Genomic DNA, 129,648 nt, shown 5'->3' with positions numbered 1-129,648 from the left:
GTATGAGTGTGTAGGTGTGAGTATTAGTGTGTAGGTGTGTAGGTGTGGTGTGAGTATGAGTGTGTAGGTGTGAGTATGAGTGTGTAGGTGTGAGTATGAGTGTGTGGGTGTGAGTATGAGTGTGTGGGTGTGAGTATGAGTGTGTGGGTGTGAGTATGAGTGTGTATGGGTGGGTGTGAGTATGAGTGTGTGGGTGTGAGTATGAGTGTGTGGGTGTGAGTATTAGTGTGTGGGTGTGAGTATGAGTGTGTGGGTGTGAGTATGAGTGTGTGGGTGTGAGTATGAGTGTGTGGGTGTGAGTATTAGTGTGTGGGTGTGAGTATGAGTGTGTGGGTGTGAGTATTAGTGTGTGGGTGTGAGTATGAGTGTGTGGGTGTGAGTATTAGTGTGTGGGTGCAGTATTAGTGTGTGGGTGTGAGTATTAGTGTGTGGGTGTGAGTATTAGTGTGTGGGTGTGAGTATTAGTGTGTGGGTGTGAGTATTAGTGTGTGGGTGTGAGTATTAGTGTGTGGGTGTGAGTATGAGTGTGTGGGTGTGAGTATGAGTGTGTGGGTGTGAGTATCAGTGTGTGGGTGTGAGTATGAGTGTGTGGGTGTGAGTTTGAGTGTGTGGGTGTGAGTATGAGTGTGTGGGTGTGAGTATGAGTGTGTGGGTGTGAGTATTAGTGTGTGGGTGTGAGTATTAGTGTGTGGGTGTGAGTATTAGTGTGTGGGTGTGAGTATTAGTGTGTGGGTGTGAGTATTAGTGTGTGGGTGTGAGTATGACTGTGTGGGTGTGAGTATGAGTGTGTGGGTGTGAGTATGAGTGTGTGGGTGTGAGTATTAGTGTGTGGGTGTGTGTATGAGTGTGTAGGTGTGAGTATGAGTGTGTAGGTGTGAGTATGAGTGTGTAGGTGTGTGTATGAGTGTGTAGGTGTGAGTATGAGTGTGTAGGTGTGAGTATGAGTGTGTAGGTGTGTGTATGAGTGTGTAGGTGTGAGTATGAGTGTGTAGGTGTGAGTATGAGTGTGTAGGTGTGAGTATGAGTGTGTAGGTGTGAGTATTAGTGTGTAGGTGTGAGTATGAGTGTGTAGGTGTGAGTATGAGTGTGTAGGTGTGAGTATGAGTGTGTGGGTGTGAGTATGAGTGTGTGGGTGTGAGTGAGTGTGTGGGTGTGAGTATGAGTGTGTGGGTGTGAGTATGAGTGTGTGGGTGTGAGTATGAGTGTGTGGGTGTGAGTATGAGTGTGTGGGTGTGAGTATGAGTGTGTGGGTGTGAGTATGAGTGTGTAGGTGTGAGTATGAGTGTGTAGGTGTGAGTATGACTGTGTAGGTGTGAGTATGAGTGTGTGGGTGTAGGTGTGAGTATGAGTGTGTGGGTGTGAGTATGAGTGTGTAGGTGTGAGTATGAGTGTGTCGGTGTGATTATGAGTGTGTAGGTTTGAGTATGAGTGTGTAGGTGTGAGTATGAGTGTGTAGGTGTGTGTATGAGTGTGTAGGTGTAGGTGTGAGTATGAGTGTGTGGGTGTGAGTATGAGTGTGTAGGTGTGAGTATTAGTGTGTAGGTGTGAGTATGAGTGTGTAGGTGTGAGTATGAGTGTGTAGGTGTGAGTATGAGTGTGTGGGTGTGAGTATGAGTGTGTGGGTGTGAGTATGAGTGTGTGGGTGTGAGTATGAGTGTGTGGGTGTGAGTATTAGTGTGTGGGTGTGAGTATGAGTGTGTGGGTGTGAGTATGAGTGTGTGGGTGTGAGTATGAGTGTGTGGGTGTGAGTATTAGTGTGTGGGTGTGAGTATGAGTGTGTGGGTGTGAGTATTAGTGTGTGTGTGAGTATGAGTGTGTGGGTGTGAGTATTAGTGTGTGGGTGTGAGTATGAGTGTGTAGGTGTGTGTATGAGTGTGTAGGTGTGAGTATGAGTGTGTAGGTGTGAGTATGAGTGTGTGGGTGTGAGTATTAGTGTGTGGGTGTGAGTATTAGTGTGTGGGTGTGAGTATTAGTGTGTGGGTGTGAGTATTAGTGTGTGGGTGTGAGTATGAGTGTGTGGGTGTGAGTATTAGTGTGTGGGTGTGAGTATTAGTGTGTGGGTGTGAGTATTAGTGTGTGGGTGTGAGTATTAGTGTGTGGGTGTGAGTATGAGTGTGTGGGTGTGAGTATTAGTGTGTGGGTGTGAGTATTAGTGTGTGGGTGTGAGTATTAGTGTGTGAGTGTGAGTATGAGTGTGTGGGTGTGAGTATTAGTGTGTGGGTGTGAGTATTAGTGTGTCGGTGTGAGTATGAGTGTGTAGGTGTGAGTATGAGTGTGTAGGTGTGAGTATGAGTGTGTAGGTGTGTGTATGAGTGTGTAGGTGTAGGTGTGAGTATGAGTGTGTGGGTGTGAGTATGAGTGTGTAGGTGTGAGTATTAGTGTGTAGGTGTGAGTATGAGTGTGTAGGTGTGAGTATGAGTGTGTAGGTGTGTGTATGAGTGTGTAGGTGTAGGTGTGAGTATGAGTGTGTGGGTGTGAGTATGAGTGTGTAGGTGTGTGTATGAGTGTGTAGGTGTGTGTATGAGTGTGTAGGTGTAGGTGTGTGTATTAGTGTGTAGGTGTATGAGAGTGTGGGTGTGTGGGTGTGAGTATTAGTGTGTGGGTGTAGGTGTGAGTGTGTAGGTGTGTGTATGAGTGTGTAGGTGTAGGTGTGAGTATGAGTGTGTGGGTGTGAGTATGAGTGTGTAGGTGTGAGTATGAGTGTGTAGGTGTGAGTATGAGTGTGTAGGTGTGAGTATGAGTGTGTGGGTGTAGGTGTGAGTATGAGTGTGTAGGTGTGAGTATGAGTGTGTAGGTGTGAGTATGAGTGTGTAGGTGTGAGTATGAGTGTGTAGGTGTGTGTATGAGTGTGTAGGTGTGAGTATGAGTGTGTAGGTGTGAGTATGAGTGTGTAGGTGTGTGTATGAGTGTGTAGGTGTGAGTATGAGTGTGTAGGTGTGAGTATGAGTGTGTAGGTGTGAGTATGAGTGTGTAGGTGTGAGTATTAGTGTGTAGGTGTGAGTATGAGTGTGTAGGTGTGAGTATGAGTGTGTAGGTGTGAGTATGAGTGTGTGGGTGTGAGTATGAGTGTGTGGGTGTGAGTATGAGTGTGTGGGTGTGAGTATGAGTGTGTGGGTGTGAGTATGAGTGTGTGGGTGTGAGTATGAGTGTGTGGGTGTGAGTATGAGTGTGTAGATGTGAGTATGTGTGTAGGTGTGAGTATGAGTGTGTAGGTGTGAGTATGAGTGTGTGGGTGTAGGTGTGAGTATGAGTGTGTGGGTGTGAGTATGAGTGTGTAGGTGTGAGTATGAGTGTGTAGGTGTGAGTATGAGTGTGTAGGTGTGAGTATGAGTGTATAGGTGTGAGTATGAGTGTGTAGGTGTGTGTATGAGTGTGTAGGTGTAGGTGTGAGTATGAGTGTGTGGGTGTGAGTATGAGTGTGTAGGTGTGAGTATGAGTGTGTAGGTGTGAGTATGAGTGTGTAGGTGTGAGTATGAGTGTGTAGGTGTGAGTATGAGTGTGTAGGTGTGAGTATGAGTGTGTGGGTGTAGGTGTGAGTATGAGTGTGTAGGTGTGAGTATGAGTGTGTAGGTGTGAGTATGAGTGTGTAGGTGTGAGTATGAGTGTGTAGGTGTGTGTATGAGTGTGTAGGTGTGAGTATGAGTGTGTAGGTGTGAGTATGAGTGTGTAGGTGTGTGTATGAGTGTGTAGGTGTGAGTATGAGTGTGTAGAGTGTGAGTATGAGTGTGTAGGTGTGAGTATGAGTGTGTAGGTGTGAGTATGAGTGTGTAGGTGTGAGTATGAGTGTGTAGGTGTGAGTATGAGTGTGTAGGTGTGAGTATGAGTGTGTGGGTGTGAGTATGAGTGTGTGGGTGTGAGTATGAGTGTGTGGGTGTGAGTATGAGTGTGTGGGTGTGAGTATGAGTGTGTGGGTGTGAGTATGAGTGTGTGGGTGTGAGTATGAGTGTGTAGATGTGAGTATGTGTGTAGGTGTGAGTATGAGTGTGTAGGTGTGTGTATGAGTGTGTAGGTGTGAGTATGAGTGTGTAGGTGTGAGTATGAGTGTGTGGGTGTGAGTATTAGTGTGTGGGTGTGAGTATTAGTGTGTGGGTGTGAGTATTAGTGTGTGGGTGTGAGTATTAGTGTGTGGGTGTGAGTATGAGTGTGTGGGCGTGAGTATGAGTGTGTGGGTGTGAGTATTAGTGTGTGGGTGTGAGTATTAGTGTGTGGGTGTGAGTATTAGTGTGTGGGTGTGAGTATTAGTGTGTGGGTGTGAGTATGAGTGTGTGGGTGTGAGTATTAGTGTGTGGTGTGAGTATTAGTGTGTGGGTGTGAGTATTAGTGTGTGAGTGTGAGTATGAGTGTGTGGGTGTGAGTATTAGTGTGTGGTGTGAGTATTAGTGTGTCGGTGTGAGTATGAGTGTGTAGGTGTGAGTATGAGTGTGTAGGTGTGAGTATGAGTGTGTAGGTGTGTGTATGAGTGTGTAGGTGTAGGTGTGAGTATGAGTGTGTGGGTGTGAGTATGAGTGTGTAGGTGTGAGTATTAGTGTGTAGGTGTGAGTATGAGTGTGTAGGTGTGAGTATGAGTGTGTAGGTGTGTGTGAGTATGAGTGTGTAGGTGTAGGTGTGAGTATGAGTGTGTGGGTGTGAGTATGAGTGTGTAGGTGTGTGTATGAGTGTGTAGGTGTGTGTATGAGTGTGTAGGTGTAGGTGTGTGTATGAGTGTGTAGGTGTATGAGAGTGTGGGTGTGTGGGTGTGAGTATTAGTGTGTGGGTGTAGGTGTGAGTGTGTAGGTGTGTGTATGAGTGTGTAGGTGTAGGTGTGAGTATGAGTGTGTGGGTGTGAGTATGAGTGTGTAGGTGTGAGTATGAGTGTGTAGGTGTGAGTATGAGTGTGTAGGTGTGAGTATGAGTGTGTGGGTGTAGGTGTGAGTATGAGTGTGTAGGTGTGAGTATAGTGTGAGTGTGTATGGTGTGTGAGTATGAGTGTGTAGGTGTGAGTATGAGTGTGTAGGTGTGTGTATGAGTGTGTAGGTGTGAGTATGAGTGTGTAGGTGTGAGTATGAGTGTGTAGGTGTGAGTATGAGTGTGTAGGTGTGAGTATGAGTGTGTAGGTGTGAGTATGAGTGTGTAGGTGTGAGTATGAGTGTGTAGGTGTGAGTATTAGTGTGTAGGTGTGAGTATGAGTGTGTAGGTGTGAGTATGAGTGTGTAGGTGTGAGTATGAGTGTGTGGGTGTGAGTATGAGTGTGTGGGTGTGAGTGTGTAGGTGTGAGTATGAGTGTGTGGGTGTGAGTATGAGTGTGTGGGTGTGAGTATGAGTGTGTGGGTGTGAGTATGAGTGTGTGGGTGTGAGTATGTGTGTAGGTGTGAGTATGAGTGTGTAGGTGTGAGTATGAGTGTGTGGGTGTAGGTGTGAGTATGAGTGTGTGGGTGTGAGTATGAGTGTGTAGGTGTGAGTATGAGTGTGTAGGTGTGAGTATGAGTGTGTAGGTGTGAGTATGAGTGTGTAGGTGTGAGTATGAGTGTGTAGGTGTGTGTATGAGTGTGTAGGTGTAGGTGTGAGTATGAGTGTGTGGGTGTGAGTAGTGTGAGGTGTGAGTATGAGTGTGTAGGTGTGAGTATGAGTGTGTAGGTGTGAGTATGAGTGTGTAGGTGTGAGTATGAGTGTGTAGGTGTGAGTATGAGTGTGTGGGTGTGTGAGTATGAGTGTGTGGGTGGTGAGTATGAGTGTGTAGGTGTGAGTATGAGTGTGTAGGTGTGAGTATGAGTGTGTAGGTGTGAGTATGAGTGTGTGGGTGTGAGTATGAGTGTGTAGGTGTGAGTATGAGTGTGTAGGTGTGAGTATGAGTGTGTAGGTGTGAGTATGAGTGTGTAGGTGTGAGTATGAGTGTGTGAGGTGTGTGTAGGTGTGTAGGTGTAGGTGTGAGTATGAGTGTGTGGGTGTGAGTATGAGTGTGTAGGTGTGAGTATGAGTGTGTAGGTGTGAGTATGAGTGTGTAGGTGTGAGTATGAGTGTGTAGGTGTGAGTATGAGTGTGTGGGTGTGAGTATGAGTGTGTGGGTGTGAGTATGAGTGTGTGGGTGTAGGTGTGAGTATGAGTGTGTGGGTGTGTGTATGAGTGTGTGGGTGTGAGTATGAGTGTGTGGGTGTAGGTGTGAGTATGAGTGTGTGGGTGTGAGTATGAGTGTGTAGGTGTGAGTATGAGTGTGTAGGTGTGAGTATGAGTGTGTGGGTGTGAGTATTAGTGTGTGGGTGTGAGTATGAGGTGTGAGTATTAGTGTGTGGGTGTGAGTATTAGTGTGTGGGTGTGAGTATTAGTGTGTGGGTGTGAGTATTAGTGTGTGGGTGTGAGTATTAGTGTGTGGGTGTGAGTATTAGTGTGTGGGTGTGAGTATTAGTGTGTGGGTGTGAGTATGAGTGTGTGGGTGTGAGTATGAGTGTGTGGGTGTGAGTATCAGTGTGTGGGTGTGAGTATGAGTGTGTGGGTGTGAGTTTGAGTGTGTGGGTGTGAGTATTAGTGTGTGGGTGTGAGTATTAGTGTGTGGGTGTGAGTATTAGTGTGTGGGTGTGAGTATTAGTGTGTGGGTGTGAGTATTAGTGTGTGGGTGTGAGTATGACTGTGTGGGTGTGAGTATGAGTGTGTGGGTGTGAGTATGAGTGTGTGGGTGTGAGTATTAGTGTGTGGGTGTGTGTATGAGTGTGTAGGTGTGAGTATGAGTGTGTAGGTGTGAGTATGAGTGTGTAGGTGTGTGTATGAGTGTGTAGGTGTGAGTATGAGTGTGTAGGTGTGAGTATGAGTGTGTAGGTGTGTGTATGAGTGTGTAGGTGTGAGTATGAGTGTGTAGGTGTGAGTATGAGTGTGTAGGTGTGAGTATTAGTGTGTAGGTGTGAGTATGAGTGTGTAGGTGTGAGTATGAGTGTGTAGGTGTGAGTATGAGTGTGTGGGTGTGAGTATGAGTGTGTGGGTGTGAGTATGAGTGTGTGGGTGTGAGTATGAGTGTGTGGGTGTGAGTATGAGTGTGTGGGTGTGAGTATGAGTGTGTGGGTGTGAGTATGAGTGTGTAGGTGTGAGTATGAGTGTGTAGGTGTGAGTATGAGTGTGTAGGTGTGAGTATGAGTGTGTGGGTGTAGGTGTGAGTATGAGTGTGTGGGTGTGAGTATGAGTGTGTAGGTGTGAGTATGAGTGTGTCGGTGTGAGTATGAGTGTGTAGGTGTGAGTATGAGTGTGTAGGTGTGAGTATGAGTGTGTAGGTGTGTGTATGAGTGTGTAGGTGTAGGTGTGAGTATGAGTGTGTGGGTGTGAGTATGAGTGTGTAGGTGTGAGTATTAGTGTGTAGGTGTGAGTATGAGTGTGTAGGTGTGAGTATGAGTGTGTAGGTGTGAGTATGAGTGTGTGGGTGTGAGTATGAGTGTGTGGGTGTGAGTATGAGTGTGTGGGTGTGAGTATGAGTGTGTGGGTGTGAGTATTAGTGTGTGGGTGTGAGTATGAGTGTGTGGGTGTGAGTATGAGTGTGTGGGTGTGAGTATGAGTGTGTGGGTGTGAGTATTAGTGTGTGGGTGTGAGTATGAGTGTGTGGGTGTGAGTATTAGTGTGTGTGTGAGTATGAGTGTGTGGGTGTGAGTATTAGTGTGTGGGTGTGAGTATGAGTGTGTAGGTGTGTGTATGAGTGTGTAGGTGTGAGTATGAGTGTGTAGGTGTGAGTATGAGTGTGTGGGTGTGAGTATTAGTGTGTGGGTGTGAGTATTAGTGTGTGGGTGTGAGTATTAGTGTGTGGGTGTGAGTATTAGTGTGTGGGTGTGAGTATTAGTGTGTGGGTGTGAGTATGAGTGTGTAGGTGTGAGTATGAGTGTGTAGGTGTGAGTATGAGTGTGTAGGTGTGTGTATGAGTGTGTAGGTGTAGGTGTGAGTATGAGTGTGTGGGTGTGAGTATGAGTGTGTAGGTGTGAGTATTAGTGTGTAGGTGTGAGTATGAGTGTGTAGGTGTGAGTATGAGTGTGTAGGTGTGAGTATGAGTGTGTGGGTGTGAGTATGAGTGTGTGGGTGTGAGTATGAGTGTGTGGGTGTGAGTATGAGTGTGTGGGTGTGAGTATTAGTGTGTGGGTGTGAGTATGAGTGTGTGGGTGTGAGTATGAGTGTGTGGGTGTGAGTATGAGTGTGTGGGTGTGAGTATTAGTGTGTGGGTGTGAGTATGAGTGTGTGGGTGTGAGTATTAGTGTGTGTGTGAGTATGAGTGTGTGGGTGTGAGTATTAGTGTGTGGGTGTGAGTATGAGTGTGTAGGTGTGTGTATGAGTGTGTAGGTGTGAGTATGAGTGTGTAGGTGTGAGTATGAGTGTGTGGGTGTGAGTATTAGTGTGTGGGTGTGAGTATTAGTGTGTGGGTGTGAGTATTAGTGTGTGGGTGTGAGTATTAGTGTGTGGGTGTGAGTATTAGTGTGTGGGTGTGAGTATGAGTGTGTGGGTGTGAGTATGAGTGTGTGGGTGTGAGTATGAGTGTGTGGGTGTGAGTATGAGTGTGTGGGCGTGAGTATGAGTGTGTGGGTGTGAGTATTAGTGTGTGGGTGTGAGTATTAGTGTGTGGGTGTGAGTATTAGTGTGTGGGTGTGAGTATTAGTGTGTGGGTGTGAGTATGAGTGTGTGGGTGTGAGTATTAGTGTGTGGGTGTGAGTATTAGTGTGTGGGTGTGAGTATTAGTGTGTGAGTGTGAGTATGAGTGTGTGGGTGTGTGAGTATTAGTGTGTGGGTGTGAGTATTAGTGTGTCGGTGTGAGTATGAGTGTGTAGGTGTGAGTATGAGTGTGTAGGTGTGAGTATGAGTGTGTAGGTGTGTGTATGAGTGTGTAGGTGTAGGTGTGAGTATGAGTGTGTGGGTGTGAGTATGAGTGTGTAGGTGTGAGTATTAGTGTGTAGGTGTGAGTATGAGTGTGTAGGTGTGAGTATGAGTGTGTAGGTGTGAGTATGAGTGTGTGGGTGTGAGTATGAGTGTGTGGGTGTGAGTATGAGTGTGTGGGTGTGAGTATGAGTGTGTGGGTGTGAGTATTAGTGTGTGGGTGTGAGTATGAGTGTGTGGGTGTGAGTATGAGTGTGTGGGTGTGAGTATGAGTGTGTGGGTGTGAGTATTAGTGTGTGGGTGTGAGTATGAGTGTGTGGGTGTGAGTATTAGTGTGTGTGTGAGTATGAGTGTGTGGGTGTGATTATTAGTGTGTGGGTGTGAGTATGAGTGTGTAGGTGTGTGTATGAGTGTGTAGGTGTGAGTATGAGTGTGTAGGTGTGAGTATGAGTGTGTGGGTGTGAGTATTAGTGTGTGGGTGTGAGTATTAGTGTGTGGGTGTGAGTATTAGTGTGTGGGTGTGAGTATTAGTGTGTGGGTGTGAGTATTAGTGTGTGGGTGTGAGTATGAGTGTGTGGGTGTGAGTATGAGTGTGTGGGTGTGAGTATTAGTGTGTGGGTGTGAGTATGAGTGTGTGGGTGTGAGTATGAGTGTGTGGGTGTGAGTATTAGTGTGTGGGTGTGAGTGTGTGTGTGAGTATTAGTGTGTGGGTGTGAGTATTAGTGTGTGGGTGTGAGTATGAGTGTGTGGGTGTGAGTATTAGTGTGTGGGTGTGAGTATTAGTGTGTGGGTGTGAGTATTAGTGTGTGAGTGTGAGTATGAGTGTGTGGGTGTGAGTATTAGTGTGTGGGTGTGAGTATTAGTGTGGGGGTGTGAGTATTAGTGTGTGGGTGTGAGTATGAGTGTGTGGGTGTGAGTATGAGTGTGTGGGTGTGAGTATGAGTGTGTGGGTGTGAGTATGAGTGTGTGGGTGTGAGTATTAGTGTGTGGGTGTGAGTATTAGTGTGTGGATGTGAGTATTAGTGTGTGGGTGTGAGTATGAGTGTGTGGGTGTGAGTATGAGTGTGTGGGTGTGAGTATTAGTGTGTGGGTGTGAGTATGAGTGTGTGGGTGTGAGTATGAGTGTGTGGGTGTGAGTATGAGTGTGTGGGTGTGAGTATTAGTGTGTGGGTGTGAGTATTAGTGTGTGGGTCTGAGTATTAGTGTGTGGGTGTGAGTATGTGTCATGTTTTGTCTTAGATTGTCTTGTCATTTTGCTTTTCCTTCTGTTCGTTTTCCCCCTGCTGGTCTTTTTAGGTTCGTTCCCCTTTTTCTCTCTCCCTTCCTCTCTCTCTTCTCTCTATCGTTCCGTTCCTGCTCCCAGCTGTTCCTATTCCCCTAATCAATCATTTAGTCTTCCCACACCTGTTCCCTATCTTTTTCCATGATTAGAGTCCCTATTTCTCCCCTTGTTTTCCGTTCCTGCCCTGTCGGATCCTTGTCTATTGTTCACCGTGCTGTGTCTGTGTATCGCCCTGTCGTGTCGTGTTTCCCTCAGATGCTGCGTGGTGAGTAGGTGTCTGAGTCTGCTACGTTCAAGTGCCTTCCCGAGGCAACCTGCAGTTCATGATCGAGTCTCCAGTCTGTTCTCGTCATTACGAGTGGAATTATGCTTTATGATTGTAGATTTACTTTACTGGATTAAAGACTCTGTTTTCGCCAAGTTGCTTTTGGGTCCTCATTCACCTGCATAACAGAAGGATCCGACCAAGAATGGACCCAGCGACTATGGATTCTCTCTACTCTACTCTCGAGTTCCAGGGAGCGATGCTCGGCAGACACGAGCAGGAATTGTCTGCTGCTCGGCATGCCGTTGAGACCCTGGCCGCTCAGGTCTCCGACCTCTCAGTCAGGACAGTATCAGAGTCTTCGTCTCGTGCCACCAGCTACTTCCGGGTCTTCCGAGCCTCCGGAACCTAGGGTTAATAACCCACCATGTTATTCTGGGCAGCCCACTGAGTGCCGCTCCTTTCTCACCCAGTGTGATATAGTGTTCTCTCTCCAACCCAACACATACTCAAGAGAGAGAGCTCGGATTGCCTACGTCATATCACTCCTTACTGGTCGGGCTCGGCAGTGGGGCACAGCTATCTGGGAGGCAAGCGCTGAGTGTACTAACAATTATCTGAACTTTAAAGAGGAGATGATAAGGGTTTTGATCGTTCAGTTTTTGGGAAAGAAGCTTCCTGGTCCCTGTCTTCCCTATGTCAAGGTAATCGATCCATAACGGATTACTCTATAGAGTTTCGCACTCTTGCTGCCTCCAGTAACTGGAACGAGCAGGCGTTGCTCGCTCGTTTTCTGGAGGGACTCCACGCTAAGGTTAAGGATGAGATTCTCTCTCGGGAGGTTCCATCCAGCGTGGATTCTTTGATTGAACTCGCTATTCGCATTGAACGACGGGTAGATCTTCGTCACCGAGCTCATAGAAGAGAGCTCGCGTTAACTGTGTCCCCCCTCTCCCCTACACTACCATCTTTCCCCACTGACTCAGGTGTTGAGCCCATGCAGCTGGGGGTATTCGCATCTCGACTAAGGAGAGGGAACGGAGAATCACCAACCGCCTCTGTCTCTATTGCGGTTCCGCTGGTCATTTTGTCATTTCATGTCCAGTTAAAGGCCAGAGCTCATCAGTAAGCGGAGGGCGACTGATAAGCGCTACTAGACGGTCCTCTCCGTCAAGTACCTGTACTACCTTACCGGTCCATCTACGCTGGACCGGATCGGCAGCTTCCTGCAGTGCATTAATAGACTCTGGGGCGGAGGGCTGTTTTATGGACGAAGCCTGGGCTCGGGAACATGACATTCCTCTCAGACAGTTAGGGAGCCCACGGTCATGTTTGCCTTGGATGGTAGTAGGTAGTCCTCTCCCCAGTATATTATATGAAACACTACCTTTAACCCTCACTGTATCTGGTAACCATAGTGAGACCATTTCTTTTTTGATTTTTGTTCACCTTTTACACCTGTTGTTTTGGGTCATCCCTGGCTAGTGTGTCATAATCCTTCTTTTGATTGGTCTAGTAATTCTATCCTTTCCTGGAACGTTTCTTGTCATGTGAAGTGTTTAATGTCTGCTATTTCTCCTGTTTGTTCTGTCCCCTCTTCTCAGGAGGAACCTGGTGATTTGACAGGAGTGCCGGAGAAGTATCATGGTCTGCGCACGGTCTTCAGTCGGTCCAGAACCAACTCCCTTCCTCCTCACCGGTCGTATGATTGTTGTCCTGATCTCTTCAAGAAGCGTTTTGCATCCGCTCCTATCCTTGTTGCACCTGACGTCACTAAACCGTTTATTGTTGAGGTTGACGCGTCGGGGTGGGGCGTGGGAGCCATTCTGTCCCAGCGCTCCGATACTGACGATGGGGTCCACCCTTGTGCGTATTTTTCTCATCGCCTGTCACCGTCGGAACGTAACTATGATGTGGCTAACCGCGAACTGCTCGCCATCCGTTTAGCCCTAGGCAAATGGCGACAGTGGTTGGAGGGGGCGACCGTTCCTTTTGTCGTTTGGACTGACCAAGAGAACCTTGAGTACATCCGTTCTGCCAAACGACTGAATGCGCGTCATGCTCGTTGGGCGTTGTTTTTCGCTCGTTTCGAATTCGTTATTTCTTATTGCCCGGGTACTAAGAACACCAAGCCTCATGCTTTATCCCGTCTCTTTAGTTCTTCTGTGGCTTCTACCGATCCCGAGGGGATCCTTCCTGTTGGGCGTGTTGTCGGGTTGACTGTCTGGGGAATTGAGAGACAGGTTAAGCAAGCACTCACGCACACTGCGTCGCCGCGCGCTTGCCCTAGTAACCTTCTTTTCGTTCCTGTTTCTACTCGTCTGGCTGTTCTTCAGTGGGCTCACTCTGCCAAGTTAGCTGGCCATCCCGGCGTTCGGGTACGCTTGCTTCTATTCGCCAGCGGTTTTGGTGGCCTACTCAGGAGCGTGACACGCGCCGTTTCGTGGCTGCGTGTTCGGACTGCGCGCAGAAGAAGTCTGGTAATTTTTTTTCTGCTTCTGCTCCTGGTCTTGCTGGGTCTCAGTCTGTTCCCTGCCATCGCATCTCTCCTGTTCTTGTTCCTGCCCTTGCTGTGTCTCAGTCTGTCCCTAGTTGTTACTCTCCTGGCCTGTTTGGTCCTGTTTGCTCTTAAGCTTTCAGTTCTCTACCCGTGTCTCATTTTTTTTTTTAGAGTAGTACCCTAGTTTCCCTTTTTTTTCGTTTTTCCGTTACGGCCCTGAGGAGAGGAGTTGGGTTCTTTCTCGGGACGTGCTGGACCGTTTGTGATTTATGATTTCCTCCGTTGCCGCCAGTGTTCCTCCTCGAGAGCGCCAGGAGGCGCTCGGTGAGTGGGGGGGTACTGTCATGTTTTGTCTTAGATTGTCTTGTCATTTTGCTTTTCCTTCTGTTCGTTTTCCCCCTGCTGGTCTTTTTAGGTTCGTTCCCCTTTTTCTCTCTCCCTTCCTCTCTCTCTTCTCTCTATCGTTCCGTTCCTGCTCCCAGCTGTTCCTATTCCCCTAATCAATCATTTAGTCTTCCCACACCTGTTCCCTATCTTTTTCCCTGATTAGAGTCCCTATTTCTCCCCTTGTTTTCCGTTCCTGCCCTGTCGGATCCTTGTCTATTGTTCACCGTGCTGTGTCTGTGTATCGCCCTGTCGTGTCGTGTTTCCCTCAGATGCTGCGTGGTGAGCAGGTGTCTGAGTCTGCTACGTTCAAGTGCCTTCCCGAGGCAACCTGCAGTTCATGATCGAGTCTCCAGTCTGTTCTCGTCATTACGAGTGGAATTATGCTTTATGATTGTAGATTTACTTTACTGGATTAAAGACTCTGTTTTCGCCAAGTTGCTTTTGGGTCCTCATTCACCTGCATAACAGTATGAGTGTGTGGGTGTGAGTATTAGTGTGTGGGTGTGAGTATTAGTGTGTGGGTGTGAGTATTAGTGTGTGGGTGTGAGTATTAGTGTGTATAAGAGATTGTTTCGTTATACCGTCGTCTCCTTTGGCCTTTAGGGTCTGAGCTTCCACCTGGGTGCAGTGCTACTGTCTCTCGCCTTCATCACATATGTTGAGCATGGTAAGTCTGTAGAAGATGTGGCTAGCTATTTAAAAAAAATATAATTAAAATAGACGTTCAAATTTTATTTCAGTTCCACGTTACCTTTCAGGGATAACATTGTTTACACCTGGAGAATAACTTTAGGTGACATGCAGAGTTTGTTTATTACTAATCAAACAATCAACTTGGCTGTGGCACAATGCACAGCTAATGGTGAGTCGGCGTGATAGGATAAATCATTGTGACCTCTTATTGATTGCGTACCATCTGTTCCAGTTTTGCGGAAGAGGCTGGCAGACATTTTAAACGCGTGTATTCTGTCAAAGAAATGTCAGCCAAACTGCACTCACAAGAACAAAGAGGTATGGTTCAATAAGAAATAAAAAAGTGATATTTATGCATAATGATATTTTCTTGTGTAAAGATTTTTCAGTGTTGGTCACATGCAAATGGACCATACCACATTGTGCAATAACTCTTATATTGATGCCAAAAAATCCTCAATAAGAATGCTTGCATTACAGCATGACCTTTCTTCTCCTTCTCCCAACAACACAGGCCCCGTGGGTGTACATTATTAATATAGCCTTCAGTGCCCTGGCAGTCTTCCACCTGGCATACCTGGGCTCTCTGTTCAACTCCAGTGTGGACTACATGGATGATGATGAGGAGGTAACTGTTTACTGAATGCTTTTCAGCTATAAGATGGCCAAACTCTCATACATTACTCTGATTATGCAATGTCACGTAGCATCGTCAGATCTTTCAGAACAAAGCGTTGTGGTAGATTTGTGTATTTCAAACCCATGTCTGTTTTCTCCCTCTACAGAGTGGCGTGGCCAACCACACCATTCAGAAGTGGTCGGAGCTGAGCTGGGCCAGCCACTGGGTGACGTTTGGCTGCTGGGTGCTCTACCGCATCATCCTCTAGATGTGTGAGGGAGTGGGAGCGAGAGAGAGCTGGGGACAGAGAGACATATAGAGAAGGGAAGCAATAACAAGAGGGAATTAACGTGAGCCTGTTAAGGAAAGACCGGCTCTCTACTCCTGCACTGTGAAGTTGTATTGGACTGAAGAGTACATACACACAACCACCCTATGGACAGTATATTAACTATTTTCTCAATACCAACATACAGTGCTCAGGACACCGCCTAAGAGACGAGGTAATCTACTTACTGTAACCTGCTGGCGACAAACTATTTTTGATACTCTTGAAATAATGCCCCAATCTTCCTTAATCACATTGTTTCGTTTGAGCTGCTGCATTTGTCTACCCCTTGTGGCGAGATGGATCAACAGCAGATGTGGATCAGACATCTCCATGCGATTCTCAATCAATACTCTTCCTGTTAGCATGACAGTGGTCAATCATTCACTCTCTTTGATGAACAACTAAGAACCCGTTGTCTAGTTTTCAGAAGTGATTCCGTAATACGCCATTAAAGTAATATTTTCCTTTTCCTCCGTATTCGAAAGCTACATTTTTTTATTTCACCCTACTTAGTTGTTACATTTGTAGAGCATGTAAAACCCCTGTTTTTGTGATCACACAAATCAGCATTATAAGAGCATATTTCCTTTGTGGATTTTAATAGAAAATGTATGTATTTTTAATTTATAAAAATAAGTGTACATTGGTGTTTGTGCATTTTATACTATGTTTTGCATCCTAGTGTAATTTAAGAAATTTTTTCCATTTTCCTGTTAATAACTATGTAACTGATATACCTACCACATTATTGTAGTTCAGTCAAAAATACAAAAGTATTTAATTGCTCAGTAAGGGTTTTTCATGTTGCTTTAAAACTGATTATGAAAATGCACAACTCAAAATGAAGTTGCATCTGTAACCAAAGCCGTTGGTCATTTTCGACATGCTGCTCTTTTTAAAATGCTTTTAAGGAAATGAATCATTCATGATGGAATACTTACTGCTCCTGAACACACTGGACATTGAAACCTACTGCTCATTTGGTTCATGTGATGAGGGCCAGTCCAGAAACGACCCTTAAGGACTTTTGATTCCAGTTTTGTTTCTGTTACACATCGGTGACTGGGAAACGTACACAAACATATACAGTCATTTGCTAGGCTTTCCCTTAGAATACATGGTTCATGCGATGCACATGTGCACAGTCTTAGCAAACCACCTTTCACCACTGTCCCTTTGTCAAACTTTGACCTATCTGTGTGATGCTACTGAGAGAGGTCTGTGATATTTTTTAACACATTTTCTATCAATCGGTAATCACTGTCTATCGTCAAATCCAATCAAATGTTATTAGTCACATGCGCCGAATACAACAGGTACCTTAAGGTGAAATGCTTACTTTTTTAAATGTATAAAATAAGAATAAGAAATAAAAGTAACAAGTAATTAAAGAGCAGCAGTAGAATAGCGAGACTATTCACAGTGAATAGTTTGTTTCATGTTCATGTGAAGAACTATTCGCTGTTAAAGGAAGCTAACTGGAACAATAATAAAGTGGGCACATTTACATTTAAGTCATTTAGCAGACACTCTTATCCCCACCTCTGTTTTGGACCTGGAGAAATGTAACCACTCTCAAATTAATAGAAAGAGCTATGGATGCAAGAACTGACTATCCATGATATAAAAAATGTTAACCATGTTTTGAGGCTATAAAGTGTTTGTTGTTTACAAACATTGGAGTTAAACAAGCTTATATGTTGGGTTCTCGTGGAGTGTGACAGTTACACTAAGCTCATGAGGCATTTATAAGTTATAATCTTCAAGAATCAATGGGTACAGTATATAACATTAATTTATAAGTCCAAAAATGGATTTAGCAACTAAGGATTCTAGCTTAAAGTAAACCATTTCTGCCAAGCAGACCTGTTCTTACATGGCATTCGAAAATATTGTGTGAACATGTAACAACAAGAAACTGCTGAACTGTTTTAGGAAAAAATGATTTATTTGCTTATTTACAAGAATGGTTTGGACATTTGATCGAAATAAGGAATTTTGGTTGGGAAGAGGGAAAGATTGGGAGTGGTCAAGGTTTCAGTTTCTGGGGACGCTCTGGAAACATTGGCTGGGTTTGACCTTGTGTCTGTCCATTTCTAAGAGTTCTACAATCCAGAGCAAACAATGAGCGAGGGGAAACAGGGTGGGAAGAAAGGTCACACACAGTGGGTCACTGATGGATGGAAAGCTGTGTCACTTTCTGCCCTTGTGAGAGCAAGTGGGCACAGTTGTGTATCAAGACGGGACCTGTATGCAGTTCCAAGGGAGATGGGGAGAGGATGGGAGGCTGCTTTTTAGCCTTGCCTGCCCCAAGGACCCCCATGTTTGCGACGGCAGGATCCCAGCAGAGTCTCCAGAGCCATCTTCACAAATGCCTGGAAATTATTGCTTCTCTCCCTTCGGCTGTCCTGCGAGGGGACGGAACACAGAAATAGACAGGGGTCATGCTTCTCACATAACAATGGGTAGAGATAGCCAACTGTAATTCATTTGGTCCAGCTCTCTCCAATCATTTTGAGAGCAAGGACTGGATTGAGTTCATTTAAACTTAGAAAATGAAACCTTGTACATGAGGCTGTTAAAAAGACCATGATCCTCCTACCCTCGGTCCTAGATCTAATGCTTACCTCCTTGCTTTTTGTTATCATCTCCTTTCTGATCAGCTTTCTTCGGTTGCTCCTTAGGACTCTGAGGTTGCTGTGGAGATTAAATGGGGGGGAAATTAAATTTAGAGAAACTCAAACTTGAATGTTTAACTTACAATGAATGAGGGCTGTGTACTGGTTTCTTGTTCTTACCTTGGTAGCTGATTTCTTGTCAGATTTGTTACCTGCAAATGATGAAAGAATGTTGATATATTAGTCTTTAGAGTAACTGTCCCCTTCATGATGATCCAGGTAAGAAGAGGGTACATTTTATTTTCAATTTTGTAATAACGTTCATATAATCAAGTCAATTGATGACTGTAGGGGAAACTTAGGGAATTTACCACTTTTTATCTTATTTTATCTAGTTCAATTTATCTAGATGGATAGTCCCAAATTCATCATTTAGCTTGAATAGAAAAAAACACAAATATAGCAATGGCCTACATTTACTACATTACACACTGCCTTGAGAAAAGCCTTTATATATAATAATTTATTTTCTATAAAATAATAATAATATGCTATAGCCTAATACAAATATATAGGCTACATGAAAGTATAAAAACTACTTTAGAAATACCTTTTGTTCCGGGCATTTTGGCTGTGGTCCAAAGTCTGTGTGTTATTTAGAAAACTCAGTGCTTATGTGGCGTCCAAATCGCTCATTTATGGCTCCAGCACCTGAATGCTCCCTTCACCGGGGCCCCTTCGGGAAAGAGCGCAGGGAAAATGCAAAGAGCCCCGTCAGCCGCTCGAGAGGCACACTCTCCTGCGGGCCTTTGCTGAGCTCAGGCGAAACGTCTGAGCGCGCGACCCAAACTCATTATCCCACCATTGTATGGACGATGAGCTGTGCCATTGTCCTCAAATTCAACAACAAATTGTTTTGTCCTAGGCTATTATTTTAGGCATACTGGCCTACATAGAGGTAATAGTATGTACATGTATTATTTATGTTTCTGCTTTTGAAGCACTTTTAGATTGTTATGAAAAGCGCTGAAGTCGAATAAAAAGCAACCAGATAAATGACTTTGTGTAGAGGTGCTGACTAACGGTGAATAAACTGTAAGCTATCAAAATAAATAAAGAGAGTCCACATTCTATATATAAACTCCCAGTAATTTATTGGGTAAAACACCAATGTTTCGGCATCACTGCCTTCTTCAGTGTAATGTCATGAATGTTTGAACCAGATTATATAGACAAGCAGTGCAATTAGTGCCACCGATGTCAATAGTGAGGGTTGTGCCATAATTATTAAGTTGATGAGAATGAATTGAGGGAAACTTAAAAGACAATAGTTTACAGCATGTTGAGTACACTAGGCTATTATTATCATATGGCAAGATAATTAGATATTTGACATCATATTAGCATCAACATACATACATTTCATTGTTTCCAATTTCATTAAAATGTTTGGTTCCATGTAATATTTTGGTTCAACCATAATGCATAATAAACATCATCAAAAGGGGGAACATTGGGTGTAAACTAATAAACTGTAGAAAGAATATATTCATTTATCAGACTTATTGATTAAAAAAAAGGAGAATTGTTCATAAGAAGGGCCTGAGATCAAAGTCTATATTCAGACCACTAGAGTTCAATGTTTTTTTTTTATCCAGTAGGCCTCCCTCTGTAGTAGTAGGATCTCGATGTTACCTCCTCTCCTTGGTAGAGTAACATACTCAATACCTGTGTATTTGAGGGAGGAGTTGGCTAGCTTCAACAAAGTGAGCTGCTACGGAATAGTTTGTGTTCTTACATCTGATTGAGCTGCGGTGTTCAGCTATGTGTTGTTTAATTGTCTTTTTGTTTGTCCCACATAGGCTTTTCCACATGAACAGGTTATGAGATAGATTACTCACTTTGTCTTGCATGAGATGATACTCCTAACAGGGAGTTGTTGTTTTTTTTTTTACCTGTATGTGGGTGTCTGAAGAAGGATGTTTTTATAGTGCTATTGCACATGAGCCCATTTGGAATGGGTGTCAAGCACAGGAGGTTGGTGGCACCTTCATTTGTGAGGACGGGCTCGTGGTAATGGGTGGAGCAGAATTGGTGGAATGGTATCAAATACATTAAACACATGGTTTCCATGGTTTCCACATGTTTGATGTCATTCAATTTGCTCCATTCCAGATGTTATTATGAGCCGTCCTCCCCTCAGCAGCCTCCACTGGTGTAGAGTGTCTGAGTGGGCAGGTCAGATCTCACTAAGCTATCCCCAATATTGTTTTTCTTCTGAATATTCACAAAGGAAATGGACGAGTTCATTTAGGGCATGGGGAAGACAATTAAGGAGAAAACTCTTCAGATAGTGGTGCTAATGAGAGACCATACAGGCTGGTACTCAGGGTGTGGTGTGTTGCGGTCAAGGTCTCCACCTAGTGATGAAATACAGAAGTGGAACCAGGAAAACTGGGCAAGCTTTTTTCAACTACAGTAGGTGTAATTGATATACAACCATTACTATATAATACATGTTGAATATGTTGGGTATTGGAAAATAAACAACAGCGCTAAGCAAAACTTGGAATAACAACAAAAAAACACAAAACGCTTAGGCATTTCTTCGTGAAATGCCCTAATTGCCATGGTTTCCTGGTTTATTAAAGACTGTACGAACTCTGCGTACAAACATTTTGGCGTACAGACGTATTATTTGATTTGTAAATCATATTGATTGCGTTTAAACAATGCTGCGTCAGCCACATGTTTTACAAGTCAGCGCAGCTGCGCACGTGGGCAGGATCAATGGTGCCACAATTTGACACTGACAGCGAAACGCTAAGGAAGGAAGGTGAGCCATCTGTGATGTTTTCTTTATATGTTGACCGTCATTTTTTATGGAAAAGGATGTAGTTTAAATTGCTTTTGAAGAAATAAACAAAATCAGTCTGCTAAGTGGCATTTGAGGACAGGGGCGTCCAGTTATTGATCAGACATGGCTAGCAAGCAACTGTAGCTAGCCCAATATTTGACTAAAGGAGCCGAACATTAACGTACGTGTTCTTTTTAAAGGGCAAATTGGCTTTGGAAGCAAAAACAACCAAATGCATTATCTTTACGTGAATTTATTCTCAATTGCGGTACGGTTCTAGAAACATAACCCTCTACTTTCATATCACATCAAAATAATTTCACAAATGCAAAAGACACACTTCCTGTACAGTGTTTTAACGCAGTGACGGCATTTTTCAGTGACAACACATTTGTGGTGTCTGTCTTCCCTTTACACGCAGGTGTTCTGAGACCTAGATAACTAATTAGCACAGGTAGTCCACTCTGTCTTTCATCTTTACAAGCACTCAAACATGGAAATATGGCCATGTGGGAACCCTAACCCTATAAAGGTGTGTATCAATTTAACCTTTTGTTTTTTGAAAATGATTTATTGCTGATATGAAAGATAAGGTCCTTATGCTTCAAAAACTTAAGGCAAGCAATGCATGTTAATGTTCAGACCAATCGTTGTGGCTCTAGTCTTAAAAAACTTCCCCCTACAGAAGACTCCTTCTTCAATGACTTACACTACATGGCCAAAAGTGTGGACACCTGCTCATCGATTATCTAATTCCAAAATCATGGGCATTAATATGGAGTTGGTCACCCCTTTTCTGCTATAACAGCCTCCACTCTTCTGGGAAGGCATTCCACTATATGTTTGAATATTGCTGCGGGGACTTGCTTCCATTCAGCCACAAGAGCATTAGTGAGGCACTGATGTTTGGCGATATACCTGGCTCACAGTCAGCGTTCCAATTCATCCCAAAGGTGTTTGAGGTCAGGGCTCTGTGCAGGCCAGTCAAGTTCTTCCACACCAATCTCTACAAACCATTTCTGTATGGACCTCACTTTGTGAATTGGGGCATTATCATGCTGAAACACGAAAGGGCCTTCCCTAAACTGTTGCCACAAAGTTGGAAGCACAGAATCGTCTAGATCTAGAATGTAATTGTATGCTGTACTGTTAAGATGTCCCTTCTCTGCAACTAAGGGGCCTAGCCCAAACCCTGACGTTACAGTTGGCACTAAGCATTGGGGTGTTCTCCTAGCATCCATCGAGTCCAGACTTGTCTTATGGACTGTCAGATAGTAAAGAGTGATTCATCACTCCAGCGACTGCGTTTCCAATGCTCCAGAGTCCAATGGCAGCGAGCTTTACACCACTCCAGCCACCGCTTGGCATTGCACATGGTGATCTTAGGCTTTTGTGCAGCTGCTCGGCCATGGAAACCCATTTCATGAAGCTCCCGATGAACAGTTCTTGTGCTGACGTTGCTTCCAGAGGCAGTTTGGAACTCCGTAGGGTGTTGCAACAGAGGGCAGACATTTTTACATGCTTCAGAACTCGGTGTTCCCGTTCTGTTAGTTTGTGTGGCCTACCACTTCGCGGCTGATCCGTTGTTGCTCCGAGACGTTTCCACTTCACAATAACAGCACTTACAACTGACCAGGGCATCTCTAGCAGGGAAGACATTTGATGAACTGACTTGTTGGAAAGGTGGCACCCTATGGCGGTGCCACTTTGAAAGTCACTGACATCTTCAGTAAGGCCATTCTACTTCCAATGTTTGTCTATGGAGATGGCAAGGCTGTGTGCTCGATTTTATACACCTGTCAGCAATGGGTGTGTCTGAAATAGCCGAATCCACTAATTTGAAGGGGTGTTCACATACTTTTGTATATGTAATGGATCTGAGTCATGATCAAGGGCTAGCATAGCTGTTTTCACATAGTATAAGCACTTTGAAGCCGACGTTCGTGAGCAGTCATAGACTAACTGGGTTGGTTAGCAAGTTAGTTTTGTGGCATCTGCATAAAACATTTCGGCCCCGTTTCTGTATTTTGTCATTGATATTCTGTGACTAGCAATGTTGCTGTCGTTATAATAGGGCAACCCTCAAGAAGTCAATCGCTGGATCGTGTCTGTTTCTACCTGTCCTGTTATGACAGAGTAGCTAGCATCTGGAACACAAATGACATTACACTGTGCCCAATGCTGGCTTTCTTTGCCTCTGTAGCTAGATCCCGTGATCAATGCCGCTGTAGCTAGATCCCGTGATTAATGCCCCTGCAGCTAGATCCCGTGATCAATGCCGCTGTAGCTAGATCCCGTGATTAATGCCCCTGCAGCTAGATCCCGGTATCAATGCCGCTGCAGCGAGATCCCGGGATCAATGCCGCTGCAGCTAGATCCCGGGATCAATGCCGCTGCAGCGAGATCCCGGGATCAATGCCGCTGCAGCGAGATCCCGGGATCAATGCCGCTGCAGCGAGATCCCGGGATCAATGCCGCTGCAGCGAGATCCCGGGATCAATGCCGCTGCAGCGAGATCCCGGGATCAATGCCGCTGCAGCTAGATCCCGTGATCAATGCCGCTGCAGCTAGATCCCGTGATCAATGCCGCTGCAGCTAGATCCCGTGATCAATGCCGCTGTAGCGAGATCCCGTGATCAATGCCGCTGCAGCGAGATCCCGTGATCAATGCCGCTGCAGCTAGATCCCGTGATCAATGCCGCTGCAGCTAGATCCCGTGATCAATGCCCTGCAGCTGATCCCGTGATCAATGCCGCTGCAGCTAGATCCCGTGATCAATGCCGCTGTAGCGAGATCCCGTGATCAATGCCGCTGCAGCTAGATCCCGTGATCAATGCCGCTGCAGCTAGATCCCGTGATCAATGCCGCTGCAGCTAGATCCCGTGATCAATGCCGCTGCAGCTAGATCCCGTGATCAATGCCGCTGCAGCTAGATCCCGTGATCAATGCCGCTGTAGCTGGCAGTGTTCTGTACCACACACTCTGGAGGCTAAATTGAATTAGCCTTCATGTAGCTTACTCCCCTACCATTCTCTAATTTGCTGTGCTGTTTGTGTTGATAGGGATCTGATATCTGCCCTGGCGTCCTCTCTACCTTGAATGTTTGTGGAATGGCTGCAGTTTGGCAGCAGGTGTTGGCAGTGGACGCAAGGTAGGTCTCTAATATAAAGAACTGGTGGCACGACATGACCTCAGAGTACTGATACAAACAAGTCTACTGATAGAAATCTTGCATGGATTGCTGTCTAGGGATAGCCTGGTTAAACTAGACTGACTGCTGTTGAAACAATGGTGAGTGCAGTCGTTAGTCTGGTTAAACCAGGCTAGCCAAGGGCCTTGATTGTAGTAAAACTGCTGTCAGCATGTTTGTATTAGTGAATAGTAAACCTAATAATTATACATCAGTCCTCAGTTCAAGCAAAATGATCAAAAGGTACAAAGTGAGAAATTACCATTCCAAGATCATACTGTTTCTAATAACTGTTGTCTGTCTCTCTCACTACCCCTTCCCGTGGTCCCTTCACAGATACAATGCTTACCGCACACCTACGTTCCCACAGTTCCGCACGCAATACATCCGCCGGCGCAGCCAGCTGCTCAGGGAGAACGCCAAGTGTGGCTTTGAGCCGGGGCTGCGCAGGCGTTACGTGAGGCTGCGCAGCCAGCTGCTGGGCCTGCGCTACGGACCCCTGTCTGAGCAGAGCAGCTTCAGGGCCAGCAGTGTGCGCAGCTCCCGCACCACACTGGACCGCATGGAGGTTAGACTGAGACATGGGCAGAGTGAGCGCGAGACAGACAGAAAGAGAATACTGTCAATAAGCAGCTTGAACAGTCAAGATTAGACTGAGATGAGATGCCGACAAGGTAAATTGAGATGGAGGGAGAAAGACAAACGTAGGCAGTTTGGTGATGTAGGCAGGTTGAGAAGATGATTGTTTTTATATGGCCTGTAAGTTTCTCACTGCATGCACTTGCACTCACTCCATTAGGTCTGCTTGCTCTTTCTCCCACCCTCTTTCTTGACAGGACTTTGAGGAGGACCCCCGTGCTCAGGGGGCTCGTGGTCACCGTCGATCGGTGAGCAGAGGCTCCTACCAGTTACAGGCCCAGATGAACAGGGCAGTCTACGATGAGCGGTAACCCCAGCCACTCCTTACTGACCCCATTCATCCTTTAGTCTCTTTTCTTTTGAAACACTGTTTCATGTTTATAAGCACAGCATTTCATTGAGTGATGGTCAAATGTGTAATAAATGATTCTTCCTGATTGGAAATGTTGGTTTGTTTGTGCCTACAGACCCTCGGGTGCCTTGGTGCCAACCTCTGTGGCAGAGGCTAGCCGTGCCATGGCCGGGGACACCACTCTGAGCGAGAACTATGCTTTTGCTGGCATGCACCACATATTTGACCAACACGTGGATGCTGCAGGTGAGTGGAAATACATTTACATTTAAGTCATTTAGCAGACGCTCTTATCCAGAGCGACTTACAAATTGGTGCATTCACCTTATGACATCCAGTGGAACAGCCACTTTACAATAGTGCATCTAAATATTTTAAGGGGGAGGGGGTGAGAAGGATTACTTTATCCTATCCTAAGTATTCCTTAAAGAGGTGGGGTTTCAGGTGTCTCCGGAAGGTGGTGATTGACTCCGCTGTCCTGGCGTCGTGAGGGAGTTTGTTCCACCATTGGGGAGCCAGAGCAGCGAACAGTTTTGACTGGGCTGAGCGGGAACTGTACTTCCTCAGTGGTAGGGAGGCGAGCAGGCCAGAGGTGGATGAACGCAGTGCCCTTATTTGGGTGTAGGGCCTGATCAGAGCCTGGAGGTACTGAGGTGCCGTTCCCCTCACAGCTCCGTAGGCAAGCACCATGGTCTTGTAGCGGATGCGAGCTTCAACTGGAAGCCAGTGGAGAGAGCGGAGGAGCGGGGTGACGTGAGAGAACTTGGGAAGGTTGAACACTAGACGGGCTGCGGCGTTCTGGATGAGTTGTAGGGGTTTAATGGCACAGGCAGGGAGCCCAGCCAACAGCGAGTTGCAGTAATCCAGACGGGAGATGACAAGTGCCTGGATTAGGACCTGCGCCGCTTCCTGTGTGAGGCAGGGTCGTACTCTGCGGATGTTGTAGAGCATGAACCTACAGGAACGGGCCACTGCCTTGATGTTGGTTGAGAACGACAGGGTGCTGTCCAGGATCACACCAAGGTTCTTAGCGCTCTGGGAGGAGGACACAATGGAGTTGTCAACCGTGATGGCGAGATCATGGAACGGGCAGTCCTTCCCCGGGAGGAAGAGCAGCTCCGTCTTGCCGAAGTTCAGCTTGAGGTGGTGATCCGTCATCCACACTGATATGTCTGCCAGACATGCAGAGATGCGATTCACCACCTGGTCATCAGAAGGGGGAAAGGAGAAGATTAATTGTGTGTCGTCTGCATAGCAATGATAGGAGAGACCATGTGAGGTTATGACAGAGCCAAGTGACTTGGTGTATAGCGAGAATAGGAGAGGGCCTAGAACAGAGCCCTGGGGGACACCAGTGGTGAGAGCGCGTGGTGAGGAGACAGATTCTCGCCACGCCACCTGGTAGGAGCGACCTGTCAGGTAGGACGCAATCCAAGCGTGGGCCGCGCTGGAGATGCCCAACTCGGAGAGGGTGGAGAGGAGGATCTGATGGTTCACAGTATCGAAGGCAGCAGATAGGTCTAGAAGGATGAGAGCAGAGGAGAGAGAGTTAGCTTTAGCGGTGCGGAGCGCCTCCGTGATACAGAGAAGAGCAGTCTCAGTTGAATGACTAGTCTTGAAACCTGACTGATTTGGATCAAGAAGGTCATTCTGAGAGAGATAGCGGGAGAGCTGACCAAGGACGGCACGTTCAAGAGTTTTGGAGAGAAAAGAAAGAAGGGATACTGGTCTGTAGTTGTTAACATCGGAGGGATCGAGTGTATGTTTTTTCAGAAGGGGTGAAATGGCAGTATGTAATGGAAAGATATCCATATATATTTTTTTTAACCTTTTTTTTTTTAAAACTAGGCAAGTCAGTTAAGAACAAATTCTTATTTACAATGACGGCCTAGGAATAGTGGGTTAACTGCCTGTTCAGGGGCAGAACGACAGATTTGTACCTTGTCAGCTCAGGGGTTTGAACTTGCAACCTTCCGGTTACTAGTCCAACGCTCTAACCACTAGGCTACCCTGCCGCTCAATGCAAGTACCGACATATTTCTGTGTCTTATGTTTTATTGGGTTCCTTCTTCTCCTCTAGTTCCACGGCTGCAGTTTGCTAACGATGACAAGCACCTCCTAGCCTGCTGCTCATTGGACAGCACCCTGTCCATTATGACCCTGTTCTCGTCCCCGCCCAGTGTGAAGGTGATCCTGAAGGGTCACGCAGGTCCCGTCACCGACTTCGCTTGGTCCCTTAGCAACGACGTCATCGTGTCGACGTCAAAGGATGGGACGCTGCGTATTTGGAACACGGAGGACGGGAGGTGTATCCGTGAGGTCAGAGACCCTGAAGCCAGCGAACTGCTCTGCTGCACCTTCCAGCCCATGAACAACAACCTCACAGTGGTGAGTCATAGTAAAAGCGTTGTCTCTACAATGGTCAAACTCTCTTCCTTACGCTTCCTTCCTTACGATCTTTACCAATGCTCCCCCTGACCCCATGACCTCTGCTCTGTTCTCCAGGTGGGGAACAGTAAGCACCTCCTGCAGGTGGTAAACATCTCCACAGGGAAGAAGGTGAAGGGAGGTTCTAGTAAGCTGACAGGACGGGTGCTGTCTATGTCCTTTGATGCCCCTGGGAGGATCCTGTGGGCTGGGGATGACAGGGGCAGCATATTCTCCTTCCTGTTTGACATGGCCACAGGTGGACTGAGGAAAAACCTCCCTGCTTTTTATGAATAATTTGTATGAATTCATTTTATTTATAAAGCGCTTTATCAAAAACCCAAAGTACTAGGCCACAAGCATAGGAAAGTGTTGTGTGTGTGTCTAACAACTCTGAATTTCAACCCACAGGGAAGCTGACCAAAGCCAAGCGGCTGGTGGTGAGTGAGGGCAGTTCCATCTGCAGCATCTCTGCCCGCTCCTGGATCAGCAGAGAGGCCCGAGACCCATCCCTGCTTATCAATGCCTGTGTCAACAAACTGCTACTCTACAGGTCTCACACACACAGAGAGAGGCTCCATTAGTTATAATACAAACACTATGTAACTGTCGTAGTTTCATTAACTGCTGCATTTTGCACTGGAACGTGTATGTAATATCAGTGATACGTACTTGTATGCTATCGCATAAACAAGGAAGGCGTGATCCACTCTGTGCACTGCATGCAGAGTTTGACTGGTTCTGTGACCCTCATCTTTACAGGGTGGTGGATAATGAAGGTACTCTGCAGCTGAAGACGAGCTTCCCCATCGAGCACGGCTCCCAGCCCCTCCACAGCATCTTCTGCCCTCTCATGTCGTTCAGACAGGGTGCATGTGTTGGTATGAGCCTCACTCACACTGCCTTTACTCTCTGGTATAGATATTAGAGACAAAAGTGCGCCACACTTGGGGACATCAATTGTGTACTGGTTGTCAGTACATCAGCTCACTGAAGCCAAAGATGAAAATATTCATAGGTCATAACATTCAGTTATAACATAGTTATAGCATAGGACCGTTCACACCAGTATTCTCTCTCACTTGTCCCTTTTTGTTTCTCTTTTTCCTCCCCCTTTTCTCCTACCTTTTATTACAGTGACCGGCAGTGAGGACGCCTGTGTCTACTTCTTCGATGTGGAGCGCAACACTAAGGCCATAGTCAACAAGCTGCAGGGTCACGGTGGCCCAGTGCTGGACGTCAGCTTCAACTGTGACGAGAGTTTACTGGCCTCTGCTGATTCCACAGGCATGGTCATCATCTGGAGGCGGGAGCAGAAGTGATCAACCAATCACATCCTCTACTGTCCAACCATAAGCCAATGTAACTTTACTTCTAGAATGTTAAACACTGTACAAAATTAAATGAACACTGACAATGTGCAATGAGGTCGTCAAGGAATATGTGTGTTGTCTAGGTTTTAGTGGAGTTTGTAGGTTTTCAATGTAGAAAAGAGAGCACTGCTTCTCACTGAAGGACCTGAGAGGCTTTGCACGAGTCAAGATTAGGACACCTTAGTATAGAGCAGTAATGAAGCAGAATAAGGAAATATTCTAATTTACAGCCTTATTTATTCCTAATAAGTTCTGCATTTGCCTTCAAGCATTTCCCATGTTTATTGTTTGACTCTGATGTGTCAATAACCCATCCTAGAAATCAGTATTGACAATTCAGAATAACTACTGCATCAATAAAGACTGATCAATGATGAGACCTCAACGTTTTGTGAGCGTTTTGTATTTGCATTAGCCTGTGTTTTGCTGGTTGCAAATTACTATAATATATTTATGATATGCACATACAGAATAAAATAACCACTGTACATCACACAGAGAGTTGCTTGTTTTGTTGAATTGCTAGTGTTTATTACAATGTAGCCATGTGTAAAATGTTTTTGTTTTCCACGCTTGAGCTACAGTAGAAATGTATTGGTCATTTGGGCTTTCAATCTAAAATCGGATCCACCCAACCATTGGCTAGCGAGAGCTCCTTGGATTTTGGCGATAAAGTAAAGATAGAAGAATATTTAAAAGGTAAACTCCCAAATTCTAAATCAATTTTAAAATACATTTCATTAAGTTGATTAGCAAAATGGTGGTGCAACACAGTTTATGATATATTTGAAATTAGCCTAGCTAGCTTGTTAGCTGTACTTTGTTTGATTTTCATTAAACAGTAATGAATATAACTACCATCGCATTTAAATAGTTAGCAACCTAGCTATGCACATACAGATTGAAAACATAACTGAATGGACTCGTAATGATAGTTCCTGATCGGAGCGAGCCACGTGTTGCTTTTTGTGTAACTACAGAGTGCCTAGTTGCATGTAAAAGTGATTACGAGCCAGTTGGAGACTCTGTCGTCAAGAAGGGATTGTGTGATTGGATCTGGGGGTCAACAAGAGACAAGCGCACGACTTCGAAGTGTAGTACCTGTGTGACTTACAAGAGGACACTTCCTGGAAGGAAGAGAGCCAATCCAACGGGAGTACCGAAGTTTAGAACAAATTCTAACTATCAGTGATGGAAACAGTACCCAATTGTCAGACTTGAGTAAAAGTAAAGATACCTTAATAGATAATGACTCAAGTAAAAGTGAAAGTAACCTAGTAAAATACTACTTGGAAAAGTCAACAAGTATTTGGTTTTAAATATCGGGGGACCTGAGCCCTATGACCGTTCCCCAGGACTACCTGACATGATGACTCCTTGCTGTCTCAGCCTCCAGTATTTATGCTGCAGTAGTTTGTGTCGGGGGGCTAGGGTCAGTTTGTTATATCTGGAGTACTTCTCCTGTCCTATTCGGTGTCCTGTGTGAATCTAAGTGTGTGTTCTCTAATTCTCTCCTTCTTTCTTTCTCTCTCTCGGAGGACCTGAGCCCTAGGACCATGCCCCAGGACTACCTGACATGATGACTCCTTGCTGTCCCCAGTCCACCTGGCCATGCTGCTGCTCCAGTTTCAACTTTTCTGCCTTACTATTATTCGACCATGCTGGTCATTTATGAACATTTGAACATCTTGGCCATGTTCTGTTATAATCTCCACCCGGCACAGCCAGAAGAGGACTGGCCACCCCACATAGCCTGGTTCCTCTCTAGGTTTCTTCGTAGGTTTTGGCCTTTCTAGGGAGTTTTTCCTAGCCACCGTGCTTCTACACCTGCATTGCTTGCTGTTTGGGGTTTTAGGCTGGGTTTCTGTACAGCACTTTGAGATATCAGCTGATGTACGAAGGGCTATATAAATAAATTTGATTTGATTTGAAATATATTTAAGTATCAAAAGTAAATGTAATTGCTCAAATATACTTAAGTATTAAAAGTAAAATTATATATTATTTCAAATGTGTTATATTAAGCAAACCAGATATATATATATATTACACACAGATAGCCAAGGAGCACACTCTCAACACTCAGACAAAAATATAAATAGAGTAAAGTACATTTACCTCAAAAAACGACTTAAGTAGTACTTTAAAGTATTTTTAGTTATATACTTTACACCACTGCTAGCTAGGCTATGGTTTGATTTTGGTAGTTGGAGATTATATTGATCCAGCTTTAATTGATGTAATTTACAGTGCTGGTAATGTCTGACTGCCACTGAAAGCATCCATCTATAATTGAGCGAGAACTGCTTCCCTGTTCCAACCTCCCAGGCCTGTATATGTTTATGTGTCTTCCAGAGGGGTTGGGATAAATAGAAGTCACATTTCCGTTGGACCTTGTGTACACTTGGCCAAATAAAGTGATTTTAGGAGATGTCTACTTTGTCATAGGGGCACCAGAGTTCAGTCTGACTCCTTGTCAGTGGCTGTTTTTTTTTCCTAGGAGAGGGAGTTCTACCTGGTTAAATGGAAGGGTTACCCAGATCACATGAACACCTGGGAGCCGAGAAAAAAACCTGCGGTGTGTGGAGCTCCTACGTCAGTTCTGGGACAATGTCTTCCTGGAGCTGCAGAGACAGAAAAAGACTGGTCCCCGACCGGTTTGAACCAGAGCTCTCCTCTTACCTGGAGCACAGAGCCAGGCATAGGCAGACCCTGCAGAGGTGGGAGGCCCAGATCAACAGTGTCGGGGGCCTCACCAAACGCATCCTGGTCCTCAACCGTGTGGACCTGGAGGGCCCTGCAAAGAACTTTACCTACATCAACAGATACAAGGTGTGCAAGGACTCGTGTTTCACCAGTACTTTGTATCAACAACATATTTCAACTGTAGGGATGCTACCCTCTTTATCACTCAGTCTAGTATGTAGCAATACAGTACAAATATAAATATGTAGAATGAAATCAAAGATTTTCTCTCCTAAGTGGGTGAGGGCATTTCAGTGGCAGTGGGGTGCGAGTGCACCAGCTGTTTGGAGAACCCTGTGGGCGGTTGCTGCCCAGGGGTATCGGGCCATGGCTTTTCCTACGACGAGTATGGGCAGGTGAAGGTTAAGCCTGGGGAGCCCATCTATGAGTGCAACCAGACTGTCCCAACAGAGTGGTACAGAAAGAGATCCAGCATACCCTCTGCATCTTCAAAACAGACAACGGGCGTGGGTGGGGCGTACGCACCTCTAAGCATATCAAAAGACATTCCTTCATCATGGAGTATGTCGGAGAGGTAAGAAAAACAACTTGGATTATAGAGATTATTTGGTGCACAGTTTATAATATCACTGGCAGCTGTCACAGTTGACAATCAAACAACATACTACTAGTGGTTTTCATTATCTCATGCAGCACTGTGTGTATCCTGGCTGTATTACACTGCATGGTTGTTCTCTGTTGTGATTGGCTGTGTTGTGTTCCATCTAGATCATCACTACAGAGGAGGCAGAGAGGCGGGGTCAGGTCTATGACAGACAGGGAGCAACGTACCTATTTGACCTGGACTATGTTGAGGATGAGTACACTGTTGACGCTGCTCGCTACGGAAACCTCTCTCACATTAATGAATATGTCTGAATAGAGCTGGTGATAAGGTTAATGTAAGATTCAGAATACATTTAGGTTGTAGATATGTGATATCTTTAAACGGGTTGCTTTGGGCTTCCTGAGTGGCGCAGCATTCTAAGGCACTGCATCGCAGTGTTAGAGGCGTTACTACAGACCCGGGTTTATTCCCGGGCTGTGCCACAACCGTCCATGGCCGGGAGTCCCATAGGGCAGTGCACAATTAGCCCAGCGTCGTCCAGGTTAGGGAGGGGTTTGGCCGGGTGGCTTACTTGTCTCATCACGCTCTAGTGACTCCTTGTGGCGGGCCGGGCACTTGCAGGCTGACCCCGGTCGCTAGTTGAACAGTGTTTCCTCCGACACATTGGTGCGGCTGGCTTCCGGGTTAAGCTGGCGGGTGTTAAGGAGTGAGGTTAAGCATGTTTCGGAGGACGCCTGACTCCACCTTCGCCTCTCCCGAGCCCATTGGGGAGTTGCAACGATAAGACAAGATCGAAATTGGGGAGAGGGGGGGTTGATCCAATAGATGTGGAGAGAACTAAGATGGACTCCAATTTCAGTATGACTGAATCACCTAAAAAGGCACACATGTCTGGATCCCCGAAAAAGGCCCACATGTCTGGATCACCTAAAAAGGCCCACATGTCTGGATCACCTAAAAAGGGCCACATGTCTGGATCACTTAAAAATACCCACATGTCTGGATCACCTAAAATGGCCCACATGTCTGGATCACTTAAAAAGGCCCGCATGTCTGGATCACCTAAAATGGCCCACATGTCTGGATCACTTAAAAAGGCCCACATGTCTGGAACACTTAAAAAGGCCCACATGTCTGGATCACTTAAAAAGGCCCACATGTCTGGATCACTTAAAAAGACCCACATGTCTGGATCACTTAAAAAGGCCCACATGTCTGGATCACTTAAAAAGACCCACATGTCAGGATCACTTAAAAAGGCCCACATGTCTGGATCACCTAAAAAGTGTGTGCGCATGGAGTGCAAGTGTGAGAAGGACAATTGCAGGGGTTACTTGTTTTAGGGGCGCGACAAAGACTAATAATAAACTTGATTTTGTTCCAGTAGTGCCATCATGACAATAAAACTTTATTTCTGGCATTTTAAATGGACAATGTAAATATTTGGTGTGTTTTAATATTCAACCCTATTTCATCAAACACTATTCATTCAGGTTGGGACATTAAGTTTAATTTGTTTGTAACCTGTTTGCAGTTTTTCTTAAGAGTTTGGTTTTGTTTGGTTTTAATATACAACACTAGAATCAAATTGTGTGCCATATTTAAATAACATAAACACTGTCTCCCATGAGTGTACAGCGCCTTAAAAAAGTATTCATCCCCCTTGGCGTTTTCCCTATTTTGTTGCATTACAACCTGTAATTTAAACGGATTTCTATTTTTATTTCATGTAATGGACAGACACACAATAGTCTAAATTGGTGAAGTGAAATAGAAGGAATGGCGCTAAATACAGGGAAATTCTTGAGGGAAACCCGTTTCAGTCTTCCAAAGATTTGAGACTGGGAAAGAATTTCACCTTCCAGCAGGACAATGACACTAAGCATACTGCTGAAGCAACACTTAAGTGGTTTAAAGGGGAAAATTTTAAATGTCTTGGAATGGCCTAGTCAAAGCCCAGACCTCAATCCAATTGAGAATCTGTGGTATGACTTAAAGATTGCTGTACACCAGCGGAACCCATCCAACTTGAAAGAGCTGGAGCAGTTTGGCTTGAAGAATGGGCAACAATCCCAGTGGCTTGATGTGCCAAGCTTATACAGACATATCCCAAGAGACATGCAGCTGTAATTGCTGCAAAAGGTGGTTCTACAAAGCATTGACTTTGGGGGGGGGGTGAATAGTTATGCACTATTCTGTTATATGTCTGTTTTTTTTGTTCTATTTCTTGTTTGTTTCACAATAAAAAATATTTTGCATCTTCAAAGTGGTAGGCATGTTGTGTAAATCCAATGATACAAACCCCCCACAAAAATCTATTTTATTTCCAGGTTGTAAGGCAACAAAATAGGAAAAATGTCAAGGGGGAGAAACCTTTTCATTTGATGTAATTGTTTGCTGTACAATTTGTCTGTACTAAACTGGCGTGTTGAAAGTTGAAAGGTGTGTTTTTAATATGCATGAAAATGCAGGCTCTTCCAAGACCTTTTGGATTAGGAGCCGTTGATTAGTGATGGGGGTGGATCGATAGTTCCATATTGGGATATTATTTTTGCCGATATAAATCATATCGTTTTGATAATATTGCAACATTTTTTGCCCTAGTTGGCTGTACCTGTACCAAAATGCCAGCAGTTTCCCATCATAGCTTGTTCTCCCATCTTCTTTTTAGATAGGGAGCTAAAATGTTTTCAGCACTTTTATTTCCATGACTGATCAAAACTCGTTTTGCAATAAAATCACATCAATTCGCAATACATATAGAATCGTGAGAATCTCAATATCGTATTGGCATCTAAGTATATCATATCGTGAGGTCCCTGGCAATTCCCAGCCCTACCGTTGACAGAGGCAATTTAAAGAGCTTTCTTATGACTGCAATTCAATTGGCTGCTTAAAACCATGAATTACACAGTTGTAGGACTGTCAGTCATGTGTGAAGCCTCACATTCATTGTTGGATGGAGCTACTGTCCCCTCATAGAGGTTGCGCTGGGTTGTTTAAGTCAGACTGACAAAATTGTAGGACCTCTTCCCAGTGTGAGATCTTATGTCATTTGACCAGGGGCCGTAATCCATATGTATCACACGAGTAGGAGTGCTGATTTCGGATTAGTTTTGCCTTTTAGATCACAATTAATAAGATTACATGGAGGGAGGGGGGACCTGATCTTAGATCAGCACTTCTACTCTGAGATACTTTGTACATGGGGCGGCAGGGGGCGGCAGGGTTAGAGCGTTAGAGCGTTGGACTAGTAGCCGGAAGGTTGCAAGTTCAAACCCCCAAGCTGACAAGGTACAAATCTGTCGTTCTGCCCCTGAACAGGCAGTTAACCCACTGTTCCTAGGCTGTCATTGAAAATAAGAATTTGTTCTTAACTGACTTGCCTGGTTAAATAAAGGTTAAAAAAAATACTTTGTACATACACCTGCATTGTTTGCTGTTTGGGGTTTTAGGCTGGGTTTCTGTACAGCACTTTGAGATATCTTTCCTATATAAATAAATTTGATTTGATTTGATTTGATTTGATACTGCCCCAGACTTTCCCTACAGGATGTCATTCAGTGGCCAAAGCTACAGTGTATATTGAACATTACTAGGTCATCTTGGTCCAAATTTTTCTGTAAATAAAACATGCCTTTTTCTTATGAATGTACAACTGGCAAAATAAAATGAATATTGTATTATACCAACTGCATGTTGAGCTCAATTTGTGTTGCGTTTCTCAAATTGCTAAGAATATGGATCCCATAGCAACTGACGTCAGCATCCAGATCAAAATGCATCAAAAGTAGACTTTATTGGTGAGTTGGGGGAAAAAACAATCCCTTTAAATACTGTACAACAGGATATCTTAGAAAACAAAGCCATACCCCTCTAATATTTTGAAACCCCATTTCACTTCTCAGTTGGTTTTTCAATGTCATACATTTGCAAACGTCAGTCTGGGAACCATTTAAAAAATGTTGGAAAGCATGCTACTTTGTTGCTCTCTACCTTGAGAAAGTGTTGTCTTTCAACAAGGGAATGTTCTGACGTATTTAAGTCAAATCATTGGCACTGAATTCCAAACATTACTCTTGTTTAAGTTAGTGAATGTCATTAGATTTGTATGATCATTTGGAATATAGAAGGCACAAACTTGTGCCCAGGTTATATTGGTGGTTCCCTGATGGTTAAAGAAAATACAAAAAAATTATATGGGTCCTATTCCATTTCACATGAGATTCTTTCCAATCTAGATGCATTATCCATATGCAGCTGATGATAACCTACGCTTTGCTTTTTTTGGTGACCGTTGCAACCCCCTCCATTGAACTAGAGGAAATCACTGTTAATATTTTTGACAGTTTCAGCCATATAAATGAGAATCTGTGGATAATGTTAATGACCAAGTATTACTACAAACCTGCTTCTCATACTGCATGTACACACGATATGTACATTACATATGAAACAAAGTCATAATTCATTTGCAAAAATAGTAGCATCTGATAAACATTATCTTTACAACGACAAAAAAAGTCAGATAGCCATTTCAGTATAATACAAACAAAACACACCGATCCCACAACCATCACTCGATGCAGTAGAGCAGGGGTGTCAAACTCATTTTGCCCCAGGGGCCGCATTCGGTCTTCAACGAGGTACAGAGGGCCGCACTGAAAATTGTTTATATTTCCTCTGCGTCAAAATAGTCTATCCATATTTTGTATTTTTTTCCCCGATGCTCCCTGACTGTCTAGCTTTCATTTCGGTGATAACTGGACCCAGTCAAGAAACCTTATGGTCCATTAGGTCCATTATCATTTCTACCCAGTTTTGATATGGTTTTAGTCATTTTAAAGTATATTGAGTTTGTTACCACTCAAAAAAATGTTTTTCTAAAAATACATTGTACATTGAAATTGGATTGGACCCCCCCCCCCCCCACGGGCCGTATGTTTGACACCCCTGCAGTAGTGCATCATGTGATGGTGAACACCAACAGCTCATGGCGGTGCAGATGTTGGTGTTGTCTAGTCCTGCTGTAGGTGGGCAGGTGGGCCCTCAGCACTTTCCTCAAGTCCTCATTGAGTAGGAGGCAGATGATAGGGTTGACCCCTGCCTGGGCGAAGCTCATCCACACTGTGATGGAGAGGTACCTGTGTGGGATGGAGCAGGACTTGACAAACACCCTCCAGAAGCAGGCCATTATGTAGGGAGCCCAGAGCACCAAGAACAACAGGGTGATGATGTAAAACATCCTGCCCAGCCTCCTTTCCGTCCTCACCTCCTCCATGCCCATCAGACGCCGGTGCTGCTGGTTGTGCAAAGTCTGCCTGATCCCAAGCAGGGTGGGGGGCATTGGGCCCCGGCCAAAGCCTGCGATCCAGTTGGCTGCTGCCTGGCCCGTGGCTCCTGGTCCATGAAAGGTCCAGTTCTGGCTGATGGCCGGCACTAGCTGGACAGGCTTCATCTTGCGGTGCTTATATTCAAACAGCAGGAGTTTGGCGTAGAAACCGTGAGTGGCCAGGACCACGACGGCCAGCATGAGCATGAAGCCCAGAGTGTCATTGGTCTTAAGGTAGCGGTGCTCGAAAATGCACTGGTCCTCATCTTGAATGAACTTGTACGTCCCCACGTCAAAGACGGGTGGCGATGCCATGGCGATGGCCAGAGTCCACACCATGCAGATGATGGCAGCGCAGGTCCAGACTGTCATGCGCTTGGTATAAAAACGGTGATGGGCAATGGCCAGGTAGCGAGTCACAGCCACACAGAACAGCATGAAGGCAGCGTGAAAACAGAAGAGCACAGCCAGGAAAGCCACCACCTTGCAGCTGAAGGTGCTGTAGGTCCACGCGGAGCTGTTGTGGACAGACACCAGGACGAAGGGGAAGCAGGCGGCAGAGCGGACAACATCAGCCAGGCACAGGTCCAGCAGGAAGAAGTAGGGGGCCTTGTGGAGGGCCCGGTCTCGGAGGACCAGCAGAGACACCAGCAGGTTGCCCACCAGGCTAACACAGAGGATCAGGCCCAGGAACACCAGCTTGATGTAGGCGGACACAGCTGCAGCCGAGATTCCTTCACTGCTGCTGGTGCTGATGCTGCTGGCCCTCTGTGAAGCCAACACTGCCAGCAGGCTGCCTGGTCCATCAATGCCAAAGATCTGGGTCTGGTTAGACATGCCTCCAGCTCTGGGATTCTAGAGGCGGGGTGCTAGGGTGATTCTACCCCTTCTCTCTCTCTGACCGACGCCACTCTTCCGCCTCAGGCAGCCCTCCTCTCGTCCGTCCTGGTGGATGTCTCTGTCCCACTTACAGGGAGCTCTGAGGATCCTTTCTACATAACAGACTCATTTGTCCTTTCTCCATTACATTCAGCACCTGTGAACAACGAAACAGACAGACAAAATAAGACTCCAGGAGGGCACATTTATCCATTTGATCTGCATAACAGGCCGTCTTATATGTTTTTCAGACCGATTCAGATGCATAAAAACAACAAAGAAAATAAAAACATGGCTTCTCAGAAGCGTGTGTTGGGCAACAGTGAAGATATCTCCGCCTTACTGTTTTTCTATGGCTGGGATCAGATCAGCAGTTCTCCAGCATGCCAGCTCCTTGGCTCGCTCAGTAATTACCTTGCCCGTTGCTAAGATACAACAGCTCACATACTTTGTGCAAGTGTGGGTGTTTGAGTGCATGCATGGGGGTGTATAGGGGATGGGGCAGAGCAGAGCACAACCAAGCAGATCAAATAAGACAGACAGCATTAGCTTCCAACTAATTCACATTCTAAATGTGAAAATAGTGTTTGAGCCAAAAAAAAGTGTAATTAAAAGGACACTGTAAATGTAAATTAAGTTATCATTATAGCTGAACAAAGGAGTTGGGAGGCAGATGCGGGTTTCTGAGCGTGTCTGAGAGTGAGGGATTCACCTGTTGACTTCAAGGAATATAAATTATTCCCTAATATTTGAATACACAGACCTCCCAGTGGAGGCCTTAACATAATAATAATATAACAAGGAAATGTCTACATAGCATGCAGAGAATTTTCTATACATTAGAATACCCTGACTCAAGCATGTTTCAACTTAATTGTAGAAGGAACAGGTACTATAAAGAAATGTAACTAACTAGGCCGCGGAAATTCATTGTTGTGCCCAGCGAGGAAATATTCAGCACAATGGACAGCGCCACATCAGCGCGAACTAAAACAAAGGATTGATCGCAGATTTCAGCACCACTGTCACTGTACAGCGCCATGTCCATGAAACTCATGATAACAACAAACCTGTTCTTGGGGCTGGGCCTGCATGGAGGCACTACATACATTGAAGATTATTGCAATACTGCTCTCGTCACAATTAAGACTGTGTAGATGCATGTCATCTTAATCACAGGCTTTGGCTACTAATGACTAGCTAAACTAAGAAACATATTTCTGCATGAACACACATTTCATCACTGGATTGACTCTTGACATGTTTTAAGTAATGCCCTGTGAACGTCCAGCATGGGAAAGAGATATAAGGTGCATCGTAATGTCACATTTAGATTATTTGCTTCATATACAGAAAAAACTTACCTTCGATTTCTGGGATACAGTTTTGGAGAAGATACAATGTTTCACACCGGAAGAAAATTAAGAAATGAAGCTACACGAAAGCTACCGTAATGAAAAATAATATAACTAAATAAAGTTCATGTTCATGACAGCCAAACTACACAAAAACGATGTCTAAATCTGAAATGTCATAGACTACGAATTGCAAGACAGATCACTCTGGAGTCAGATGTTAACAGGATGTGTGATTTAGCCTTAAAACTATGTTTTAAGTGAGAAGTAGGCAGGTCTAATGCTGAAAAATAAAGTAAATTATTGCCTACTTCACCCATATTTTCTTGTTTTTATTGCAAAAAATGTAGTGTGTAGTTCCAGTAGTTAGCTGCACCGCTACAAAGAATACTACTGAAACACTACCAAGATTTTTATCTAGTTCAACTACCACCAAGTTACTGCAAAATGTAGTTAAACTAGTTGAATTACATGTAGGCTTTAGTTCACTACTCCCCAACACTGCTAGGATATGTAAAGATGCGGGAATCCTCCTTCATAGAAGCGTCACTGACATTGTATGAACACATTCTCCAGTCAATATTGAAACCACCACACTCAAGATAGGCTATGTCTGTCCTCTCTGAGCGATTACACAATTGGGTTGGGCCACAGGTAGCATAACGTTTACTGGGCCTCTTAAGCATAAGTTTCACACAGACACAGACCAAAGGATGTGTCAAATTTTCGTTTCCACAATTTCATGTCATTTGCACTATCATCGGGTAGGCTATTGTTGCGCCAGGTCCGAGGTAAATATAGTCTAAAGACAATTTAGGTGAGGTAACAGTAACAGCACGTAGGCTAACCTCTATAGCCTGCAATACAATCTTCCTCTACATCGTCAGATCCAAATCTTACATTTTCATACACATAAACATACATTGAAATATCGAGTTTCCCTCGACTAACGTCTTGACGCCCCTTGACGCATATCCACAGTCTTCAAAATAATCTCGATGAATCTCTATTTTCACGATGTAGAAGCAAACGCTGTGCATTTATTTACCCAATAATTTGCAGCCAGTCTATGTTGTTGTCCGGTGAAGGTCCACATTGCATGTGTCTGCCTGGCGGACGATGGGAGCGCATTTGATTTGTCATAGGCTATTGAAAATGACAAAAATGTATATTCATATCGCATGTCTAGTCGACAAAAGTCAAAATAAAAACGTTTGGATGTTTAAATGAATGATTTTAAAGTAATCCCAATTAAATGGCTGCGTCTGCCTTCGTGGATGCTGTTCGCCTGTTCGCGGGGTTCATCAGTTCTATTCCACTCCGTACCCTTGCTCCTTTTACATAGCCTCGTTATTGTTATTTTATTGTGTTACTATTTCCTTTATATTTAGCAAATATCTTTCTTACTTTTAACTGTGCATTGTTGGGAATGGGCTCTTAAGTAAGCATTTCACGTTAAGTCAACACCTGTTGTATTCGGCGAATGTGACCAATACATTTTGATTTTAATTTGATTTGAATCCCCTATCAGAATCATAATAATCTTTATTTGCCAAGAAGCCACATTTGCATGTACCAGGAATTCCCTCTATATGTAAAAGGTCAAATGTCATGAAGTCGGAATGGCAATGCACTGTGACCTTAAACAACCTGGTCTCTATTCTGTACTTAAAATAGAGACACACCATTTAGTACGATATGTTACATTTTGTATGGTATGTATTCATTTGTGATTACAATTCGTATGATATGTTAAGTATTGCAATTTGTACTATACCGTGAAACTTATTTTAATAGCCTTGGCATTCATTTGCTTAAATCACTGAACACAACAGGTGCTTATTAGAGACAAGCTTCTGTTTGAGCCAGGCGGTCTATTTTCTATTTGAGGCAGGTGTCTGTACTCCCGAAGTTGTTGACTGTTGTTGTGCTTGCCAGTTAGCTAGCAGTTCTCAGCTTTTAGCAGCCAATGGCTAGCAGTTTCCTACTGACAATAAAAACAGATGATTGTCATCATTTTTTTGAGTCATTACTGAATTATTTAATGTAACAAATCAAACATTAAACCTTGAACAATTAATTTAGACCTGCCATTTATTTGAAACTGTTTTTTTATTTGTTGAAATGTGTGCAGTTGCCTAGCTATTAAAATGGACAAATGTAATTTAAGTTTTACGGTATGTTACAGATTGCAATTTGTAATATATGTTACGAATTTTTAATATGCACAATATGTTACAAATTTGCTAAATATATGTTACGAATTCCAATTTGTTGTTGCTAATGTTATCTAGATGGCTAATGCTAACGTTAGCTAGCTGGCTAATGTGAGCTAGTCTAGGGGTTAGGGTTAGGTTATGAGTTAAATTAAAGGGTTAAGGTTAGGTTTAGGGAGGGTTAGCTAAAATGGTTAAGGTTATGGTTATCTAAAAGGGTTAAGGTTAGGGTTATCTAACATGCTAAGTAGTTGCAAAGTAGCTAAAAAGTAGTAAATTATATAAAGTGTGACATTATGATAAAATTCATCCGTACTGAATAATACCTATGTAATTTGGCCCAACAGTAATTATAAAACACATGAATAAGAGTTGCTTTATGACAATTAAAACATCATAAAAATTAGATCCTTTATAGGTGCACAAAAATATTGTAAGTTAACAAGCATTATCCAAAGAGTGTGTAGCTCTCTGTGTAGTTAACCACAACATTCGCTGGGGGGCAGATCTGTCCTGTTTTTTGTATTTTTCAGCTGTTAAATGAATTGCTATATTGCAGAGGGGGCATAGCAGCAGGAAGTAGGGGTGCTGAGGGTACTGCAGCAACAAAAGAAAACAAGTAATATACATTAACAAAAATATATCTTATTTTTGGAAAACATATTTTTTTTTTTCACAAATGTAGTGCAGTGGGTCTTTACTAGTATTATCAGAGGATATAGACATCTGTAGCATGGACAACAAAAAAAAAATTCAGCAACTCTTAGGCAAAAATAGGTTGTTATATAATTAAGAACAGTATCTTGAGGGATTCAATAGTTGAAATTGTTAAGAGTTGACCTGTCCCTTCCTCTGGGATTGTCATTCTAATGGAATCCAGACAGAACAAAACCCTGTCCTCAAACATTTACACCAAAAGGTGCAAAGTTATGGGCAAAGACACAAAAACATCCACATCAAATTAAATATATTTCTTGATCAAATAACATGGAAAACAACCACTTTTTGTGCAGTATTAATTTACCATCCTTACAAACCCCTTAATGTAATTATGCATTACTGTCATGCACATAGCCGGGTCATCTAGGTTTGTACCTATAGACTTTCCATCACCATGATGAAAAACTATGCACAATACAGTAATTGAGTACATTGAGACATCAAGTGGTTTGTAATGATGTGATGTGGCTCAGATGGTAGAATGTGACACTTGCAATGCTAAGGTTGTGGGTTCAATTCACATGGGGGGGATCAGTACAAAAATGTATGCACTCACTATTGTAAGTTGCTCTGGATAAGAGATATTACACAAAAAAGTTATGAATGGACTATTTCAGTTTTCACGAACAGTAAAATAAGTTGCATTTGCAAAGTATTTCAAGAAACTGAAAAACATACAGTACCAGTCAAACGTTTGGAAACACCTACTATTCAAGGGTTTTTCTTTATTTGTACTTTTTTTACATTGTAAAATAATAGTGAAGACATCAAAACTATGAAATAACACATGGAATCATGTAGTAACCAAAAAAGTGTTAAACAAATCAAAATGTATTTTACATTTGAGATTCTTCAAAGTAGCCACCCTTTGCGTTGATGACAGCTTTGCACACTCTTGGCATTCTCTCAACCAGCTTCATGAGGTAGTCATCTGGAATGCATTTCAATTAACAGGTGTGGCTTGTTAAAAGTTCATTTGTGGAATTTCTTTCCTTCTTAATGCGTTTGAGCCAATCAGTTGTGTAGGGGTGGTATACAGAATATAACCCTATTTGGTAAAATACCAAGTCCATATTATGTCAAGAACAGCTCAAATAAGCAAAGTCCTATTATTTCATAGTTTTGATGTCTCCACTATTATTCTACAATGTAAGAAAAAATAAATAATTAAGAAAACCCCTGGAATGAGTAGGTCTGTCCAAGCTTTTGACTGGTACTGTCTATCAAACAGGTATTTTTATATTCCACAAATATTATCAGATTAACTGTTTTGTACAGATAATTATCAGACACAAGTTACAAATGCTGGTAAACACTAATATATTTAGTTGCCTTTTATTCCATAAAAGTAGTGCACTGGGCCTTTATTTGTCCTATATTAGCAGACAAAAAAAACTTTTGTTGTTTCTCAGTAGCCACCTAGCAATTTTATGAATTTTACCTTTAGCTAGGTAGGTTCACATTCTCCCAATCTCAACTAGGTACCTAGCCATTTCAGGCGAAAATCAAGTTAGATTAGCTTGTCTAACTATTTTAACTGGCATGCCTACTGGCAAGGTTCCTAGACTTTAGAAAATACTAAAATTGCTTTATTTATTGGGTTATTTTATTTACCTTTATTTAACTAGGCAAGTCAGTTACGAACAAATTCTTATTTTGATATTATTTTACTATTTCTTACAATGATACTATTTACCAGTGTAGCAGTTGTACTAGACTCCTAAGAATCAATTCAATATGCATAATTACAGAGGTATGTTTAGATAACTTTTTTTTACATCAAATTAGGTGTAATTATGGCTTTAGATTGAAGGAAAAAGCTGTTTCAGGTGTTTGAAAAATGCTACATTTTCCAACCACCAACCCTCCACATACTTTGTGCCCCCTCTAAAATAATGGGTGCATGACACCCCTGACTACAGCTGGGAGTATGTGTATGTCAGTATTTACAGTGCCTTCAGAAAGTGTTCACACCGTCGTTTGACTTTTTCCACATTTTGTTGCTGTAACGTGTACACTGGGAGTCAGGAAACAAGTACAGGGAGTCACTAAATAACAAACAAACAAACAAAAACAAACAAACAAACAAACAAACAAACAAACAAACAAACAGTACAGAAATGGAACCACTGAAACAGAAACAATTACACCCAGGGAAAGAACCAAAGGGAGTGACATATATAGGGAAGGTAATCAGGCAGGTGATGGAGTCCAGGTGAGTCTGATGAGGCACGTACCGGATAGTGACAGGTGTGTGTAATAATGAGCAACCTGGTGACCCCACGACAAGGCCGATGGCCACAGTCATGGGTCGGCTCAGCCTGGGGGGTTAGGGGCTTGGTGATCTGAGCCTCTGATGATCTGCTTGATAGACCTCCCAGTGTTTTTGAGGAAATCTGAAACTACGACGACGACTCATCCACCGTAGTAGCGTCTTCCTCATTTGAACTGCTAGTACCTTCTTGGGTCAGGGTCATCGACAGGGTTGCAAAGGGTCGGAAACTTTCAGGTACATTTTCAGAATTTTTCTGGACATTTTCCATGGGAAATTAAGCCAGGGAATTTTGCTTAAATCCATAAAATTGCTTGTAACAGTGAACCTTTTGTGGGGTACACATAAGGCAATTATAGGTCTTGTGGAATATTTTGGTTAAACTATCCCCAATTCAATGGAATTGCAACCCTTTGCATGCACAGTGCATTCTTCCATCACATGTACAGCTGATTCTCAAGATCTTGCACACTAATGAGATGCTATTTAGCCCACACTACTACATTGTCTGAGCCAAGGACTACATGCTTTCTGGTAAGTTTTGATTACAATACTGGGTAGGGTGAATATATTTTATATGACATTCTTTTTTTGTAAACTAGTAAATAGCCTACAGCAAAGTGTGTTTAAATCATTTCTAACTTAACAATTTCTGCTAGTTAGTTTTTGATACCATGTGGGGTTTAGCTTGCTTGAGCCTGCTAACTAAGTGTTAATTCACCTGTTTTCATACATGTTTCATTTAAAAAAAAATCTTACAAAGGGCTTGTTTAAATCTAACTGCTTAACTATTTACCGGTACATGGAATTGTATTGGTTGTTTTTTAAACTCTTTTTTTCCCCCCTAATATCTACAGGAAATGTGTGGAGATATTTCACTGCAGCTCATGTAGAATGAAAAGCTGTGTACATTTTCAAATACTGTGCCAAATCATGTGAAGAATGCAAGAATCATCTGGCCAAGTGCATAAAGTTCCCTCAGCATTCACAACAAGCAACCTCTGACAAAAGACCCTCTACTTCTATTCGAGGTGAAAATTATGAATCAGACATCTTATTGATAGAAACAGCTCATGGTCCTCCTTGAATCAAAGTTTTTTTTGACTCAATGGAGGAACGTAGTCAGAGAAATACTGATGAATGTCTTTCTCAAGCTGTGCATGCAACTAGTTCACCTCTGATGCTCACAGGCAATGTGTATTGGAAGAGATTTCTGAATGTTCCTCACGGAGCATACACCCCTCCAACCAGACATGCTTTATGTACTCATTTGCTGGATGCAGAGTTCAGAGTTCAAGTGAAGGTCAAGCAAATCATAGAGAAAGCAGACTATTGCAATCATCTCTGATGGGTGGTCGAGTGTTCGTGGGCAAGGAATAATTAGCCCTATCATCTCCACCCCTCAACCAGTATTCTACAAGAGCACAGACAAGGGACAACAGACACACCGGTCTCTACATTGCAGATGAGCTGAAGCCAGTCATCAATGCCTTTGGACCACAGAAGGTATTTGCACTGGTGATAGACAATGCTGCGAACATGAAGGCTGCTTGGTATAAAGTGGAGGAATCCTACCCTCACATCACCCCCATTGGCTGTGCTGCTCATGCATGGAATCTGCTCCTCAAGGACATAATGGCACTGAAAACAATGGATACTGTTGGGTGGTCCTTTGCATGTGGTGATGTAAGTTTCCTTTAATCAATCTTCCAGATAAGACACAGACACCTTGGTATAAAACTCTTTAGTAAAATGAAATTACAGACAGAGATTCACATACAGAGTACCTCAGTGGTCTATAGAGACAATCTGATAGGAGACAATGCCATCCTGTCTGATGTTCAGACTCTGCTTGTAGATGTAAGAGAAGAACACCGTACTGCCCTGTCCACTTCACTGTTGCTCCAAGCACAGGAAACTGCAGTTCTGAAATAAATCAAAAAGTGTGAAGGCTTCTGCCTGAAGCCCATACACGCCACAACGTACACGTTGGACTCCAAGTATGCTGGCAAGAGCATCCTGTCTGGTGCAGAGATCAACAAGGCCTATGGTGTCATCACTACCGTGTCTCGCCACCTTGGACTGGATGAGGGCAAGGTTATTGGCAGTCTGGCGAAGTACACTTCCAAGCAAGGGCTTTGGGATGGAGATGCAATATGGCTGTGGTGCCAACAGATCTCATCAGCCACCTGGTGGAAGGGACTTTGTGGGTCTGAGGCTCTTTCCCTGTTGCCTCCATCATCCTCCAAATCCCACCAACATCAGCCTCCTCAGAGCGCAACTGGTCCTTGTTTGGGAACACACACCAAAGCATGAAACAGGCTGACCAATACAAGGTTTGAAAATTGGTGTCCATCTGGGCAAATTTTAGGCTTTTTGAGCCTGACAACAAGCCATCCTCAACAAGGTTGTAAAGTGACAGTGAAGATGAGGCCCCAGAGGTGGACATTGAGGAGGTCCAGGGAGGAGACATGGAAGCCTGAGAGGAAGACAACCAAAGCTTTAGTTTTTAGACTATCATTTTACATATGTATGTTGAATGTTTTTGGGAGATGTGATGGATCATTAGATATTCCCTTTTGTTGTTCAGTGAAATCATCCCATGTGAAGAGTCAGCTAATTTAATTAAAGTTCAATTCGTAACTAAATAGTGTTTTTTTTATTGGAAGGATTTAATCATTTGCAATTATGTCTACTTATGATAAGGTAAAATGTTTGTCTCCATATATGGTAAATATATCCAATGCAAAAAACATCTATATTTAATTGGTATTAATATTAATTCCCATATTTCCATTAATTCACATATTCCCAAGGAACTTTTCCACCTGAATATTCCCCAAAATGTGCAACCCTAGTCATGGATGAATCTGAGGTGTTGTCTGTTACTTCAAAAGATAGCAAGTGGCCACTACACCTCTTCCTAATCTGCCTGGGAGCTCTCGGGCCCTGTATCCTCCATAATCAAGACTCCAACTTCTCTGGCCATGCCATCATCCATTGATGTCAGCTGCTTATCATCACTTCTGGGAGAGATGGGGGGGCCTCAAGGGAAACCTCTATCTGGGAGTTGCTACCTTCTGTTCTACTGAACTCAATAATGGGTGGGATCCGAGGGATGTTCTAGGAGACTTGGGAAGCTGGTGCTTGGCTTCTGAATTCTGAAGGACTTTGTTGTCCTCTGTCTCGTTCTCTGCTTCTTGCCTTGGATCCTCCGCCTCCACCTTCGACCCCTGCTGAGGCACCTCCTCTACATCTTCCTCCTCCGCCACTACATCTGGTGTGGCGGGATGCACACTGATATGAAACATCTTCCAGTGAAGGCATGTTGGCTTGGATCTCTGTGTGAGGTGGGTCAGGTTCGATGTGTGGTTCTGATTCAGGGTGGAGGTTCCTCCCTCCTGCTCCTCTTCGGCCTCTAAGGTTTCAGCCATGCTGCTGTGGAGTGATGTTGGAGACAAGCTCAGAGGTGTGGGGGTACTTCTATCTTTGGGCTCCTCCTGGGGTTGGTCGTTGAGTTTCGCTATTTAACAGTCCAGTTCCGGTGAAGGTTCAGTTGTCAGTTGGTTGACTTGGGATGCTACAGGTATGGATAGCACTTCATTGATTTGCTGTGGAAGGCACATGAGGTTATTGTTCACCCAGTGATAGTGGTACTGGACAGTGTTCCATCTGCTGATGGAAGGTTGGCTAGGAGAGGAGAAATAGGTCTGTCATTGGCAGTCTGTAGGAATAACATAAAGAGAAATAAGTGACAGTGACAGGCTTTGAGGTAGTATGGTCCCAGATCTGTTTGTGCTGTACAGGCAACTCCTATGGTCATTGTTTGGTATGAAATGACGATAGGAGTTGGCTATACAGCAGAAATAGATCTGGGACCAGAATGGCTTCGAGGTACAGGGACTAGTCATAAAGACGATGTATGCATTCACTACTGTATGTTGCTCTGGGTAAAAATGTTTGCTAAATGACTCAAATGTAAATCATTCCTGTAACTGTTTTCAAAGTGAACAGCAGCGTGTCATTCCTAAATGGGTCAGGGTGAAATATAAAACAGAGAATCTAGTATATTATAAAGATATGTACACAAGTTCAAAGATAACTGGTAAATACTGATGAGTTATTCCACTGTTACTTCTAAGTCGAGCTCTCGTTGAAGAATGACTGGGCACACAGGAGTGGGCTTCACCATCTCTGGCACCGGCGTAGTCAACGCTTCATCTGCAAAATCAAAGGTCAAAAGTCAATCACACTAACCATTATTCTAAATGTACACTTATTGTGTTTCATGTGCAATTATATTCAAGTACATTGGATGTATTGGACTGGCCTGAGATGTAACTGTACGATTGAAACAGTGAATATAGCGAGAGTCAAAATAAGGATCTGAAAATGTCTTCTTACTCTTTTGTTTCATCCTTTTACAACTATGTAAAAACTCTGATAGTCACATGCAGCAGTCCTGCTTTACCTTCATCCTCTGGGAACTGCTCAAAGTAGTCCGAATCCTCCATACTGAAAGGAAAGACATTCTACTGTTAATCAATGGCACTGCAATGAAGACACTCGCAATACTAGTTTAAAGATAAAGACCTTTAAATAAATGACACATTAATGGCACTAGAACGGTGACCACAAACTGTTAGGGCCTACATAAAGTTGTCCCAACAGCATAGCTTTCTTTACAGCACCATGGTGTCACGTTGTATAATGATCGGAGACAGGCGCAGGAATAAGAAAGTGTTTTTGTATTTTCTCCACCCAAACAAAAGCGTAAGGTGTAAACATCAAAATAATACAAAGGCCGTAACCCAATAACACGTAGCATGTAAGCCAATACGACAGCACAGGTGCTCACAAGACCAACAGACATGGTAACATAGGGCACACATATACACATTCTAATCAGGGGGAATGGGAACCAGGTGTGTGTAATGAGACAAGACAGTCCAGTGTTGGTGGTAATGAGTTCCTTTCAGTCACACCTAGAAGACCGGTGACATAGACCTCTGGAGCTGGTGAAAGGAATGAGCAGCAGTACTGGGGGGATCCGTGACACATGGAGTGAATCCTTCACACCTGGCTATCAGCGTAGCCTTGTATGGCATTGAAACTTTTCATTCAGCCTCATTTACTTTCTGTTAAAAAACATAGCTGATATGGCTGTCTTGCTTAAACAAATGTGGTTTCTACTGACAATTGAGATGTACAAACTATGGCATAAGGGGAAGATGAGCGGATAAGATGCCATCCGTAATTTCGATTAAGACATTAATGAGCGAGCTAGGACAGACGTAGTCAATATAACTATTTGTTCAGCACTTTTGAAATGGACAGCGACAGAATCCAGAACATGGGCCGTTCTTACAGTATGCTCCCTGTACACCAAGTCAGAACCGTAGGATAAATAAGGGGGCATATAAGCACACAATGAAAGCTCTTACAATATTTGATGACATTTCTCTAAAACAGGCTATAAGCTACATGTGCACCACCATCTCAGAATGGTAGGCTTAAATTATGTGGTGGAAAGGGACCAAATTATTAGGGTGAGACACATGGGCTACTAACAGCTTACTACACAACATACACTTAGTATTACTTTTTTTAGCTACAGTATACATATCTCCCTGGCATATTACGTCATTTATGAAGCAGCATACAAGCAACTTCCGGCGCCGACTGAGATGGCCGCCTAGCTTCGCGTTCCTAGGAAACTATGCAGTTTTTTGTTTTTTTACGTGTTATTTCTTACATTAGTACCCCAGGTCATCTTAGGTTTCATTACATACAGTCGAGAAGAACTACTGAATATAAGATCAGCGTCAACTCACCATCAGTACGACCAAGAATATGTTTTCCGCGACGCGGATCCTGTGTTCTGCCTTACAAACAGGACAACGGAATGGATCGCATGCAGCGACTCAAGGAAACGACTCCGAAAAAGAGGGAAACACGGCGGTGTTCTGGTCAGACTCCGGAGACGGGCACATCGCGCACCACTTCCCAGCATTCTTCTTGCCAATGTCCAGTCTCTCGACAACAAGGTTGATGAAATCCGAGCAAGGGTGGCATTCCAGAGGGACATCAGAGACTGCAACGTTCTCTGCTTTATGGAAACATGGCTTACTGGGAAGACGCTATCCAGGGCGGTGCAGCCAACGGGTTTCTCCACGCATCGCGCCGACAGAAACATACATCTCTCTGGTAAGAAGAGTGGCGGGGGCGTATGCCTCATGACTAACGGGACATGGTGTGATGAAGGAAACATACAGGAACTCAAATCCTTCTGTTCACCTGATTTAGAATTCCTCACAATCAAATGTAGACCGCATTATCTTCCAAGAGAATTCTCTTCGATTATAATCACAGCCGTATATATCCCCCCCAAGCAGACACATCGATGGCTCTGAACGAACTTTATTTAACTCTTTGCAAACTGGAAACCATTTATCCGGAGGCTGCATTCATTGTAGCTGGGGATTTTAACAAAGCTAATCTGAAAACAAGACTCCCTAAATTTTATCAGCATATCGATTGCGCAACCAGGGGTGGTAAAACCTTGGATCATTGTTACTCTAACTTCCGCGACGCATATAAGGCCCTGCCCCGCCCCCCTTTCGGAAAAGCTGACCACGACTTGCTGATCCCTGCCTACAGGCAGAAATTAAAACAAGAGGCTCCCACGCTGAGGTCTGTCCAACGCTGGTCAGAACAAGCTGACTCTACACTCCAAGACTGCTTCCATCACGTGGACTGAGACATGTTTCGTATTGCGTCAGATGGAAATATTGACGAATACGCTGATTCGGTGTGCGAGTTCATTAGAACGTGCATCGAAGATGTCGTTCCCATAGCAACGATAAAAACATTCCCAAACCAGAAACCGTGGATTGATGGCAGCATTCGCATGAAACTGAAAGCGCGAACCACTGCTTTTAATCAGGGCAAGGTGTCTGGTAACATGTCCGAATATAAACAATGCAGCTATTCCCTCCGCAAGGCTATTAAACAAGCTAAGCGTCAGTACAGAGAGAAAGTGGAATCTCAATTCAATGGCTCAGACACAAGAGGCATGTGGCAGGGTCTACAGTCAATCGCGGACTACAAGAAGGAACCCAGCCCAGTCACGGACCAGGATGTCTTGCTCCCAGGCAGACTAAATAACTTTTTTGCCCGCTTTGAGGACAATACAGTGCCCCTGACACGGCCTGCAACGAAAACATATGGTCTCTCCTTCACTGCAGCCGAGGCGAGTAAGACATTTAAACGTGTTAACCCTCGCAAGGCTGCAGGCGCAGACGGCATCCCCAGCCGCGCCCTCAGAGCATGCGCAGACCAGCTGGCCGGTGTGTTTACGGACATATTCAATCAATCCCTATACCAGTCTGCTGTTCCCACATGCTTCAAGAGGGCCACCATTGTTCCTGTTCCCAAGAAAGCTAAGGTAACTGAGCTAAACGACTACCTCCCCGTAGCACTCACTTCCGTCATTATGAAGTGCTTTGAGAGACTAGTCAAGGACCATATCACCTCCACCCTACCTGACACCCTAGACCCACTCCAATTTGCTTACCGCCCAAATAGGTCCACAGACGATGCAATCTCAACCACACTGCACACTGCCCTAACCCACCTGGACAAAAGGAATACCTATGTGAGAATGCTGTTCATCGACTACAGCTCGGCATTCAACACCATAGTACCCTCCAAGCTCGTCATCAAGCTCGAGACCCTGGGCCTCGACCCCGCCCTGTGCAACTGGGTACTGGACCACCTGATGGGCCGCCCCCAGGTGGTAAGGGTAGGCAACAACATCTCCTCCCTGCTGATCCTCAAAACGGGGGCCCCACAAGGGTGCGTTCTGAGCCCTCTCCTGTACTCCCTGTTCACCCACGACTGCGTGGCCACGCACGCCTCCAACTCAATCATCAAGTTTGCGGACGACACAACAGTGGTAGGCTTGATTACCAACAACGACGAGACGGCCTACAGGGAGGAGGTGAGGGCCCTCGGAGTGTGGTGTCAGGAAAATAACCTCACACTCAACGTAAACAAAACTAAGGAGATGATTGTGGACTTCAGGAAACAGCAGAGGGAACTCCCCCCTATCCACATCGATGGAACAGTAGTGGAGAGGGTAGCTAGTTTTAAGTTCCTCGGCATACACATCACAGACAAACTGAATTGGTCCACTCACACTGACAGCGTCGTGAAGAAGGCGCAGCAGCGCCTATTCAACCTCAGGAGGCTGAAGAAATTTGGCTTGTCACCAAAAGCACTCACAAACTTCTACAGATGCACAATCGAGAGCATCCTGGCGGGCTGTATCACCGCCTGGTACGGCAACTGCTCCGCCCTCAACCGTAAGGCTCTCCAGAGGGTAGTGAGGACTGCACAACGCATCACCGGGGGCAAACTACCTGCCCTCCAGGACACCTACACCACCCGTTGTTACAGGAAGGCCATAAAGATCATCAAGGACATCAATCACCCGAACCACTGCCTGTTCACCCCGTTATCATCCAGAAGGCGAGGTCAGTACAGGTGCATCAAAGCTGGGACCGAGAGACTGAAAAACAGCTTCTATCTCAAGGCCATCAGACTGTTAAACAGCCACCACTAACATTGAGTGGCTGCTGCCAACACACTGTCATTGACACTGACCCAACTCCAGCCATTTTAATAATGGGAATTGATGGGAAATGATGTAAATATATCACTAGCCACTTTAAACAATGCTACCTTATATAATGTTACTTACCCTACATTATTCATCTCATATGCATATGTATATACTGTACTCTACATCATCGACTGCATCCTTATGTAATACATGTATCACTAGCCACTTTAACTATGCCACTTTGTTTACTTTGTCTACACACTCATCTCATATGTATATACTGTACTCGATACCATCTACTGTATGCTGCTCTGTACCATCACTCATTCATATATCCTTATGTACATATTCCTTATCCCCTTACACTGTGTATAAGACAGTAGTTTTGGAATTGTTAGTTAGATTACTTGTTGGTTATCACTGCATTGTCGGAACTAGAAGCACAAGCATTTCGCTACACTCGCATTAACATCTGCTAACCATGTGTATGTGACAAATAAAATTTAATTTGATTTGAAGACATTTTTGAACATACCTTGTTGTGCTGTGCTCACTTGAACAGGAAGGTGGCGCAGCAGTCCTTCGTGGGCAAATTTTGTCATCACACTTTGTCATCTAAGTCTGGCATTCTCAGCATCTGTGATGCTTTAAAGACAACTGGGAACTCAGAAAAAAGGTTGAATCATGACATCAGTGATGATCAGGTCGGAGCTCTAGAAAGAGGCTGTCACACCCTGACCTTAGTTATATTTATTTTCTTTATTATTTTGGTTAGGTCAGGGTGTAACGAGGGTGGTATGTGTGTTTTTGTCCTGTCTAGGGTTTTTTGTATATCTATGGGGTTTTGGTATGTCTAGGTAAATGTAGGTCTATGGTGGCCTGAATTGGTTCCAATCAGAGACAGCTGTTTATCGTTGTCTCTGATTGGGGATCCTATTTAGGTTGCCATTTTTCATGTTGGTTTTGTGGGTTATTGTGTAGTTGCCTGTGTCAGTGGTTGGGTTATATAGTGGCAGGGTTGGGGGTTGTAAGTTTATAATGGTTCTTCGTTTTATTAAAGAGTATGAATTCGTATCACGCTGCGCCTTGGTCTCCTCCTTCCGACGAATGTGACAGCGGCATGAGTTCCCGACTTGGAATTCCGAGTTGCCCTTTCAAAACGTATTTTCCCAGTTGAAGCTTGTTTTTTTCTGAGTTCCCAGTTGTCTTGAACTCACTGAAGTCTGAGATTTCACAGTTCCAAGTTTCCAGTTGTTTTGATCGCGGCAGATGTCATGCTGGATTGGAAGCATGGCCAATGTCGAATGTTTATCCTTTTAATCTTGGAAAAGAGACCCTTAAACCCAGACTTGGACCACACACCCACTCCACTGAATAGCATTCTGGTGATTGCTTTTCAATGTTCAGTTATCCACTGATTCCTTCCAAACCAGTCATTGTTGAATTTGTGATTTCCAACTTGGTGAGTAATGTTTTTGTCCAATGGCCGATGAGCACGGATACATTTTATAATTTTCCTTCATTATTTAACTTCATATGACAAGGATTGAATAGGATTTGCCAGTAGATTGACGACTTGATTCATGATTGCAAGCTTGCTAGCTAAGATTTTGAAAGTATGATGTTGACATGGTCAGTCCAATCAAAGCTACTCTAGAAGTAATGTGATTTGATGTCATTTTATCTGTGGCCAATGACCTTGAGCCTTCTTGGATGGGCACTTCTAATGTAACTCTATGGCAGCACCCAAGGGGCTTGAATTTTCGAGCTCTACCCATAGATTTTGCGGTGACTTAGTGTCCCCATGAGTGACATAACACTATGTCAGAGTAAAAACTAAGCTATTAGGTTGAAGGAAGTGTCTGCAGAGCTCCGAGACAGGATTGTGTTGAGGCACAGATCTGTGGAAGGGTACCAAAACATTTCTGCAACATTGAAGGTTCCCAAGAACAGTGGCTTCATCATTCTTAATTGGAAGTTGGTAGTAGGTGCCAGGCGCACCGGTTTGTGTCAATAACTGCAACACTGCTGGGTTTTTCACGCTCAACAGTTTCCCATGTGTCTCAAGAATGGTCCACCACCCAAAGCACAAATCCAACTCCATCTTTCATTGAATCAGATGGCTTATTCATCACAAATTCATCAAATGGTTCAGATTTGATGCTTATTCATCAAAACTATTTGATGCTGCCAATTATTTTTATCCTTATTTCATTGGCAAAGTGGGCAAATCTAGGCAGGAAATGCCCACCATGAACAGTGAGCAATTGTATTCATGCATAAAAAAACTAATGAAGGAAAAGCAGTGCATGTTTGAATCTTGTAAAGTTAGTGGGAGGTGTAAACATTAATGTTATCATCAATAATGACAAACCTCCTGGCATTGGCAATGTAGATGGAAAGCTACTGAGGATGGTAGCTGACTCTATACCCACTGCTATCTGTCATATTTTTAATCTGAGCCTAGAGGAAGTCTTTGTCCTCAGGTCTGGAGGGAAGCCAAAGTAATTATGCTATCCAAGTGTGGTAAAGCAGGCTTTACTGGTTCTAACAGTGACCTAAAAGCATGCTGTCAGCATGCTTAGCAAACTGTTGGGAAAAAATGGTGTTTGACCAAATACAATGCTATTTCTCTGTAAACAAATTAACACTTTCAGCATGCTTATAGAGAAGGGCACTCAACATGTACTGCACTGACACAAATGACTGATGATTGGTTGAAAGAAATTGATGATAATATGATTGTGGGAGCTGTACTATTACATTTCAGTGCAGCCTTTAATATTATTGACCATAACCTGTTGAAAAAACATGTCAAGTGTGGGGTTCCACCGGGCAGCTCTCTAGGCCCTATACTCTTTTCTATTTTTTTAAACCAATGACCTGCCATTGGCATTAAACAAAGCATGTGTGTCCATGTATGCTGATGATTCAACTATATATGCATCAGCAACCACAGCTAATGAAGTCACTGAAACCCTTAAAATAGAGTTGCAGTCTGTTTTGGAATGGATGGCCAGTAATAATCTGGTCCTGCACATCTCTAAAACTAAGAGCAATGTATTTGGTACAAATTATTCCTCAGCTGAATCTGGTAATGTATGGTCTGGCTGTTGAACAAGTTGAGGAGACTAAATTACTTGGCGTTACCTTAGATTGTAAATTGTCATGGTCAGAATGTATAGGTTCAATGGTTGTAAAGATGAGGAGAGGTCTAGCTGTAATAAATAGATGCTCTGCTTTTTTTAACACCACACTCCAAAAAGCAAGTTCTGCAGCCTCTAGTTGTCTAATCTGAATTATTGTCCAGTAGTGTGGTCCAGTGCTGCGAGGAAAGACATAGTTAAGCTGCAGCTGGCCCAGAACAGAGTGGCATGTTTTGCTCTTAATTGTAATCAGCTCTGACACACGCACTTATCCCACCAGACATGTCACCATGGGTCTTTTCAGTCCCCAAATCCAGAACAAATTCAAGAAAGCGTACAGTATTATAGAGCCCTTATTGCACGGAACTTCCATCTCATATTGCTCAAATAAACACACAACCTGGTTTCAAAAAGCAGATCAACAACTCTTCACAGCACAACGCATCTCCCCTATTTGACCTAGATAGTTTGTATGTATTGATATATAGGCTACGTGTGCCTTTAATTTTTTTTAAATGTAGTTCTGTCCTTGAGCTGTTGTCTATTGATGTTCTGTATTATGTCATTCTGTATTGTGTTTTGTGTGGACTCCAGGAAGAGTAGCTGCTGCTTTTGCAACAGCTAATGGGGATCCTAATAAAATATCAATACATTCAGCCAACTTGACACTGTGGGAAGCATTGTAGTCAACATGGGCCAGCATCCCAGTGGAACGCATTCGGCACCTTGTAGAGTACATGCCCAGACGAATTGAGGCTGTTCTGAGGGAATACTCCGTGTATAATCATCAAGTAAGAAATATGGATGAATGATTCCCCAATCGGGGGCAGAGAGCTGCAGTAAACATGGATAAAGCATATGTTTTACATCAGGCTTATGCAAGGCATCTAGTAACACACAGGTAGTAAATTGTTTAAATGAAAACAAAGATTCACTAGAACTTGACCGGTTAACTGCAGAGTCAGCTAGAGGCTGTGAGTGGGAAGAGCAGTCGATTGACTGACCAGGTTCAATTATTTGAGTTTCTTCAAAATAAAAGGCTGGTTAAAAGCATTACTTTTCCCATACTTTTCAGTAATGATGCCAGAGTCAGACAGACTTGCTTAGGCATGGTAAAGTTAGGGAAAATCTGTTTCAGATTTTGGATATTCAGTTCTCTTATCAATAGCTATTGAACCAAGCATGCCACGACAATGAACATCCTATTTAATGAATCGGGGGATGTGTGTGAATTTGTTTTATTCAGATTTCAATCTTTCAAAAAACTTAATATTGGAATAGTGCATAGTGGAATCTGATACTGCTAAAGGATGACTGGAAAAGAGAGAGGGAGAAACTTAGTGTCAGACACATACTCACAACCGTTCTTGTTACCTCACTCACTCCCATACAAGTATGTGCAACAGTCCAGTGTTTAAGGGGAACTCACCCAATCTATTTTGGCCACTTTGTGCCTCTGTCTGCGGCGTTTTGTGTCTGTGCATTAGCTGAGAAGATTAGCTCTGCTCTGGGGAGCTGCTGAGTCTGAGACACAATACAATGTATTCTTTAATGGTCCATTATACAGAGACAATGGAAATTTGGTGACTTTTGCTGTCACAGTACCCAGCCCACCACACAACATACACGACTGGGGAACAGCACAGGGTCAGCCCAACACACAACATACACGACTGGGGAACAGCACAGGGTCACCCACACAACATCCAATGGAAGATATTGGCCGCGTTCGAGAGGATCAAAACCACAATGTATCAAGGGGAAATTGTGACTGACTGATCTGCAAACAATAATGAGTGATGTGATATGATGAAAGATGATTTGTAGATCAGAGAGTCGGCAGTCGCCTGCAGTCCTTTTGATGCTCTCGAACACATGGATTGGGTTCGAGAGCATCAAACAACATTTTATAGTCATCCAATGTCTGCCATGTTTTTGGATGACATGATGATGTCACTACTGCTTGGTTTCCACTAGTTGACACAGCCACCAAGTCATAATTGTGGTTAAACCCTAGCTAATTCCTCTTCTTAAAATCTGATTTTAAACCTTGACTCTAATCTTTACCACACTGCTAACCTTAAATTAAGACTAAAAATATGTTTGTTTTCATGCATTTAACTATATTGCCAGGGTCTGCCTGTGGTTACTAGTGACAACTAGACCCCAGGTAACTAGGCCCAGAGTCTTGCTGCAGTTTAAGGCACTGCTAGAGGCTTCACTACTGACCCGGGTTCGATCCTGGGCTGTATCACAACTGGCCGTGATCGGGAGTCCCATAGGGCGGAGCACAATTGTCCCAGCGTCGTCCGGGTTAGGGTTTGGCCAGGGGGGCTTTACAAGTAGGCTGTCATTGTTTATAAGAATTTGTTCTTAAATGACTTGCCTAGTTAAATAAATGTTAAAATAAAAACAACCTTGCTGCTCCCTAGTTGCTACAAATAAATAAATGCTGCCTATTTCCACTTTTTCAAAATTAGATTTTAAATATAAACTTAATCCTGTCCTTAACCACACTGCTAAATTAAGACCAAGAAGCTAGTTTAATTTTTATAATATTTCCACTTTGACTTTATGGCTGTAGTAACTTGTTGAAACCCTGCTCCCTGTGCGCACTGAGTGCTAGTGCGCATGTGATGTTGGTCCATAGAAGGGCCATGAATTGGCATATGCTAACGTGAGTAGATTACCTTGAAAACAACAGTAGAATATCGCAGTCCAGGTTTTACATTACACCTCAACATATAAGGAAGTTTTGTTATATATTCAAAATGCATATTTAGCAAAGTACATAACCAATCCCACGAGTTTAAGAAAAATAAAACAAAGCGGCCTCGGGTGTCCGTGCCATCTAGCATCCTTGGGACTAGTTGAAATGTAAAATTGTTAAGGGTTATGATATGGATATCCCAAATAGCACTGGTCTTATTATACCTCAGTGGGCTTCAAACACTTAAACATTACCCCCGTTGTATCATTGGTGGAAAGCATTCGGCGCGGCGACCTCTAACCAATCAGCGAATTGTTTTCCTGTCCCGGAATGTAATAAATATCGCGGACGAAGAAATAGTGAGGGAAAGGACAAATAAGTAATTTCAGCACTGTGTGATTTATAAACCAATACATTATTCAATGTAAGGTTAATACTTTATTAATTTGCACAACTATTGCTAAATTGTTATCTGGCTTTTAAGAGAATGGGGCCGTGTTGTGATACGAAGGACACACGTAAGGTAAGCTAGCTCGCTTTAGGCCTCTAGTTAAATTTACGCGGAAAAGGAGGGCAAGTAGCTAGCCAAACTAGCTTGCTAACTGTTTATAGGAAATACTAGCTAGTAATTTGTGCAACGAACAAGTTAGCCAGTTACATCTAAGCAAGCAAGTCCAATACCCCCTAACTCATTTGTGGTGTATTGCTTTAGCTAGTAAGCTGAGGTTAATTGGCAAAAATGAGCGAAAAAAAGAGCTGCAGCAAAAAGTCTGCAGTCTCCGCACTGAAGAAACGATGTCCGTCCTCTAAACAGGCTGGTGAGGCCCCGCTTCCTAGTAAGTTAGCCAGAGTGGGCGACGACGTGTCCAGTGAATTAACATCGAATTCTCATGGAAACAAAAATAGGGAAGATGGTGATAAAGTATCAGCCATGGAAGAGAAGAATGGAAATGACGAGAGTGGACTAGACTCTAATGCACAGGTCAGCGCCGCGGAGAGTGCACCAGTCTCTCGCGATCCAAAGAAAGTAGACACAGAGGAAAGTGCTGGAGATTGCCGACCCTCAACTTCAATGGACCAGTCTGATTCGGCCACAATAGCAGCCGCCAAGGCACTCGCTAGTTCCACAAGAGCAACAACAGATGAGGCGAAACAAACCTGCTCCTCCAAAAAAGTTGTACATCATGAGAGACTGGGACACAAAGTTAAGCGTGGTGACCATGAGTCCTCAAACGAACGGGCAAAACCTGAAAGGGGTCTTCACACGCAGGCAGCAGCAGCAGACAGCTCTACCTCACTGTGTGGAGTTGACAGGGAGGATGCCGAGGACATGCCCGATGAGGACGACAACTCAACACCTGGATCATCCTCCACACAGAGTTCCTCATTCCCATCAGATAATGACGATGATGGGGAGTGCGCCATAGTATCAGTGAAGATGGTCCCAGAGATCCGACAATCATTGTCCCTTCTAGCACAGGTACAGATGAGGCTGGATACTCTGGAGAAGAAAGGTGCGTGGCTCCACCAGCGGTTAGAGCTGAAGATGAGCTGCCAGCGCCGTCCACACCTGGACCAGCGCAGCTCAATCACACAAGCCATCCCTGACTTCTGGGTCACGGCAGTATCCTTTTGAATACTCTTACAAACGCACACAGTGACACACACACACACACTTTTCCAGATGGCAACAAATTACCCTCATGATCCGAATTATGTGCATAGACACTGTATATGTTGGTGAGTGTGTAAGTATATCACATTTATTTCTCTTGACTCAAAGCTCAACAGTTATTGAACCACCCTCATCTCTCTGCTCACATCGACGAAACTGATGAAGACGCTCTCAGTTACATGACCAACCTTGAAGTAATTAAATATTCCCAGTGAAAATGTAATGAATCTTTATATTCTTCAAAATAAATAACCTATTGCTCCCCTGAATTTAAAATGTCTTGTCTCCTACGTAGATTGAATCCTTCAAAAACAACAAGCTTGGCTACAGAATTGGGTTCCACTTCAGGCAGAACCCTTACTTCCAAAACGTCATCATAGTGAAGGAGCTCCACCTTGGAATGGGAGGTGAGTGACAGATCCAGTTCATATCTATCTTGCTTGTCCTCTCTTACGTAAACGGACCCGACTGGTGCACAACAATTGAATATAAGGGCAAATTAAGTCACCATCTCTAAACAGAGACTTTAGGATGCAACATTTAGACATTGGACAGGTTAACACGGGAACAGGACTATCGTGGGATTCTGGCAGGACTGGGGGTCGAGTTTGGGACAGGACTGAGTAGGATCGATAGTCCACAGGGACTGGCAGTGCAAGAATTATTTACAGTTGAGGAACAAACGGTTATTTTTGTGTTGTAAGCAGTTTTAGGATGACATCATTTTGATTTTTTTTTTTTCTACCCCTCACTATAGTAACACGTGTTCTTCAGTCCTCAATCACTTTTTAAAATGTACAATTTGGTATTTGTGACAGACTGGCTCGATTTGGTCTTGTGTAGCAAAATTTGTTTTTTATTTTTATTTTTTACATTGGATAAAAGTAGAGACTCAGAGCTAGACAATGGTATCATACACTACAGTTGCGGAATAATGGGAAAGTAATTCTGCTTTGAAAGTTGATAAACCTCACTTTTGAGAAAATGGCCTTTGAATATTTTGGTGCACCTACTGGAGAGCTCTTTGTCTACAACCATTCAGCATCGTTCACACACTTAAGATTTAGCCACACCCATTTCTTTAAGGGTTGAGCCGTGCTTTGTGTACTAACAGCAGTCAAGCGCCCAACCTAACTGGTTAACTTTGGCTAGCTACTTCCAGACACAAATGCAAGACCAGCTCACTCTGACCATTTTACTTGCCCTTGCGGGGCTGGATATGCTGTGTTTGTTATCCAGAGCGTTGGTGACTGCAACTGTGCTTCTGGCATCAATACTTTTTTTATTTTATTTTCAACGTTTACTGACACCAGCCATTTAAAAGGGTGTTGAGCGTTTGTAAATTTGTCTGTTATTCTGCGCTCTGGCACACTCCGATGAGTGCTTGAAGTCGGAGTAGATAACCAGAGTGAATTTACCAGCTACGTCTATCAACGGCTGTCGCGGTGACGCGAACATTCTATTGAAGGACCAAAAAAAGCAGATACCGATTAATCAGAAGATTTTTATATTTGTAATAATGACATTTACAACACTGAATGAACACTTTTTTTATTATAACTTAATATAATATATAAATAAAATCCATTTAGTCTCAAATAAAATAATGAAACATGTTCAATTTGGTTTAAATAATGCAAAAACTGTGTTGGAGAAGTAAAAGTGCAATATGTGCCATGTAATAAAGCTAACATTTAAGTTCCTTGCTCAGAACATGAGACCATATGAAAGCTGGTGGTTCAAGATTCCCAGTTCTTTAATATTCCCAGTTAAGGAATTTTAGGTTGTGGTTATTATAGGAATTATGATGCGTCGACTATTTCTCTTTACTATTTGTATTTCATATACCTTTGGCTATTGGATGTTCTAATAGGCACTTTAGTATTGCCAGTCTAATCTCGGAAGTTGATAGGCTTGAAGTCATAAACAGCGCTGTGCTTCAACCATTGCTAAGAACTGCTGGCAAACGCAGTAAAGTGTTGTTTGAATGAATGCTTAGGAGCCTGCTACTTCCTACCACCGCTCAGACTGCGCTAACAAATCATAGACATATAATAACATTTAACATTTACATTTAAGTCATTTAGCAGACGCTCTTATCCAGAGCGACTTACAAATTGGTGCATTCACCTTATGACATCCAGTGGGACAGTCACTTAACAATAGTGCATCTAAAACTTAGGGGGGGGGTGGGGTGAGAGGGATTACTTAACCTATCCTAGGTATTCCTTAAAGAGGTGGGGTTTCAGGTGTCTCCGGATGGTGGTGATTGACTCCGCTGTCCTGGCGTCGTGAGGGAGTTTGTTCCACCATTGGGGGGGCCAGGGCAGCGAACAGTTTTGACTGGGCTGAGCGGGAGCTGTACTTCCTCAGTGGTAGGGAGGCGAGCAGGCCAGAGGTGGATGAACGCAGTGCCCTTGTTTGGGTGTAGGGCCTGATCAGAGCCTGGAGGTACTGAGGTGCCGTTCCCCTCACAGCTCCGTAGGCAAGCACCATGGTCTTGTAGCGGATGCGAGCTTCAACTGGAAGCCAGTGGAGAGAACGGAGGAGCGGGGTGACGTGAGAGAACTTGGGAAGGTTGAACACCAGACGGGCTGCGGCGTTCTGGATGAGTTGAAGGGTTTAATGGCACAGGCAGGGAGCCCAGCCAACAGCGAGTTGCAGTAATCCAGACGGGAGATGACAAGTGCCTGGATTAGGACCTGCGCCGCTTCCTGTGTGAGGCAGGGTCGTACTCTGCGGATGTTGTAGAGCATGAACCTACAGGAACGGGCCACCGCCTTGATGTTAGTTGAGAACGACAGGGTGTTGTCCAGGATCACGCCAAGGTTCTTGGTGCTCTGGGAGGAGGACACAATGGAGTTGTCAACCGTGATGGCGAGATCATGGAAGGAAGAGCAGCTCCGTCTTGCCGAGGTTCAGCTTGAGGTGGTGATCCGTCATCCACACTGATATGTCTGCCAGACATGCAGAGATGCGATTCGCCACCTGGTCATCAGAAGGGGGAAAGGAGAAGATTAATTGTGTGTCGTCTGCATAGCAATGATAAGAGAGACCATGTGAGGTTATGACAGAGCCAAGTGACTTGGTGTATAGCGAGAATAGGAGAGGGCCAAGAACAGAGCCCTGGGGGACACCAGTGGTGAGAGCGCGTGGTGAGGAGACAGATTCTCGCCACGCCACCTGGTAGGAGCGACCTGTCAGGTAGGACGCAATCCAAGCGTGGGCCGCGCCGGAGATGCCCAGCAATACGAGCCTTTGCTTATTAATATGGTCAAATCTGGAAACTATCATTTCGAAAACAAAATGTTTGTTCTTTCAGTGAAATACGGAACCGTTCCATATTTAATCAAATGGGTGGCATCCCTAAGTCTAAATATTTGCTGTTACATTGCACGACCTTCAATGTTATGTCATAATTATGTAAAATTCTGGCAAATTAGTTCATCAGGCCAGGCAGCCCAAACTGTTGCATATACCCTGCTTGCACTGAATGCAAGAGAAGTGACAATTTCCCTAGTTAAAATTTCCTGCTAACATTAATTTCTTAATTAAATATGCAGATTAAAAAATATGTACTTCTGTGTATTGATTTTTAAGAAGGGCATTGATGTTTATGGCTAGGTACATTTGTGCTTTTCTTTCCCGCGAATGCGCCTTTGTTAAAGCATCATCATTTGGCGACATTGAAGTAGGCTGTGAATCGATGATAAATTAACAGGCACCGCAGGACAAGCTAGTTAACCTAGTAAGATCATCAACCATGTGTAGTTTTTTTTTCAATGAGAAGTTTAATGCTAGCAACTTACCTTGGCACCTTGCAGCCACAAGGTCCTTTTGATGCTGCACTCGCGTAACAGGTAGTCGGCCTGCCACGCAGTTTCCTCGTGGATTGCAATGTAATCGGCCGTAATCGGCCATAACCGGCGTCCAAAAAGCAGATTACCAATTGTTATGAACTTGAAATTACCCACACAAGTTTAATGCTAGCTAGCAAAGGTAAAAATCTGTCCTTCTGCTCCTGAACAAGGCAGTTAACCCATTGTTCCTAGGCTGTCATTGAAAATAAGAATTTGTTCTTAACTGACTTGCCTAGTTAAATAAAAAACATACTGACCAGCTCAAATAAACAAAAGCGTGCTACATGGCAGACCAATCTGAACTCTTCTCTTGGCATGTCCAGCCCACTCATTATCTCAGCCAATCATGGCTAGCGGCAAGGTTACTGTCTTTCTGTGGCTAAATCAACTAGGCTCGTAATTAAAATATATATTTGTATTTACACATGGCATACAAATGTAAGGCACATGAAAGTTCACATGTTCCAGAAGGCATTTCTGCCAAAAAATGCATTTTGATAAATAAATAAATGTACGTTCAAATGGCTCTCCTGTGAAGTATAGACTCGTGACATATGCCTAATATACTGAAACAAGAACCAATAGTGATGCAGTCACACTCCTCAACCTTGAGCCAGGTGAGACTGGTATGCATGTTACTGACACTTTCCCTCCATGTACATCTATGTGCTGCATTGTACTGGACCAACTGACATTCATCTATCTTTTGCCGCACATTTCCTTTGACTTACACAGCTGGGCAGTAGTCCAGGTTTGACGAAACTAGGGCCCGTACGACCTGTCTGGTCGACTAAGATGTCAAGAAGGCAGAGCGGCGCCCTATCATGGACAGACCTCTTCCCATTTTAGCAACCATTTGAATCTATATGTTTTGACCATGACAGCTTGCTATCTAGGGTTACACCCAGTAGTTTAGTCTCCTCAACTTGCTTAATAGCCACATTATTCAATAATAGATCTAAATGAGGTTGAGTGAGTGATTTGTCCCAAATATTATGCTTTAAGTTTTTGAGATATTTAGCACCAGCCTATTGCTAGTTACCCATTCTAAAATTGACTGGAGCTCTGTTAAGTGTCTATTTAATTTACTGTTGCTGCCACCGTGTTTTTGTTAAGTCATCAGCATACATAGGCACACAGGCTTTATTCAAGGTCATTTGTTAAAACAAAACAATAATGGCCCTAGACCAGTGGTGGAAAAAGTGTCACATTTTCATACTTGAGTAGAAGTAAAGATGCCTTTCAAAGAAAATAACTCTAGTAAAAGTGAGTCACCCGTAAAATACTACTTCAGTAAAAGTCTAAAAGTATTTGGTTTTAAATGTACTTAAATATCAAAAGAAAGTATATAATTTAAAGTGTCTTATATTATGCAAACTAGACACTTGTTTTTTATTTATTTATAGATAGTCAGTCAGGGGCACAGTTCAATATTCAGACATAATATACAAACAAAGCATTTGTGTTTTGAGTCTGCCAGGTCAGAGGCAGTAGGGATGACCCAGGGATGTTCTCTTGATAAGTGTGTGAATTAGACAATTTTCCTGTCCTGCTAAGCATTCAAAGTGTAACAAGTTCTTTTGGGTGTCGGGGAAAATGTTAGGCGTAAAACGTATATTTTCTTTACGAATGTAGTAAAGTAAAAGCTGTCAAAAATGTATAAATAGTAAAGTATATATTCCCCAAAAAACGACTTAAGTAGTACTTTAAAGTGTTTTTACTTTACACCACTGCCCTAGCTGGCTGCAGTGCGGTACACCACACAACTGATTTTGCATGAGAGAGGCTTCCATTAACAATAATCCTCTGTTCTATTCGAGGGGTAACTCTCAAAACATAGTAAGGCAGAGGATTCAAATCCATAACACCAAACTTTTTTCAGCAATGGGTTATGATCATTGATCAAAAGCTGCATGGAGTCTAACAAAACAGCCCCTTCAATCTTCTTACTATCAATTTCTTTCAGTCAATCAGTCATCTGTGTCAGTCCCGAGCATGTAGTGCCCTTTGCCAAAAGCGTGCTGAAAGTCTGTTAATTTGTTTTCTGTAAAATAACTTTATTTGATCAAACACCATTTTTGATTGTTCGGCTGTTTGAACCATTAAAGGGCGCTCTGCTATTTTGGGGTAGTGAAATGTTCTTTGCCTTGTTCCATGGCACACACCATCTTCTAGGCTGAAATTGAAGATATGTCAGTATTCACAATGTATTCTGCTACCAACCTCAGCAATTGACCATCCAGGTTGTCGGTACCAAGTGGTTTGTCCTCATTTATAGATTTATAGAAAATATCAGCTGGGCAAGCAATGGAAAGTAGCTTACCAGCGAGCGAACAGCTCTCGTGTCTTGTGAGGGGCCATTGCTATGAAAACACACTCAGCAGGGAGTGACAGACGAGCAGCTAACGGAAGTTATTTCTGCATGTTAAAAGGAGCACGGGACTGGAGTAATTTTATATTGGGACAGGAAAGTTGTCGAGGTCATGGAACTGTTGTGGGACACTGACAGTATGGGGAAAATATTGACAGGACAAGACTCATGTCAACGCAGGTGTAATCTGGGTTTAGGTGTAAATGAGGCCAATAATGACAATATCCTTCCCCTGTTTCATGTCCTCTTACAGGAACTCCAGTGTCTTTCTCCGACCCCATCCTGTGGTACCGCGGGCAGAATCTGACGCTCCACAGTGAACCCAGGAGATCGAGACGTGGCATCTACCAGACCTTCTTCAGCTGGTTCAGCGACCACACCAGCCCTGGCCGGGACGATATAGCACAGGTAACAGCATGCTCACTGCTTGGCACGGGTTGTGAGCTGGTGCACAGTCTGACATGCATGAAGTAATCCAGCACACACATTCAACATTTTAGTCAACAGATTTTTCACCTAGTCGGCTCAGTGAATCCAACCAGCAAACTTAGGGTTACTGGCCCAACGCTCATAGCCGCTAGGCTATTTGCCACTCATTGCACAGTTCCACTGGTGACCACACGACTGCCGTTATTTTAGGCTCGAACACTCAACGTTACTCCACTATTCCAACACACTGTTGTTCTGTGTGAATCTATAGATACTGAAGGATGACCTTTTCAGAAACCCTCTGAGATATTACCTGACTCCACTCTGGGAACCCAGGCAGAATGGCAGGTAAAGCTTCCCAACAAAACTTCTTCTTGTGGAACTAAGTTCAATAAGGACTGTTCCATCTCCATGATGCTATTACCACTTTAATATATGCCGTAATGTAGCCTAAAATGATACCAAACACTTTTATTAGAAAGCATTTTGTGTATAAACAAAAACAGGACATGTCAGGTCTCTTGATTGTCCTAACTATCACAACTAGGGATGCAAATTTCAGTCAATTTTGCTGCCGACTAACCGATCCCCATTATCTGGTCAACAAACTGTTAGATTTTTTCCAAACAGTAAAATGACTGACCAACAGAAAATACTATGCATGCATACCACTGGGCTAGATGCATAGAAGGAACAGGCATTCTTCATTAAGAGCTTTATCATCTTCGTCAAAAGGCTATAGCCTATTATTGAACATGCACTTCCTGTAATGAAGCAGCTAATAAAACACAATTTTCAAACTTTCACCAGAATGTAAGACGCAGTAAAACACAGTTCTTAACAGCACACCTGATGTGAGTGGTTCCATATGACAGAGATCGACATCTCTGTTAGAAACATGGAAAGAGGGAATCCAATAGCAACAACTATGATGGGTTGCTAATATGACTGGGATGGTGCCTGTGGCTTCTGGACAATGAAAGAAAGTTGACATGAAAACCAATAGAACAGGAGAGAAATGCTGGTTAATGGCATGAGGAAATCTTAATAAAATAATTGCCTCCATGTTTCTGTGGATGGATTTTGGCAAGGCTGCTTTGAAGCAAATTAAGACATGCCTCATTTGAAGTAAAGTCATATTTTCAGGTTTCAAACAATTATACTGCATCAAGCTCATATTGCAAAGTGGTGGGTGAAGCACTGATAGGCTGCCTACCGTTTGCTTTATATGCACTCGAATGGCGAATGAGGCAAACTTGTTGAGATTGAGAAATAATAGTGGCTATTTTTAATCGTGGTGATCAAAACGGTTTAACAGGCGAATTATTTTAGAATTGTTATTTGTTGCGCAATGACTGGGCTGACAAAAGCACTTCACTCCAGTAGCAGCTTTTTGTAGAGCTACTCTCGCACTGTTAACATCCCTGACCACAACATCTGGTTCCAACAGCACCAGTGGGCCCAAGCCAGCTGACAACAGCAACAGGGATGATTGTGTGGTGATCTCCGACTCGGATGATGATGAAGACCAGGCTGAAGAGCAGGCTAAGCCTGGACGAGGTCATAGCAGGGAAGAGGAGGATGAAGACGAGGACGAGGTGCATGGGGGCCAAGTTGCAGGTTAGAGAAGACTAATGGACCTGATTCTATTGCTTTAGGGCCACACTGTCTGCTGGTTTACCTCTACCTCCTGAGAAATGTGTATAGCAAGATGTCCCTGTAAGAGTAAACAGGTGAAACTGAATAGACAGCAGATATGTCCTGAGAATCAGATGAAAAAGCCCACCGGAGGATGGTGACGGAGAGACTGTAAGACATTTTCCACAAGCAGAAATGTTATGAGAACCACATAGCATGTGGAAGTTTGTTGGCTCTGCTGGTCAGCTTTGCAGCTCAGTTCAGAACATGAAGTCATTGTTTGGATGAAAGACTATTTATTCCAATGGTTCAGGAAGACTGATTTTTACATGCAAACTCAGCAGCTTATTCACACTGATCTGCCAAATCCAGTAGACCCAAAGACTTTGTACATTTAAATTAGGGGTATTTGTACAGTCATTGGAAGTTAAAAAAAAAAAAAATGTTTACTGTGTTAAGGTGTGCTTTGTTTATACATTTTGGTTACCTGATACTTCAATCCACCACTTACTGTTTTTACCATTCTCACACATTTTATTTCCGGGGGAACCAAAATCGACAGTTTTGACCCATTGTACCACACAATTATATTCCTACTCCTTCTCAACATTCACCATAGTCCATTGTTAAATCCCTGTTTATCCTGTGCCAATCACTTCATTTGCTCAAAGTGGGAAACCCATTATAAAAGGTCTGATCATCTCCATTCTCCAGTGTCTGATGACAGCGGCCAGGAGGCCAGAGAGGATGAGGACTCGTACGGAGAGAAGGATGAAGAGGTGGATGAATCACAAGGTCGCGAGGTTCGAGACCAAGATGACGAGGAGGATATTGAGGTGGACGAAGAAGCGGACGAGTGCTAAGATTGTTCATTTTTCCCAGTTTCCTTTTTTCTTATTATGCACAAAATCAAAAGTATTAATCCATTCTAAGTTCCTCATTGCCTTTTTAATAATCAGGGCAAATTAAAAAAGCAGAGACAATGTTTTGACCTCCTGGTCAGTCCACCTTTTGAGTACTTTAACATGGTGAAAAAAAAACTTTTTCACCTTTAACATTCTGTCATAAAGGGCACATGTTAAAAAACATGTTTTCCCATTTCAAGACTATAGCAGGTGCCTGTTAAGTGACAAGTAAAGTGGGTTGACATAAAATCCCTGTTAACAGGGAGAATGGAAGCTTGTCTTATGCAACAGGGAGGGGCAATTTGAATGCAAGCTTCACCTCAAATAAAATTGTTAAAACTTTGGGTGTCAACCCTGTTACCCATAGACAGACAATTTATGCTCAACCCGTATAGTTTTCCACCACAAAACTCTAGAAAATTGCCAAAAAGAATCGAACCAGCTCACCTGCATTTGTGCACAATTTCTACTTAAAGTATCAAAGGGATGCAAAAGGCACTCATTTCGTCGAACTACCCGTATGTTTAAAATTTAGATCCCAGTAATAAAGAGTCTAAGAAGCCATGCCTATATATCTTAATTCTGCATCGTAAAAGGTATTCGTTCTTGAGTCATTCACTCTTGTTAATAGGGCTACTTAACACAAAATGGAAAGAGAACTAATACAATCATATTAAATGAGGTTTGAGACTGCGAAAATTTGAGAGCATCTCTTGTTGCAAGTAGTTCTATAAAACAATCTAGATATTTTACTGACCGGTATCAGTGATCATGTCTTGAACTTTTCCTATTGTAAATCTGATCTTTGACGAAGTAAAAAGGTGATATTATTTTTTTGTTGATGGGTTGTAATCATTTACAAAACATTCTCGGTTGCACTTCGTACTGAACCAAATCTTGTTCTCAGGGATGACCTAGTCATGGGTGTTTTCATGGAAGGAAACTGATTTATTTTAGGGACCGTATAAGGTTTTCTTACACACCTGGCATTGTTTGGGTGTATCTGTGTAAATAAGTTTATTCTACAGTAGTTTGTTAGTTTAAGGTAAATATAGGTAATGTGTCACCAGTGTTTTGCCTTTTCTATCATAAACTTAGTGTAGCTCTACACCCATATTTTCTAGTCAGTGAATTAATTTAAATAATTTTAAAGCTGGAATCCTGCATGGCGACACAGCCACGTCCGTTTGCAATATTACAACAAATAACACTTTTCCCCCTCTGTCATTGCAAAGCATGATTGAAGAGCACAATATGTACTGCAATGCTTTACTGCTCCTCAGCCAGTGGTCTGGGTTCCATCTTTAAATATCTTTTAACAAATTGATTGAGATGTGTGAAATCCAAAATTTTGTCATGAATTGTAATATGTTGAGCTTGTTGCAATGTTATCTTTTAGAAACTGGCATCACAAGTTTTCTTTTTGTTGTTGTTGCATTAAGTCACAATGATGTTTGAATGGTGTGCTGTCCAGAGCGAATATTTGCATTGAGTGGCCGGACGAAGTAGCATAACTGTAGCCACGGGTTGCTCTTAAACTACTGTAACAATACTAGTGCTTTTATGTTATTTCTTTTCCACACAAACTGATGGCATTGGCATGTACATATTTAAAGTTAACCTTTTTTGCAGAGTTCAGATCTGTTAAGCTTAAATCGTTATCTGTAACCATCTGGAATTTGAAATATAGTGTACATTAACAGAAAGTTATATTTTGTGTGCTGAATTTTATAGTATGCTGTAGTTTTGAAAATGTTTGTTAGTTTTTTAAGATGTCCACATTTTGAATCAGACTTAATTAAATAGCAAGTTATTTATTTTTGCTTACTGTTTTTAATTGTTTAAATGTTGATATTAGAAATTGTTAGGGTGACACAATCAGCCTGTTCTAGCCATACTTAACTGGTAGACTGATCAGGTTCAATATGGATCCCAACTTTTTAGGAACTCAGTCCAGTTCCACTTACTGCTGTTATAATAGAATGCACACGGTGCAATTTCAGAATGTGTTATTGTAATGGCAGTTTTCCTCTTATGTCATTCACTGATAGACCTTTTTAGAGCTATATGTGTCAAATTCCAGTTTATCATGGAGCTGATTCCAGTCTGTTAGGTTGTAGTTATTATGGCCAGATATTGTGCCCAGGGGCCTTGACCCTCCCCCAATTTGATTTGGTTGAGTCACTCAGGTATCATATGAACACACACAAGACATGGCAATGTGTAGAATTGCAGGAATTTAGCTAAAATTGTTATTTTATATCTGCCAACAAGTGGGGTTTGGGTTAAATAGGTTGCTCAGTGTGGGTTACTATGCTAAATTAAAATATTCTTCTGAACCTTTGCCACCTAGGAACTTTGTGACCAGAACTCAAATAATTGACTACCTATGAAAGTTGTTCGGGAAATGCAATGTTCTGGATGGAATATATTGCCAAACCAGAAGATGGCAGTATACAAAAGCAAGGATAATTGGTATCTCTGAACTGCTTTTGTAACACCGAATGATGGGTACAGTCAATTTGATAAAAATGATTGAACAAATGGTACTTTGACTTGGAAACAAAGGCCTACTGTGTATCCAAGGTAACTGCATCCCTGAGCTTACCTTTCTTTGCCCAATGATTAAGTATGTTTAATACAGTGGATCTCGGCATGAAAGAGGTTGATACGCAAGAGGAGATTCCCAAATGACAACTGACTTTGACATTATGACAGCAGAGACATTGTATTCCCAATATGTTTAGGTTGGCCAATTGTTATGTGAACAGGCAAAGGGGCTTGGAAGACACCAAACATTATCGGTGTATAATTTATGGTTTAGATGTCAACCTGTATCCCAGTTCAGATATGACGCAGGTGCCAGTATGTGATATAATTTAGAAATGTGGATTCGCATGCTAGCTCTTGGCTCTGAAAATAGCCTCAAGGTGGACATTTTTGGACAGGCCCGGACAAAGGAGCAGCGGCAATGGTACACTTAAACCCTTGATTCCTTTTTTTTAATGCACAATTCTAAATATTCAACTAGCAAAAACCTGTCCTGTTAGCTCCAGAACATACGAGACATGCCGTCTAGGAGGGGCTCCTACTAATAGCTCTGGGAAAAACAGCATACAGACGCCATCAAATGATCACACAATGACAAACACTTTCTCAGCCTCATCTTGTTTCAGCTCTGCCCACTTGTATTCAGACCAGTGGATTACTGTACCACCTCATGGGCTCTAGTGCAAAAACCACATATGCTTTTCTGTGTACGAGTTAATTATGGAGGTGGTTTCCACGATATTGATCATGGTAAACAGACATACGGAATGCAGACAACCATGTTATCCAGAGACGTGTTGGAGCTTGTGGTTGCAGCACCATAGGTTAAGACTGTTTCATAATGAGTGACAGAAGATAAAGCTTTGCTAGATTCCAGCTGGGGTCAAGTCAATGTGATTACACACATCTCCCTGTTAGATACAGTAAGTCTGACGTCTACCTTCTTTGGTTTTATCAGGAACGTTACTGAACTCATCAGGCACTTGTAGTGAGCCTTGTCCAAAGACGACCCCCAGCATGTGTGACGGGATAGGCTCAACCATGATCCGTAAATCATCTTTGCATCTTAGTACAACATGGTGCCTGGGAAATACCAGCTACTTGACAATGTGTATGCATGTTTGTGTGTGCATGTGTGTCACCACCTGTCATAGTATGTACTATGCTTGTGATGAGTAAGATAAGTTACGAGAAGTTCCACTGAGCAAGAGAAGGCGTGGAGGAAGAGCGAGGGAGTGAGAATAGAGAGCAAGAAGGAGCGTGGGAGACGAAGAGTGGAGAGAGATAGATGATTGGACTGATTAGCCTCAGCCTGGCCTCCCAGGTCCTGACAGATATGCACATCAGATGGATGACTGTTATCTGAAACATCCTAGAGAACATGGTGACTACTCAGCTCTGCCTTGTCAAAGAGAGAGAGGGAGGCATGATCTCACTAGAATGATGTGTGAGCACCCCCCACCACACATATGCTTGTACAGTCGTGGCCAAAAGTTTTGAGAATGACACAAATATTAATTTTCACAGTCTGCTGCCTCAGTTTGTATGATGGCAATTTTCATATACTCCAGAATGTTATGAAGAGTGATCAAATTAATTGCAATTAATTGCAAAGTCCCTCTTTGCCATGCAAATGAACTGAATCCCCATAAAACATTTCCACTGCATTTCACAGCCCTGCCACAAAAGGACCAACTGACATTATGTCAGTGATTCTCTCATTAACACAGGTGTGAGTGTTGACAAGGACAAGGCTGGAGATCACTCTGTCATGCTGATTGAGTTCGAATAACAGACTGGAAGCTTCAAAAGGAAAGTGGTGCTTGGAATCATTGTTGTTCTTCTTTCAACCATGGTTACTTGCAAGGAAACACGTGCCGTCATTTCTTTGCACAAAAAGGGCTTCACAGGCAAGGATATTGCTGCCAGTAAGATTGCACCTAAATCAACCATTTATCGGATCATCAAGAACTTCAAGGAGAGTGGTTCAATTGTTGTGAAGACGACTTCAGGGTGCCCAGGAAAGTACAGCAAGCGCCAGGACCGTCTCCTAAAGTTAATTCAGCTGCGGGATCGGGGCACCACCAGTACAGAGCTTGCTCAGGAATGGCAGCAGGCAGGTGTGAGTGTGGAAAAAAGCTTGTCCGGAAAAGACAAGGTGAGCCCTACCATCAGTCCTGTGTCATGCCAACAGTAAAGCATCCTAAGACCATTCTTGTGTGGGGTTGCTTCTCAGCCAAGGGAGTGGGCTCACTCACAATTTTGCCTAAGAACACAGCCATGAATAAAGAATGATACCAACACATCCTCCGAGAACAACTTTTCCCAACCATCCAGGAACAGTTTGGTGATGAACAATGCCTTTTCCAGCATGATGGAGCACCTTACCATAAGGCAAAAGTGATAACTAAGTGGCTCGGGGAACAAAACATCAATATTAGGGATCATGGCCAGGAAACTCCCCTGACCTTAATCCCATTGAGAACTTGTGGTCAATCCTCAAGAGGCAGGTAGACCAACAAAAACCCACAAATTCTGACAAACTCCAAGCATTGATTATGCAAGAATGGGCTGCCATCAGTCAGGATGTGGCCCAGAAGTTAATTGACAGCATGCCAGGGCGGATTGCAGAGGTCTTGAAAAAGAAGGGTCAACACTGCAAATATTGACTCTTTGCATCAACTTCATGTAATTGTCAATAAAATCCATTGACATGTATGAAATGCTTGTAATTATACTTCAGTATTCCATAGTAACATCTGCCAAAAATATCTAAAGACACTGAAGCAGCAAACTTTGTGGCAATTAATATTTGTGTCATTCTCAACTTGTGGCCACGACTGTACACACACACACACACACGCCTGCACACTAGCTTACATGCATACATACACAGTGGCGCAGTGGTCTGAGTGGCGCAGCGGTCAAAGGCACTGCATCTCAATGCTAGAGGTGTCACTACAGACCCTGGTTCGATTCCAGGCTGTATCACAAACGGCCGTGATGGGGAGTCCCATAGGATGGAGCACACATGGCCCAGCATCGTCCGGTTTAGGGTTTGGCCGGGGTTGTTGTAAATAAGCATTTGTTCTTAACTGCCTTGCCTAGTTAAATAAAATGTAAATGAACACAGACACACACACAGGCTTAACAGCCTCCTACAGTACATGCTGTGCACACCACAGGCTGTAGTACACAAAGAAAGAAACATCTTTGTACCACAATAACTCCTTGGTTTGACCTCACTGATTTCTGTTGGAGGGCAATGAATTTACGCAAATTACAATGCAAGGTCTATGGTCTCGCCATAACAATGAAACACCTGGGGAGGGATGATTGGAGAGAGACAGAGATGTTATTAACCAGGAATAATTGGTTGATTTTCAATTGAATGGAAGTAGATGAGAAGAGAGCTGATTGAAGTGGAATATGCTTATGTGTGCCTACTGCTCAATATTGTTTGAGAATCTGACTGAGTATGTCTGGTGTCTTGTGTGTATGCAAGTGAGCGCGGTTCTCACTTCAACAGCTTGACTGACTTCACAAAGTGGATCTCCACTCTCCAAATGGAAGAAGAGAAAGACAAACATGGGAGGTGATTATGGTCCCACCAGAAAAAGATGGAGAAGAAGTGAAGATTTGAATGACTGTTAAAAAAAACAGTCCCTTCAAACCCTTTATTGCCCAAAAATCTGCCATAGAGAATGGAGAATCCATACTTAATGAGCCTTAGCACGCTCATCCATTCTGCTCTTACCGAAGTGGTGACAGATGTATCTCCCAAGACAGATGCACTGTACATTACTCATCCCTGTAGCATTTTTCAATAACCTTCACCCCCCCCCCCTTATTTTTTTTCCTTTAAAATGAATGATTCTAAATCAGCTGTCTAGTCACCCAGCTGCATTTTATAGTGAGGGAGGGTGCCAGTGTTGTCTTCTGTGCAGATGGTGACTGAATGGCTGGCTACGGCTTGGTGAACACATGTCATAGCGCCGGCCGTACATGTGCAGAAAGACAGCTTCAGAGAGGGAAGCTGCCGCCTTTCTTCACCGTGGAAACCTGGAACAACCCAGCTTCCAGTTCCAATATTGACTGAAATGTTTTGAGCGTCATGTATGCACTCTTCATGTCAGGGATGTTTTCATAACTTGTTCTCTTTTGATATTCATTTCAGTATGCAGCGTTTGCATGTCACTTACAGCACCTGCTCCCCTACCATCTCATATTCATTTTACTTTTGTTTGAAGGGTATTTTTTCTTCTTCGAGGCAAACACCTTTTTATTCTTTTGCATTCTGCCAAGTGTGTAGCTCCTGTTGGTGTGAATATTCTGAACAGTCCGAAATGATAAAAACATGAATAAAATATCGTCCTTCAGAAAATAAATCTGGTTCATATTCACACCATCTGTCAGTGTAATAACAGGATTTACTCCCTCTTAGGGCCTTGCTTTTGTCCTTGGACATGTTGTTTTGATTGATGTATCTTGGCCCCCTCTCAGGGTAAGAGGTGCTGCTTGAGGCTCTGTGGGCTGTCTGTCTTACAAGGTTTTTCAATTCCATAGTAATCACATGGCACATTACCTGAGGGTCAGATGGAGAGGTCCAGAGACAGACAGACTACGAATCCAGTACATGTTCACAGGTGGGCCACGTCGTACGTGTTGTGTTTGCAGATGTACTCCTACTTTTGTAAGAGACTGCCTACAATGGGAGACCGTCTTATGTACTTGAGATGTGGAATTGTTGTACAGCAAGTCTCTTTTGATCATGTGTTTCACGAATTATGGCAGAACCTGCTCTTCCATTGAATCATATCGCAGAAGTGTCCTTTCAAATCAGAGCCAATCGAAAAAGGTCTTCCTGTGGACATTCACAGTAGGCAAAAACATAATTCCCACTATGAAAGTGGTGGTGGTGAACAATAGAGCTAAACTATCGCACTCAGCGGGTTTAAGCAATAGTGGGTGGGCACGGGGCCGATAAGACAAGTAAAAAGCCATATCAGTGACGTTATTGGTGCCCTGTAAAGCAGTGGGAGCCGGTCAGTGTGACGGTGTCTATGGCTGCTCGGGGTACACAGTACGTAGTACGGAAACCCGAGCTCAGCGCTGACTCATGACACATTTCCTCAGCTGGAAAGAGAAGGATGCCTCCCACAGAAAAAAATAACACAAAGACCTCATTGCTCACTCCTAACCTAGATGTACTTTACATGAAAGTAACCCAAAGGTCTCTCCTGCCCGATGAGCCAGCCAGAACAATGGGGATGAGTGAGAGTGTAAATAAATGCAGCTTGCAAGTGTGCCGACCTGTGGAAGGAACATTGCCCTGAATGAAACGCAGCACCCTTCGGAACGGACAGTGCATACGATTGACATCTTATTCGGCATATACAATGGCACTGTCTAAATGTCTAAATCAAGGAACTGATTCGTCTCCCTCCACCCATGACACACTGATGTGCAAATCAACCACACTGTCTGAATCGGTTAAATCCTGGCTTTAAGCTACATATCTGATTACATCCCTGTGCCTTTTCATCTTCTGTATGCCTGATTTGCCAGCTTTCCACAAAACCAATGGTGGAGAGAGGAAAACGGTGCATGGTAATTTCAGGCATAGAGCTGGTTTGATAGAATGAATGTCTTCTTTAAAAATCCCCCTCCTGGTTACTTTGTGACCGTTGTCGTGAGCCCAGGAGTCGGTCCATCAGGAATCTTAGGAATCTGTAGGACTCTTCTGGCTCTCATGTGGAGCTAAACAGCTCTGAGATGGAGACATCTTTCAGGGCACAGCACAGGGCCTCAATTTACGGTGACATCGGAATGTAGGCTATTGTAGATGCACAACCAAGGTGTATAACACATTAGCCTAGTTGTACAGATGGGAAAGTACTGTATATAGTGGCAATGTACAGTATATCATTTGAAATAATAGCCTGAAATTGTATTTTCATCTCTAAATCAATTTAATGTGATATAATAACATTTTAGAATTTCATGTATTTTCATAATTTAGAATTCAAAGTACATTTCGATTCCCTGTTTACTTTAGCGTAAACTACATTAGCCGAAATCAGACGTTTCCCCTTACCAGGATCAAGTGGGTTAAAAGTGGGACATCCTGAGCTTTACCCTAGTACTGTAATGATGACAGGAGAAGGAGGGAGGGAGCAGGCAGACGGGGGAGGAGGAGAGGGGGCCAGCCCTCTAAACACCTGCAGTCACAGACTTTCACAGCATAGGACCCTCATGAGGAGACGACATACGGACCTATATTATTCACTTATTTTCAGATGGACGGGGGCAATGGGAATATGACAAAAACTGTTGAAATTATCATTCTATAAATCTTGATCTGAAATCTATGGGATATGTTTTTTGTGGTTTGGAAATAATTCGAGAGAGACTAAGAAACTCTGCGGCTCTAGGCTATAGGGTTATAACTGAGTGAACTTTTAAGCATTTAAGACCTCTTCAAACGGATTTTCGTTGTTTTCGTGTGGAACTTCAGTATCTTAAATTGTTGAGCGAGACGCCCAAGGAATGTAGCGATAACATCTTATTATCTTATTTCTGGTCTCCTACACGAGAAAAAGAAAAAGGTAGGCTACGTTGGCAACTTCTCTCTAGACACTTTTTTTCAAAATCACAAGTATTTGTTTGTTTGTTTTAGTCAGTGTGTTGAGGGACCAATGTAATTACCAAGAACGAAGGGGTAGCCTACATCTGGAGAACGTTTACTCGCTCTCTCTTTTGATGTGTGAGTTCACAGGTAACTGCGATGTTATCAGGAGCCATTGATCGACGTCATGGTCATGAAATGAATTCCTACATAATATGCACAGTCGACAGTTCATGATCCCCCCCCTCAAAAAATTGTTTTTATAATGTTCACGGGACACAAATGTACACAAGTCAAACTTGTAGGCAGAGAAAAAAAATGGGCCGTGACAAAGGTTAGGTTTATAATTGTAGATAAGTGCTTTATAAACAGCAAACTGAAATGTATTGCTGGGCACACAAATATTTTTATGAATGTATTTACAGTCTATATATGAAGTTCTATGAAGTGCTTTAAATAACTTGCTATTTAATTTCCTCCCTTTTGCAAGTTATTGTAGCAGATGCAGAAGTACTCTGTGGCCTACTTGATATATTTGGTTAGAAAAATAAGAGCATTCCAGGGCGCATCTGATAAGTACTCCTTTGGGGAGAGAATTTAATGGACGTTATGGACTCAGCTTTTAGTATTCATAATTTATAAACAATCCTATCCAGCAAAGTGCAGATACTACATAATGAATGCTTACATAAAAGTAAAACAGTTATCTGACAACACCCCTAAACTGTCAGAAATGGTTTTCACATTTTCTTAGCAATGTATTTTGTATTTCCTGCATGAGGCAGGAAATTCACTGTTACTGTGTGTCTCAGTATGACTGTCTAGCACAAACAGGTCTAGGAATTCTGTCTCCCATGCCCTCACTCAGACACTCACAATCTCACATCACACAGTGGTCTCTTTCTCTCTGTCTCCCTCTCTCACACACACACAAACGTGACAATGAATTATTATCTTTCAGACCTGTCTCTACTATGGATAGTGCCAAGACAGTGACTCGAGCCCTACTCCTCCTGTTGAGTTTCTGTGTTTGCAGTACCTCAGGCCTCCAACAGTCTACTCCGAGGATACGCCTGTCTTTCAAAGGTGAGTCACTTGACCAGAACATAGGTCTCTCAGACACAGACACTGCTCATATGTCAACTGGCATGGCTTCCAGGATAGCTTGGTAGCAGATATTTTCTATTTTGGCTTTTGTTGTTCTTAGTGAACCTGTCAGCGATCTCAAAAAGTATTGTGGTTTACATGCACACAATCACGTGCAGGCACGCACACATGCACACATGCACACACACACACAAATACACACACATATGTTTCCTCTTTTATACATATGTAAAAAGCTCATATCCTGCCTACTGGCAACAAGTTAATGAGAGAAAACAAAAGGTGGAAGTGGTGGTCTCTAGTGCCCTTCATAACAGTTGAGCCCACACCCTAAGCCCTCATTAACATAGTACAACATTTTTCTTTGATTTATGTTAATGATTCAATGACAACATTTAACTACGGAGATGAGAAAGATTCTCCAAAATCGATTATTCGATCTGCTTATTCAAATAACTGCTGGGTCTAAAGGAATTGTTACCATACATTCCCATGAATTGTTTACAAGGTTTAGTGTTCGATTTGTTACATTAAATAATGAAGTAATCTCCAGTAAGAACCTGCTAGCCTTTGGCTGCTAACAGCTGAGGACTGCTGGCTAACTGGTAACTACAAAAACAGTCAACAACTTCGGGAGTACAGACCCACAGAAATAGTCTGGCGATCAGTGGCGAAAGTAATAACTCCCGAAAATGCACAGTCAAAGAGGAGAATAATTATTCTGTAAAGAAATATATATATATATATTTGAAATAGAGTGATACTAAGACAAAATAAACTTGACATAGTGTGTAAATTGATTAAAATGCTGGAAGTGAATGCTGGAATTTTTTTTTGCTGCAAAAGCTGTGTGCATTAATTAAGGAAATAGAAGCCTGGCTCAAATAGAAGCCTGTCTCTAATAAGCTCCTGTTGTTTTCAGGGATTTAAGCAAATAAACTCTCGGGGTATTCATTGAAATGTTACGGTAGGTCAAGTACATATAAGCTTAGTTGGTTGCAATGTGATGTGGTAGAGTCTGCCACAGAAGCTAAGCCCACACACCAGTGTTTGCATAATGGTTGCCAATAGTAAGCATAAGCCTGAACTGGTGGTAAACGAACCAAATGGTATTATATTAGCTTGCTGGCATATTGAATTGTATCGGATTGCTGTGGATGATATGACATTTATTGTTTGTTTGCTTGCTGTAACTGTCTCTCGTTCTCTTCCATCATTCACAGAGTGGTGTTGATTTCACAATGAATGCAACCAACGTGTAAAAATCTCAAATATATTTTGTCAGTCAAATCCGCGTAAAGACCTCACTGATATGGTTTGTCAGTCATATCCACCCACTCACCCCTAAAACCCAATCATCTCTACTTCATTTCCAAGAATAGGTGGAAAATTGGGATTTGCTCTGTGTTTTCTGACATTCCAAAGATTGATTGTTCATTGTTTGCGACAGGGACTCTCTTTGTTCCATAAGGCGCCTGTGGAGGAGGGTTTTTGGGGAGGGACGGGGGAGGGGTGCATGTGACTCCCTCCCATGGACGTGATTTAGAGACTGGGACTGGGTGAGGGGGGCAGGAGGAGAGGAGGACCACTGAAATGATGCCGGATCAAGATTGTAAATTATATGATCTATGATCAAGGCCCTTCGTGTTTCCTGGTTGATGGGAACTGTGTCTGAGGAAGGGACAAAACAAAAGAGTTTCCAGTGACCTAGGGCAGGGGTGTCAAACTCATTCCATGGAGGTCCTAGTGTCTGCTGGATTTTGTTTTTCCTTTTTAATTAAGACCTAGACAACCAGGTGAGGGAAGATCCATACTAATCAGTGACCTAAATGTATCAATTAAGTACAAGGGAGGAGCAAACCCTGCAGACACTCGGACCTGAGTTTGACATGTGTGACCTAGAATGGCAGGTAGAAATAGAGGCAGAGAAATATGGGTTTTAGGTTGTCTTCTGCATTATGGAGGCAATGGTTTAAAGCCTCACTTGGACTTATTTTACACTTTAAAAGGGTCAGATCGGGACATTTATCTCAGGTCTTTCATGTCTGGACCTGGTTTACCAGAATCAAATGAGGTATGAAGATACATGAAGTGTTTTGTTTCTTCATCAGATAGTGCCAACACATTGTTATGGCGATGAGGATGGGCGCGGCCAGGCACTGTGTCGTGACTCAGGGGTGTGTGTTGGCATGTTGCTAGTTTTAGCCTGTGCTGTCCACTTTACCCCAGTGGACGGAGCAGATGGACGTTTGCCAGAGAGGCTTGTTATCCTGTGTTTACCTTGGAGGAACAGAACCGGACCTTGCCCCACCTTTTAAGAACCATCCCGTGTCAGCCAGGAGCAGATCCGATTGCGCAGCAGCTTATTTTAGCGGCACATTGACTGCATCCTGTTAACAGTATTCAGACAAACAGTCACCTCAAAGGAAGACGGCAGAGCACTTTGATGTAAACACAGATGTCCTTACTCTGGCCAGGCTAAAACAGTATGTGCATATGCTGATGTATGTTCACAAACCTTTGTCAAATGCCATGGGACATTCATCATATGTCCCACATGGACAAACTGAGGGATTTTGTATAGATTACACATGTGATTCCACGGTACTTAGTAAATACATCATAGCACATACAGGTTTAAAAGCTATTGTACATACAGTGGCAAGAAAAGGTATGTGAACCCTTTGGAAATACCTGGATTTCTGAATAAATTGGTCATATAATTTGATCTGATCTTCATCTAGGTCACAACAATAAACAAACACAGTCTGCTTAAACTAATAACACACAAACATTTATATGTTTTCATGTCTTTATTGAACACACCGTGTAAACATTCACAGTGCAGGCTGGGAAAAGTATGTGAACCCTTGGATTTAATAACTGGTTGACCCTCCTTTGGCAGCAACAACCTCAGCCAAACGTTTTCTGTAGTTGCGGATCAGACCTGCACAGCGCTCAGGAAGAATTTTGGACCATTCCTCTTTACAAAACTGTTTCAGTTCAGCAATATTCTTGGGATGTCTGGTGTGAACTGCTCTCTTGAGGTCATGCCACAGCATCTCGATCTGGTTGAGGTCAGGATGTATATTTTCTGTTGAAGCCATTCTGTTGTTGATTTACTTCTGTCTTTTGGGTTGTTGTCCTGTTGCATCAACTAACGTCTTTTGAGCTTCAATTGGCGGACAGATAGTCTAATATTCTCCTGCAAAATGTCTTGATAAACTTGGGAATTCATTTTTTGATAGCAAGCTGTCCAGGCCCTGAGGCAGAAAAGCAGCCCAAAACCATGATGCTCCCTCCACCAGACTTTACAGTTGGGATGAGGTTGGTGTTGGTGTGCTGTACCTTTTTTCCTCCACATAGTGTTGTGTGTTCCTTCCAAACAACTCAACTGTAGTTTTATCTGTCCACGGAATATTTTGCCAGTAGCGCTGTGTAAGATCCAGGTGCACTTTTGCCAACTTCAGACGTGCAGCAATGTTATCTTTGGACAGCAGTGGCTACTTCCGTGGTTTCCTCCCATGAACACCATTCTTGTTTAGTGTTTTACGTATCGTAGACTCATCAACAGAGATGTTAGCATGTTCCAGAGATTTCTGTAAGTCTTTAGCTGATACTCTAGGATTCTTCTTAACGTCATTGAGCATTCAGTGCTGAACTTTCTCCATTTATAGACAGCTTCACGACTTACATCTCCCTCACTAACTTTAAGCATCAGCTGTCGGAGCAGCTTACCGATCACTGTACCTGTACACAGCCCATCTGTAAATAGCCCACCCAACTGCCTCATCCCCATATTGTTATTCATTTTTGCTCTTTTGCACCCCGGTATCTCTACTTGCACATCATCATCTGCACATCTATCACTCCAGTGTTAATGCTAAATTGTAATTATTTGGCCCCTATGGCCTATTTATTGCCTTACCTCTCTAGTCTTACTACATTTGCGCACACTGTATATAGATTTCTCTGTTGCGTTATTGACTCTATGTTTGTTTACTCCATGTGTAAGTCTGTGTCTTTGTTTTTGTCACACTGCTTTGCTTTATCTTGGCCAGGTCGCAGTTGTAAATGATAACTTGTTCTCAACTGGCCTACCTTTTTAAATAAAGGTGCAAAACATTTTTGTCTTACCGTTGACTGATGAACATCAAGGATTTTACAGGGAGATGTGACGTCTCTTGTCTCTGAATGAATGAATGAATGAATGGGTGTAAAACTCATTCATGGTGCTTTTCCATTAAGACTCACTCGCACACCAGTGTTTGATGTTCATGTAAGCTCTAGTGCTATTGTGTTTCCCTCAGGAGTGTGACGCTAAAGATTTGTGGCGAGCAGAATCAACAACCTCTGCATCGTTCAAGACGGTTGCTTTGCGAGAAGGTTTTAACGTTCAGCTGGTCATTGTTATGTAAATGCAGGCTGCCTTGGCTCCAAGTCAGAGCAGGTCTGCCGGAGCCATTGCCCAGTGCGACACGGGTGCCGTTCCGCATAGGAGGAAAGAGAACATTTGGAGCCGTTTGTGTAAATCACTCGGGTGGAAGAGAGAGACGGAACACGCGGGGGAAATGCGCCATCACAGAGTGGGTCACCGAACAGACCTGGTTTAAAGGGTTTACTCAGAGTTCCTCATACCGTGTGTCCTCAGAGACCTGCATTAGCATCCATAAAGTTGCACAGTACATTCAGCCGATGCCACAAACTCAATCAGAAGCTCGGAACACATGAAATATTGAAATCTTAAAAGCCTCTGCAATATGTCCTGAGAAGTTACGTATTTAGTCATTCGCACATTTTCTCTTGGTGTTAGTAGTCTATGTTGTGTAAATGCTGCTGATAGTGAGAAATAAAGCACTTGTAGTCGTTATCAGGGAAACTGCATGGGAAAGATTCAAGGCAATAAACAGAAAGAGCTCATGGCTCCCCCTGCTGGATATTAAGATTTTACCATTCTCATCTGCTACAGAACTCATTTTGCATATGATTTACACTAACGCTGTGTCCCTGTGTGTGTCCATGCATATTTGTGCGTCTATGCGTCTCTCTCCTCCGCAGAGTTGTTGGACACCAGAGCAGTCCGTCCCTTCTCCTTCTCCTTCAACACCAGTGACTACCGCATCCTGCTGATGGACCAGGACCAGGGCCGTCTCTACCTGGGCAGCCGGGAGTACCTGGTGGCCCTGGACATGCACAACGTCAACAAGGAGCCCCTCATAGTAAGAACACACATAACCACAACTCCCTCAAAAAGGCCAATGAGACTGGAGGAATCGTTCCTGTGTATGCATAGCTTTACCACAGTTTAATGTGGTAGTATTTTTATTTTATTTAACCAGGCAAGTCAGTTAAGAGCAGATTCTTATTGACAATATACCAGGAAACTGCCTTGTTCAGGGGCAGAACGACAGATTTTTACCTGGTCAGCTCGGGGATTCGAACCAGCAACTTTTCGGTTACTGGACCAACGCTCGAACCACTAGTCTACCTGCCCCCGCGTAGTAAAACACCTCAAGTAAAATGATCCTGTAATGTCTGGTATCATTTGTCCCTGACAGATCCATTGGCCAACCTCTGATAAGAGAAGAGGGGAGTGTCGGATGACAGGAAAAGGAGGACAGGTGGGAATGCCTTGTCTTTGTAAAAGAACCCTGGCCCCTCTACCTTTCAGTATTAACTAATGATGTCATACTTTCATGGGTCTTATTTCACAGTTTTGAAAGATATATTTTTTTACACCAACAATTGATAGCATCCCCATGTCTGTGTACACACAACAGGGTGAGTGTGCAAACTTTGTGCGTATGATAGAGCCATGGAACCGCACCCACCTGTACACCTGTGGGACTGGAGCCTACCAACCCATCTGCACCTTTATCAACAGAGGCTGGAAGGCAGAGGTGAGAGGGTCAATATGCCCAAAATCATTTTAAAAGACAATTAATTGCAGCATATCTGTGCATCTTCACGACCAGCAGCTCTGATTTCTCAAAACTGTAGTACTCAAAACTAGGGCTCAGATTTGAGCTATTTCAAAACCTTTGATCCTTATATGACCTTTCTGGTCTCTCTCTTTCCAGGACTATGTGTTCAGGCTAGTTCCTGGATTTACGGAATCAGGGAAGGGAAAATGTTCCTACGACCCTTCCCAGGAGAATATTGCTGCTCTTATCGGTAAGCTTCACCTCACTTGTGCATTCACTTAGTAGACTGCCCAAAATTGGGGCAGTCTCCCCTCCCACTTTCACCGTTTCCTAACCTCTCCTCTCCATCTCTTTCTCTTCCTCCTCTCTTCTCATCTGCAGATGGGAATCTGTATGCGGGGGTCCATGTAGACTTCATGGGGACAGACGCAGCCCTCTTTAGGACCATGGGGGGCAGAACAACAGTCAGGACAGAGCAGTATGACTCAAAGTGGCTCAATGGTGAGTTACTATGCCTGAAAAAGACTGCCATCTTGTAAGGGTGGATTCCCCAAAATGTTGCCATTTTTTCCCCCATGGTCCTTCAAGCCAGATACGAACCAGTGCGATCTGACTCTTAAGAAATCATGGCAAACTGCTGCTACTGCTGAAGGTTTGTCTTTCTTTCATCACTCCGTTCCTCTCTCTCTCTCTCTCTGTCCGTCTCAGAGCCCGTGTTCATTCAGATCCAGCAGATTCCTGACAGCTCCGAGAGGAATGATGATAAACTCTACTTCTTCTTCCGGGAGAAGAGTCTGGATACAGGGGGAGGGGCCAGCCCCAGTGTGTTGGCCAGAGTGGGACGAGTGTGTCTGGTGAGAAGGCCTTTGCTCGGACCTAGCAGGGTGGCCCTGTGAAACTGAGCTACGCCACTCTCGTATAGACTCTTATTAACTCTATTACTTGAATGACTTACATAATTATAGTTTGACTGCAACATTATGGACAACATGGTGATTGGGGGAATTGTTAAGGGTACAAAAAGAAGTGTCTTCCACGGAAACAGGCTTCCCTTACCTCTTCCATCCTTTACGTTCCCTCTTCCCAGAATGATGAGGGGGGTCAGAAGTCCCTGGTGAACAGATGGACCACCTTCCTGAAAGCCCGCCTGGTGTGCTCTGTGATCGGAGACGATGGGGTGGAGACCTTGTTTGACGAATTGAGTGAGACAGACCTCAGTGGAAGATTTAGTGATTTCGATAAAGATTTAGAGATCATTAGTTGTCGATGGAAGTGAATCCTTCACCGGTTCTACAGGAAAATCATTTCTGTCTCTTTCGTCATCCTTTCAGGGGATGTTTTTATCCAGCCAACGCAAGATGAACGCAACCCTGTGGTCTATGCCCTCTTCACAACTGCTGGGTAGGTCATCATTGTATCTGTCTTACATCCCCTGTTATACGTAGCCTCTCTCCAATTCCCCTTCTCTCTAAAGGCCTGCCCTGTTCTCGCTCCTCAATGCTTTTCTACTCTCATCTAGGACCTGTTGGTTTACCTCTCTCTCCTCCCTCCTCCACTTCTCTGGTTGATGCTGACTGCATTCCCCCCTCCCCTTGTTTTCCCTTCTTTCTCTCCCAGCTCTGTGTTCAAGGGCTCAGCCGTCTGTGTGTACTCCATGACTGACATCCGCAACGTGTTCAACGGACCCTTCTCCCACAAACATGGTCATAACTACCAGTGGACAGTTTACACCGGCAAGATTCCTTACCCTCGCCCTGGCACAGTAGGTTTAGATCTGTTACTCACTGAAAACAATCCGTATATATACATCCCATCAACTGTCACCTCTTTCCAACAGGGAAACGCATTGCTTACACTCTCTCTGTCTCTCTCTGTCTCTGTGTTACTCACGATATATAATTCTAGTGTCCAGGAGGAACATTCACACCGGGCATTCGCACCTCTAAGGACTTCTCAGACGAGGCAGTGAACTTCATGCGAGCCCATCCCCTCATGTACCACCCTGTGTACCCTATCCACCGTCGCCCCCTGGTGGTGAGGACCGGGGTGGACTACCGCTTCACAGCCCTGGTGGTGGACCAGGTGGACGCCGTGGACGGCCGATACGAGGTGCTCTTCCTGGGCACAGGTGAGAGGCTCTCCGCCCCAGGGCAATTGGCTGACTGAAGGACTTCATTGCATGTTTGAATTTCACATTTTGTCTTTTGTCCAAATTCGACACGGTGACATCAGACCTCTCTTGTTCCAGATCGTGGCACTGTCCAAAAGGTCATAGTTTTACCCAAGGACCCGAGCACCATGGAGGAGCTCACCCTGGAGGAAGTGGAGGTTTTCAGGGTGTGCCTATATGATTTCTATAAATATTGTTCACGTTATAGCAAATGTCTCCAACCACTGTCCTTGGACATTCTTTCAATGGTTACACTTTGTTGATACTTATGTGACACGATGCATTTAATTACAGACACGTGCTGCTGTTAAAACAATGAAGATCTCATCTAAAAGGGTAAGCGGGAACTCTCTCTCTCTCTTCATCGACAGGAAACACTAAAGACATATTGTTGATGCTGAGCTCTTGTTTTCCTTCTGTCGCTATAGCAACAGCTGTACGTGTCATCGGAGGCAGGGCTTACTCAGGTATCTCTGCATCGTTGTGGGGTATATGGGAGGGCCTGTTCCGACTGCTGTCTGGCACGGGACCCTTACTGCGCCTGGGACGGGGAGAGCTGCTCCGCTTTCACCCCCGCCACCAAGAGGTCAGGACCACAACACACACCAACACAACACACACCAACACACACCAACACAACACACACCAACACACACCAACACAACACACACCAACACACACCAACACAACACACACCAACACAACACACACCAACACAACACACACCAACACAACACACACCAACACAACACACACCAACACAACACACACCAACACACACCAACACAACACACACCAACACACACCAACACAACACACACCAACACACACCAACACAACACACACCAACACAACACACACCAACACAACACCAACACAACACACACCAACACACACCAACACAACACACACCAACACACACCAACACAACACACACCAACACACACCAACACAACACACACCAACACACACCAACACAACACACACCACAACCCCTCATCTGATATTGACAGAGAAGGAGTGTCATAAAGCTTTATTAGTCCTTCACTGTGTCTGTCTTGTCTTGTCTTGTCTTGTCTTGTCTTGTCTTGTCTGTCTGTCTGTCTGTCTGTCTGTCTGTCTGTCTGTCTGTCTGTCTGTCTGTCTGTCTGTCTGTCTGTCTGTCTGTCTGTCTGTCTGTCTGTCTGTCTGTCTGTCTGTCTGTCTGTCTGTCTGTCTGTCTGTCTGTCTGTCTGTCTGTCTGTCCGGTCCGGTCCGGTCCGGTCCGGTCCTGTCCTGTCCTGTCCTGTCCTGTCCTGTCCTGTCCTGTCCTGTCCTGTCCTGTCCTGTCCTGTCCTGTCCTGTCCTGTCCTGTCCGTCCGTCCGTCCGTCCGTCTGTCTGTGTCTGAATAAATTCATGACTGAATTCATTTCTGTGCTTGTGAAATGTGTTGGATGAACTCTGCTCTGTCTCTCTCACTCAGGAGGAGTAGAAGACAGGATGTGAAACATGGGGATCCACTGCGACAGTGCAGAGGCTTCAATGCCAAAGGTTAGACAAAGCACTTTCAGTGACACAATCAAATCATGTAATAACTAAAACATGAGCAAATAACTGCCATTTAAGATAATCTCCTATCTGTCTCTCTCTCCTTCTTTCTCTCTCTCTCTTCCTCCTTCCCTCCTTCAGTGGAGAATCGTCCTAGAGAGACAGTCCAGTTTGGTGTGGAGGGGAGCAGTACCTTCCTGGAGTGTCAGCCTCGCTCTCCTCAGGCTACAGTCAAGTGGCTCTATCAGAGAGAAGGAAGGAGGAAAGCGGTAAGGAGGAAAATGCATCTATTTCTGCTCTCTGAAAAGAGACCAGTATTATTAAAATATCAAATTCATACCACATTTATTGGTTACACTTGAGCTGTTGGAGCAGTTTACACAGGGGTTATCCATGCTTGATTGACTAAATCAATATACGTACATTTTTTATTTAACCTTTTATTTAACTACGCAAGATATTTAAGGACCCATTCTTATTTACAATGACGGCCTACCCGGTCTAAACCCAAACCCGGACGATGCTGGGCCATTTGTGCCCTGCCCTATGGGACTCTCAATCACTACAAGTTATGATACAGCCTGGAATTGAACCAGGGTCTGTAGTAATGCCTCTAGCACTGGGATGCAGTACCTTAGACCGCTGCTCCACTCGGGAGCAGAAGTAACGTTTTTCTTGTTGATATTAATAGTATTAATTATCAGCCAATGTTTTTTCAGTTCAAAAATATCTATAGAGAAATAGTCAATCACTTTTGAAACACAAATGAGGCAGATGTGGACCTTGTTCTCCCCCTCACTACCATAACACTCTCTCCCCCTCACTACCATAACTCTCTCTCCCCCTCACTACCATAACTCTCTCTCCCCCTCACTACCATAACTCTCTCTCCCCCTCACTACCATAACACTCTCTCCCCCTCACTACCATAACACTCTCTCCCCCTCACTACCATAACTCTCTCTCCCCCTCACTACCATAACTCTCTCTCCCCCTCACTACCATAACTCTCTCTCCCCCTCACTACCATAACTCTCTCTCCCCCTCACTACCATAACTCTCTCTCCCCCTCACTACCATAACTCTCTCTCCCCCTCACTACCATAACTCTCTCTCCCCCTCACTACCATAACTCTCTCTCCCCCTCACTACCATAACTCTCTCTCCCCCTCACTACCATAACACTCTCTCCCCCTCACTACCATAACTCTCTCTCCCCCTCACTACCATAACTCTCTCTCCCCCTCACTACCATAACTCTCTCTCCCCTCACTACCATAACACTCTCTCTCCCCCTCACTACCATAACACTCTCTCCCCCTCACTACCATAACACTCTCTCCCCCTCACTACCATAACACTCTCTCCCCCTCACTACCATAACTCTCTCTCCCCTCACTACCATAACACTCTCTCCCAATCACTACCATAACACTCTCTCCCCCTCACTACCATAACTCTCTCTCCCCCTCACTACCATAACTCTCTCTCCCCCTCACTACCATAACACTCTCTCCCCCTCACTACCATAACTCTCTCTCCCCCTCACTACCATAACTCTCTCTCCCCCTCACTACCATAACTCTCTCTCCCCCACACTACCATAACTCTCTCTCCCCTCACTACCATAACTCTCTCTCCCCCTCACTACCATAACTCTCTCTCCCCCTCACTACCATAACACTCTCTCCCCCTCACTACCATAACTCTCTCTCCCCCTCACTACCATAACTCTCTCTCCCCCTCACTACCATAACTCTCTCTCCCTCACTACCATAACACTCTCTCTCCCCCTCACTACCATAACACTCTCTCCCCCTCACTACCATAACTCTCTCTCCCCCTCACTACCATAACTCTCTCTCCCCCTCACTACCATAACTCTCTCTCCCCTCACTACCATAACACTCTCTCTCCCCCTCACTACCATAACACTCTCTCTCCCTCACTACCATAACTCTCTCTCCCCCTCACTACCATAACTCTCTCTCCCCTCACTACCATAACTCTCTCTCCCCCTCACTACCATAACTCTCTCTCCCCTCACTACCATAACACTCTCTCCCCCTCACTACCATAACACTCTCTCCCCCTCACTACCATAACACTCTCTCCCCCTCACTACCATAACACTCTCTCCCCCTCACTACCATAACACTCTCTCCCCCTCACTACCATAACTCTCTCTCCCCTCACTACCATAACACTCTCTCCCCCTCACTACCATAACACTCTCTCCCCCTCACTACCATAACTCTCTCTCCCCCTCACTACCATAACTCTCTCTCCCCCTCACTACCATAACACTCTCTCCCCCTCACTACCATAACACTCTCTCCCCCTCACAACCATAACTCTCTCTCCCCCTCACTACCATAACTCTCTCTCCCCCTCACTACCATAACACTCTCTCTCCCCCTCACTACCATAACACTCTTTCTCCCCCTCACTACCATAACTCTCTCTCCCCCTCACTACCATAACACACTCTCTCCCCCTCACTACCATAACACTCTCTCCCCCTCACTACCATAACACTCTCTCTCCCCCTCACTACCATAACACTCTCTCTCCCCCTCACTACCATAACTCTCTCTCCCCCTCACTACCATAACACTCTCTCTCCCCCTCACTACCATAACTCTCTCTCCCCCTCACTACCATAACACTCTCTCCCCCTCACTACCATAACTCTCTCTCCCCCTCACTACCATAACACACTCTCTCCCCCTCACTACCATAACACTCTCTCCCCCTCACTACCATAACACTCTCTCTCCCCCTCACTACCATAACACTCTCTCTCCCCCTCACTACCATAACTCTCTCTCCCCTCACTACCATAACACTCTCTCTCCCCCTCACTACCATAACACTCTCTCCCCCTCACTACCATAACACTCTCTCCCCCTCACTACCATAACACTCTCTCTCCCCCTCACTACCATAACACTCTCTCTCCCCCTCACTACCATAACACTCTCTCTCCCCCTCACTACCATAACTCTCTCTCCCCCTCACTACCATAACACTCTCTCTCCCCCTCACTACCATAACACTCTCTCTCCCCCTCACTACCATAACACTCTCTCCCCCTCACTACCATAACACTCTCTGCCCCTCACTACCATAACACTCTCTCTCCCCCTCACTACCATAACACTCTCTCTCCCCCTCACTACCATAACACTCTCTCTCCCCCTCACTACCATAACACTCTCTCTCCCCCTCACTACCATAACTCTCTCTCCCCCTCACTACCATAACACTTTCTCTCCCCCTCACTACCATAACACTCTCTCTCCCCCTCACTACCATAACACTCTCTCTCCCCCTCACTACCATAACACTCTCTCCCCCTCACTACCATAACACTCTCTCCCCCTCACTACCATAACTCTCTCTCCCCCTCACTACCATAACACACTCTATCCCCCTCACTACCATAACACACTCTCTCCCTCACTACCATAACACTCTCTCCCCCTCACTACCATAACTCTCTCTCCCCTCACTACCATAACACTCTCTCTCCCCTCACTACCATAACACTCTCTCTCCCCTCACTACCACAACACTCTCTCTCCCCCTCACTACCACAACACTCTCTCTCCCCCTCACTACCACAACACTCTCTCTCCCCCTCACTACCATAACACTCTCTCTCCCCCTCACTACCATAACACTCTCTCTCCCCCTCACTACCATAACACTCTCTCCCCCTCTCTACCATAACACTCTCTCTCCCCCGCACTACCATAACACTCTCTCTCCCCCTCACTACCACAACACTCTCTCTCCCCCTCACTACCACAACACTCTCTCTCCCCCTCACTACCATAACACTCTCTCTCCCCCTCACTACCATAACACTCTCTCCCCCTCACTACCATAACACTCTCTCCCCCTCACTACCATAACACTCTCTCTCTCCCTCACTACCATAACACTCTCTCTCTCCCTCACTACCATAACACTCTCTCTCTCCTCACTACCATAACACTCTCTCTCCCCCTCACTACCATAACACTCTCTCCCCCTCACTACCATAACACTCTCTCCCCCTCACTACCATAACACTCTCTCTCTCCCTCACTACCATAACACTCTCTCTCTCCCTCACTACCATAACTCTCTCTCCTCCTCACTACCACAACACTCTCTCTCCCCCTCACTACCACAACACTCTCTCTCCCCCTTACTACCACAACACTCTCTCTCCCCCTCACGACCATAACACTCTCTCTCCCTCTCACCCCTCAGCTCAACCGGGACAGAGAGTATCTGAAGACAGCCCACGGGATCCTTCTGAAGTCCCTCAGCCAATCGGATGCCGGGCTCTACCACTGCCTGGCCACAGAGAACAACTTCAAACACACTGTGGCCCGGGTGTCGCTGCGCATTCTGGACCGAGACATCGTGCTGGCCCTCACCTCCCCTGACAACGACCCCATGACCTCCAACAGCCCTCCCACTGGACGGGGGAGACAACATGACCCCAAGCAGCAGAGGGTCCCTCCAACCCCCCCTTTCACAGACACCCTGTCCCAGCCGGAGGTCAGGCTGATCCACCAGTACTGTCAGTCCTACTGGGAGCAGCTGAGGCACAAGCAGCAACAGCCCAAACGCACTTCCAGGAGACACACAGAGAGCCAGGAGCAAGAGCCGGAGGAGCAACAGCCAAAACGCATCAGCAGAAGACACACAGAGAGCCAGGAGACCCAAGGAGGATAGAGGACTGGACTTCCAACACCAGCCAGCTAGGACACTCCTGTGGTAGACTACAGATCCATGTTTGACACCAAACATGAGTTTCATCTCTCTTTGTACATTGAATGACATGTGATACCGACCCTCACACAACCCAGTATCTCAGTATAGAAATGTAATATATTGATACGTGTATATATTTTAGGATCATAATAGATCCATGGTTTATTAATGTTTAATGGTTATGACATAAACATTTGATAAACATTTGCCTTTGCACGCTTTATTCGGTTGGAAATGTGTACATTTTGCTGTTCAGCGTTGAGCGATAATGTTTTGGTGTGATGTACATGTATTTGTCTACTAATAACATATGTGATATTGTAATTGTGGTGACTCTCTTGTTCTCTCTCACACCTTTGTGACCTATGTTTGTTTGAGGACTCATAGCTATACGGTATTATTTGAATTGTGTGCGTGGACGGTGGTGGATTGAAAGGGACGTGAGGGATCTTTCAACAAAACAGATCATCTCCACATGTAGAAGAAAAAGACGGTAAATCCCATGTGTGCATAATCTCTGTATTACATTATAATACTACATTCCAGCCATATCAAATTGTCACTTTTAATGGGAACAGGTATAACGAAGACTGTGAAGAAGACCTCACCATATGTTCTAATGATATTGAGCAACATACTGTAATGTGTAGTACAGAAACATACTGTAATGTGTAGTACAGCAACATACTGTAATGTGTAGTACAGCAACATACTGTAATGTGTAGTACAGCAACATACTGTAATGTGTAGTACAGCAACATACTGTAATGTGTAGTACAGCAACATACTGTAATGTGTAGTACAGCAACATACTGTAATGTGTAGTACAGCAACATACTGTAATGTGTTGTACAGAAACATACTGTAATGTGTAGTACAGAAACATACTGTAATGTGTTGTACAGAAACATACTGTAATGTGTTGTACAGAAACATACTGTAATGTGTTGTACAGAAACATACTGTAATGTGTAGTACAGAAACATACTGTAATGTGTTGCACAGAAACATACTGTAATGTGTTGTACAGAAACATACTGTAATGTGTTGTACAGAAACATACTATAATGTGTAGTACAGAAACATACTCTAATGTGTTGCACAGAAACATACTGTAATGTGTTGCACAGAAACATACTGTAATGTGTTGTACAGAAACATACTGTAATGTGTTGTACAGAAACATACTGTAATGTGTTGTACAGAAACATACTGTAATGTGTTGCACAGAAACATACTGTAATGTGTTGTACAGAAACATACTGTAATGTGTTGTACAGAAACATACTGTAATACTCAGCATGAGTCCTACACTGGAAACGTTTGAACGGCAAATATAAAGATATGTGATCCCATCAATCGTTTCTCTGTCTTACGTTCTGTTGATTTCTCTCACATTTGGGACTTTCACACAATCCTTATCTGTAGCATTCTTCTGATGTAAATCTTAGTGAGTCACCTTCCAGTCAGCAACTGATACAAAAACACCAACACAAAAGAGATTAACCGGATCAACCAGACTGTTGAGTCCATGGTTACAGAGTGGAAAATAATACAGGATGGAATGCACTTATCAGTCGTCCCACTCATCGTCATCTTCATCATCATAACCTCCTTCTTCTTCACCTTCATCTGAAACAGAAGAGAGTTATGTCTGTTATGCTGGTATTTATTTTTAGATTCATGAGGATGAACCACAATGCATTTGGTTTATTTGACACATTTGTAGATGGAATATAATACATGAATGAATGAATGATAGATTAGGATGAGAAGGTGTTTACCAGAGGAGTGGATGACTTTACTCCTCTTCTGCATGACCATCATCAGAGCTCCTACGATGCCCTCTGAGTCTGTGTCAGCAGGCGGAGGTGACTCAGGACTGTCTGTGACCTGGGACACAAAGGTCAAAGGTCAATGATCATTTAAACTGAAATATATAGACTTCACTCTCATTGACAAAGACAATTTCTGCATTTGAATAACAAAGTTTAGTTTACGTTTTTGAGCTTCCTCCCCAGGCGGATCTGGTCCAGCAGAGCTCCTCTTCCACCTCCTTCACATCCTCCTATAGATGCAGGAGCAGGTGATGGGGGACTTTTACAGGGGTGTGGAGGAGAAGGAAAGTCTCCAGAGCTCTGGGCTGGGGGAGGCGGGGGAGGAGGTGGAGGAGGGGCAGGCATGGAGCGCTGGTGGCCAGGGGGAGGGGGAGGGGGAGGAGAAGTATAGGACACAGAGGGTGGAGGGGGTGGGAGTCCGCCTCGGCCGCTTGAGGGGGTGGAGGTGGCAGGGCTCCACGTGATTGAGGGGGATGGGAGGGGGTGGTCCTCGCCCTGGCTGTCCTGGGGGAGGGGGAAGGGGGCCTGAGCGACCCCCCAGTGGAGGAGGGGGGGCAGGAGAGGAGCAACAGCTGCCTGGTACGGGAGGTAGAGAACCCTGTCTACCAGGGGGAAGCTCAGGATCTATATGACATTGGGATGAAAAAAGGCCAATTTATTAGATTACAAAAAGAGATTGATTTACAGTTAGTTGTAAAAAAGTGAGGAAGTTGGTAACTTTAGACCAGGAGACAGACACTCAGATTGACACTTACCAGTGTGCATGGCCTTTTTGACTGCTTCCATGCCGCCTGAGTTCTCGATGACTTGTTGGATGAGTTGGGAGGTCTCCTCATCCTTCAGCTCAGCCTCACTGATCCCAGCACAGGACAGCAGCTTCTTCAGGTCAGGGTCCAGGTTGTTGGGATCCCAGCCCACATGGCTCACGTGTCTGAGGAGGAGAGGAGAGAGAGGGAGAGGAACATACACCTGAGTGAGTACCTTAGAAAAGTATGAGTGGCAAGCTTGGATTCTGTCCTGGTTTGTAAATGAAACAAATTGAGGACAGACAATTTAATGATAGGTGTCATGTAACTACATGTATTGTGATAGCTTATGGAGGCTTTATTTTACCGCCTGCTTATATGTGTGTGCTTCGTATCCACTCACGTAAACCCACTGGGTGCTCCAATGTCTGCTTTGGAGAGTTTACTGCCCTTCCTCTTGTCCTTCTTCTTGTCCTTTTTCCCCTTACTGACAAAGGCAGGAGCAGGCACAGGTGTGACGGAGCGGTAACGTGAAGCCTGGATGTCTGGGTTCTGGATGTCTATGGTTGCCACAGAGGGAGAAGTGGGACTCCCAGGTCCTGGATTACAATTGATGTGTACATGTATGAAACACATTGTATGTTTACATATTGGGTCAGTTGGTATTGGTGCCTGGGGTATAACACGTACAATGGGATTAGGGATACTCACCTTTACCTCTGTCTGTAAGTAAAACACACATATTAAGAAAAGGAAAAGGGATTCTTTAGTGATTACTTCAGACACCCGCATCCAAATGTCTGTGGTATTAGTATGTCATTCTTACCATTGGAAGGCAGGGGGCGCTGCTTCTTCTCTGAGACTGTGAGAAGGAGAAAAGAAGGGAACAGGAAACGAGAGGATGTCAGTTTAGATAATGTCTTCTCATCTCCAACACAACCTTTTCCTTTGAAAAGCCACAGCTAACCTCTATGGAACCACACCTTACAATATTTGTTCTGTTTTCCAGTATCAGATAAACAGTACCGTTCAAAACATTTGGAGTCACTTAGAAATGTCCTTGTTTTTGAAAGAAATTGAAAGGAGATGAAAGGACATTTTTTGTCCATTACAATAACATCAAATTGATCATTGTACATTGTTAATGTTGTAAATGATTGTAGCTGGAAACGGCTGATTTTTAATGGAATATCTACATAGGCGTACAGAGGCCCATTACCAGCAACCATCACTCCTGTGTTCCAATGGCACGTTGCTAGCTAAAACACCAGTCTCAACATCAACAGTGAAGAATGCTGGCCTTTTAGGCAGAATTGCAAAGCAAAAGACATATCTCAGCCTGGCCAATAAAAAGAAAAGATTAAGATGGGCAAAAGAACAGACACTGGACAGAGGAACTCTGCCTAGAAGGCCAGCATCCGGAATCGCCTCTTCACTGATGACGTCGAGGTTGCTGATAATGGGACTCTGTACGCCTATGTAGATATTCCATTGAAAATCAGCTGTTTCCAGCTACAATAATAATTTACAACATTAACAATGTCTACACTGTATTTCTGATCAATTTGATGTTATTTTAATGGACAAAAAAATGGCTTTTCATTCGAAAACAAGGACATTTCTAAGTGACCCCAAACTTTGAACAGTCGTGTGTATTATTTCCAATATGACAAATAACAACCACGAACAACAACCGTTGACAACCAAATAACGCAAAACACAATGTTTCTGTCCTGGATCCTACAACAAATGACCTGACCTTGACGGTTTCTCTGGTTTATCTTGTCTTCCACTGCACATAGGAATGTTTCAGACTCTTGTTCATTCACAAAGTTCAGCCCCACTTGGCAGTCCTGCATTGTATTGGAGTGAACTATGACATATCTTGGCATACATTTGCAGAAGGAGAAATACAAATGGACAATCACGCAACTTTGGATTTACAATCAAGCCATCATCATGAGCATCCAGGGCATATTCATGTTTTTCTTACATCTGCAGCAAATGCGTGGAAGAAGGGTCGGGGGCTGTGGTAGACCATTTGGTTATAGAGCTCCTGCTCCCAGGTCAGCTGTCCTTTCTGGGGGTAAAAACAACTCTTAGCATAACTGTAGCTTAAACTGACAGTGGACAATATTGCAACTGATCCTTCAGGCTCTCAGCTCATGGTAAACTCAACAGTGGACAATATTACAACTGATCCTTCAGGCTCCCAGCTCATGGTAAACTCAACAGTGGACAATACTACAACTGAATCTTCAGGCTCTCAGCTCATGGTAAACTCAACAGTGGACAATACTACAACTGAATCTTCAGGCTCTCAGCTCATGGTAAACTCAACAGTGGACAATATTACAACTGAATCTTCAGGCTCTCAGCTCATGGTAAACTCAACAGTGGACAATATTACAACTGATCCTTCAGGCTCCCAGCTCATGGTAAACTCAACAGTGGACAATACTACAACTGAATCTTCAGGCTCTCAGCTCATGGTAAACTCAACAGTGGACAATACTACAACTGAATCTTCAGGCTCTCAGCTCATGGTAAACTCAACAGTGGACAATACTACAACTGAATCTTCAGGCTCTCAGCTCATGGTAAACTCAACAGTGGACAATATTACAACTGAATCTTCAGGCTCTCAGCTCATGGTAAACTCAACAGTGGACAATACTACAACTGAATCTTCAGGCTCTCAGCTCATGGTAAACTCAACAGTGGACAATACTACAACTGAATCTTCAGGCTCTCAGCTCATGGTAAACTCAACAGTGGACAATACTACAACTGAATCTTCAGGCTCTCAGCTCATGGTAAACTCAACAGTGGACAATACTACAACTGAATCTTCAGGCTCTCAGCTCATGGTAAACTCAACAGTGGACAATACTACAACTGAATCTTCAGGCTCTCAGCTCATGGTAAACTCAACAGTGGACAATACTACAACTGAATCTTCAGGCTCTCAGCTCATGGTAAACTCAACAGTGGACAATACTACAACTGAATCTTCAGGCTCTCAGCTCATGGTAAACTCAACAGTGGACAATACTACAACTGAATCTTCAGGCTCTCAGCTCATGGTAAACTCAACAGAGGATCCTTATCTAGACTGGGTTACTATACACACTTTGTGACAACTGCTAATGTAAAAATGGCTTTTTAAAGAAAAATGATTGATTGATTGATTGATTGATAGATATTCGACCATCATTATAGCTGACGTTACATATTCCTGTTACCTTGACATCGAAGAGGCGTATGAAGTAGGAGCGACGAGGGTTGTCCTTGGTGAAGCAGGCCACCCCAGTGTGCTGCAGGCTCCAGCAGGTGGGACTATGTGGCAGGGCCATATACAGCTGCACCACAGCCGTGGCCAGGGACTACACACACACACACACGCACGCACGCACACGCACGCACGCACGCACGCGCGCACACACACATGCTCACACACACATGCTCACACACACACACACGCACGCACGCACGCACACACACACACACACACACACACACACACACACACACACACACACACACACACACACACACACACACACACACACACACACACACACACACACACACACACACACACACACACACACACACACACACACACACACAGAGGGTATGGAATTAGTTTATATGTTGGCTCCTGATAAGTGCACATGGGAAATGTGCAATTAAAATGCTGACTATAGATGATTTTACTCTTGACAGCCTGTGCTCAGGTTAAGAGCAAACATTTAGGACAATCGGAAGTTTATCAGTTTATCATTTATCAGGAGTCGACTATACAGAGCCAAGTTACCTGTGATACGAGCTTACAATCTGCTGCTTGGTACTCTGTTGTGGTTCGAAAAGTTATTGGGTAGTTGCCAGAGCAAACACCTGCCCCATTAATGTCATCACATTTTCTGTAGTAGGACTTTTTAGATCTTGTGTTTTGTTAGAATTATCATCTACCACTGCAGGCTTGGGCCTACTTCAGAAACCAGGAAGTTGGAATGTGAAAAAAAAGCAGACTGCACATACTCATATGTGACTGAGTTTAACTGCTGCCTCTGATTCTGTCACCAGAGGAAGTGGTTTACACCAGCATTTCCTGTAATTTATTCATGTCTGTTTTAAAGTCATTGCGTAGACTCTTGGTGGACATGCAAAATGTCATTTAATTGTTTGAATTTCTAACAATAGATTACTTTTAAAGTTACCAAATGTCCATGTTACATCAAATGCCATTGCCAATGCACTATATAAACTTAGCAGAGCAACAGTACGAATGGTTCATTCAGTCCCTGAAAAAGATAAACAATAAGGATAAGGCTGAAGCACTGGCGACCAGAAGATGTAAAAAACGTGTTTTATCCACAGACTGGGGAAATTGACACACAGGAAAATTGATAAAAGGTTAGAATTCAGATATACCATAACCTGTATTTAGAGTTGATACATATTCTCTCACTAAGTACTCTCGGCTGGCAAACGCTACCGGTGTGGCCGTGCCTTTAAAGTACCCTCATAACCCCACACCAATCTGCAGTAGCACACCAACCATATAGTTTCCTCTACCAAACACTCTCCTACATACCAAACACTCAAACACCAGTCATATTGTTTCCTATATACCAAACATCCAGTTTCCTAGTACCAATCATTCAACCAGATAGCTTCCTACATACCAAACACCAACCAAATATACCAATCCTCCCCTCCCTCCTTGATTCCCAGGAAGGACTTACAGCACACCTCCTCCCCAGGAGGTCCTCCAGCCTCTCATTCTCCTGTGAGCTCAGCAGAGAGCTGGGACTGTACCCCTGAACTCCTTTAGACTTAGATCCCAGACTCATAGTTCCCTCTCAGAATATCCACTTAGTACCAAAGAGGAGCTGATCATTGATGTGCCTGGCTGTCCTCTTCCTCAAATAGGCACTAACAAGTTGAAATGACGCAGGCGGTTTCTCTTCTGCCTTCTACAATGTGTTATATGCACAGAAAGCAGGAAATGGACAATTACAGTCCCCCCCCCACCCCCCTTTAATCTCGCCCATGATGATGATGATCATGTTTGAATGGTGTTGCTTCTATTTCATGGTCTGACTAAGTCTCTTTTAAGTTTTAGTCATTGTTTCTTTTCTTAAAACGTCAACCTCTTCTCAGGCACTCAGTTTCCTCTACTTGGACCACACATTAACGTGACAGATGTCATAAAAGAGAACAAACCAGATTCAAAACATTCCATTACATGAATCTTTATTGGCCGAATAACTCCATTTTTAAAAGACCAAATAAAGACAGTCTCCATGCTCTCTTAAAAAGATCAATTGATCAACATCTTTATACAGGCCTCCCCTATTCGGAATTTCTCAGACTTACTCAGAAAAGCCAAGTCCAACGGTAGCAGATGACATCATACTACTTCTGCTCTCTGACTGACTAGTGACACGGAGGTCAGTATTGAGTTTGTGTTGAGTGGACATTTGTTTGTACGATCACACCAACAGCCCTCTCTGCCCCTAATCATTTGCATTCCATGTTGACTAGACTACATTTCATATATTCTTTTTGTATGTACCACATGACAGATAAAAAATAAAATAAAATATAAAAGTTTGAAATATCCATTTAAAGTTGCTGGATATAATATAAAGTTCACATAAATGTTTTTAAACCAATCAGTCATGAGGAATTGGGAGGGTCATCCCTTTCTGTCATTATCACGGCTGATAGCTGCACTTATAGGAAAATGTCTGACTGTGTTATAACATGAGCTTGGTACCATGGAAAAAAAACTAACAGGAATGATAAAACCTTAGGATACTCTATAGAGTCAATACACCTAGCAATATGTATGGGCATTGGGCAAAAACACTACAAATTCTGGATTTGATTAAAAATAACACATATTCCCTGATTTATAAATGACAATCATAGAGAAAATTACGTAACATACTGTACAATCTTGTTTGAAAATTTAAAAAACTTCCCATAAAGAGAAAAATAATAATAGATCCATTTCATTTCTTTATGTGTAAAAATATCTCATTGAAAATTCAAGGGAGGTAGATAAGGAGGGTAAATGATGAAGCCATTCATTGGTATACGAACATATGCTATATCATTACCCTCAGAACCGGTTGTCTCTGCGACAACTTTATTAGTGCCTCAAAACAACATACTGAAAGCAAACCACAATGTTTGTCACCTCAGAGCTGCTGCTTTTGAGTTGCTGGTTCTGTTTCCCACCCCGTACAAGACCTACCACCACATAATGCCATCTTGTGGGGGAATTTAAATGATATATTCTTTTCCATGTCCAGCCAAGGCCCTCTCATTTGGCTATGGTTAAATAATGTGCACGTCGTGGAGGAATTTGATGTTTGTGGATAGATTTGGTTGGCATTTTGCTGGTATTACTGTTTATTATGGTCTGTTGCTAGTGCCCGCCTCTGCTCCGAGACTCTCCGGACACCCAGTCAAGGATGATGAATGACGTACTCATCACCATGAAGACGAAGCCTAACGCTGCAAAACAGGCGGCCTGCAGAGAGAGCGAGGCAAAAAGAGAGGGATGTGAGCAAATTCTCAGACATTGATTCATAAGCTTGACTGTACTATTTACTGCTACATCGCTAAACAAGACGAGACAACAGATTGAGGTTTTACCATAATCTTTGGTATGGATTTTAAAGGCTCTGTTTCTTCAGGAACAATCCTGATGTAGAAGATTCCCGGGAGGATGAAGATCAGGCTGGGTGCAGAGGTCGCTCCTGGGGTGGGAAGGGGGAAGAGGTGGAGGAATGGATAGCGGTAGGAATGCAGGGGTGAAGAGGAGGAGGTAGGGGAGTGGTCGAATGTTAACATTTTCAACAGGAACAAAACTACGAGTGGCCATTAAAGTAGTACTCATTTTAGTTTCTACTTTGGATAACAATAGTCTGTGAATCTTAACTAGGTTTGCACTGAAACCACAGCCAGTCATTTTACATGTCTCCGTCTCGGCACACTTACCAATGACGCCGAAGATGTCTCGAATGGTGGGCACGAAGATGACCAATAGGTTGACGATGACGAGGAGACACACGGCGATGGAGATGTGGTGAGCCCAGTGGAAGGGCTTCTCTGGGAACAGCAGCTGCAGCAGGGCCCTGCGGATCTGCAGAGGGGGACGGACGGACGGACGGGGGACAGAGAGGTGTCACCAGGCCCGCATCACAAACCATGGCTGTGTCCATTTGTGACGCAGACTATGTCTCGGGAGAAGCAGGTCAAATACGTTCCTGAAACCTGTTAGCCAATTAGCGACCTAGCAGGGGGGGTCTTGCGGGATCAAGAGCTTAATTATCCTCATACCGCAGTAACTTCAGTGCTTATATTGGAATTAAAGTAACATTACTGGGCCTTTCAAGTCAATATGAGAATACATAAACACAAGCCAGCATTGACACTGTTCAGGGCTACAAGGTAGATTTGACTCTCACCGGAAAGAGTACCACAGGAACAGTAAGGGTAACAGCAACCAGGACAGCCATACGCACACACAGGATCAGTGTGTCCAAGGGGTCCACTTTAATGTATGTATGAAGGAGCTCGGAATCTACTCCACCTAAAACACAGAGAAACCGAGAATGGTAGTTATACTTCCAGACACAGATGCCTTAAAAAGGTCTTAAACACGAAGAGAAGTTCATTTACCAGTGCTCCAATTCCTGACTTCTCAAAATGGTAGCGACACGGTAACAAGATGAGTGAACAGTTTGAACATAAATAAGTACTTCAAAATTCTCATTGCCTCAGGAGCAGTGTCTTACCAAAGAAGGTGAGGTAACCGAAGATGGCGGTCAGCCCGTACATGACGAACATGGCCAGAATGGAGATGTTGGCAACCGTCTGCATGCGTTTCTTGGTGGCGCTAAGGTCAAAGTGCACAGACAGAGATTGATTTGGCAGTAACTGTATGTGTGTGAACCACGTGGATATGTGTTGCATCTCTAATCGGAACTGTGTCAAGTCATGACTTACTCTCGTAACTCTGTGTAGATGGGAAGCACCTCAGGATGGCAGACAAAAGCGAAAGCCAGGATGGGGATGGTATATGCTGTCTGAAAACAAAACAGACCATGAATTAAATGGTTCAAAGCTACAAACAGAACTTGCAGCTCATTGGAGTATAATAAACGCATATTGCCACAACAAGTCCTTAACTCCATACTGTATACCGTTGTCTCATTTAATTTGAAACTAGTTTTCCTCTCTGACCTTCATGTTGATGGTGAAGGACTGTGCTTCACAGAAGTCCACATCAGAGGAGACAAATGAGTGGTTATCATGACTCTCCCCCTGGACGGACACTAAGTGGTTATCTTGACTGGTTATCTTCTCCAGTGGACACGGGATGTTGAACTTCTTATAGATCACCTAGTGGGAGGGACCAACTGAATGTTTAGTCAAGCACTGACGTACTGACTAGCCTGGTCCCGGGTCTGTTTGTGCTTGTATAGCCAACTTGTGTGGTCGTTGACCATTACAACCATGGGAGTTGGCGAGACAGCACAAACAGATCTGGGACCAGGCTATGTATTGCTCAGTTGGCTGGGAGATTGGTTAGAAGGTTGATGGCACAGAAGACTCACGGAGATGAGGAAGAAAACCATACAGGAGAGAGAGAAGCCACTGGTGTAACCAAGGTAACCTGTGAAGTAATGACAAGAATACGGCGTGTTCAATAGAGCCATGTCACTCTGTCCACGTGTCCTTTCTCAGTACTAGCATGTTACAAGAAGCACCAAATATGAAAGAGTGACCGAGGAAACATACCAAGATGTCGCATGAGTGAGAGTGGAAAGACGAGGATGACGCTTACGATGATGATCAGGTACTTCCCATCCAAGTACCACTCTCTGACCGACAGCAGGGACATTAGACAACAAAGAACAGGCCAACCGTCATGTCAATCCATCAAATAACACTTTAAAAGGCCCTGTTTTACAGCCGACGTGATGAAGTAACAGTAACAACTGCCCTCTAGAGACACTTACCCAGTATTGTCCTTCAGGCCCAGAAAGGCCTGCATGACCAACGGGAGCTCTGACTTCACAATGAACAGGTAGCTGGACATCGCTACGGGAAACAACAACGCGTTGACACACAACACTATGACGGAAGCATTTTCAACGACACTTGTACTTGCACATTCACGAGGCTTACATATGATAACATAAGCCAACCATGGCTTGGCGGTCACATAACATTCGGTACCTCCAATGTTGTGCATGGTGATGATGGAGCCAGCCAACACTTTGCCTGGTTGTCCAAAAGCACGGTGCCCTAGCTGCTCATAGGCGCGGATGCCTGAAAGAACACACACACACACACACACACACACACACACACACACACACACACACACACACACACACACACACACACACACACACACACACACAGGCGTGTTAATATTGTCTCTGTGGTTGTTGCTTTCAGGCGAACCATCACATCCTTTCAGCCACGTACTCTAGTTCCTTGGACATATTAAGTAATGGTAGGCTGTACTACAAACGTTCTTGGTTTCAATAAAGAGATAGGTATCTTGGTGAAATACCAGCATCTTACCTACAACTCCTGCACTTCTCAGGAGGAGGTGGATGGAATAGGCAGACAAAATGGCGATGCATAGCAACAGGATACTGAAACAAAAACACACACTAATCATAACACTGATCTTGTAACAGGACAACGCTCTGTAATTAGTCTAACTAGCTAAATCAACATATCAGTACTACATTTGGCACGGCCTCATCAATGCCTCAGTAGTCTCGCGGTTCCAGACAGCTTAACGGCCGGAGTTAAGGCTAATGACTCAGTAAATCTGTCGCTGACACAATTTCTCTGGCCGCTACAGTACACCTAGGCCATGTGAATGGCCATCACAAGTGTGACTTGTTTGTGACGCAGCTCCCTGGCCTGCCAGTCCACCCCTTCCCGATGGACACACAGGACTGATCCAGGCAGACCTGCCTTTGATCTGATCACGACAAGCTATTTATAACCCCAAATCTGATTTAGGAGAGCAGTATGTGTATGAGCATAAATATACACACACTGATAGGCCAGCCCACATACTCAGACACGGGAAGCGACTGCGAACACAAACAAACGGTGACACGGCCGTACGACAGATCAGGCTAAACCGTATCCTTCGATCACACCTTGTGTGTGCATCCTTGGCTCCGCCCGTCTAAAAAGCATGTGACTAGTAGAGGGGGGGCGTTTATGTCATTAAGTGAACATGTTATACAGTCAACAGACTTCTCAATAATGTACACACACACACACACATAGCCAGAATGTCACACCCATAATAGCCCTACTGTTTTCTTGTAAAACAAACAAATGTTTCCCGTGATGGATCTGCTGGCGAGCACTGGGTCTGGTATGGCCTGGATAGTGTATTTATCATAGTGTCATCACAACCAGTGTCATTCTTTAACCCTATTGGGTATATAGCCTGGACACACACATACACTCGCGCACGCACACACACACCTTTCAGCTCAGATCTGTCTGATCTGAGGTCATTGTAGGGCTGCATGTGACGTCAAGCCTTAAGTAACCACAGTGATATTGCCAAAGAAGGAGGACTAGCGCGGCCTGTGTTGTGTTGGCATGGTAACTTACAGGAAGAGGACGATTCCGGTGTTTGACATGGCGTATGCTAGTCCCAGAATTCCACTGCCCATGATGGCATTGCTGAGATTAAAGATGGACATTCCAAATGACGTCTTCCCCTCAAACTATGGTCCGGAAAGAAAGGAAAGAATTACACATACAGAATGGGCTGGAGAACATCTAGTTTTAGTTTACATTTGCTCTTATACCTGTGTAGTAACAATGTAATTACACTAGTAACAAGAGACTGATTTCTCATGCGTACACATTTGACCTTTGAACTAAGGCTGAGCACTCACATCAGTGAACTGAGGTGCCTTTATTCCTGGGCTCTTCCCTGGCAGGAACTCATCTCGCTCTGCCATGAACTCCAGCCCGTCAAACCTAGAGAGAAAATAAACACATTTAGAAACAAGAAAGTCGTGGTACCACTGTGACACAACTCGCGTATACAAAGATCAACGGGTAGCAAAATCACATATTCATTACCCGTCCGTTAGCATTGCTGTGAGTAACGAAATGCAGACAGGTAGCCTGTTGATGTGTTAGGGTTTCTGGTGAAGCAAGAGACTCACCCATCTTCTAAATTGAGCTTATCTGGACCAAGGTCCCTGCTATGTTGCCCGTTCATCTTTTGGAGCTCCAAACCTCTCCCAACATCCATGGCTGTGCTGGGGATGAAGATCCTGTGGACCAAGTCTCAAATGCAACCTATGGAAATAAAGAGCACAGAGTTGAAGTTTAAATTCGGCCTCAGATTGTTCTCCGGTAATATTGGAAGGGGGTCCTAAAGACATGACTCTGATGCTGATGATTACACATGGTGCCATCAACCACTAGACTAATTCTAATAAAGGTCATGTTAAACACCATGTGTTCTTTAAAAGTTAAATAAGATAGGACTATACTTTGTTGAACATACTCCTGAAGGATAACTGTCTGACAGTCTATATTTGGCTCTTAGAATATACAAGACGTTTGATGGGTTGTCCAGACGGAAGGTCTGTTGTGGAAAGCATGGTCCTGGTGTAATGAGATGACTATAACAGCTGACCTCAGGACAGACCTGATGACACTGGAGTTGGCCTAAACTCTCCTGACTATGGATACAGTCACTAGGCTTGACATGACTAGGTAGAGGAAAGGCCACTGTGTTCGGAGAGAAACGCTGGACGGAGAACACAACGTACAACAATAAAAATATTTGAAAAAGGGGCTAAACATGATTTGTGTAATTGATTTTAGCGCAATCTGTATAACCTTATGTTCCCCTCTATAATACAGCATTGTCCTCTGTGTGACCTTAAGATACTTTATTATCCAGAAATGTAATCAAGGCTGCATGAAGGGCTACTCTCAGTGTTGACCTACAGCAGGACTACCAAACACATGGTCTTAATTAACCAATGCGGGTCCACAATATTTAAAACCCATTGCCAGGATAAAGGGAAATACTGGGGGGGGGGGGGGGTAAAGCTATTTGAATCTTATGTGCCAGGAAAGGCTTTAAATAACAAATGTTGTCTACGGACTTAATGTTGTGCTAATCTGCTGTTGGCAACACAAAGCAAACATGGAGAGTAGTTTCTGTGTTCCCAGTTCACACTCCCTAGTCTCAGCGCCACTGTGTCATGGGTCCGCTAGGCTGCATCCCAAACAGCACCCTATTCCCTATAGTGCACTATACTTGACCAGGTCCCATATGGCTCTGGTAAAAGTAGTGCACAATGTAGGGAATAGGGTGCTGTTATTAATGAGCTATACAACTCTCATTTGAAAAGTCAACAGTGAGTTTACCATGGGTCATAAACAGTGTGCTTTACATTGTTTTGTGAATGAGAATAACTAGACAGAACTGGGTTGCTACCAGTTGGTATGCTACCAATTGGTTCGCTACCAGTTCCGCTATGAGGCGTTTTGGTCAGGAAAGACAGCATGCCACCACCCTTCGTTGGGTTGACATCACCCAAGGACTATAAAACAACCACATATGAAACAAGGTTGCTTTAACTTACATAGCTCATAACCTATTCCTCTAAATAGCTATTGCAAAAATATGACCATACATATAGACTAAGTGAAACGTTGATAAAACAGTGGCTGATACTACCAGTTTTACCTAAACCTTTAAGACAACTTTTAGACTTGAGTAGAACTGACCATCGGTGTGTCATGAGCCTCCCAGTCCACCACATTAGCAGCACTGTGCTTCAGACTCCCACCACATGGCTCTTGTCTGATGCAAAACTGCCTCTATTGACAGTTGCCCTTCCATTGTTTCAACAGCTCACACATCATTACAACACACTACAACTCACACAGCTACTTACCAAGATAGTGGAGGGGAACTTCTGTTACCTTTGGGATGGATATATTTTTGGAATCCACCACTGTCTGTGTTGTTGATATCCACTGAGGACTTTTTCCCCCTCTCTAAAGCTCCTTGGACTGAGGAAGGGAGACAGAGAGAGAGCTTAGGACATGCTAGAGAGAGAGAGAGAGAGAGAGAGAGAGAGAGAGAGAGAGAGAGAGAGAGAGAGAGAGAGAGAGAGAGAGAGAGAGAGAGAGAGAGCTTAGGACATGCTTGAGAGAGCGAGCGAGAGAGAGAGAGAGAGAGAGAGAGCTTAGGACATGCTTGAGAGAGCGAGCGAGCGAGTGAGCGAGAGAGAGAGAGAGAGAGAGAGAGAGAGAGAGAGAGAGAGAGAGAGAGAGAGAGAGAGAGAGAGAGAGAGAGAGAGAAAGAGAGAGAGAGAGGAGTCTGATAACACACCTCCCCTCTTTAACCCTTTGTTAAACCTGTCGGTCTAATAATGTTGAGTCAGTCTGGTTGTGAATGGAATCTAGTGGTAGCTACACGTCTACATTCAAGAGATCCTGTTTAACTTGATGGACGTGAGCAAAACATTCTGTATGTTTTTCACATTTATGGTCCCAAACTATGAAACAGCGTGGAAGCTAACAGTACAGTACAATAATGGGTTTCCATCTCTCTATCTCCATAGTAAGACCATCATAATTAGTAGTTAGGGGTGGCTATTTAACATTGCCGTTGAGGTATTCGGGGTAGACGGGATCAGCGAGAGAGTTGCATCCTGCTCGATTCAAGGCCACAACTCCTTAATTAGCTTAGGAGGTAAGTGAAAGCACTTAGGTTACCTGCATTGTGCTTCTGCTTTAAGACTGTAAACATTCCAAACGCTAAAAATGTATCATGTGCCTGACCACAGATGGACACCAGTTAGGTCAGCATAGACAGAGACAGGCAGCATTGCACAGAATAAATAGGAAATTGTCAAACAATCATTGGTTTCTGCTTGGGAGAATTACAACTCTCATTGAGCCTGATGTTTACACTCAGAAATATGTGTAGTAAAAGACATACAAAATGTAGGCCACTAGTTGTTGAAAATGGGTTTGATCACGTCTATTTTCTGGTTGGTTAATAAGTCAGTTAGATACAGTGCATTCAGAAAGTATTCAGACACCTTGACATTTTCCACATTTTGTTACGTTACAGCCTTATTCTAAAATGAATTAAATTGTTGTTTTTCCTCATCAATCTACACACAATACCCCATAATGACAAAGCAAATATTTTAGCAAATGTATAAAAAACTCAAACTGAAATATCACATTTACATAAGTATTCAGACCCTTTACTCAGTACTTTGTTGAAGCACCTTTGGCAGCGATTACAGCCTCAAGTCTTCTTGGTTATGACACTACAAGCTTGGCACACCTGTATTTGAGAAGTTTCTCCCATTCTTCTCTGTAGATCCTCTCAAGCTCTGTCAGGTTGGATGGGGAGCATCGCTGCACAGCTATTTTCAGGTCTCTCAAGAGATGTTCGATCGGTTTCAAGCCCGAGCTCTAGCTGGGCCACTAAAGGACATTAGAGACTTGTCCCGATGCCACTTCTGCATTGTCTTGGCTGTGTGCTTAGGGGTTTTGTTGTGTTGGAAGGTGAACCTTCGACCCAGTCTGAGGTCATTCAGAGTGACCATCAGGTTCTTTGTCACCTCCCTGACCAAGGGCCTTCCCCCCCGATTGCTTAGTTTGGGCGGGCGGCCAGCTCTAGGAAGAGTCTTGGTGGTTCCAAACTTCTTCCATTAAGAATGATGGAGGTCACTGTGTTCTTGGGGACCTTCAACACTGCAGAAATGTTTTGCCACACTTCCCAGACCTGTGCCTCAACACAATCCTGTCTCAGAGCTCGAAAGGACAATTCTTTTGACCTCATAGTTTGGTTTTTGCTCTGACAGGCATTGTCAACTGTGGTACCTTATATAGACAGATGTGTGCCTTTCCAAATAATGTCCAATCAATTGAATTTACCACAGGTGGACTCCAATCCAGTCGTAGAATAACATCTCAAGGATGATCAATGGAAACAGGATGCACCTGAGCCTTTCGAGTCTCAAAGCAAACTACTTATGTAAATAAGGTATTTCTATTTTTAATAGATTTGCAAGAATTTCCAAAAACCTGTTTTCACTTTGTCATTATGGGGTATTGTGTTCAGATTGAAGAGGATTTTTTAATTTATTTAATCATTTTTAGAATATGGCTGTAACGTAACAAAATGTGTAAAAAGTCAAGGGGTCTTAAAACTTTCCGAATGCACTATATGAGTTCGGGAATGCAACCCCCCAACCAACATCTACATTTACTTGATCTACCATGACACAAAGAAAGGTCACAGCTACCGCGAACACAGAAAGATGACGTTTCCATTGACTGAAACGTCAGTACATTATTTCCTTGTAGTATTTGACATTTGTAAAATTATCCTTCTGAAATTTGACTGATGTCACCACTGTATTTCTTAAATTTACTGCAGTGTGCTAAATCAGGGTCACACAGAGTGTTTATTGGTAGTCTTAAACAAATCTACTTTGAAACAAAAGTATACAACCTCACACACATGGTTATGGGCTTAAAAAAAAAGACACGTGTACCATGTGAAATATAAAATGTATTCCATTTTGAGTTTGCATCCCAATAATACACTTCATATACATCACAGGAGACTGATATATAACAGAACCGTTTGACGAAAAGAAAACACCGGACTTTCGGCGGGTTGTTTGAAATAATGTTTATTAATTATGAAATTATGATAAATATGAAATAACATTCCACCCAAAGGGGCGATTTGGTCATTTGACTGCAGTAAAGGCCTACGACTATGGCTGATATTCAATTAAATGATGCATGATTGTCATCTCAGTACTTGTAGCCAAATTGAATGTAAAATAAAGAATTACTTAAATGTATCCCAACACTAAGTTTACAGTAGAATGGTCGTCTTACTTTTAACCTTACTTTTAATGTTGTTACTATCGCTACATTCAAAAGCAAAAGTACTGTACGTTTCATGACCCACATGGCAGACAGCGGAATGGTGTCAGATCGTCGACAGCAGGACATGTCCTTGTACTCACCTCTCTTACTGGTCTGTAACAGACAGGTCTCCCTCCTCAAGAGCAGAAAGGTCAGGACCCACCAAGGAAGGATGGCCAATATACTGTAAATGCTTCAGTTGCAGGTAATGCAGCTGCTCGTCATGTTTCAAATGACACCGCTAAACCAGGGAGTCCTCTTTGGAACTGCACGAGAAGAGCTAAAGTAGGAGCGAGGGGGGAGAAAATGCGCGGGAGTAGAGGCAGATACTTGCATTTAGCCCCTCCTGGTACCTACACTTGACGTGATCTGTTCCTTAGCACAATCAACAGATCATCACTATGAGGAGTATGTAATGGGGGAATGTTCACTCAGGAGGCAAAACTATTATCGACAGAAGGTTTTCAAATTCTCTACTACAGGACACTGAAGCTGTCATGTTTGTCATTTATTATCATGTCTTGTCCCTGTGCTCCCCATTCTATTCGTTTCCCTCTGCTGGTCTTATTAGGTTCTTTCCCTCTTTCTATCCCTCTCTCTCCCCCTCCCTCTCTCACTCTCTCGCTCTCTCTTCTCTCTATCGTTCCGTTCCTGCTCCCAGCTGTTCCTATTCCCCTAATCATCATTTAGTCTTCCCACACCTGTTCCCGATCCTTTCCCCCTGATTAGAGTCCCTATTTCTTCCTTTGTGTTCCGTTCCTGTCCTGTCGGTTCCTTGTTTAGAATTCACCGTGCTGTGATTGTGTATCGCCCTGTCCTGTCGTGTTTTTGCCTTCATCAGATACTGCGTGTGAGCAGGTGTCTCTGTCAGCTACGGCCTGCGCCTACCCGAAGCGACCTGCAGTCTGTGGCCGCTTCTCCTGTTATTCCCCTCTACAGACTAGAGGATTTCAGTTATTCCCTGTTTGGACATTTCCTGTTAAGGATTCAGGATTTGTCGTTTTCTGTTTGGACTTGAATAAACTCTGTTTCTGTTAAGTCGCTTTTGGGTCCTCTTTCACCTGCATGACAGAAGGAACCGACCAAGGAATGGACCCAGCGACTTCAGACGCTCGTTACACTGCCGTCGAGATCCAAGGAGCCATGCTCGGCAGACACGAGCAGGAATTGTCTGCTGCTCGCCATGCCGTGGAGAACCTGGCCGCTCAGGTTTCCGACCTCTCTGGACAGTTCCAGAGTCTACGTCTCGTGCCACCTGTTACTTCCTGGCCTGCCGAGCCTCCAGAACCTAGGGTTAATAACCCACCTTGCTACTCCGGGCAGCCCACTGAGTGCCGCTCCTTTCTCACGCAGTGTGAGATTGTGTTCTCTCTCCAACCCAACACATACTCTAGAGAGAGAGCTCGGGTTGCTTACGTCATTTCACTCCTTACTGGCCGGGCTCGAGAATGGGGCACAGCTATCTGGGAGGCAAGGGCTGATTGCTCTAACAAGTTCCAGAACTTTAAAAGAGGAGATGATTCGGGTTTTTGACCGTTCAGTTTTTGGTGGGGAGGCTTCTAGGGCCCTGGCTTCCTTATGCCAAGGTGAACGGTCCATAACGGATTATTCTATTGAGTTTCGCACTCTTGCTGCCTCTAGTGAGTGGAACGAGCCGGCGCTGCTCGCTCGTTTTCTGGAGGGACTCCACGCAGTGGTTAAGGATGAGATTCTCTCCCGGGAGGTTCCTTCAGATGTGGACTCTTTGATTGCTCTCGCCATCCGCATAGAACGACGGGTAGATCTTCGTCACCGGGCTCGTGGAAGAGAGCTCGCATCAACGGTGTTTCCCTGCTCCGCATCGCAACCATCTCCCTCCTCTGGCTTTGAGACTGAGCCCATGCAGCTGGGAGGGATTCGCATCTCGACTAAGGAGAGGGAACGGAGGATCACCAACCGCCTGTGCCTCTATTGCGGGAGTTGCTGGACATTTTGTTAATTCATGTCCAGTAAAAGCCAGAGCTCATCTGTAAGCGGAGGGCTACAGGTGAGCGCAACTACTCAAGTCTCTCCATCAAGATCCTGTACTACTTTGTCGGTCCATCTACGCTGGACCGGTTCGGGTGCTACATGTAGTGCCTTGATAGACTCTGGGGCTGAGGGTTGTTTCATGGACGAAGCATGGGTTCGGAAACATGACATTCCTTTCAGAGAGTTAGAGAAGCCTACGCCCATGTTCGCCTTAGATGGTAGTCATCTTCCCAGTATCAGATTTGAGACACTACCTTTAACCCTCACAGTATCTGGTAACCACAGTGAGACTATTTCTTTTTTGATTTTCCGTTCACCGTTTACACCTGTTGTTTTGGGTCATCCCTGGCTAGTATGTCATAATCCTTCTATTAATTGGTCTAGTAATTCTATCCTATCCTGGAACGTTTCTTGTCATGTGAAGTGTTTAATGTCTGCCATCCCTCCCGTTTCTTCTGTCCCTACTTCTCAGGAGGAACCTGGCGATTTGACAGGAGTGCCGGAGGAATATCATGATCTGCGCACGGTCTTCAGTCGGTCCCGAGCCAACTCCCTTCCTCCTCACCGGTCGTATGATTGTAGTATTGATCTCCTTCCGGGGACCACTCCTCCTCGAGGTAGACTATACTCTCTGTCGGCTCCCGAACGTAAGGCTCTCGAGGATTATTTGTCTGTGTCTCTTGACGCCGGTACCATAGTGCCTTCTTCCTCTCCGGCCGGGGCGGGGTTCTTTTTTGTTAAGAAGAAGGACGGTACTCTGCGCCCCTGCGTGGATTATCGAGGGCTGAATGACATAACGGTTAAGAATCGTTATCCGCTTCCCCTTATGTCATCAGCCTTCGAGATTCTGCAGGGAGCCAGGTGCTTTACTAAGTTGGACCTTCGTAACGCTTACCATCTCGTGCGCATCAGAGAGGGGGACGAGTGGAAAACGGCGTTTAACACTCCGTTAGGGCATTTTGAGTACCGGGTTCTGCCGTTCGGTCTCGCCAATGCGCCAGCTGTTTTTCAGGCATTAGTTAATGATGTTCTGAGAGACATGCTGAACATCTTTGTTTTTGTCTATCTTGACGATATCCTGATTTTTTCTCCGTCACTCGAGATTCATGTTCAGCACGTTCGACGTGTTCTACAGCGCCTTTTAGAGAATTGTCTCTACGTAAAGGCTGAGAAGTGCTCTTTTCATGTCTCCTCCGTTACTTTTCTCGGTTCCGTTATTTCCGCTGAAGGCATTCAGATGGATTCCGCTAAGGTCCAAGCTGTCAGTGATTGGCCCGTTCCAAGGTCACGTGTCGAGTTGCAGCGCTTTTTAGGTTTCGCTAATTTCTATCGGCGTTTCATTCGTAATTTCGGTCAAGTTGCTGCCCCTCTCACAGCTCTTACTTCTGTCAAGACGTGTTTTAAGTGGTCCGGTTCCGCCCAGGGAGCTTTTGATCTTCTAAAAGAACGTTTTACGTCCGCTCCTATCCTCGTTACTCCTGACGTCACTAGACAATTCATTGTCGAGGTTGACGCTTCAGAGGTAGGCGTGGGAGCCATTCTATCCCAGCGCTTCCAGTCTGACGATAAGGTTCATCCTTGCGCTTATTTTTCTCATCGCCTGTCGCCATCTGAGCGCAACTATGATGTGGGTAACCGTGAACTGCTCGCCATCCGCTTAGCCCTAGGCGAATGGCGACAGTGGTTGGAGGGGGCGACCGTTCCTTTTGTCGTTTGGACAGACCATAAGAACCTTGAGTACATCCGTTCTGCCAAACGACTTAATGCCCGTCAAGCTCGTTGGGCGTTGTTTTTCGCTCGTTTCGAGTTTGTGATTTCTTACCGTCCGGGTAGCAAGAACACCAAGCCTGATGCCTTATCCCGTCTGTTTAGTTCTTCTGTGGCTTCTACTGATCCCGAGGGGATTCTTCCTTATGGGCGTGTTGTCGGGTTAACAGTCTGGGGAATTGAAAGACAGGTTAAGCAAGCACTCACGCACACTGCGTCGCCGCGCGCTTGTCCTAGTAACCTCCTTTTCGTTCCTGTTTCCACTCGTCTGGCTGTTCTTCAGTGGGCTCACTCTGCCAAGTTAGCTGGTCATCCCGGTGTTCGAGGCACTCTTGCGTCTATTCGCCAGCGCTTTTGGTGGCCGACTCAGGAGCGTGACACGCGCCGTTTCGTGGCTGCTTGTTCGGACTGCGCGCAGACTAAGTCGGGTAACTCTCCTCCTGCCGGTCGTCTCAGACCGCTCCCATTCCTTCTCGACCATGGTCTCACATCGCCTTAGACTTCATTACCGGTCTGCCTTTGTCTGCGGGGAAGACTGTGATTCTTACGGTTGTCGATAGGTTCTCTAAGGCGGCACATTTCATTCCCCTCGCTAAACTTCCTTCTGCTAAGGAGACGGCACAAATCATTATTGAGAATGTATTCAGAATTCATGGCCTCCCGTTAGACGCCGTTTCAGACAGAGGCCCGCAATTCACGTCACAGTTTTGGAGGGAGTTCTGTCGTTTGATTGGTGCGTCCGTCAGTCTCTCTTCCGGGTTTCATCCCCAGTCTAACGGTCAAGCAGAGAGGGCCAATCAGACGATTGGTCGCATACTACGCAGCCTTTCTTTCAGAAACCCTGCGTCTTGGGCAGAACAGCTCCCTGGGCAGAATACGCTCACAATTCGCTTCCTTCGTCTGCTACCGGGTTATCTCCGTTTCAGAGTAGTCTGGGTTACCAGCCTCCTCTGTTCTCATCCCAGCTTGCCGAGTCCAGCGTTCCCTCCGCTCAAGCGTTTGTCCAACGTTGTGAGCGCACCTGGAGGAGGGTGAGGTCTGCACTTTGCCGTTACAGGGCACAGACGGTGAGAGCCGCCAATAAACGCAGGATTAAGAGTCCAAGGTATTGTTGCGGCCAGAGAGTGTGGCTTTCCACTCGCAACCTTCCTCTTACGACAGCTTCTCGTAAGTTGACTCCGCGGTTCATTGGTCCGTTCCGTGTCTCCCAGGTCGTCAATCCTGTCGCTGTGCGACTGCTTCTTCCGCGACATCTTCGTCGCGTCCATCCTGTCTTCCATGTCTCCTGTGTTAAGCCCTTTCTTCGCACCCCCGTTCGTCTTCCCTCCCCCCCTCCCGTCCTTGTCGAGAGCGCACCTATTTACAAGGTACATAAGATCATGGACATGCGTTCTCGGGGACGGGGTCACCAATACTTAGTGGATTGGGAGGGTTACGGTCCTGAGGAGAGGAGTTGGGTTCCGTCTCGGGACGTGCTGGACCGTGAGTGCGCCAGGAGGCGCTCGGTGAGTGGGGGGGTACTGTCATGTTTGTCATTTATTATCATGTCTTGTCCCTGTGCTCCCCATTCTATTCGTTTCCCTCTGCTGGTCTTATTAGGTTCTTTCCCTCTTTCTATCCCTCTCTCTCCCCCTCCCTCTCTCACTCTCTCGCTCTCTCTTCTCTCTATCGTTCCGTTCCTGCTCCCAGCTGTTCCTATTCCCCTAATCATCATTTAGTCTTCCCACACCTGTTCCCGATCCTTTCCCCTGATTAGAGTCCCTATTTCTTCCTTTGTGTTCCGTTCCTGTCCTGTCGGTTCCTTGTTTAGAATTCACCGTGCTGTGATTGTGTATCGCCCTGTCCTGTCGTGTTTTTGCCTTCATCAGATACTGCGTGTGAGCAGGTGTCTCTGTCAGCTACGGCCTGCGCCTACCCGAAGCGACCTGCAGTCTGTGGCCGCTTCTCCTGTTATTCCCCTCTACAGACTAGAGGATTTCAGTTATTCCCTGTTTGGACATTTCCTGTTAAGGATTCAGGATTTGTCGTTTTCTGTTTGGACTTGAATAAACTCTGTTTCTGTTAAGTCGCTTTTGGGTCCTCTTTCACCTGCATGACAGAAGCTCTTGTGCTCACATTGATCTGAGAATAAAGTTGTCGTCAGACGGCTATCTAACTAAAACTTCCATAGCAAGGCTGAACAAGTTCACTGGAAACTACTGCCATCAATCAGCACTATTTGTGTTGTAAATCATATTGGGGAAATATAAAAAATACGGGGACTCTAATGTTTGCGCAACAGCTTCCTCCGCGCTTGACATGCAAAGCTGATCGACCACAGATGTAAATGTAAACATTCTTAGTAAGCATAGGAAGTATATGAAACCTTAGCATAGCCAACTTCATATTTGATCTCTACAGAATTTGACAATTGTCAAAATACTTGGGTGATTTTGCTATATGATCATACTTTAGTCCTAATGCCATATAGTGTGGCTAAAGGCAGCACGGAAGGGCACAATGAATACAGGAGTATTATTCAATTGACAACAGTCTGTTTTCTGATGATAAACACTCATGCTCATTTTGCATTATTGATGAAGAGCAACAGATCACTCTGTGTTGGAGTTTAGCATCCACTGTCATTTGATTACACAACACCAACCGTAAGCTTTGGGATGCTTGCCGTATGGTGAGAAGGCAGCCTCTGAACGGGATCATGTGAAATATATTACAGAAGTATGAGACAATAGAATGCTGACAATTTAGAAAAACGAGTGTCTTTATTGGACTAATAAATCCATATCGCAGTTTGATAACACATATAAACCACTACATGGGGGAAATGTCAGTGTGTTGCTATATTTTCCTTTATTATGCACCCAGGAAAAGAATCCCCCCCCCCACACACACAGTAGGATCTGAAGCCAGGGCCTCCTCTTTCTCCTGGTTCTGATGACTACAACACTCGATGTCACAGGAAGGCCAAAAAGATCATCAAGGACAACAACCACCCGAGCCACTGCCTGTCCACCCCGCTATCATCCAGAAGGCGAGGTCAGTACAGGTGCATCAAAGCTGGGACCGAGAGACTGAAAAACAGCTTCTATCTCAAGGCCATCAGACTGTTAAACAGCCACCACTACCATGAGTGGCTGCTGCCAACATACTGACTCAACTCCAGCCACTTTAATAATTTCAAACCGGATATAATAAATGTATCACTAGTCACTTTAAACAATGCCACTTTATATAATGTTTACAAACCCTGCATTACTCATCTCATATGTATATACTGTACTGTATACCATCTACTGCATCGTGCCTATGCCGTTCGGCCATCGCTCATCCATATATTTATATGTACATATTCTTATTCATTCCTTTACACTTGTGTGTATAAGGTAGTTGTTGTGAAAGTGTTAGGTTACTTGTTAGATATTACTGCACGGTCGGAACTAGAAGGACAAGCATTTCGCTACACTCGCATTAACATCTGCTAAACATGTGTATGTGACCAATACAATTTGATTTGATTTGACACTGAACCCTTTCACTTGAACTCCCTGGGGGTTGCCTTGAGGCTTTGGGCCAGCCTTTAGTGTCTTGCTCTTTTTGGGACAAATGACTCCTGCTTAACGTCCTCTTCTTTCCAGAGCTTGTCCCTGCTCTCAGTTGATTCAGGTACTCTCAGGTCTCCCCAGCCTCCTGAGATACTGGTAGTGGGCCCTTGCACCCAACCCAAGTCCCCTTGCATATGGCCTACTCACCTCCCAGCTTCCAAAATGGCTTCAGCCTGATACTGAAGCAGCTTGTAAAACTGCAATGCGAACAGTTTCCATTCAGGCTTTTCTGGGTCTGCTCGTGGGATAACCATATCTGTTTCATGTCAGTCTTCACACCTGTGAAAAAGCAAGTGGGCACACAGACAGGAAGAAACACTCATATCACATGAGAAACACATGATGGCTTTTCAGTACAACAACAAGTAAACAATTGAAACTTTCCATTACAATATTTCTTCAAATATAGAAAGTCATGGGACAAATCATATGATAAAAGTATTTTTCTCCCCTGTGCTGTGTGAGAACAGCCCTTCCCTCGTTGTCCAGGACATGCTGCTCCTCACTGGAGAACTCTCCCTGGTCTCAATAGCATTCAACGGTCATCTTGGTCAGGAGGCCGGTCAGGCCCTACTCTGCAGAAAATGGGGTGGCACTGTCTTTGCAGTAAGTATCAACACCTATTTAATAAACCAATTAAGAAGGTACATTTTATGAGTGTGTACAGTGGCAAGAAAAAGTATATGAACCCTTTGGAAATACTTAGATTTCTGCATAAATTGATCATAAAATTTGATCTGATCTTCATCTAGAGCTTGTTCATTTCTATGCCTATGTAGGCTACTGTAGCCTACCATGTTATACAATACATGTAGATAATGATACATTTGCATCTGTTGGCCATCAACTAGCCTGTTCATTTCTATGCCTACGCAGGCTACTGTAGCCTACCATTTTATACAATAAATATGTTGAAATGACGGTATCACTGGAGTCATTGCAAATCAGTTTGTGCCACACTTGTGTTGACTACCTGGAGCTGGCAAAATGATTTAATAAATAGCCTATAACTTCAGTTTGTTGTTGTTGTAGCCTTGTGTTATTATGCAATTATTATTGGGCATGTTTAGCAGTGGTGGAAAAAGTACTAAATTGTCATATTTGAGTTAAAGTAAAGATACCTTAATAGATATTGACTCAAGTAAAAGTGAAAGTCACCCAGTAAAATACAATTTGAGTATAAGTCTAAAAGTATTTGGTTTTAAATATACTTAAGTATCAAAAGTAAATGGAATTGATAAAAAATGTACCTATGTATCAAAAGTAAAAGTATAAACCATTTAAAGTCCTTATATTAAGCACAATTGTCTAGTTTTTGTTGTTGTTGACAGATTAACAGGGGCACACTCCAACACATAATTGCAAACGAAGCATTGTGTTTAGTGAGCCTGCCAGATCAGAGGCAGTAGAGATGACCAGGGATGTTCTCTTGATAAGTGTGTGAATTGGACCATTGTCGTGTCAAAATGTAACTAGTACTTTGGGGTGTCTGGGAGGATGTATGGAGTAAAAAGTACATTATTTTCTTTAGGAATGTAGTAAAGTAAAAGTAAAAGTAAAAGTTGGCAAAAATATAAATAGTATAGTACAGATACCCCAAGAACTACTTAAGTAGTAATTTTAAGTATTTTTTACTTAAGTACTTTACACCACTGACGTTTAGTTAATGAAATTGGAAGTTATCGATTGTGATCATGGTCACAGTTCTATCGCAATTGCTGGTCAGCTGTTGTTAGAATGCATTAGATTGATATTTTTTTTAAATTGTTTTATTTAATCTTGATTTAACTAGGCAAGACAGTTAAGAACAAATTCTTATTTACAATGACGGCCTACGCCGGCCAAACCCGGACGATGCTGGGCCAATTCTGTCATGCAGGTGAAAGAGGACCCAAAAGCGACTTGGCGAAAACAGAGTCTTTAATCCAGTAAAGTAAATACAAACAAAAAACACAACTTTCACTCGAAATGACGAGGACAAACTGGAGACTCGATCTTGAACAGCAGGTGAACAGCAGGTTGCCTCGGGAAGGCACTTGAACCAGACAGACTCAGACACCTGCTCACCACGCAGCATCTGAGGAAAACACGACACGACAGGGCGATACACAAACACAGCACGGTGAATTCTAGACAAGGAACCGACAGGACAGGAACGGAACACAAAGGAAGAAATAGGGACTCTAATCAGGGGAAAGGATCGGGAACAGGTGTGGGAAGACTAAATGATTGATTAGGGGAATAGGAACAGCTGGGAGCAGGAACGGAACGATAGAGAGAAGAGAGAGCGAGAGAGTGAGAGAGGGAGGGGGAGAGAGAGGGATAGAAAGAGGGAAAGAACCTAATAAGACCAGCAGAGGGAAACGAATAGAATGGGAAGCACAGGGACAAGACAAGATAATAAATGACAAAACATGACAGTACCCCCCACTCACCGAGCGCCTCCTGGCGCACTCGAGGAGGAATCCTGGCGGCAACGGAGGAAATCATCAATGAGTGAACGGTCCAGCACGTCCCGAGACGGAACCCAACTCCTCTCCTCAGGACCGTAACCCTCCCAATCCACTAAGTATTGGTGACCCCGTCCCCGAGAACGCATGTCCATGATCTTATGTACCTTGTAAATAGGTGCGCTCTCGACAAGGACGGGAGGGGGAGGGAAGACGAACGGGGTGCGAAGAAAGGGCTTGACACAGGAGACATGGAAGACAGGATGGACGCGACGAAGATGTCGCGGAAGAAGCAGTCGCACAGCGACAGGATTGACGACCTGGGAGACACGGAACGGACCAATGAACCGCGGAGTCAACTTACGAGAAGCTGTCGTAAGAGGAAGGTTGCGAGTGGAAAGCCACACTCTCTGACCGCAACAATACCTTGGACTCTTAATCCTGCGTTTATTGGCGGCTCTCACAGTCTGTGCCCTGTAACGGCAAAGTGCAGACCTCACCCTCCTCCAGGTGCGCTCACAACGTTGGACAAACGCTTGAGCGGAGGGAACGCTGGACTCGGCAAGCTGGGATGAGAACAGAGGAGGCTGGTAACCCAGACTACTCTGAAACGGAGATAACCCGGTAGCAGACGAAGGAAGCGAATTGTGAGCGTATTCTGCCCAGGGGAGCTGTTCTGCCCAAGACGCAGGGTTTCTGAAAGAAAGGCTGCGTAGTATGCGACCAATCGTCTGATTGGCCCTCTCTGCTTGACCGTTAGACTGGGGATGAAACCCGGAAGAGAGACTGACGGACGCACCAATCAAACGACAGAACTCCCTCCAAAACTGTGACGTGAATTGCGGGCCTCTGTCTGAAACGGCGTCTAACGGGAGGCCATGAATTCTGAATACATTCTCGATAATGATTTGTGCCGTCTCCTTAGCGGAAGGAAGTTTAGCGAGGGGAATGAAATGTGCCGCCTTAGAGAACCTATCGACAACCGTAAGAATCACAGTCTTCCCAGCAGACAAAGGCAGACCGGTAATGAAGTCTAGGGCGATGTGAGACCATGGTCGAGAAGGAATGGGGAGCGGTCTGAGACGACCGGCAGGAGGAGAGTTACCCGACTTAGTCTGCGCGCAGTCCGAACAAGCAGCCACGAAACGGCGCGTGTCACGCTCCTGAGTCGGCCACCAAAAGCGCTGGCGAATAGACGCAAGAGTGCCTCGAACACCGGGATGACCAGCTAACTTGGCAGAGTGAGCCCACTGAAGAACAGCCAGACGAGTGGAAACAGGAACGAAAAGGAGGTTACTAGGACAAGCGCGCGGCGACGCAGTGTGCGTGAGTGCTTGCTTAACCTGTCTTTCAATTCCCCAGACTGTTAACCCGACAACACGCCCATAAGGAAGAATCCCCTCGGGATCAGTAGAAGCCACAGAAGAACTAAACAGACGGGATAAGGCATCAGGCTTGGTGTTCTTGCTACCCGGACGGTAAGAAATCACAAACTCGAAACGAGCGAAAAACAACGCCCAACGAGCTTGACGGGCATTAAGTCGTTTGGCAGAACGGATGTACTCAAGGTTCTTATGGTCTGTCCAAACGACAAAAGGAACGGTCGCCCCCTCCAACCACTGTCGCCATTCGCCTAGGGCTAAGCGGATGGCGAGCAGTTCACGGTTACCCACATCATAGTTGCGCTCAGATGGCGACAGGCGATGAGAAAAATAAGCGCAAGGATGAACCTTATCGTCAGACTGGAAGCGCTGGGATAGAATGGCTCCCACGCCTACCTCTGAAGCGTCAACCTCGACAATGAATTGTCTAGTGACGTCAGGAGTAACGAGGATAGGAGCGGACGTAAAACGTCCTTTTAGAAGATCAAAAGCTCCCTGGGCGGAACCGGACCACTTAAAACACGTCTTGACAGAAGTAAGAGCTGTGAGAGGGGCAGCAACTTGACCGAAATTACGAATGAAACGCCGATAGAAATTAGCGAAACCTAAAAAGCGCTGCAACTCGACACGTGACCTTGGAACGGGCCAATCACTGACAGCTTGGACCTTAGCGGAATCCATCTGAATGCCTTCAGCGGAAATAACGGAACCGAGAAAAGTAACGGAGGAGACATGAAAAGAGCACTTCTCAGCCTTTACGTAGAGACAATTCTCTAAAAGGCGCTGTAGAACACGTCGAACGTGCTGAACATGAATCTCGAGTGACGGAGAAAAAATCAGGATATCGTCAAGATAGACAAAAACAAAGATGTTCAGCATGTCTCTCAGAACATCATTAACTAATGCCTGAAAAACAGCTGGCGCATTGGCGAGACCAAACGGCAGAACCCGGTACTCAAAATGCCCTAACGGAGTGTTAAACGCCGTTTTCCACTCGTCCCCCTCTCTGATGCGCACGAGATGGTAAGCGTTACGAAGGTCCAACTTAGTAAAGCACCTGGCTCCCTGCAGAATCTCGAAGGCTGATGACATAAGGGGAAGCGGATAACGATTCTTAACCGTTATGTCATTCAGCCCTCGATAATCCACGCAGGGGCGCAGAGTACCGTCCTTCTTCTTAACAAAAAGAACCCCGCCCCGGCCGGAGAGGAAGAAGGCACTATGGTACCGGCGTCAAGAGACACAGACAAATAATCCTCGAGAGCCTTACGTTCGGGAGCCGACAGAGAGTATAGTCTACCCCGAGGAGGAGTGGTCCCCGGAAGGAGATCAATACTACAATCATACGACCGGTGAGGAGGAAGGGAGTTGGCTCGGGACCGACTGAAGACCGTGCGCAGATCATGATATTCCTCCGGCACTCCTGTCAAATCGCCAGGTTCCTCCTGAGAAGTAGGGACAGAAGAAACGGGAGGGATGGCAGACATTAAACACTTCACATGACAAGAAACGTTCCAGGATAGGATAGAATTACTAGACCAATTAATAGAAGGATTATGACATACTAGCCAGGGATGACCCAAAACAACAGGTGTAAACGGTGAACGAAAAATCAAAAAAGAAATAGTCTCACTGTGGTTACCAGATACTGTGAGGGTTAAAGGTAGTGTCTCAAATCTGATACTGGGAAGATGACTACCATCTAAGGCGAACATGGGCGTAGGCTTCTCTAACTCTCTGAAAGGAATGTCATGTTTCCGAACCCATGCTTCGTCCATGAAACAACCCTCAGCCCCAGAGTCTATCAAGGCACTACATGTAGCACCCGAACCGGTCCAGCGTAGATGGACCGACAAAGTAGTACAGGATCTTGATGGAGAGACTTGAGTAGTTGCGCTCACCTGTAGCCCTCCGCTTACAGATGAGCTCTGGCTTTTACTGGACATGAATTAACAAAATGTCCAGCAACTCCGCAATAGAGGCACAGGCGGTTGGTGATCCTCCGTTCCCTCTCCTTAGTCGAGATGCGAATCCCTCCCAGCTGCATGGGCTCAGACTCTGAGCCAGAGGAGGGAGATGGTTGCGATGCGGAGCAGGGAAACACCGTTGATGCGAGCTCTCTTCCACGAGCCCGGTGACGAAGATCTACCCGTCGTTCTATGCGGATGGCGAGAGCAATCAAAGAGTCCACATCTGAAGGAACCTCCCGGGAGAGAATCTCATCCTTAACCACTGCGTGGAGTCCCTCCAGAAAACGAGCGAGCAGCGCCGGCTCGTTCCACTCACTAGAGGCAGCAAGAGTGCGAAACTCAATAGAATAATCCGTTATGGACCGTTCACCTTGGCATAAGGAAGCCAGGGCCCTAGAAGCCTCCCTACCAAAAACTGAACGGTCAAAAACCCGAATCATCTCCTCTTTAAAGTTCTGGAACTTGTTAGAGCAATCAGCCCTTGCCTCCCAGATAGCTGTGCCCCATTCTCGAGCCCGGCCAGTAAGGAGTGAAATGACGTAAGCAACCCGAGCTCTCTCTCTAGAGTATGTGTTGGGTTGGAGAGAGAACACAATCTCACACTGCGTGAGAAAGGAGCGGCACTCAGTGGGCTGCCCGGAGTAGCAAGGTGGGTTATTAACCCTAGGTTCTGGAGGCTCGGCAGGCCAGGAAGTAACAGGTGGCACGAGACGTAGACTCAGGAACTGTCCAGAGAGGTCGGAAACCTGAGCGGCCAGGTTCTCCACGGCATGGCGAACAGCAGACAATTCCTGCTCGTGTCTGCCGAGCATGGCTCCTTGGATCTCGACGGCAGTGTAACGAGCGTCTGAAGTCGCTGGGTCCATTCCTTGGTCGGTTCCTTCTGTCATGCAGGTGAAAGAGGACCCAAAAGCGACTTGGCGAAAACAGAGTCTTTAATCCAGTAAAGTAAATACAAACAAAAAACACAACTTTCACTCGAAATGACGAGGACAAACTGGAGACTCGATCTTGAACAGCAGGTGAACAGCAGGTTGCCTCGGGAAGGCACTTGAACCAGACAGACTCAGACACCTGCTCACCACGCAGCATCTGAGGAAAACACGACACGACAGGGCGATACACAAACACAGCACGGTGAATTCTAGACAAGGAACCGACAGGACAGGAACGGAACACAAAGGAAGAAATAGGGACTCTAATCAGGGGAAAGGATCGGGAACAGGTGTGGGAAGACTAAATGATTGATTAGGGGAATAGGAACAGCTGGGAGCAGGAACGGAACGATAGAGAGAAGAGAGAGCGAGAGAGTGAGAGAGGGAGGGGGAGAGAGAGGGATAGAAAGAGGGAAAGAACCTAATAAGACCAGCAGAGGGAAACGAATAGAATGGGAAGCACAGGGACAAGACAAGATAATAAATGACAAAACATGACAAATTGTGCGCCACCCTAGGGGACTCCCAATCACTGCCGGATGTGATGCAGCCTGGATTCGAACCAGGGACTGCAGTGAAGCTCAGTGTTACAAACAGTCAGATTAGGCTACAGGTTAAAACAAATAATTAACACAGGCTGTTGTTGACAAGCATAGGCCTATTCAGTTCATAACCATATTATTAACATTTGATTTAGTTATTTAAATTACAACCCCATCCTCTGTAGCATATTCCAGCAGGCTATTGTACCACGAAAGCACTTCTTACCATGAAAATCGCTTCGCAATTCTTGTTGAATGTCAATTTGAACTAAACAAGCTGCTAAATCGTTAAACGTACATATTGCCTAGGCTATTGTGTGGTCTATCTGAAATTAGATGTAGGCCTATCAGGGGCTATAGGCTACCTGCATCTAGCTAACCAAACCATGGCAAAGTTTAATTACAATCATAAACCCAGATTTTAGTAAGTAGGCTTAGCCTATGTCTATTGAAATGACAAGTCAATCTCCCAAATAGGCCATTTATAATGGTTTGTAGTCTTAACATCTGGCATGTAATATTTTCTTAACATCTGGCATGTTTACTTTCCCCCTTCTGATGACCAGGTGGCGAATCGCATCTCTGCATGTCTGGCAGACATATCAGTGTGGATGACGGATCACCACCTCAAGCTGAACTTCGGCAAGACGGAGCTGCTCTTCCTCCCGGGGAAGGACTGCCCGTTCCATGATGTCGCCATCACGGTTGACAACTCCATTGTGTCCTCCTCCCAGAGCGCTAAGAACCTTGGCGTGATCCTGGACAACACCCTGTCGTTCTCAACTAACATCAAGACGGTGGCCCGTTCCTGTAGGTTCATGCTCTACAACATCCGCAGAGTACGACCCTGCCTCACACAGGAAGCGGCGCAGGTCCTAATCCAGGCACTTGTCATCTCCCGTCTGGATTACTGCAACTCGCTGTTGGCTGGGCTCCCTGCCTGTGCCATTAAACCCCTACAACTCATCCAGAACGCCGCAGCCCGTCTAGTGTTCAACCTTCCCAAGTTCTCTCACGTCACCCCGCTCCTCCGCTCTCTCCACTGGCTTCCAGTTGAAGCTCGCATCCGCTACAAGAGCATGGTGCTTGCCTACGGAGCTGTGAGGGGAACGCACCTCAGTACCTCCAGGCTCTGATCAGGCCCTACACCCAAATAAGGGCACTGCGTTCATCCACCTCTGGCCTGCTCGCCTCCCTACCACTGAGGAAGTACAGTTCCCGCTCAGCCCAGTCAAAACTGTTCGCTGCTCTGGCTCCCCAATGGTGGAACAAACTCCCTCACGACGCCAGGACAGCGGAGTCAATCACCACCTTCCGGAGACACCTGAAACCCCACCTCTTTAAGGAATACCTAGGATAGGATAAAGTAATCCTTCTCACCCCCCTTAAAATATTTAGATGCACTATTGTAAAGTGGCTGTTCCACTGGATGTCATAAGGTGAATGCACCAATTTGTAAGTCGCTCTGGATAAGAGCGTCTGCTAAATTACTTAAATGTAAATGTAATGTAATAAACATTCGTTTTTAAAAGTTTAATAAAGGAGAATGATCTTTTCTCTTGTAACATATTCAAATTCGGTTATTAGTCACATTAGCTCACAATTATTATTTTGATGGAAAAACGAATTCCTTAATTCAGTTGATACTGTTATGGAAAATTGTTTGTTGGCTAAATGTGGCAACTCCCCTTGCTGCGAAAAAAAAACATTTTTGTGCTAGTTTTCAGGCCTTGATGGCTGGTTATGAATAGTCATTGGTCTAGAATGTGTGCTAGACCTGGCAACCGTGGATGAAAACGACTGAATCTGGGTTTGCGTGATCCTGAAGATCAACATTTTGGAAAGTAATGAATGATCCCAGCCGCTGCGTCCACGACTGAAGCTGAAATAGGAGTTATAACCTTCAATACGAGTTATA

General features: G+C 44.3%; 6 protein-coding genes, 3 long non-coding RNA genes and 1 pseudogene across 16 annotated transcripts; 5 read left to right on the top strand and 5 right to left on the bottom strand.

Annotated features, from left to right (window-relative positions):
- Positions 1-13,807: 13,807 nt before the first annotated feature.
- On the top strand, positions 13,808-15,531 carry LOC124045099. Its single transcript, XR_006840783.1, has 4 exons — positions 13,808-13,909; positions 14,168-14,253; positions 14,450-14,563; positions 14,721-15,531. It is a non-coding gene; the product is annotated as an uncharacterized LOC124045099 (long non-coding RNA).
- A 1,281-nt stretch (positions 15,532-16,812) lies between these two features.
- LOC124045098 lies at positions 16,813-18,236 on the bottom strand. Its single transcript, XR_006840782.1, has 4 exons — positions 18,114-18,236; positions 17,684-17,715; positions 17,513-17,582; positions 16,813-17,293 (listed from the first exon to the last, which is right to left on the bottom strand). It is a non-coding gene; the product is annotated as an uncharacterized LOC124045098 (long non-coding RNA).
- Positions 18,237-20,251: 2,015 nt separating this feature from the next.
- Positions 20,252-28,834, top strand: LOC124045923 (WD repeat-containing protein 13-like). Its single transcript, XM_046365738.1, has 11 exons — positions 20,252-20,339; positions 20,782-20,892; positions 23,423-23,511; positions 23,887-24,118; positions 24,387-24,496; positions 24,657-24,787; positions 26,622-26,929; positions 27,047-27,227; positions 27,380-27,521; positions 27,731-27,849; positions 28,106-28,834. The coding sequence occupies exons 2-11, from the start codon at positions 20,854-20,856 to the stop codon at positions 28,288-28,290; spliced, it is 1,536 nt and encodes a 511-aa protein (XP_046221694.1). The 5' UTR covers positions 20,252-20,339; positions 20,782-20,853; the 3' UTR covers positions 28,291-28,834.
- Positions 28,715-31,966, top strand: LOC124046875 (annotated as a pseudogene).
- Positions 31,967-35,195: 3,229 nt separating this feature from the next.
- On the bottom strand, positions 35,196-40,522 carry LOC124045097 (probable G-protein coupled receptor 173). The gene is made up of 2 exons (XM_046364332.1): positions 40,269-40,522; positions 35,196-38,022 (listed from the first exon to the last, which is right to left on the bottom strand). Exon 2 carries the CDS (start codon positions 37,821-37,823, stop codon positions 36,621-36,623), a length of 1,203 nt encoding a protein of 400 aa, XP_046220288.1. The 5' UTR covers positions 37,824-38,022; positions 40,269-40,522; the 3' UTR covers positions 35,196-36,620.
- A 6,118-nt stretch (positions 40,523-46,640) lies between these two features.
- LOC124045922 lies at positions 46,641-49,363 on the bottom strand. Of its 5 annotated transcripts, XR_006840925.1 has the most exons (5): positions 49,082-49,317; positions 48,900-48,943; positions 48,564-48,649; positions 47,346-48,039; positions 46,641-46,907 (listed from the first exon to the last, which is right to left on the bottom strand). It is a non-coding gene; the product is annotated as an uncharacterized LOC124045922 (long non-coding RNA). The 5 variants fall into 5 exon arrangements; XR_006840926.1 differs by lacking the exon at positions 46,641-46,907 and having other exon boundaries at positions 47,089-48,118; positions 48,515-48,649; positions 49,082-49,363; XR_006840928.1 differs by lacking the exon at positions 46,641-46,907 and having other exon boundaries at positions 47,089-48,118; positions 48,542-48,649; positions 49,082-49,361.
- Positions 49,364-54,055: 4,692 nt separating this feature from the next.
- LOC124045921 (putative testis-specific Y-encoded-like protein 3) lies at positions 54,056-71,605 on the top strand. Of its 2 annotated transcripts, XM_046365737.1 has the most exons (8): positions 54,056-54,516; positions 59,725-60,534; positions 60,702-60,779; positions 60,881-60,992; positions 67,070-67,224; positions 67,517-67,593; positions 68,696-68,865; positions 69,598-71,605. In XM_046365737.1, exons 1-8 carry the CDS (start codon positions 54,454-54,456, stop codon positions 69,744-69,746), a joined length of 1,614 nt encoding a protein of 537 aa, XP_046221693.1. In that variant the 5' UTR covers positions 54,056-54,453; the 3' UTR covers positions 69,747-71,605. The 2 variants fall into 2 exon arrangements, with proteins under 2 accessions (XP_046221693.1, XP_046221692.1); XM_046365736.1 differs by lacking the exon at positions 54,056-54,516 and having other exon boundaries at positions 59,214-60,534.
- A 6,945-nt stretch (positions 71,606-78,550) lies between these two features.
- On the top strand, positions 78,551-95,827 carry LOC124045916 (semaphorin-3F-like). 2 transcript variants are annotated; one of them, XM_046365730.1, is made up of 18 exons: positions 78,551-78,946; positions 79,928-80,052; positions 85,132-85,292; positions 85,632-85,694; positions 85,854-85,973; positions 86,154-86,247; positions 86,379-86,498; positions 86,706-86,851; positions 87,085-87,199; positions 87,329-87,398; positions 87,615-87,759; positions 87,903-88,125; positions 88,246-88,334; positions 88,462-88,503; positions 88,596-88,753; positions 89,631-89,698; positions 89,837-89,964; positions 93,959-95,827. In XM_046365730.1, exons 2-18 carry the CDS (start codon positions 79,941-79,943, stop codon positions 94,427-94,429), a joined length of 2,325 nt encoding a protein of 774 aa, XP_046221686.1. In that variant the 5' UTR covers positions 78,551-78,946; positions 79,928-79,940; the 3' UTR covers positions 94,430-95,827. The 2 variants fall into 2 exon arrangements, with proteins under 2 accessions (XP_046221686.1, XP_046221687.1); XM_046365731.1 differs by lacking the exons at positions 78,551-78,946; positions 79,928-80,052 and adding an exon at positions 83,968-84,659.
- Positions 95,020-102,035, bottom strand: LOC124045920 (wiskott-Aldrich syndrome protein-like). The gene is given in 13 exon segments (XM_046365735.1): positions 95,020-96,100; positions 96,253-96,361; positions 96,469-96,740; positions 96,743-96,784; positions 96,787-96,930; positions 97,062-97,237; positions 97,456-97,651; positions 97,764-97,775; positions 97,879-97,914; positions 98,812-98,905; positions 99,046-99,132; positions 100,298-100,438; positions 101,804-102,035. Coding segments are annotated over 13 exon segments (1,476 nt in total). The 5' UTR covers positions 101,912-102,035; the 3' UTR covers positions 95,020-96,041.
- Positions 102,036-102,297: 262 nt separating this feature from the next.
- LOC124045919 (sodium-coupled neutral amino acid transporter 5-like) lies at positions 102,298-110,208 on the bottom strand. Of its 2 annotated transcripts, none has more exons than XM_046365732.1 (16): positions 110,060-110,208; positions 108,305-108,440; positions 108,029-108,113; positions 107,739-107,854; positions 106,674-106,747; positions 106,269-106,412; positions 106,100-106,181; positions 105,879-105,961; positions 105,695-105,753; positions 105,321-105,479; positions 105,084-105,163; positions 104,873-104,973; positions 104,543-104,667; positions 104,073-104,217; positions 103,728-103,831; positions 102,298-103,602 (listed from the first exon to the last, which is right to left on the bottom strand). In XM_046365732.1, exons 2-16 carry the CDS (start codon positions 108,391-108,393, stop codon positions 103,498-103,500), a joined length of 1,551 nt encoding a protein of 516 aa, XP_046221688.1. In that variant the 5' UTR covers positions 108,394-108,440; positions 110,060-110,208; the 3' UTR covers positions 102,298-103,497. The 2 variants fall into 2 exon arrangements, with proteins under 2 accessions (XP_046221688.1, XP_046221689.1); XM_046365733.1 differs by having other exon boundaries at positions 106,320-106,412.
- Between the last annotated feature and the right edge of the window lie 19,440 nt (positions 110,209-129,648).

This window comes from Oncorhynchus gorbuscha, linkage group LG10 (genome assembly GCF_021184085.1).
Source record: "Oncorhynchus gorbuscha isolate QuinsamMale2020 ecotype Even-year linkage group LG10, OgorEven_v1.0, whole genome shotgun sequence".
Taxonomy (NCBI): domain Eukaryota; kingdom Metazoa; phylum Chordata; class Actinopteri; order Salmoniformes; family Salmonidae; genus Oncorhynchus; species Oncorhynchus gorbuscha.
This window is presented reverse-complemented; position numbering and strand designations above follow the sequence as displayed.

Excerpts from the sequence above, each read along its gene's own strand:
- LOC124045923 (XM_046365738.1), top strand. The coding sequence starts at position 20,854 with ATGGAAATATGGCCATGTGGGAACCCTAACCCTATAAAG. Across the intron at positions 24,788-26,621 it reads CCAACACGTGGATGCTGCAG|TTCCACGGCTGCAGTTTGCT; the intron begins GTGAGTGGAAAT and ends CTTCTCCTCTAG. Across the intron at positions 27,522-27,730 it reads AACAAACTGCTACTCTACAG|GGTGGTGGATAATGAAGGTA; the intron begins GTCTCACACACA and ends TCATCTTTACAG.
- LOC124045097 (XM_046364332.1), bottom strand. The coding sequence starts at position 37,823 with ATGTCTAACCAGACCCAGATCTTTGGCATTGATGGACCAGGCAGCCTG.
- LOC124045921 (XM_046365736.1), top strand. The coding sequence starts at position 59,650 with ATGAGCGAAAAAAAGAGCTGCAGCAAAAAGTCTGCAGTCTCCGCACTG. Across the intron at positions 60,993-67,069 it reads GCTCCACCTTGGAATGGGAG|GAACTCCAGTGTCTTTCTCC; the intron begins GTGAGTGACAGA and ends GTCCTCTTACAG. Across the intron at positions 67,225-67,516 it reads GCCGGGACGATATAGCACAG|ATACTGAAGGATGACCTTTT; the intron begins GTAACAGCATGC and ends GTGAATCTATAG.
- LOC124045916 (XM_046365730.1), top strand. The coding sequence starts at position 79,941 with ATGGATAGTGCCAAGACAGTGACTCGAGCCCTACTCCTCCTGTTGAGT. Across the intron at positions 87,399-87,614 it reads GCCCTCTTCACAACTGCTGG|CTCTGTGTTCAAGGGCTCAG; the intron begins GTAGGTCATCAT and ends TTTCTCTCCCAG. Across the intron at positions 89,965-93,958 it reads GAGAAGGAAGGAGGAAAGCG|CTCAACCGGGACAGAGAGTA; the intron begins GTAAGGAGGAAA and ends CTCACCCCTCAG.
- LOC124045919 (XM_046365732.1), bottom strand. The coding sequence starts at position 108,393 with ATGGATGTTGGGAGAGGTTTGGAGCTCCAAAAGATGAACGGGCAACAT. Across the intron at positions 106,413-106,673 it reads GAGAAGTGCAGGAGTTGTAG|GCATCCGCGCCTATGAGCAG; the intron begins GTAAGATGCTGG and ends GTGTTCTTTCAG. Across the intron at positions 103,603-103,727 it reads AATCCATACCAAAGATTATG|GCCGCCTGTTTTGCAGCGTT; the intron begins GTAAAACCTCAA and ends CTCTCTCTGCAG.